The 129,107-nt window shown below is 44.2% G+C and overlaps 7 protein-coding genes and 98 non-coding genes across 108 annotated transcripts; 100 read left to right on the forward strand and 5 right to left on the reverse strand.

Annotated features, from left to right (window-relative positions):
- Positions 1-11,051: 11,051 nt before the first annotated feature.
- Positions 11,052-23,223, forward strand: sdr42e2 (short chain dehydrogenase/reductase family 42E, member 2). Its single transcript, XM_071544797.1, has 11 exons — positions 11,052-11,486; positions 13,521-13,616; positions 16,079-16,136; positions 16,550-16,668; positions 16,976-17,051; positions 18,170-18,252; positions 19,312-19,449; positions 19,921-19,986; positions 20,098-20,161; positions 20,429-20,502; positions 22,975-23,223. Exons 1-11 carry the CDS (start codon positions 11,052-11,054, stop codon positions 23,221-23,223), a joined length of 1,458 nt encoding a protein of 485 aa, XP_071400898.1.
- A 1,250-nt stretch (positions 23,224-24,473) lies between these two features.
- Positions 24,474-24,555, reverse strand: trnal-uag (transfer RNA leucine (anticodon UAG)). The gene has a single exon. It is a non-coding gene; the product is annotated as a tRNA-Leu (tRNA).
- Positions 24,556-26,723: 2,168 nt separating this feature from the next.
- On the reverse strand, positions 26,724-34,604 carry cdr2a (cerebellar degeneration-related protein 2a). The gene is made up of 7 exons (XM_071544799.1): positions 34,429-34,604; positions 33,228-33,340; positions 31,088-31,236; positions 30,696-30,872; positions 29,677-29,991; positions 29,232-29,529; positions 26,724-29,040 (listed from the first exon to the last, which is right to left on the reverse strand). Exons 1-7 carry the CDS (start codon positions 34,505-34,507, stop codon positions 28,777-28,779), a joined length of 1,395 nt encoding a protein of 464 aa, XP_071400900.1. The 5' UTR covers positions 34,508-34,604; the 3' UTR covers positions 26,724-28,776.
- A 424-nt stretch (positions 34,605-35,028) lies between these two features.
- On the forward strand, positions 35,029-41,022 carry mfsd13al (major facilitator superfamily domain containing 13a-like). The gene is made up of 7 exons (XM_071544798.1): positions 35,029-35,606; positions 35,796-36,110; positions 36,271-36,699; positions 36,945-37,099; positions 37,276-37,359; positions 37,732-37,875; positions 38,876-41,022. Exons 1-7 carry the CDS (start codon positions 35,388-35,390, stop codon positions 39,015-39,017), a joined length of 1,488 nt encoding a protein of 495 aa, XP_071400899.1. The 5' UTR covers positions 35,029-35,387; the 3' UTR covers positions 39,018-41,022.
- Positions 41,023-41,153: 131 nt separating this feature from the next.
- On the reverse strand, positions 41,154-44,850 carry LOC139665710 (immunoglobulin superfamily member 6). The gene is made up of 6 exons (XM_071544800.1): positions 44,754-44,850; positions 44,146-44,475; positions 43,918-44,018; positions 43,694-43,741; positions 43,326-43,436; positions 41,154-43,144 (listed from the first exon to the last, which is right to left on the reverse strand). Exons 1-6 carry the CDS (start codon positions 44,803-44,805, stop codon positions 43,091-43,093), a joined length of 696 nt encoding a protein of 231 aa, XP_071400901.1. The 5' UTR covers positions 44,806-44,850; the 3' UTR covers positions 41,154-43,090.
- Positions 44,851-48,305: 3,455 nt separating this feature from the next.
- On the forward strand, positions 48,306-48,378 carry trnar-acg (transfer RNA arginine (anticodon ACG)). Its single transcript has one exon. It is a non-coding gene; the product is annotated as a tRNA-Arg (tRNA).
- Positions 48,379-48,949: 571 nt separating this feature from the next.
- On the forward strand, positions 48,950-49,021 carry trnah-gug (transfer RNA histidin (anticodon GUG)). The gene has a single exon. It is a non-coding gene; the product is annotated as a tRNA-His (tRNA).
- A 204-nt stretch (positions 49,022-49,225) lies between these two features.
- Positions 49,226-49,298, forward strand: trnac-aca (transfer RNA cysteine (anticodon ACA)). The gene has a single exon. It is a non-coding gene; the product is annotated as a tRNA-Cys (tRNA).
- Positions 49,299-49,568: 270 nt separating this feature from the next.
- trnah-gug (transfer RNA histidin (anticodon GUG)) lies at positions 49,569-49,640 on the forward strand. The gene has a single exon. It is a non-coding gene; the product is annotated as a tRNA-His (tRNA).
- Positions 49,641-50,083: 443 nt separating this feature from the next.
- trnar-acg (transfer RNA arginine (anticodon ACG)) lies at positions 50,084-50,156 on the forward strand. The gene has a single exon. It is a non-coding gene; the product is annotated as a tRNA-Arg (tRNA).
- A 571-nt stretch (positions 50,157-50,727) lies between these two features.
- On the forward strand, positions 50,728-50,799 carry trnah-gug (transfer RNA histidin (anticodon GUG)). Its single transcript has one exon. It is a non-coding gene; the product is annotated as a tRNA-His (tRNA).
- A 204-nt stretch (positions 50,800-51,003) lies between these two features.
- On the forward strand, positions 51,004-51,076 carry trnar-acg (transfer RNA arginine (anticodon ACG)). The gene has a single exon. It is a non-coding gene; the product is annotated as a tRNA-Arg (tRNA).
- A 286-nt stretch (positions 51,077-51,362) lies between these two features.
- Positions 51,363-51,434, forward strand: trnah-gug (transfer RNA histidin (anticodon GUG)). Its single transcript has one exon. It is a non-coding gene; the product is annotated as a tRNA-His (tRNA).
- A 443-nt stretch (positions 51,435-51,877) lies between these two features.
- Positions 51,878-51,950, forward strand: trnar-acg (transfer RNA arginine (anticodon ACG)). Its single transcript has one exon. It is a non-coding gene; the product is annotated as a tRNA-Arg (tRNA).
- A 571-nt stretch (positions 51,951-52,521) lies between these two features.
- trnah-gug (transfer RNA histidin (anticodon GUG)) lies at positions 52,522-52,593 on the forward strand. The gene has a single exon. It is a non-coding gene; the product is annotated as a tRNA-His (tRNA).
- Positions 52,594-52,797: 204 nt separating this feature from the next.
- trnar-acg (transfer RNA arginine (anticodon ACG)) lies at positions 52,798-52,870 on the forward strand. The gene has a single exon. It is a non-coding gene; the product is annotated as a tRNA-Arg (tRNA).
- A 294-nt stretch (positions 52,871-53,164) lies between these two features.
- On the forward strand, positions 53,165-53,236 carry trnah-gug (transfer RNA histidin (anticodon GUG)). The gene has a single exon. It is a non-coding gene; the product is annotated as a tRNA-His (tRNA).
- A 443-nt stretch (positions 53,237-53,679) lies between these two features.
- On the forward strand, positions 53,680-53,752 carry trnar-acg (transfer RNA arginine (anticodon ACG)). Its single transcript has one exon. It is a non-coding gene; the product is annotated as a tRNA-Arg (tRNA).
- Positions 53,753-54,323: 571 nt separating this feature from the next.
- On the forward strand, positions 54,324-54,395 carry trnah-gug (transfer RNA histidin (anticodon GUG)). The gene has a single exon. It is a non-coding gene; the product is annotated as a tRNA-His (tRNA).
- Positions 54,396-54,599: 204 nt separating this feature from the next.
- On the forward strand, positions 54,600-54,672 carry trnar-acg (transfer RNA arginine (anticodon ACG)). The gene has a single exon. It is a non-coding gene; the product is annotated as a tRNA-Arg (tRNA).
- Positions 54,673-54,958: 286 nt separating this feature from the next.
- Positions 54,959-55,030, forward strand: trnah-gug (transfer RNA histidin (anticodon GUG)). The gene has a single exon. It is a non-coding gene; the product is annotated as a tRNA-His (tRNA).
- Positions 55,031-55,473: 443 nt separating this feature from the next.
- Positions 55,474-55,546, forward strand: trnar-acg (transfer RNA arginine (anticodon ACG)). Its single transcript has one exon. It is a non-coding gene; the product is annotated as a tRNA-Arg (tRNA).
- A 571-nt stretch (positions 55,547-56,117) lies between these two features.
- On the forward strand, positions 56,118-56,189 carry trnah-gug (transfer RNA histidin (anticodon GUG)). Its single transcript has one exon. It is a non-coding gene; the product is annotated as a tRNA-His (tRNA).
- Positions 56,190-56,393: 204 nt separating this feature from the next.
- Positions 56,394-56,466, forward strand: trnar-acg (transfer RNA arginine (anticodon ACG)). Its single transcript has one exon. It is a non-coding gene; the product is annotated as a tRNA-Arg (tRNA).
- A 278-nt stretch (positions 56,467-56,744) lies between these two features.
- trnah-gug (transfer RNA histidin (anticodon GUG)) lies at positions 56,745-56,816 on the forward strand. The gene has a single exon. It is a non-coding gene; the product is annotated as a tRNA-His (tRNA).
- A 443-nt stretch (positions 56,817-57,259) lies between these two features.
- On the forward strand, positions 57,260-57,332 carry trnar-acg (transfer RNA arginine (anticodon ACG)). Its single transcript has one exon. It is a non-coding gene; the product is annotated as a tRNA-Arg (tRNA).
- Positions 57,333-57,903: 571 nt separating this feature from the next.
- Positions 57,904-57,975, forward strand: trnah-gug (transfer RNA histidin (anticodon GUG)). The gene has a single exon. It is a non-coding gene; the product is annotated as a tRNA-His (tRNA).
- A 204-nt stretch (positions 57,976-58,179) lies between these two features.
- trnar-acg (transfer RNA arginine (anticodon ACG)) lies at positions 58,180-58,252 on the forward strand. The gene has a single exon. It is a non-coding gene; the product is annotated as a tRNA-Arg (tRNA).
- A 286-nt stretch (positions 58,253-58,538) lies between these two features.
- trnah-gug (transfer RNA histidin (anticodon GUG)) lies at positions 58,539-58,610 on the forward strand. The gene has a single exon. It is a non-coding gene; the product is annotated as a tRNA-His (tRNA).
- Positions 58,611-59,053: 443 nt separating this feature from the next.
- Positions 59,054-59,126, forward strand: trnar-acg (transfer RNA arginine (anticodon ACG)). Its single transcript has one exon. It is a non-coding gene; the product is annotated as a tRNA-Arg (tRNA).
- Positions 59,127-59,697: 571 nt separating this feature from the next.
- trnah-gug (transfer RNA histidin (anticodon GUG)) lies at positions 59,698-59,769 on the forward strand. The gene has a single exon. It is a non-coding gene; the product is annotated as a tRNA-His (tRNA).
- A 204-nt stretch (positions 59,770-59,973) lies between these two features.
- Positions 59,974-60,046, forward strand: trnar-acg (transfer RNA arginine (anticodon ACG)). Its single transcript has one exon. It is a non-coding gene; the product is annotated as a tRNA-Arg (tRNA).
- Positions 60,047-60,332: 286 nt separating this feature from the next.
- Positions 60,333-60,404, forward strand: trnah-gug (transfer RNA histidin (anticodon GUG)). The gene has a single exon. It is a non-coding gene; the product is annotated as a tRNA-His (tRNA).
- Positions 60,405-60,847: 443 nt separating this feature from the next.
- trnar-acg (transfer RNA arginine (anticodon ACG)) lies at positions 60,848-60,920 on the forward strand. Its single transcript has one exon. It is a non-coding gene; the product is annotated as a tRNA-Arg (tRNA).
- A 571-nt stretch (positions 60,921-61,491) lies between these two features.
- trnah-gug (transfer RNA histidin (anticodon GUG)) lies at positions 61,492-61,563 on the forward strand. The gene has a single exon. It is a non-coding gene; the product is annotated as a tRNA-His (tRNA).
- A 204-nt stretch (positions 61,564-61,767) lies between these two features.
- Positions 61,768-61,840, forward strand: trnar-acg (transfer RNA arginine (anticodon ACG)). Its single transcript has one exon. It is a non-coding gene; the product is annotated as a tRNA-Arg (tRNA).
- A 286-nt stretch (positions 61,841-62,126) lies between these two features.
- trnah-gug (transfer RNA histidin (anticodon GUG)) lies at positions 62,127-62,198 on the forward strand. The gene has a single exon. It is a non-coding gene; the product is annotated as a tRNA-His (tRNA).
- A 443-nt stretch (positions 62,199-62,641) lies between these two features.
- Positions 62,642-62,714, forward strand: trnar-acg (transfer RNA arginine (anticodon ACG)). The gene has a single exon. It is a non-coding gene; the product is annotated as a tRNA-Arg (tRNA).
- A 571-nt stretch (positions 62,715-63,285) lies between these two features.
- On the forward strand, positions 63,286-63,357 carry trnah-gug (transfer RNA histidin (anticodon GUG)). Its single transcript has one exon. It is a non-coding gene; the product is annotated as a tRNA-His (tRNA).
- A 204-nt stretch (positions 63,358-63,561) lies between these two features.
- On the forward strand, positions 63,562-63,634 carry trnar-acg (transfer RNA arginine (anticodon ACG)). The gene has a single exon. It is a non-coding gene; the product is annotated as a tRNA-Arg (tRNA).
- A 286-nt stretch (positions 63,635-63,920) lies between these two features.
- On the forward strand, positions 63,921-63,992 carry trnah-gug (transfer RNA histidin (anticodon GUG)). The gene has a single exon. It is a non-coding gene; the product is annotated as a tRNA-His (tRNA).
- Positions 63,993-64,435: 443 nt separating this feature from the next.
- Positions 64,436-64,508, forward strand: trnar-acg (transfer RNA arginine (anticodon ACG)). Its single transcript has one exon. It is a non-coding gene; the product is annotated as a tRNA-Arg (tRNA).
- A 571-nt stretch (positions 64,509-65,079) lies between these two features.
- Positions 65,080-65,151, forward strand: trnah-gug (transfer RNA histidin (anticodon GUG)). The gene has a single exon. It is a non-coding gene; the product is annotated as a tRNA-His (tRNA).
- A 204-nt stretch (positions 65,152-65,355) lies between these two features.
- Positions 65,356-65,428, forward strand: trnar-acg (transfer RNA arginine (anticodon ACG)). The gene has a single exon. It is a non-coding gene; the product is annotated as a tRNA-Arg (tRNA).
- A 286-nt stretch (positions 65,429-65,714) lies between these two features.
- On the forward strand, positions 65,715-65,786 carry trnah-gug (transfer RNA histidin (anticodon GUG)). The gene has a single exon. It is a non-coding gene; the product is annotated as a tRNA-His (tRNA).
- Positions 65,787-66,229: 443 nt separating this feature from the next.
- On the forward strand, positions 66,230-66,302 carry trnar-acg (transfer RNA arginine (anticodon ACG)). Its single transcript has one exon. It is a non-coding gene; the product is annotated as a tRNA-Arg (tRNA).
- Positions 66,303-66,873: 571 nt separating this feature from the next.
- Positions 66,874-66,945, forward strand: trnah-gug (transfer RNA histidin (anticodon GUG)). The gene has a single exon. It is a non-coding gene; the product is annotated as a tRNA-His (tRNA).
- A 204-nt stretch (positions 66,946-67,149) lies between these two features.
- On the forward strand, positions 67,150-67,222 carry trnar-acg (transfer RNA arginine (anticodon ACG)). Its single transcript has one exon. It is a non-coding gene; the product is annotated as a tRNA-Arg (tRNA).
- A 286-nt stretch (positions 67,223-67,508) lies between these two features.
- Positions 67,509-67,580, forward strand: trnah-gug (transfer RNA histidin (anticodon GUG)). The gene has a single exon. It is a non-coding gene; the product is annotated as a tRNA-His (tRNA).
- A 443-nt stretch (positions 67,581-68,023) lies between these two features.
- On the forward strand, positions 68,024-68,096 carry trnar-acg (transfer RNA arginine (anticodon ACG)). Its single transcript has one exon. It is a non-coding gene; the product is annotated as a tRNA-Arg (tRNA).
- Positions 68,097-68,667: 571 nt separating this feature from the next.
- Positions 68,668-68,739, forward strand: trnah-gug (transfer RNA histidin (anticodon GUG)). The gene has a single exon. It is a non-coding gene; the product is annotated as a tRNA-His (tRNA).
- Positions 68,740-68,943: 204 nt separating this feature from the next.
- Positions 68,944-69,016, forward strand: trnar-acg (transfer RNA arginine (anticodon ACG)). The gene has a single exon. It is a non-coding gene; the product is annotated as a tRNA-Arg (tRNA).
- Positions 69,017-69,302: 286 nt separating this feature from the next.
- On the forward strand, positions 69,303-69,374 carry trnah-gug (transfer RNA histidin (anticodon GUG)). Its single transcript has one exon. It is a non-coding gene; the product is annotated as a tRNA-His (tRNA).
- A 443-nt stretch (positions 69,375-69,817) lies between these two features.
- On the forward strand, positions 69,818-69,890 carry trnar-acg (transfer RNA arginine (anticodon ACG)). Its single transcript has one exon. It is a non-coding gene; the product is annotated as a tRNA-Arg (tRNA).
- Positions 69,891-70,461: 571 nt separating this feature from the next.
- Positions 70,462-70,533, forward strand: trnah-gug (transfer RNA histidin (anticodon GUG)). The gene has a single exon. It is a non-coding gene; the product is annotated as a tRNA-His (tRNA).
- A 204-nt stretch (positions 70,534-70,737) lies between these two features.
- On the forward strand, positions 70,738-70,810 carry trnar-acg (transfer RNA arginine (anticodon ACG)). Its single transcript has one exon. It is a non-coding gene; the product is annotated as a tRNA-Arg (tRNA).
- Positions 70,811-71,096: 286 nt separating this feature from the next.
- trnah-gug (transfer RNA histidin (anticodon GUG)) lies at positions 71,097-71,168 on the forward strand. Its single transcript has one exon. It is a non-coding gene; the product is annotated as a tRNA-His (tRNA).
- Positions 71,169-71,611: 443 nt separating this feature from the next.
- On the forward strand, positions 71,612-71,684 carry trnar-acg (transfer RNA arginine (anticodon ACG)). The gene has a single exon. It is a non-coding gene; the product is annotated as a tRNA-Arg (tRNA).
- Positions 71,685-72,255: 571 nt separating this feature from the next.
- trnah-gug (transfer RNA histidin (anticodon GUG)) lies at positions 72,256-72,327 on the forward strand. The gene has a single exon. It is a non-coding gene; the product is annotated as a tRNA-His (tRNA).
- A 204-nt stretch (positions 72,328-72,531) lies between these two features.
- trnar-acg (transfer RNA arginine (anticodon ACG)) lies at positions 72,532-72,604 on the forward strand. Its single transcript has one exon. It is a non-coding gene; the product is annotated as a tRNA-Arg (tRNA).
- A 286-nt stretch (positions 72,605-72,890) lies between these two features.
- trnah-gug (transfer RNA histidin (anticodon GUG)) lies at positions 72,891-72,962 on the forward strand. Its single transcript has one exon. It is a non-coding gene; the product is annotated as a tRNA-His (tRNA).
- A 443-nt stretch (positions 72,963-73,405) lies between these two features.
- Positions 73,406-73,478, forward strand: trnar-acg (transfer RNA arginine (anticodon ACG)). Its single transcript has one exon. It is a non-coding gene; the product is annotated as a tRNA-Arg (tRNA).
- A 571-nt stretch (positions 73,479-74,049) lies between these two features.
- On the forward strand, positions 74,050-74,121 carry trnah-gug (transfer RNA histidin (anticodon GUG)). The gene has a single exon. It is a non-coding gene; the product is annotated as a tRNA-His (tRNA).
- Positions 74,122-74,325: 204 nt separating this feature from the next.
- Positions 74,326-74,398, forward strand: trnar-acg (transfer RNA arginine (anticodon ACG)). The gene has a single exon. It is a non-coding gene; the product is annotated as a tRNA-Arg (tRNA).
- A 286-nt stretch (positions 74,399-74,684) lies between these two features.
- On the forward strand, positions 74,685-74,756 carry trnah-gug (transfer RNA histidin (anticodon GUG)). Its single transcript has one exon. It is a non-coding gene; the product is annotated as a tRNA-His (tRNA).
- Positions 74,757-76,351: 1,595 nt separating this feature from the next.
- Positions 76,352-76,424, forward strand: trnar-acg (transfer RNA arginine (anticodon ACG)). The gene has a single exon. It is a non-coding gene; the product is annotated as a tRNA-Arg (tRNA).
- A 571-nt stretch (positions 76,425-76,995) lies between these two features.
- Positions 76,996-77,067, forward strand: trnah-gug (transfer RNA histidin (anticodon GUG)). Its single transcript has one exon. It is a non-coding gene; the product is annotated as a tRNA-His (tRNA).
- Positions 77,068-77,271: 204 nt separating this feature from the next.
- Positions 77,272-77,344, forward strand: trnar-acg (transfer RNA arginine (anticodon ACG)). The gene has a single exon. It is a non-coding gene; the product is annotated as a tRNA-Arg (tRNA).
- A 294-nt stretch (positions 77,345-77,638) lies between these two features.
- Positions 77,639-77,710, forward strand: trnah-gug (transfer RNA histidin (anticodon GUG)). Its single transcript has one exon. It is a non-coding gene; the product is annotated as a tRNA-His (tRNA).
- Positions 77,711-78,153: 443 nt separating this feature from the next.
- trnar-acg (transfer RNA arginine (anticodon ACG)) lies at positions 78,154-78,226 on the forward strand. Its single transcript has one exon. It is a non-coding gene; the product is annotated as a tRNA-Arg (tRNA).
- Positions 78,227-78,797: 571 nt separating this feature from the next.
- trnah-gug (transfer RNA histidin (anticodon GUG)) lies at positions 78,798-78,869 on the forward strand. Its single transcript has one exon. It is a non-coding gene; the product is annotated as a tRNA-His (tRNA).
- Positions 78,870-79,073: 204 nt separating this feature from the next.
- On the forward strand, positions 79,074-79,146 carry trnar-acg (transfer RNA arginine (anticodon ACG)). Its single transcript has one exon. It is a non-coding gene; the product is annotated as a tRNA-Arg (tRNA).
- A 286-nt stretch (positions 79,147-79,432) lies between these two features.
- Positions 79,433-79,504, forward strand: trnah-gug (transfer RNA histidin (anticodon GUG)). The gene has a single exon. It is a non-coding gene; the product is annotated as a tRNA-His (tRNA).
- Positions 79,505-79,947: 443 nt separating this feature from the next.
- trnar-acg (transfer RNA arginine (anticodon ACG)) lies at positions 79,948-80,020 on the forward strand. The gene has a single exon. It is a non-coding gene; the product is annotated as a tRNA-Arg (tRNA).
- Positions 80,021-80,591: 571 nt separating this feature from the next.
- trnah-gug (transfer RNA histidin (anticodon GUG)) lies at positions 80,592-80,663 on the forward strand. The gene has a single exon. It is a non-coding gene; the product is annotated as a tRNA-His (tRNA).
- Positions 80,664-80,867: 204 nt separating this feature from the next.
- trnar-acg (transfer RNA arginine (anticodon ACG)) lies at positions 80,868-80,940 on the forward strand. The gene has a single exon. It is a non-coding gene; the product is annotated as a tRNA-Arg (tRNA).
- Positions 80,941-81,226: 286 nt separating this feature from the next.
- Positions 81,227-81,298, forward strand: trnah-gug (transfer RNA histidin (anticodon GUG)). The gene has a single exon. It is a non-coding gene; the product is annotated as a tRNA-His (tRNA).
- Positions 81,299-81,741: 443 nt separating this feature from the next.
- On the forward strand, positions 81,742-81,814 carry trnar-acg (transfer RNA arginine (anticodon ACG)). The gene has a single exon. It is a non-coding gene; the product is annotated as a tRNA-Arg (tRNA).
- A 571-nt stretch (positions 81,815-82,385) lies between these two features.
- trnah-gug (transfer RNA histidin (anticodon GUG)) lies at positions 82,386-82,457 on the forward strand. Its single transcript has one exon. It is a non-coding gene; the product is annotated as a tRNA-His (tRNA).
- Positions 82,458-82,661: 204 nt separating this feature from the next.
- trnar-acg (transfer RNA arginine (anticodon ACG)) lies at positions 82,662-82,734 on the forward strand. The gene has a single exon. It is a non-coding gene; the product is annotated as a tRNA-Arg (tRNA).
- Positions 82,735-83,020: 286 nt separating this feature from the next.
- On the forward strand, positions 83,021-83,092 carry trnah-gug (transfer RNA histidin (anticodon GUG)). The gene has a single exon. It is a non-coding gene; the product is annotated as a tRNA-His (tRNA).
- A 443-nt stretch (positions 83,093-83,535) lies between these two features.
- trnar-acg (transfer RNA arginine (anticodon ACG)) lies at positions 83,536-83,608 on the forward strand. The gene has a single exon. It is a non-coding gene; the product is annotated as a tRNA-Arg (tRNA).
- A 571-nt stretch (positions 83,609-84,179) lies between these two features.
- trnah-gug (transfer RNA histidin (anticodon GUG)) lies at positions 84,180-84,251 on the forward strand. Its single transcript has one exon. It is a non-coding gene; the product is annotated as a tRNA-His (tRNA).
- Positions 84,252-84,455: 204 nt separating this feature from the next.
- trnar-acg (transfer RNA arginine (anticodon ACG)) lies at positions 84,456-84,528 on the forward strand. Its single transcript has one exon. It is a non-coding gene; the product is annotated as a tRNA-Arg (tRNA).
- Positions 84,529-84,820: 292 nt separating this feature from the next.
- On the forward strand, positions 84,821-84,892 carry trnah-gug (transfer RNA histidin (anticodon GUG)). Its single transcript has one exon. It is a non-coding gene; the product is annotated as a tRNA-His (tRNA).
- A 443-nt stretch (positions 84,893-85,335) lies between these two features.
- Positions 85,336-85,408, forward strand: trnar-acg (transfer RNA arginine (anticodon ACG)). Its single transcript has one exon. It is a non-coding gene; the product is annotated as a tRNA-Arg (tRNA).
- Positions 85,409-85,979: 571 nt separating this feature from the next.
- Positions 85,980-86,051, forward strand: trnah-gug (transfer RNA histidin (anticodon GUG)). The gene has a single exon. It is a non-coding gene; the product is annotated as a tRNA-His (tRNA).
- A 204-nt stretch (positions 86,052-86,255) lies between these two features.
- Positions 86,256-86,328, forward strand: trnac-aca (transfer RNA cysteine (anticodon ACA)). The gene has a single exon. It is a non-coding gene; the product is annotated as a tRNA-Cys (tRNA).
- Positions 86,329-86,606: 278 nt separating this feature from the next.
- Positions 86,607-86,678, forward strand: trnah-gug (transfer RNA histidin (anticodon GUG)). Its single transcript has one exon. It is a non-coding gene; the product is annotated as a tRNA-His (tRNA).
- A 443-nt stretch (positions 86,679-87,121) lies between these two features.
- Positions 87,122-87,194, forward strand: trnar-acg (transfer RNA arginine (anticodon ACG)). Its single transcript has one exon. It is a non-coding gene; the product is annotated as a tRNA-Arg (tRNA).
- Positions 87,195-87,765: 571 nt separating this feature from the next.
- trnah-gug (transfer RNA histidin (anticodon GUG)) lies at positions 87,766-87,837 on the forward strand. Its single transcript has one exon. It is a non-coding gene; the product is annotated as a tRNA-His (tRNA).
- A 204-nt stretch (positions 87,838-88,041) lies between these two features.
- trnar-acg (transfer RNA arginine (anticodon ACG)) lies at positions 88,042-88,114 on the forward strand. The gene has a single exon. It is a non-coding gene; the product is annotated as a tRNA-Arg (tRNA).
- Positions 88,115-88,400: 286 nt separating this feature from the next.
- On the forward strand, positions 88,401-88,472 carry trnah-gug (transfer RNA histidin (anticodon GUG)). Its single transcript has one exon. It is a non-coding gene; the product is annotated as a tRNA-His (tRNA).
- A 443-nt stretch (positions 88,473-88,915) lies between these two features.
- Positions 88,916-88,988, forward strand: trnar-acg (transfer RNA arginine (anticodon ACG)). The gene has a single exon. It is a non-coding gene; the product is annotated as a tRNA-Arg (tRNA).
- Positions 88,989-89,559: 571 nt separating this feature from the next.
- trnah-gug (transfer RNA histidin (anticodon GUG)) lies at positions 89,560-89,631 on the forward strand. The gene has a single exon. It is a non-coding gene; the product is annotated as a tRNA-His (tRNA).
- Positions 89,632-89,835: 204 nt separating this feature from the next.
- Positions 89,836-89,908, forward strand: trnar-acg (transfer RNA arginine (anticodon ACG)). Its single transcript has one exon. It is a non-coding gene; the product is annotated as a tRNA-Arg (tRNA).
- Positions 89,909-90,186: 278 nt separating this feature from the next.
- Positions 90,187-90,258, forward strand: trnah-gug (transfer RNA histidin (anticodon GUG)). Its single transcript has one exon. It is a non-coding gene; the product is annotated as a tRNA-His (tRNA).
- Positions 90,259-90,701: 443 nt separating this feature from the next.
- On the forward strand, positions 90,702-90,774 carry trnar-acg (transfer RNA arginine (anticodon ACG)). Its single transcript has one exon. It is a non-coding gene; the product is annotated as a tRNA-Arg (tRNA).
- Positions 90,775-91,345: 571 nt separating this feature from the next.
- Positions 91,346-91,417, forward strand: trnah-gug (transfer RNA histidin (anticodon GUG)). Its single transcript has one exon. It is a non-coding gene; the product is annotated as a tRNA-His (tRNA).
- A 204-nt stretch (positions 91,418-91,621) lies between these two features.
- On the forward strand, positions 91,622-91,694 carry trnar-acg (transfer RNA arginine (anticodon ACG)). The gene has a single exon. It is a non-coding gene; the product is annotated as a tRNA-Arg (tRNA).
- Positions 91,695-91,972: 278 nt separating this feature from the next.
- On the forward strand, positions 91,973-92,044 carry trnah-gug (transfer RNA histidin (anticodon GUG)). The gene has a single exon. It is a non-coding gene; the product is annotated as a tRNA-His (tRNA).
- Positions 92,045-92,487: 443 nt separating this feature from the next.
- Positions 92,488-92,560, forward strand: trnar-acg (transfer RNA arginine (anticodon ACG)). Its single transcript has one exon. It is a non-coding gene; the product is annotated as a tRNA-Arg (tRNA).
- Positions 92,561-94,873: 2,313 nt separating this feature from the next.
- Positions 94,874-98,109, forward strand: kdelr2a (KDEL endoplasmic reticulum protein retention receptor 2a). The gene is made up of 5 exons (XM_071544801.1): positions 94,874-95,132; positions 96,635-96,735; positions 96,863-97,021; positions 97,185-97,437; positions 97,971-98,109. The coding sequence occupies exons 1-5, from the start codon at positions 95,042-95,044 to the stop codon at positions 98,003-98,005; spliced, it is 639 nt and encodes a 212-aa protein (XP_071400902.1). The 5' UTR covers positions 94,874-95,041; the 3' UTR covers positions 98,006-98,109.
- Positions 98,110-100,268: 2,159 nt separating this feature from the next.
- LOC139665712 (lipid droplet assembly factor 1-like) lies at positions 100,269-102,165 on the reverse strand. 4 transcript variants are annotated; one of them, XM_071544805.1, is made up of 6 exons: positions 101,981-102,165; positions 101,799-101,833; positions 101,204-101,306; positions 100,772-100,940; positions 100,503-100,648; positions 100,269-100,408 (listed from the first exon to the last, which is right to left on the reverse strand). In XM_071544805.1, exons 3-6 carry the CDS (start codon positions 101,288-101,290, stop codon positions 100,334-100,336), a joined length of 477 nt encoding a protein of 158 aa, XP_071400906.1. In that variant the 5' UTR covers positions 101,291-101,306; positions 101,799-101,833; positions 101,981-102,165; the 3' UTR covers positions 100,269-100,333. The 4 variants fall into 4 exon arrangements, with proteins under 4 accessions (XP_071400906.1, XP_071400903.1, XP_071400904.1 ...); XM_071544802.1 differs by having other exon boundaries at positions 101,746-101,833; XM_071544803.1 differs by having other exon boundaries at positions 101,799-102,165.
- Positions 102,166-116,963: 14,798 nt separating this feature from the next.
- Positions 116,964-127,897, reverse strand: gpr139 (G protein-coupled receptor 139). The gene is made up of 2 exons (XM_071544808.1): positions 127,750-127,897; positions 116,964-117,961 (listed from the first exon to the last, which is right to left on the reverse strand). Exons 1-2 carry the CDS (start codon positions 127,895-127,897, stop codon positions 116,964-116,966), a joined length of 1,146 nt encoding a protein of 381 aa, XP_071400909.1.
- Positions 127,898-129,107: the final 1,210 nt, after the last annotated feature.

Below are 129,107 nucleotides of genomic sequence, written 5' to 3' on the forward strand. Positions count from 1 at the left end.
AGTCACTTCAGCTTAAGTCGCCGGTTGATGTCGATGTGCCTGGAATGTTGTTGTAGCAGTGGGAGCTGGAGGAGAGGCTGCAAGCGCTGCACTCTCACGGCCCGCAGACCGGCCCGCTGACCGGCGTTTATTTCTGTTGGGCCCCGCCATTTATTTTCATTAGGGTATTAATGTCTATTTTGATATGCCTCTTGTGTTATTTTAGATGAGTCATTGGGGAATGTGTGGGTACATGTGAGAACAGTTTGTGCCTGTGCGAGGAGAGTGAGACGCAGGCACAGAGGGAGACGATTGTGTGTGTGTGTGTGTGTGTGTGTGTGTGTGTCTTTCATTCACTCCGACACACACACACACACATCCACACACAAAGAGACAGAGTAATGTTGGGGACAGTGAGCGCTTCTGTATTCTGTTCAGTGGGGAAAATTGTCTCTTTATCCCTGGTCAGCGCCGCTGCCAAGAGATAAGAATAGAATATCTGAGTCAAAGTCTTTTGTATAATTCACAATTTGGAACTGTATTGCTTTGTAAAAATTACATAATAGTTGAATTCAAATAATATTTTACCGCAACAATAGAATGAGCTTCGTAGTTAATGTGTTTATTTTTTGTGTATTGTCTCTGTTGTGGAGAAGCAGAATGTAATACTCGCTGGGCTTCTTAGTGCTGTAGATTTGTCTGTAGTTTAATCTACCTCGGGTTTCTCCCAGATTCCAGCAGGCCCAAGCCCGGGTTAGAGAGGGGGGAGTCCTATGGGAAAGTGGAACCTCCTCCAAGCCCTAAAGAGAAGCCTGGAGCCGGCCTGCTGTCATCATCCCTGCTCATCATCCTAATGCCTCATAGCGCTGTATATGAAACACAGAATTTACATATTTTTCTTATTTCCTACATTTGTTTCCTGTATAACACTGGTGCATATTTCGGATAATCAGTCGCATCCTCACTTTCCCTTCTTGTGTACTTTCCTCTCCTCCTTCCCTTCCCTTCCCTCTTCTCTAATTCTCTCCCTCCACATCTCCTCTCTCTCCTTCTCTAGCTCTGAGCAGACACCATCACTGACCACGTAGAGTGGTGCATGCTGGGAGAGGACTTGTTGTTCCACGTTAGCGTCTGACTGCAGCAGCAGGCCTGCCACTATTATGAGCAGACCTCTGTGTCACGAACAATAAGGCTTGAATACACAACCAGTGGATATGAATGATTTACTGTGGCTCTATTGTAAATAGAGAGCGGTGAAGAGGCTTGCTGATGTGACCCATGGCTGCACTTCTTCTCAGCTTCACTTGTCACTGTGTGCACGCACCTGTGCGCCTGGCATGCACATAAGATCTTTGAGCCTTTTTTCCTCTTGTCTTCGTCTGCACGTAGGGTGCCGTGTGTGTGTGTGTGTGTGTGTGTGTGCGCGTGTGTGTGTGTTTCAGGGTGTGGTAGATAACAGTACAGATGTCAGTGTGTTACGGAGGGAGATCTGCAAGGCTGCAAGGAGCTGCTGAGCCAGACTGACGCTCTCTGTCAGGGACGACTGGAGGACGTCGCCGTTACTGTGACAGGACAAGAGGTGACTGTAATCTGTCTGTCAAAACTTGCAAAACTTTCACTTTCACCTACTTTGAACTTGGCAGAGGACTGGGCTAAGGCACAAACTGTACTAAAATGTGTTAAATAATTACTTAATTTTCATATGTTAGTGAACCGACAAAGATTATAGGATTTTCTCTATAATAATGTAAATGTTTTTACCAAATATATGCTTTTTTTCCTGGTGATATTGAGCCACAGAAGCAGGTGCAGGTGCATTTCTGTAATGTTATGTTATTGTGATTTATCACAGGCTGTCTTTCCTAATTAACATTATTCAGGGTTACAACCAGGTGTTACACCTGTATGGGATTGATTCAGTTATTGGCAGGAAGAATTTAGTCTCTCTCTCTCTCTCTCTCTCTCTCACTCTCTCTCTCCCACTTCAATTCAATTCAATTCAATGTGCTTTATTGGCATGACGTACATGTGCACATGATGCCAAAGCATAGATCCAAACATAAATTAGATTATTATTATATTCATATAATATTCATATTCATATTCAATCATATTAAATAAATAGATTCTTCACCTCTCTCTCTCTCTCTCTCTCTCTTTCTCTATACCAAAGTATGTATGTGTGAATATAGAGTTTTTGGTGGTACTGGCAAAAAAAATTTGTTTTGTTTGTTGTTGTTTTTTATACTTCATTTGTTGTTCGAAAACTCCAGCTATCTGCAGTCGGGTCGCCTTTCGCTCCTACCCTTGTGGCCCGAAGCCAGCCAATCATAGCTCTCCTCCGAGCTGAGCATCAAGCCATCATGTGGAACCAGGAGAAGCTGCTTGGCTGATTGGCTCGGGAGCGACGGATTGAAACGTAACTGCCAAATATTGATTCCCTGCAAGCCTCTGACCTTAACAAGAACAGGCTTAGAGTAAAACCTCTTTGTCAGATTCTGCTAAAATCTTGACTGTGCTGCTTTTCAGCCGTGCATATGATTTTAAGAAAATATTGACTGGGCAGATTAAGGGAACGTAGTATGCTGACAAAACTGAAATAAGATGAAATAATATATATGAAATTAGAAGATTAGAAAATAATATGTATGAAATTAGAAGATTTAAAGTTCTGTTGGTTAAGCTAATAAATTATTCACCCCAAACATTGCACTGAACTCTTTTTCCCATCATGTCTGTCATATTCCCTGTCCCCTAACTAAGAGGCTGGATCTCCTGATGCCCATCCACAACAAAACAGTCAGTTCAACGGTCCATGGGGCATCAGCAGCCGCTATTTCTTCTCTCCTGCTCTCTTTTTCTTTATCTCTGCTTAAAGCAGCACTGCTATCATCTTTATCCCAAGCGTCCATTTTCTCCTTCCAAGGAATTATGGACTTGTCTGTCACTTTCTCCATTTCCCCCTCCATTATCTGTAAGCAAGGCAGGAAATAAGCTTTTTCATTCGCTGGCCACATTGGCTGATGGATTCCAAAATTCGTCAGCTGCTGCCACTATTCTACCAAGTTTTTTTTACCAGCCAAGAATAAATTTTAGAATAAAAAAAGACTGTGCTGCCTGCCAGAATTTACCAGGATTTGGCAGGTGGCTGATTGTAACTTCCCTCCCTATCTGTAAGGTTCACTAAAGGTTACTGAGCTACACTTCTTCCCTCCCTCTCCCCTCTTCTCTCCTACTCTCCTGTCTCTCTTCTCCCACAGTCTCTGTCTCATTTCTGCAGTGCAGACAGTCCTCACACTGCTCATTTTTCTGTATTTATTATTAACTTTTGTAAGTGACACAACGGAGCAGAACCCAATGTTTTTTAGACAGGGTCTAATTAACTCAATGTTCCTTCATCAATACGTCCTGCCAACTCCCAATCACTCATTATTCTGAAGGACAGGCGAGCTGGAAGGAAATAACATTCAGAGGAATTATAATTGACACAAATGGTTATTTGTGAGATTTTTTGTTTCTGGCAGTCTTTCGTAATTTTAGTAAAGAAGGAAGGGATGTAGGTAAGGAATGGATGGAAAATGGACCCTGATGCCACAAATTTGTTCTTTGTAACTGTTAATGGCAATAAAAATTTTTGTATTGGATTTATTTCTGCTATCTCAGACCCAGATGATGAAAACAAATACAGCTTCAACATCATCATGTAGTGCCACACACACACAAGCATATACATATGCACCCACTCTCTCTCTCTCTCTCTCTCTCTCTCTCTCACCCTCTCCCAGACACGACACACACCCACACACACACACCCTCAGAGTGTCTAATCGTGGATCGAGCGTCCATAAAGCAGATAAAACTTCCATCTTATTTGATGAAAAATAAATGCAGACACTGCCTTGCTTCACATCTCCTCGCTTTATGTAGCTTTCCTCTCCTTCCTTCCTGTCCCACTTCATCAAGCAAGTGATTTGGTGAGGTTATACATAAAGTCAATCTAATTGATTTAGCTTAAAATCCTCTCAGTGCATTAGCATGTCACGCTGCTTTTTCAGAGCATGACCTCAGAGCTGCCGCTTACCAAAATTAGCATGAAATGAGATGACTAATCCACTTCAATTACTCTCTTCAACAGAAATACCTGCCAACGTTGAAATTTCACCGTAACGTCATAGTTTCACCAAGGGATGTTAAAAGCAAGGACGTTGGGCTATTGTTTGTTCTATTTATGGTTCAGTGAGTTTCAATGCGGGATGCACTTAACAACTATAATATTCTATTATGGCATAATTATATGGCATGCATCATCACCTATATGGCGGTGTTAAACTGTGTCTTAGACCATGTAATTGAAATATGTAATGCCTTTATCATCGACGCTCAGGTACAATGAACAATTAATGAAACTGTGTGCAAGATTTATTGTGTGTCATTTGGCTTCATGTTATTTTCTTGATTCCCTCCCTCCCTCATTTACTTTCAATAAGTTCTAGGTTTTAGAATGCTGGAATGCAACCAGCTTCATTTTCAGCCACCATCTGTCACATCTTTCTGTGTGATTTTTTTATACCATGAGTCTGCTTCTTTGTTTTCTTTGTACCTGACATCTCTTGCCAGTTCCCATCCTTGAAAGAAAGAAAAAATCTTGATAAATCCCCAGCATTGCATTTTGATATGCTATCCCTTTTCATCTCTCATAAAGAATCAATTTCAATCATGTTTTTCATCCGTCTTTGATATCCTCCTTGCATTGTCTTGACATCTTGGTTGTCAATCACAAGCGCGCTGCAAAGTACATTAATGTGTACTCTTTCCTCTCACTCTGACAGGTTTGGTTTCAACGTGACACTGTGTGAGAAAGGATGGTCCCCTCACCGCAGTAAACCTTCCTGACGCCTGGGATTAACGCCTTGTCATGTGTGTGTGTGTGTGTGTCGTGCGTGTGTGTGTGTGTGTATGTGGCTGTGCTGCACGATTTTGTTAGGTTTGTCTGCTTTTCATAGATCTTCATAAGAGTTTCACTCTCTTTCCCTCTCCACATCTCCTTAAGATCTGCTCCTTCACAGCTCTCTGCTGTCAGAGTCCTACTTCACATGCTTCCTAGTCTAAATTCATCACTCAGACTATTTCCAACTCATCCGCCTTCAGTCCCCAATCAAATTTTCACTGGAATTTGAGTGGAGTGTGTGTGTTTGAGTAGGACTATAATGCCCTCATTAGACTGGATTTTGGCTTCTGTCATCTCATAGAATTAAATATACCATCAACTTTTATCCATTTGACTGAATGCATGTCAGTAGGCAGAAGCCATGGGAAGTTGTACCTCCTTCCTTTCCATTGTGTCCATAAAGTGTTACAACCCGGCTCGTGTAGGCCGCAACAAAAGGGAGACGCACGCCAAAGTAAAACTTAACACAATCATTTATTAACTAAAACTATGGGAAAACAAACAGGAAAGATGAGGTGTGGGAGGTCTGTAGTATCAGTAGCATAGTGAGTGGATGCATGGAAAGAGTGTAGTGTGTGTTGCAGGGTGCCAAACATAAGATACATCAACTCAAAAGAACCAAACAAGAGTGTGTGCAGAGGTGAGGAGCAAGAGAGCCACTGATGGTCCTCGGGCTTCTTAAACGTAGGAGTGCACCTGGGCCTGGTGCACTCCTACGTTTAAGAGAGCAGGAGGGATTAGGAGAGCAGGAGGGTCGTCACAGTAGCAATATTTCTGTCTAGATGGTTCAAAAAGCCTCCAGTGCCCAGGCAGGAGGAACATCCTAGCCCGATACACCCTCTAATCCTCTCATCCAGGGCCTTTACCTCCTCACCAGCAGACTGCCAGACGAGGAGATTATGAGCCACTGAAACAGCATCACTTTTCCAACTCCTGGTACAGATTACTATAAACTATCTGGCTGACACTGACTAATTGTGACCCTGAGTCAGAGAGAGAGAGCAAAAATAATCTTTGCTCTTTGAAATAATCTGCAGTCTGTTGGGGCTCATAGTGTATTTAAATGCTGTTGTCTGGCGCCCTCTGCTGCTTGAAACTGCTCATTGTTGAGCAGTGTTTGCACTTGGATCGTTTCTATTCTCTGACACAGTGGTTTTCAATCCTGGTCCTCAGGACTCAGAGTCGTGCTGCGGTGCGTTCCATTTGGCCAAAATGCATCTTATTCCCCTTCCTCCGGGCCTCGACTCCTCGCTGTCTCAAAAATTAGCCGCCATCATTAAAGAAATAGTTCACCCAAAAATTCTAATTCTGTCATTATCTACTCACCCTCGTATCACTTGAAACACAGGTGAAGGTTGTTAGTCCATATAACACACAGGGAACCTGCCCAACTTTGTAGCAGCCTTCTGCAAAACAACTGTCAGTAGAGTCAGTTACAAAGGGCAAAAATTACCATAAAGTTACTCCATACAGCTCCTGCAGCATAATCCAACTCTTCTGAAGCCAAATGATTGCGCAGTGAGTGAAAAAGACCTGTATTTACACCATCATCTAGCCCAAATCTACAACAACTACAGTTGTTGTTTTCGAAAATGTTCACGCTTGCGTTCACCCAGACCTTGTGTGTCTACACTCTTATTGTGTTGCATTTCTCTTATTCAGGATGTTGTGTGTTCATATGTGTCTGAGTCCTGCAGGGTCAAGCCCCTGCATCTGCATGTCTGTCTGTTCGTCAGAGAAGAGACAAAGAGACAGGGGGACACTTTCTCTGAAGCAGGGAGACAATCACATCACATTTCCACATCTCTCACCATAACTACAATCAATTGCAGTAAGACAAGTTGCCCTCTACGCTGCACTGGCCCTCCAGGGAGTTGCCAGCTAATCACAGCTAGCTGCCCTTCCCATTCCGAGGCCTCGCGGCGAGTTCACCTGAGGGAAGGGCTTGGCAAGGTTGCAGACGAGGGAGGTCTACCGTTACCACAGCAGCCCGTCTCCCCACCGCTGTGACGGGTCAGAGAAGGTGATGGCTCCCCGCTGTATGTGATTGGTGGGTGTGCTGTGCAGCATAACAGAGTAGCTCAAACCCTCTTATCACACAGTGAGCTGAAAGAATGGGCAAGCAGCGGTGGGGAGAAAAGAGGGAGTTAGAAATGATCTGGACAGTTCTGTGTTATATAGTTCTATGCTCAAGGTGTTCATGTTATGGCAGCTAATTGGTTTTGTGTTAAAGGCTTTATTACTGAAGCATTATATGGGCATTGCTCATGTATCAGCAGGTGCTTCGCCACCTTGTGAGTTTGTTAAAGTTGTGTAAAAAGGGCAGAACAAATTGGCACACACTTAAATTGCTGGATGCGTTGTATATATGTGTGTGTATGTCTGGATTTCTGAGAGGGTGTGTGTGTGTGTGTGTGTGTGTGTGTGTGTGTGTGTGTGTGTGTGTGTGTGTGTGTGTGTCCGAATGTTTCAGGGGTATGCTTATTTCACTTTGAATTCAATCACAAATCAGAAAATCAGTGTGTTTTTTTTTCTTTCTTTTTTTTTTCTTTTTTTCAAATTTCAAATATTGAAATATTAAGGCATGAGAGGGTTGTACTATCCATCTTGACTGAATAAAAAGCTGAATTGACTATTGAAATGATGTGCATGTGTGTTGTTTCTGTGTGGGTCTTCACTGTGGGTGTGTTCACTCATATTTTGGCAAAGGGATGAAGCGATCAGCTAGTTGTTTGGTTAAAAGGTGAGGGGAGAGGAGTGGGAGCAGGAAGGCTTAGCGTAGAATAGGTCTGAAAATACATTATATGGGTAGATAAACAAAAAAATAGATTCAAGCCAGATGCAAATGAATAGGCAAACATGCTTGATTGCAATGTTGGTCAAAGTAATAATAGGTTAAAACCATAGCTAAGATCTAGCTATGTCATAAATCATTTACACAAAGATATCACCTCCTTTGATGTTAGTTTGTATTTCTCTAGAGCTTGAAGCTGATGGAATCTGAGACAAATTATCTGTAAACTTAAAAAACCCCAACATACTGTATATTCATCCCCCGGGTGATTCAGGTAAACGCACCTGGAAATGCCATTTGACTATAAGGATGGCTATTTATCGTTCCTTACATTACGTTATGTTTAAAGCAAAGTAAATCTCCACCAGTAAGGTTTTAATAAAATCACCGGTATGAAAACAAAAGCACCAAAAAAGTGCACCAAATTGCTATATTTTTTGCTTTTCTATAGCATTTTCCCTCCAAATTGCTTTTAAAATTGAGAGCTCCACTCATCTTGCAGCCACTAAAGACTTATTTTTCCTCTTTAATTATGTGTAGTGCATTAGGCTGTCAGCTCAGGTTTGGCTGTCTGTCTACTGTCTGCTAAATAAAAGATGATAGAGCTATTTCTGTCCTCTCCAAAAACACTGCGCAGGAAGTGACTGCTACTGTTGTTTACCTGGCATGCTGTCACATCAAAGCCACATGAGTCACATGATTCATGTGATTCATGAATTACATCATTTGATGAATCACATCATTTGATGTGATTCATCTGTGGGTGTGTTTTGCTAGGGACAATTTGAAATGACCTTATGTTTTCTACTACCACATGTTATTTCTATCTTTTATTTAACGAGGGGAAATCTTTCATTAAATGTCACAGTGATCCTAGAATACATTTCTTACATACATATCAATAGGTTATTGATTGATTGTAGTTTGGTTATTGGTTATCCCTCAACTCAGCCTGTGAGTGGTTGGGTACTTAATCCAAGCAGAGGAAAAACTGACATCTCCCAATCTGTCTTCTGCTTTGAAGATGACCATGTGGGAGAGAGGTGTTCACCATGATTGTATGATTGATAATGTGCATTAGGCCTACCTAAATCCAAACCTTTTACTCACTTCTTAAACTTAAGCCTTTCCCTCCACTGAAGGTGTGATGTTGACGTTAGTGCTGGGTGAGATATGACTTAAGAGTGAGATCACAATATTTATGGAACAAACATCAATATTCAATATACTTTGTCCTTATTTAGCCACTCCTAATGGCCACTGAACAGATATAGTGCTGATTGTCCATGTGGTGTTACGTCCTGATGTGAAACAAGTCAGTAATGGGGCATGGAAGAAATTATTAACTTTTGGTGAAAATCCAACATGTGGAACTGGCACATCTTGACAATTGCATGCAGGTATGTGTCTACTGAGTTCTATCTAGAACTCAGTAGACACATAACATCTAACATTCTTTATTCATGAAATTGACTGTATTAGATGAGATTATCAACTCATTACCTATTGAGGGTTGTGATTCCTCTCTTGATCAAGCATCTGGTGCTCTAGAGACCACCCACATACTCTCGCAGTTTGAGACAATCTCCCTATGTACTTTTTTCCAAAATATGACTTGCCTCTAAACCTACAACCATCTTCCTGCCAAAGTGCTTCCGATATTAGGCCCCCCATTACTCAATATCATTAATACCTCCCTCTCCTCTGGAACTGTGCCCTCCACCTTTAAAGTAGCTGTGATTAAAGATCAGCTCAACAAAACTGAACCTTGATCCTGACGTCCTTAATTAATTAATTAATTAATTACAGACCAACCTCTAATCTTCTCTTTCCAGGGACAGCAAGGTAGCCAAAGAATAGTAGCTATCCAATTAACTGACTATCTCTCCTGCAACAGTCTTTTTGAACTGTCTCAATCGGGCTTCAGGTCTTTCCATAGCACTGAGACTCAGTAAGGTGGTAAATTACCCACTCCTTGCCTCAAATTCTGACTCTTAGTTTCTGAGTTTTAATCCAACTTGATTTGAGCGCAGCACTCGATACAGTCGATCACAATACACTTCTAAACCTCCTGGTGAACCACGTTATGTTCCCCCTCGTGCCTCACAGGACGCTGGTTACCTTACTGCCCCTAGAATCAAGGAAAAAATAGTACCTCTCTTAAAACAAGATTACGAAGTGCTTCACAATATTGAAGCTGTAATGTTGGATATGAAAGCTTAATAAGCGCTGAATGTTTATTATGTTTATTAACTTTGGACTATCATAAAATAGTCCAAAATTAAAGCATCAGATTACTAGTATATTTTAAGTAGCCTAGTTAACCTGTGAAATGTAGGCGGCATAATGTTGCAATAGAGATTTCGGATAGTCTTTAAAATAAAGCTTTTGAAGTAAAAATGTGTCTTTTTTGCGTAATTTCAGACGCTATTGCAATTGTTATCTTATTTTCGTTATGAAAAAGTCGTTAAACTGAAATCGGTCCTTTGACACACTTACTTCTTTACTTTACTTCTTTACACTCCGTATAGTAGGCACCTGACGCTTTGGGAAACGTGATCTAGACAGCGGAGGGCTGCGCGCTGTATCCAGACATTACGGTAGGAGAGTCGCAGGTAAAGGCACAGATAATTGACAGGTGAGAGGAGTGACAGAAACACCTTGGAGAGGGTCCGCAGGGGGAAAAGGAAGGTAGATTATTCCATGAGCCGACTGGACAGAAGTATGGATGTGAGAGGACGAAAAGAATAATAATAAGGTAATGAACAAAACCTTTTGGAGGAAAGTACATCTACTGGCAAACGGAGCCGCGCATCAGTCGGTTCTTGCTTGTTTATTTATCAGCGTCAATGCTAAGGCTTTCGTTATGGTGAAAAAAATATTGAAGCTGTAATATTGGATATGAAAGCTTAATGAGCGCTGATCATAAAATAGTACAAATATATAGGATCAGATTACCAGTTTAAAGCAAAAGATATACGGATAGATAATGATAAAGTGGAACTTGTTTGGAAAATGAAATTGCCATATAGCTGGACTGAGAAAACATAAGGATGGTGCCCCTAGTTACAAGAATGATAAACTTTAGACTTAATTTGTTTAATTTTCAATTAAATTCTGCAGATTATGTTGTATTTCATAGTTTCTGCATTTCTTCATGGGGATGGTGTAATAGATACAGGTTTTATGCCCCTGAAGCCTGTAATCATCTCTCTAGGCAAACTTAGTCTATTGATATTGGCACCAGGCTTCATTATAGTCTAGTAGAGCTAATACTGTTTTCCTCTTCATCCCCGCTCCTTCCCAGCCTCTATCAGTCCAGGACAGTAAATGGAGCTGTGCGGTCCCAGCATGAGTGAGAGTGGAGGTTCAGTGTGCCAGGTGGGGCAGCTTCCCTGCCAAAGTGTCTCCCTTTGTCGCCTGCAGGCCAACGGACACCAGCTCCACAACCTCCACCCCGTCCCCCACCAGCCTTGGGTCAACCACCCAGCCCCGGCTGCCGCCTCCGCCCTGGCCGTTTCCATCCGACACAGGGTGTATGGAGCAGCGGGGGCCAGGTGCGGCAGCCTGGAGTGTGCGGCCTCCAGGCTGGGAGAGGGGGCAGCGCTGGCCCGCGGGGGCCCAGGGAAGGTGCTGGTGACGGGAGGAGGGGGGTACTTTGGCTTCAGGCTGGGGAGAGCGCTGGCTGGCCAGGGAGTGTCAGTGATCCTACTGGACCTGCACAAGCCGCCCTGGGACACTCCGGATGGAGCCATCTTCTATCAGGTATGGGACAATACTGCAGATACTGGGGGACTTGATCTGTGACATTTAACCCTCGCCTCGTTAGAGACATTTGTTATTAGGCCTTCTAGACTTGTCTTCTTTTTCTTTCTCTCTCCTTTAATGAAAAGTAGGTGTCAGATAATGACAATATAGTAAATATAGCAGTGGAAATAGCAAGGGTGGAAGTACCTAATAACATTTACTCCAGTTACTTCAATTGACTATATCTTTGTTGTGTACTGTTTGTTTCAACTATTTTTTAAAGTCAGTAATTTTACTTTTACTTACGTGCATTTTTACTGAAGTATTGTAGGCTAGGTTTTAAATCACATCCTAATGGATCTGAATTAAAACCTAGCCTACAATACTTTGTACTCTGTAATCAGAGTACAAATTTTGTGGCTCTCCATAAAAACTAGAAAACCAGAAACTGGACAATCATAAATTGGCCAATTGTGGAGCCATTCACAGTGAACAGTCAGTCAACAAGGAAGAGAAGAATAATCTGGTTTTACTTTGTGCACTTTATTGTATAATTTCCTAATTTTCCAATTAAAAGAATCTAGTTCAGATTCTTTTAATTGGAAAATCTGGAAATTACACAATCCTCTGTCCCATTATGTTAGAATTGCATGGAAAATATCACATCTAACAACGTTCTCTTTTATAAATAGTAACTCAGTAACCTTTACTCTGAGTACATTTTAAATCAAATACTTTTTACTTTTACTTAAGTAGATTTTTACATGGGACTTTTACTTACTTGAGTCGGACATTCTACTACTCTTTCCTCCACTGGGAAATAGTGTGTGCAAATTAACTGTTTTGTTTGTTTTTGTTTGCTTTTCCTGGACGCTTACCTAATCCTTAAGTATCTAGTTTTGACTTTATTTGTCAATCTCTTGTGTTTTTTGTGTTAGACTGGAGATAACTATAGGAGTTTACATCAGGAGGGGACAGGGAGTTACAACTAGTCAGCGTCTGTCTGGCTTTATCCTTTTGGTTTTGTTGTGGGTCATAAAGTTGATATTGTATTGTATTTCTTCTGACATACCCTTAATATACACTGGGCCTGTATTCTTGGGAATCAGCTCTGCTAATTGCTTGCATGTGCTCATGTCAGTGTGGCGGTGCTTTGTGGTTAGTGTGTGTGCTGCTGGAAACAGGTGAGTGATCCACCTTGGAGCAGCAGCTGCTGACTGGGCTAGAGAGGGTGGAGGCAAGATTCAGGTTTCAGCTGCATCCCTCACAGCACTCTTACCTTAATTATGCTCTCCTTTTATGGGATAATCTCTGACACATCATTTTAATAATAATAACTTGCTTATATAGCACCTTTCTTAAAACAAGATTTCAAAGTGCTTCACAACCAGTAAAACAACAGACAGATAAAATAAAAGACAAAAACAAGTAGGTTATAAGGTACATGTATATTAAAAAAAATAAAACACACAAAACAGTACATTGTACATAAAACAGTGCACAGCAGAAAGACAGCAAGCAACATGCACATAAAACAGGTAAAGAACAGCTTGCTTATAGAGGTGAGTTTTAAGAAGGGATTTGAGATGATGCAGCGCTTGCTAGACTATTCTCTCTGTTCCAAAGTCTGGGGGCGTTTGTCCTTAGTCTAGACTTTGGAACAGCCTGAAAGTTGTTACCCAAGTATCTCAGACTCATAAGGGGATAATAGATCTGAAATGTAAGTAGGAGCCAGGCCAATGCTGTGCCTTATCATGTCACCTACTCTACTTCAAAGCTCCTGACATGTCAATAAAAATGCTAATGAGACAGTAAAACTGCCAGTGTTAATTTACCTCTGAAAGTGTTAATATCAGCCCTACCAGTGTTTATATGAGTCCAATCAACATTTATTAGCCAACTGTGTCATAAACAATTTCACAATTGGTATTTTATCTTGTGGATGGAACTGATTAAATCTTTGAAAACGAACTTAATTATCACATTAAGACAAACGTCCTCAGAGTTGGAGTGAATTCATTTGGGATAATGCCTTTTCCCTCTCTGTTGCAGAGCGACATCCGGGACTATTCTTCTCTCTATAAAGTGTGTGAAGGGGTAGAGTGTATTTTCCACACGGCCTCCTACGGCATGTCTGGGCCTGAACAGGTGACTCCACATCCCTTCCCTCCATGCCTTCAGCCTCTAATGTGTCATTTCAACTTTCATCACTCAAGAAACACATGTGAGGGAAGAGGCTGAATAAATTGTGTGATGTTCAGAGAGAGAGATGAACTGCTGCATGTTTTGCTCCAGCACAGTATAGTCCCTCCTGATGAAATGTAAAGATTTTATATGTTCAGAATGGTTTGGGCAAAAATTTGAAATGTCTAATATAAAGGAATAGTTCACCCAAAAATGTTGGGTGAACTAACATGTTGGGCAAATTACTAAAATTAATACTAAAATTACTTAAATTGATTATGTTGAAAATTGACTGACTCAGTTCACTGTAGCTAGAGCTTTATGTAGCTCCAGTTAGCAGGGAGCGCTGCTCTCTCACACACAGGGCAAACAATTTCCAATAGTTGAGTCCAAAAAGCGATTAAAACACAGTAACACTGTGGGACCTGCCTTGTGTTCGCCCTGTGTGTGTGAGAGCAGCGCTCCCTGCTAACTGGAGCTACATAAAGCTCTAGCTACAGTGAACTGAGTCAGTCAATTTTCAACATAATCAATCATCATGATGGCAAAAACCAGGCCAAAACATTGAAAATAACCGCAATTATTATTGCTATGAAACTATAATCATTGTGGCCCATTGGCCTCTCAGTGATCACAGCCAATATGCTATAGGTACAATATTAATTAAAGCTGCAAGCAGCGATGATCGGGCCCTCGCACCTTTGTGCTCGTCGGGGTGTGCCGCAGCCGCGGTGTTGTTACCGGACACCGACCGGTCGACGTGACCCACACCATGAAAATGCCACGTAAATCAAATGATGATTGTCACACAAGGCTTACTTCATGTTGCCAGTAGGTGGCGCAATGACTGTGACTCCTAATTGACATGCAGATGTCCTCAGGCCTGGACTCTGGTTCAGCATGTGAAATCTGGTGCAGATTGGACAATGTACACTCCAGTTAACACAACTTCCTGTTTCATGGCGAAACATCGAAATTCGCCGCACCACCAGGGCAATGCTGTTCGACGAAAGCTCCCAATCTGCACAATAAAGCATCATCAAGGTCCTACGGCTTTTCTGACCACATTTGAGGTGGATCTGGTCAACCCACTAGGAGGAGTACAGCAAAGTATAAAACATGTAATTTCCTGTTGCCAGTAGGTGGCGCTATGACTATAACCGAATATCGGCATGTAGATGTCTTCAGGCCGGGACTCTCATCCAACCTGTGAAGTTTGGGTCAGATTTGACCATGTACAGTCCAGTTACAAACTTCCTGTTTCGTGGCGAAACATGGAAATTCAACGCCTTGCCACGCCCACGCTGTGCGACAAAAACTCAAGCTTTTGATAACTTTTCATCGTCAAGGTCTTTTATACACGCTGACCAAGTTTGACGTGGATCCGATCAACCGCCTAGGAGGAGTTTGTTAAAGTACGACCCCTGCAAATGGCCAAAAATGCACAAAAATGTCACAATAAATTCGAAATGGCGGACTTCCTGTTGGGTTTAGGGCATGGCACCAATTGACTTTTTTTTAAAGTCTGGACATGATACATGTGCCTACCAAATCTTGTACATCTAGGGGAAACGTATCGCGAGGGCCACTTCGTCAAAATTATGTAGGGGGCGCTAGCGAGCCATTTTGCCACACTCATGCGCAAGACCCATAAAATATATAATTTTTCACCACTTCTGACGCATGTTCAAAGTTTGGTGAGTTTTCGAGCACCTTTAGCCCCTCAAAAACGCGATCGAAATACAATAGGGCTTTGCACCGAAGTCGGTGCTCGGGCCCTAATGATCCATCCATAAATCACTATTGGTACAGTATTAATGATCCATCCATAAATTACTATTAGTACAGTATTAATGATTCATCCATAAATTACTATTGGTACAGTATTAAGGATTCATCCATAAATTGCTATTGGTACAGTATTGACGATCAATCCATAAATTACTATTAGTACAGTATTAATGATCCATCCATAAATTACTTTTTGGAGCATTGGAGCAGCAATATTAGAGCAGCAATCCTTTATCTATCCTTTAAAAAATGAATAAAATGTGCAAAAGCAGAACTGAAGGTGTAAAGCATAATGTGTAAGTGAAAAAGCATATTGTATCAAAAGTCTCTTAAATTGTTGAATTTAATTGCATACTACTGAATGAAGAGTTTAATATGTATCACATTGTCAATTTGTGATAATTCCTAGCAACACATTAGATTATTTTCTCTGCTGTTAAACTAATTGGGGATAATTAGGGCTTCAGTGCAGTGGGGTCACTTAGATGGAAGTGCCCGTTATATAGCTTGCAGCACCTGTCCTTATGATAGTCTGTGCACATCACTGTTCTGATTAATTAGATAGATACTACATACTGAGCCACAGTATAGAAAGGGTGTCGTTCAGAAGTGATGTTTTCCTTTCTGTCTCCCAGCTGAGGAAAGAGCAGGTGGAGTCAGTTAATGTTGGAGGGACCAACAACATCATAAACGGTAAGAATCCATGGTGCTTTTGCATGTCACGCTCAACGCCAAGCATTGCACATACATTGTGATCAATCCATTTAATGATTATTGTATATGTTTTGCACACTGTAAGTACGTTAACTGGTTGAAGGGCACTCAACATTCTGAAATGTGAAGATTGGTCTTTCTTTCTTCTTCTTATGTAGTCTTTGATCCAAAGGTGAACATGGTTAGCCTTGTGATGGAAAGCTAAAACGTGATGATATTTTTTAAAACCTGTTGATACTGACAGTCTGTGACAGCTGAGCGTGAGTTTATGTATTTTGAGACTGTGAAATTAGAAGCTCCCCCATACCATAATCTGGTGTTGTTGATTGTAGCAGTATTTGATATGATTTGGTATGACAACCTTACAGTTTTGCTATGCTGTGTCCCTTCAGTGTGTAAGGAGAGGGGCATCCCTAAGCTGGTGTACACCAGTACCATAAATGTGGTGTTTGCTGGCAAGCCAATTGAGGATGGTGATGAGGATTCTGTGCCGTGTGTGCCACTGGATATGGTGAGCACTTACATGAGAAAAAATGTTTAAACACTCTGTGCAAAGCCGTGGTAGTAAAATTAAGTGAATGAAACCTAGCCTATAGGGACTGTCTGGAATCAAATGGCTTATAAATTGCAGTTACACTATCAGAGTATGTGAGAATGTGAGGAGTGAATAGAATGAATAAGCCAGTGAATCTGTTCATGCTCTGCTCATCTGCCAACAATCCGTTGTTCCTCCTGTTTTGGAAAAATGTGTGGCTTGTAAGTCTGGTGAGAGTGGGTAAAGTAATGAAGCCAAACTGTGACGTTTCTTTCTGTTCCAGCACATAGACCACTACTCCAGAACCAAAGCCATTGCAGACCAGATGGTCCTCTCAGCCAACGGATGCACGCTCAAAGGTGGGGAACAATCTGTGTGTTAAAGTGTGATGACAACGTAATCACAATACAACATAAAAACACAACCAGAAGAGGCTGGCAGTCAGAGGGTAGGACATTACATCAAGGGAGTACGCAACCTGGCTATCGGTTTCTGTGTTTGAATGCTGATCGATTTGTGTGTGTGTGTGTCTGTGTGTTTGTGTGTGTCTTTGCGTGCGACTGAGGTAATGGTTGCCATGGAAACAGCTGGCCATGTGTGCAATCCAATCCAACTGGACCCGCTGACACCAGTTTAAATTTAGAGCTGGATAGGACAATACCACTGGAGTGCAGCATTCACCCGACACCAGACTGTCTCAAGCAGTCTACGCAACACAGACGCACACGCAAGCACTCTCCCTCGTTTTACTCCTTCTTTTTCCTCCCTCTCTCTTTCACACACACACACACACACATACAAATACACAAGCGTGCACGCTATCTCACATTTGATAAACAAATAACTTCATCCATTCCTTTGCATTTCAACAGTTACCGCTGCCAAACATCTTAATGAGGGAATTCCCTTTCTCCACTTAGTTCTAACAGGTTCTAGAAGGTTCTAGTAAGGACAGGTGTGAAGCCTTCCTTCCCCTCCTTAGGGTGTAACCCTATGCCCTATCAGTGACCACTAGCTTATATATTCAATTAAGCTTAGAGCATGGCGCTGTGTCATGATATACCCTAGTCTAAAGTTCATGCATCGGCTTCTGCAGGATGTGGTTTACATTATTATTCACTGCGTCAGGCAGACACACATGGTGGCATTAAGACACCTGTATGGCCTATTAGTGCTATACGAAGCATTTGAAAAAGCTTAGTATAGTGTATAGTAGTATAGTATTGGTCAGTTGGACATTTTTACACATATTTACATGTGCAGTTATGTATATACAACGTTGCACAGTGTAAAAGTAATTATGGGAACATAATTACAGCATTTCAGTGTGAGGATGCTGTTCACAGTTGCCAACGCTTAAGTTTGTCTCTTATTTTGATTTCAGTAGCCGTGTTGCCTGTTTAATCAACTGACAGTTATAGCACTTCATGAGAAGCATAGTTGCAGTTTCAGTTATGGTGTGCGTTCTCATGTCAAGGTGGGGGCGTGCTGCGGACCTGCGTCCTCCGCCCCTCCGGGATCTATGGACCAGAGGAGAGGAGACACCTCCACAGAGTGATGGTGAGTGATTGTCCCAGAAACATAAACCAACCTTATAGTCTTATGATAAATGTAAATTCCTCGCGTGACAGAGTGTCTGCCGGAGAGCCTCGCTGCGCCAGCCTGAAGAGTGTACATTATTGATGTTGCATCTAGTTACAGCCCTCCTTCTCCCAGTCTTTCTTCTGCGGCGGCGAGGCTCTGTGTTAGGGGGGTGAAGAGCTGGATGAGGTTGGCTAAGTTCTGGGTTTACTGTAGGCCAAGTGGCCCAGTGGCTCACAATCTATAGATTAACGATTGCCTTTATCCTTATTGACTGGAAGTTGTCGCTCACTCACTGGTTTGGAGTGAATGAGAAAAAATGACACATACCCTCATAAAGTGCACACAAAAAAAGACACTGACTTGATGGAGTTTAATTTAAAGTCGCAGTAAGTAACTTTTATGGGTTCATATTAATGTGGAAGTAATACAAATAAATCGCCATGTTTGGTGGCCAAAGACGAGCAGGATATTATGTCAGAATCTCAGAAACAGTGGGAGCCCCGTTCCTCTGCTATTCTCATTTCAAAGTGAAATGTGTGGAAACCCATCCGACCAATGAGGAGAAGTCTGAGGCAGGTGTGACTCCGTCCTGTCAATCACTCCTCCTGTCACTCACTAGGAGGAGTAGGAGGCCGTCTCTCCTTTGGTTGGTTTGAATTTCCGGAGATATGATCTCTTTCCTCTAGAACGTACCTACAACAGCTTTAAGTGTATTAGTTTAAATTTAACTTAGCATTAGTTTCAGTTTGATTTAAGTTCATTTGCAGAGAAAAACATAAGCAGAATAACAAAAACACCCACATTATGATAAAAATGATGATGAAAAAAGAACTGTCATCAATGATCTGTACAAATGACAAAAAAACCCAAGGGCTAAAAACATCACACCACAAAACAAAAAAATCTAAATGACAATAATGTTGTTCCCCCCATAACATTCTCTCTCTCTCTCTCTCTCTCTTCCCCCCCCTCTCTCTCTAACCTCTCTCTCTCCCCCCCCCCTCTCTCTCTCCCTCCCCCTCTCTCTCTCTTCAGGTGAACGTGGAGCGTCGGTTGTTCAGTTTCACGTTTGGTGACCCCCAGGCCAGGATGAACTGGGTGCATGTGGAGAACCTGGTGCTGGCTCACACACTCGCTGCTGAGGCGCTCACACTGAAGAGGAACTGCGTTGCTGTGAGTGACTCTCTCCACCTCAGACAACACAATCATCCACACTGTTCAGCTGATACATTCACTTTGTGAGACATAAGTTTCAACAATAAAACCACATGCAATAAATAAGCTCTAGTAGATTATTCCTGACCCCCCTTTTTTTTTACTGTCAATAACCAATTATTTTCTAAAATATTGCTTATATTTGGTTGAAGGTCTTCAAATGGAAGTTGGAGATTAGTCCCACCAGTCCTGATCTCACTGACTGTTTTAGCTGAACTTTCTGTCGTTTACATTAACAACTGAGAGAGAGAGAGAGAGAGAGAGAGAGAGAGAGAGAGAGAGAGAGAGAGAGAGAGAGAGAGAGTGTGTGTGTGTGTGTGTGTGTGTGTGTGTGTGTGTGTGTTAATGAGTTCAAGTGTATTACCATTTTGATAATTTAAATAATGATAAATGTTGCCTTTTAATGGGCTGATTTTCCTTTTCTTGCAGAGTGGACAGGCCTATTTCATTAATGATGGAGAGTCAGTCAATCTGTTTGAGTGGTTAACACCATTGGTGGGTTCAAATTTCAAGGGTTAAATCAGCAGATATTTATTAATTGAAATACGTTTAGTCACAACTAAGTGGAATTTACCTTGATGTTTCATATTACGTTTCCCATTGCAGTTTGAAAAGCTGGGTTACAGGAGGCCGTTGATACACCTGCCTGTTTCACTGGTCTATTCAGCAGGTAGCCTCTCTCTCTCCCTCTCCCTCTCTCTCTCTCTCTCTCTCTCCCTCCCTCTCTCTCTCTCTCTCTCTCCCTCTCGCTCCCTCCCTCTCCCTCTCTCTCTCTCTCTCTCTCTCTCCCTCTCTCTCCCTGCTCCAGCTCCTTGTAGACATAATTTGAATCACTTTTGTTTGAAAGTTTGGCTAAAATTGTTATTTCATGAAAATAACAGTGCATTGTTTTGCAAGAACATAAGATCACATGAGTGTTTTTTTTTCTAATTGACAGCCATCCTGGTGGAGTATTTGCATGTAGTTCTGAGACCCATGGTGGAAATCCCTCTCCTCTTCACCAGAAATGAGGTAAACGCACCACCACCTTCTGTCCATCTCTTTTAAAACTCTCACCTTACACTGAATGCTGGAGAACCACTACTGCTGCTGCTGTGTGTTCTGTTCTCAATTCAGTGTTTTATTTGTCATAGCAAGACTCTCTGTCTTTCATCCTTGGAAGAAAAGGAAATTAAAGAGGAAATTAAAAAGGCATAAAAGGGATGATTTTGTATCTCAGCAGACAAACTGTCTGGGGCAGTCTGCAACTGTCTGAGCTGAACGGACTCTGTGGGGTTTCTACAATCTGAAAGTTTGACAGAGGCGCTGTGGAGTATGTGTGTGTATGGTGTGTGTAAAGAACTGAATGAGCACATGCATGCACGTGTGTGTGCCTAAGTGAGAGTATGTGTGTGTATGTGTGTGTGTTGGAGATGGGGTCTTAGGTTACCTGCTCCCTGATGATTAGATTCTTGTTTAAGTCTCACAGAGGCCCTCTCTCCCATAGCAGTGAAGGCAGACTTCATTAGGGCAAGTATTTTCCTATCAGCCCCCGACCCGCATTCCCCAGCTCCCCCCCTCCCCTCTCTCATCCGATGCTATCTCTTCTGCATGAATTATGGAAAACCCCTAATCAAAGCGAGCCTTTAATGAATTCACAAATGTTGGCAGATAAACAGATGGCAAAGGTTCTTTTGTCTGACATCTCAGACGCAGACTTTCAGTCTCTGAAAGCCTTGCAGCTCTGTGTGCGGCAGGTCAGTGCTACTACTGAAGACGTTAACTGACCTCAGGAATTGTAGTAGTACAACAGCTTCGTCGAGACACAGCAAGAGGCTGAGGGCTGTTTGCAGTGTCCTGCCTGCCCTAATATACTGGGAAGGCCCTTAGGAGGCATCTTAAGGAGGTCCTAAAGTCCTCATGAATGTGTGATGAGACAGAGAAACCAAACCTGCGCCTGCTCATTCTGTCAGACAACTGCTGGCCGGGGATCAATGATTGTCCTGTGAATAAAACATAAACTACTGTGGGCCAGGACAGGAAGTTCAAGATGAACGTTAAAGGAAGTGACCTCAGTACAGTGGCTGTTGCTATGGTGACAGGAGTCAGCCAAGCTCCACTTGGCTCAAATGGTCCTGCCAACTGTCAGGCTGCCAAGCTGTTAAGCCGTCACTGATGAGCAAGAGAGATTTTCCTTAGCACAAAAAATCCAATTCAATGATAACATGGAAGAGGATGCAGTCTCAAATATCAAATCAAGTAGAATTAAGCAATCACTGCAGTGGTTGATTCAGAAGATTGCACCAAAGTTCAATGTTCAATTTCCTTTGTCCGAAAGTGACCAATAAGCTTTGAAGGAGTAAAAACACAAGTATATTTATGTATTTACATGTTTATAGCATATACTGTATATTTAAAAAAAAAAAAAACTGCGACTGCCAATACAGAAATTCTTCACCCAAGGTTCGGAAAGCAATCATAATCAATCACAATCAATATTGACCAATGAGGCAACACAAAAAACATTTGCTTAGCACAACATTAGCACAAAATTCTTTATCAATAAATATCGCCACTGCGTCATTTTGCCAGCAACATTGTCACCACATCAGCAGCATTAGCAACTAGGTAAAACAGTCTTAAATGTCAACTATTTCCTGAATCAGGAGCATTGTGTCTGTGGGACAGAATGACTGTTTCATACCGACTGACTGAGGGGAATCTGAATATCTCCAGGCAGTAAGAACATACAGTCACTAGAGGGTACAGTCTGCAATACAGGATGACTGGTCAGGTCAGGCAGGACGGTCACAACTCTACCCTGTTCACCACCTGCCGAGATCAGACTGATCGCACGTATATAGCCATCTAAAACTGAGTCAACACCTAATATGTTTGTTGATCAGCAGATGGGTTGTGTTTAAATATACATATTTACAACAAGAGTCATAGTCCTGCAGACCTTTATTTACGAGGTCCAAAGAGGTCCGAGCTTTGCCAAAGCTGTTTTGAGAACAAATGTTAGATATGTCAGATGTCCTGAGACAAGAAGGAGTGACTTTAGGACATGTGGGAGAATGAAAACAAGCTGAAGAGAAAGCATTTACAGACAAAAGAAAAGCTTGTCTTCTCCTTCTCCTCTGCGTTCTTGTGCCTGGTGTGTCTGCACGCTTCCATCACCATGTGTATTTTCCATGCGGACACCTTATCCCCAGGCAGTAAGAAGATACAGACCAGAGGCATCCATCAGGCCTAGGGTGTCACAGTGTAAAACCAGGTTCGCCAAATTGAGGTTAATCTAAACCATTAGCCTGGCAGTACAACCTTACTTAGTCTTTTGGCCCGGACCTCCCTGGAGGCTCTGAACACAATACGTGTGTCTGAGTCTGGCTGCGGGAGAAGGCGGCGCTCACCCAGCTGGAGCCTCAGGAGATGAATTATGTCTTGATGAAAAAAGGCTGTGAACTTGTAAACTTAACAGAAATGCCTTTTCTCCAACTGTAGGTGAGGAACATAGCAGTAAGCCACACCTTCAAGATTGACAAGGCCCGTCAAGAGTTGGGCTTCTGTCCGAAGCGCTACAGCCTGGCAGACTCCGTGGAACAGTACCTGAGGTCCCGACCCTCCTGCTCCAGCTCCCCTCTCCTGTCCCGGGCTGCTCCGCTGCCCCGAACCCGGCCCCTTGTCCTGCTGCTGCTGCTGGGACTCGGCCTGGTGCTCCTGCTGCTATGCTCCAGCCTCTGTCAGGGTTAGCCAGCTAGCTAGTCTCAATCAAATGGACTTTCATGTTTTAGTAATACCATTCAATCTCATTTTTGCTGGATTGGATGGACAGCTGCATACAATGAACTGTATTTACCAAGCTGATCTACAGTGCGGTAACTGGCCCGGTCCTACTGGCTGATCATTGTTATTTATAGCCAGACTGATCCTTAATCAGCAATACAACTATAAGATGCTTCAACCGGCCTAGCAAGGAAATTAACAATTTTGAAAAATGTTGTCAGTCTCTCAGCTTTTGCAGTTTCTTATAAACCAACAGTGTGACATACTTCTCGCATCCACGTGACTGTCTGTTTTTGATGTGAAATTCCCCCAAAACATTGGAAAATGCCCCAAAAGAAGTTTGCAGGGACAAAAGTATGACCTACCCTGCACTTCATGTAGTGTATTTATTTATGTAACATCGGGCTATGTAACATCTGCGCCTCATTTTTCAAAGGCAGCAAACTTCCCTTGATGGAGTCCAGTACATGTCTTTGTCTTTTACCATTTTGATATTGGTATGTGTGTGTACGTGTGTCAGAATCTGTGTGCAAAATGGGGAATGGGAATTTTGTGCGAATGTACTGCAGTTTTAATTTACTACAATTTCATCAAAATGAAGGGAAAACACATGTGTTCATGACATTAGTTGGCATTTGTATTACAAATATTTAGATTTCTTTTTTTGATTGTAATTAAAGCATGCTTCCAATTTCTATGATGGAGATTTGTTGTGATTTACACATCTGTAGAATTTAACCAGTTTTAATCATTTTGTAAACTTTTAGAAATAAAAGAGTTGATGTTGAATTGCCAATGACTGTTTTATATGTATAGAAAGTACATTAATTTATATGTTAAGCATTTTAATTCCATCATTCCTCTCTTCTAATGAAACCTTTATGTAGAGAAATATAATGTGCATAATGTGTTGAAATAAATAAACATCCAGATCCTCATCTGTAAAATAAAGTATTACATTCACACATTGTGTTTGTCATCTTTGAAGAGCAAGTCAATTCTTGTGCACTTACAGCCGAGCCGTCGCTAGAGGGAGCACTTGCACAGTTATAGACGATTATCCACGAATAAAACGACATGCAGTTTAAACCTGTAGCAGCACAAGGACGTATATTCCACATTCTATAGTACATGCGTCCTTCTCTGAACATATTAGTACTACATGTTGTTGCTGCTTTACTGTGTATTTCTACTGGAAGAAGAGCCCAAAACAGTACTGGCAGCGGTGGGATTCGAACCCACGCCATCGAAATGACTGGAGCCTAAATCCAGCGCCTTAGACCACTCGGCCACGCTACCATCCACACACTCAAATTAGTAATTATAAGTTATATAGGATAATAGGATAGTCATTGGTGTTTGTGCATTTGTGTTACATTCGATTACAGTTTTATTACATTACTTACCCTTGCCGGTGTCCAGCGCAGCACGACTCTATGTGCCGCCATTGTGCCGCGTTTGGTTTCCGTCACACTCTGATGACTCCGTTCATGTTTAATTGACGAGGTAAACTGATTTGAGCCTTTGTCGCTGACGTGTAAACCTCTCAGTCAGTGCAGACTGACGGTAGGTCTGTATTCACTGAGCCTGACGAGCGGATTATTGAAAATATTGTGACATTTAGTAGTTAGTGGAGGAAGTAGGCCTCAACAAATCTAGTGTGAAGACTTTAACGTTACCCAAAATACTCTGGAACGAGTATTTGGGGTTATTTCAGTATATAAATTGAAATATATATATATAAGAATTAAATGTAAAAAGTCAGAAAGAGGTAGCCTAAAAGACATATTTAGAAGGCATTAAGTGTGAAGGGTTTCATTCCAAAACACTTTTTATCCCCTTTGGATACCTGATGTTCTTTGCTCAGTAAGCTACTTCTAAAATTGCATCTTCTAAAATTGTATTATTTGCTTAGTAAAGGGCTGGATAAATCTGATAAGCACAGTCATTCTATAAACATTTATTTTTACTGCTGCTTTTAACAAGTTCTTTTGACTTTATACACTAATGTTGTTGTTTTTTTTAGAGTAAGTATGCTGTTGTTTTACATGAATCTAGATGCACTTTAAATTATCAATATCTTCTGTATGTGTGCGTGTGTATGTATGCACACGTGTGTATCTGTATGTGTATGTTTCACGTATGTTTCATGTATTGTTGTTTTTTATTTTATTTTATGTGTATTAGATTTTTATATGTATTACATTATTTTTTTACTGTGGCTCTGTTAAGCACATTGTGTTGCTTTTTATTTGCTATTCAAATAAAGTTTGACTTGACTTAATATTCACTGGCCAATGAAGAGATTTGTGGAAATCACTTTTGGTATGTTCGTTTTGTTTCTTATTGGTGAGAATTTACATCTTGAGAGCGCACTAAATCCTCAGATGTTTCTAGGTTCTGCCTGGCTGGCACACCTCCAGAGGAGAGGTCAGCGAGCTGAGGAATGTGTGGAGGATTTGCTCCAAGTTGGACTGAATCGGACACACTACGCATTTGTGACAGTGGCAGGAAGGCATGCCTCACATTCCCGTTTCCCTCCCCACCTCTCCTGCTGCAGAATATTTGAAAAGACTCTTCTCCTTGCCTCTGAATGACATTCTTGACAGAGGTAGAGGCGTTCACCAGCTACTGTCCGTTTCTCAACTCAGAGGACACAATAAATAGAGAATGTGATAAGAGATGTTCTCCTGGACTTATATATATTACATAATAATCAAAGAGTCATTTGTGATGTCTTAGTGACAGGACTGTCCTCTAAAATGGGACCTCTGTCCCGCAGCACCGCAGGCCTCAGACCAGCAAACAGTGTCGTACAACAGCTCCGTCCACCATCTGTCTGTGTTGATTGCTTGATTTGCAATTCTGATTGCTTCTGTATGTCAGATTCCTGTGTGTACGCTCACAGTCTTGCCAAGACTCGTCCCTTTATGGGCAAGCTCAGTGTGTAATCCCCTTGTTTGCAGGTTTAATGGATTTGGGGCTAGTTGAGAGTGGGGCAGGGAAATGTCCTGTTACGTAAAAGCTATTAGTGGCCAAGAGAGACAAAGCCCCATTAACTGTTGGTTGGACCAGAGGGGACACTGGGGGACGGAGGGAGACCTCTGGGTTCAGCAGTCTGCTGCATACCAAGAGAGATACTACCTACATGCTACGCTGCTGCTGTGCAGTTTTATGTTTCCACGACACACTGCAGCATACACACAGCCATGGCATCTTGTCCAACTGATGAAACTTTAGGATTACAAGGAAGAATGGAGGACAGGCTGAAACACAACCCTCTGTACAGAAAATATGTAGTGACGTTATCTATCTTTCCATAGAGCCTACAGTTCAGCTATCGGCTTAATGCAAAATACCTGATTCTGAATTATAAGAAAATGTCAGTGTTGGTGTTTTAGACAATAGGACAGGAAATACTCAGAAGCTCTTGCACGAGTGTTTTACTTGTTAATTGCAAGCAAGAACATGTTAGTCATCATGGAGGACACCTATGATGATTATTTCCTTCAGCAGCAGTGTAAGCACAACTCCAAAACAGCATGTTGCAATATGCACCTACTGTATATTAGTACATTTATATCATTATCTATATATATATATATATCTCCATAATATCTAAATATTATCTTTCTCATGAGCATCATATAACAAACAATTTAAAAATTAAATACATCATAACATCATCATTTTAAATTCTGATTTGTTGAAAAAGCAGATTGGATTAAAAGTTGAGAACTAGGCTGAGGATGAGAAGAGTCTCATCACTGTGGATGGGACAGAGCAGTAAGTAACGGATTATCCCGGTCCAGAATTATGTGGCGGGTCATTCTGAGATCATTTGGTTATTATTCTAATTAGTTACTTGAGTTCAGCGTTTGACAGCTGAGGTCCTGCACATTTTTTTAAAGTTTTTCCCAGTATATGATTGAGAGCTCTTGAATCTCGTGTGGAGGTTATGCAACCGTTTTGCTCTCTGACTATTTCTAGCAATATAACGGGTAATCTGAAAAGATTCAAAGAATGTACTGCTTATTGACAATTGTCTTGATGTTGTTTTCACACTAACTTGATGAAAACAAGGAAAGGAGGAAACTTCCAAATCAGAAAAAGTCTTGGAAGAGGAAGAAGAGGGACATTTTGCAAAGGAAATAGTTCAAAAATCAGAGGTAATGTTTCTTTTGTACTCTTCATTTGCCTCAACAAGTTTGTTTTCAATCACCTATTTCACACAGTATATTCACAACTGCAGAAAAAACACCTCAGTGTACGTTAAATTTCACTTCCAGTCAATCTCAATTTACCAATCTCCTCTGAGTATTAAGCTACAATAATCACATTATAGATCTGGAATACAGTGACAAAAAACACTATTATGGAAATAAATAGCATGTCATCATCTCTAAACTTCTGTCAAAAATAAATAACAAAACATGAACTGTGATTCAGTCATAAAAAAGTGCAGAGCTGTCGTGTGTCCCATTGGCACAGGGACACTTGTCAATACTCGTCCGAGCCTAAACTGTACATGGACATGACAACTGGAAGATTGTCACAAAGAGGTTTCCAGTGTCCACTGATACTTCTCTGGTAGTTTGTCACTGACCCAACTATCATCAACTTGCGCAAACCAACACACGCTGGGTGTTGAGCTAATTATCGCCAACACACACCTCGGTCTTAAGTTATTCCACAGCTTCAGTCTTTCAGCCTATTAACTTTACAAAGCACTCCATTCAGTCCAGTTCCAACATTTCTGTTTGCATAATACATAAACAAGGGTTATATGTCTCCAACTTGAATGCACAAACAATATTGATTGTGTTTTTTCTCTCCCAAAACCAACCACCAAATGGTGGTGAATGGGTGGTCACAGGTTTAACATTACATAGACAGGACTCAATACTGTTGTGCATGCACATAATACTTGTGGATTTGGAGGACAACTTACACATAGAATTCCCCTTTATGTTAGCTGAAGATACAGACACCACACATAGACCTAACACTATATTTCTGCCTAAACAATATCTGCTAGGTATCTGTGTCACTGCACCAACTGAGGTTTCCTGAAGGTAAGTATTACTAGTTTATATCTGATGAATATTTGCATGGCAGTTAAATGGGAGGACTTTGGAATGCATTCTTATTTTAAGCCATTTAACTGACTCATATAACTGACTCACACATTTACACCACACTTAAAACTTTTAGATAAGGACGGAATAAGAGGAAGATAGGAAAAGTGCTCACTGACAAAAGCATTGATAATTCAAGATGATAGGAAATGACAAGAGGATTGCAACAAGAGGATTGCAACATCTCTAAGATGCACATGGGTGCATATTGTGCATAATGCATCTGCATAGCACCCTCTGGAATTCAGATGTTTTAAGCCAAGCAACCTCAGAGCTTCTCCTTTGTCAAAAACTTTCACAGACAGAAAGAAAGAGCCCAAGCCTCATATCCCAGGTCAATGAATAATACACTTGGTACAGTCCTTTGGCAAAGCCCTGAGAATCAATGTCCCTGACTGGACTGTCTGCTCTCACTCAGGTCCTCTTTGGTCTTCTGGATGCAGGTGAAGATCTCCTTGAAGAGAGCCTTGTACTCTGGCTGCTGGCCGTCTTCTGAAACCACTGTGAGGTCGGACACAGCGGCGGCGCTGGACCGGCGTCGGCGGGTCCAGCTGCTGACATGGGGACTGCTGGGCGTCTGAACGGCTTTGTGGCTGAGCCCGTCTGCTGCCTGCTGGCACCGCTGCAGAAGCTCGTCGTATTTCACCTGGATGACAAAACACATTATCATTTACAGCGTGCTACTTTATCATATTCCTTACATTGTTTTCTGTCATGGTGTACCACTGAACAGTACTGTAAATTCTGCCTTGTAAATGACGAATATCAATTCCTTTCTCTTAATATTACTCACACAAAAAATTTTTAGCTACAGCAAACATGCTAGGAATACACTACCTGCAGTGCGCTGTACTGGGCATCGACCTCATTGAGCAGAGAGATGCCCCTCTGTTTCACCGCCTCCGCTCGTCTAATACACATCTGTTCGTGACCACGCCGAATCTCCTCCGTGTTCGTCCCTCTCAAAGAGCTGTCGCTGCTACACCTCTGCCGGCTGTACCTTCGCTGCTCCGGCTCCGCTACCTCCTCCTTTTCCACCTTCTCGTCCTCCTCCTCACTCTGTCCCAGGCTGGGCTTCTCCTCGGGGGCGAAGAACACTGTATCAGGCAGCAAGAGCTGGTCTGGCCTTCTGGCACTGGTGGGAGTGGAGGGAACACGGAGGATTGTGAGTCTATTGTATTATGAGCAATTACACACGTTATAGGTCTGGTGGTCCCGCTGGTCAGAAAACAAAATATGACACATCACTTTGAATCTAGTCTATACATAGCTCAGATCTAACCTGCTAGCACAGTCTGCACGCCACAGAAGCCGGAGCTCCTCCACTTCGGCCTCCAGCTCCTTCTGCCTGGCCCGGCAGCCCTCCAGCAGGGCCAGCCGCTGCTCCAGAGCCCCGTTCTCCCTGGCAGTCAACACCGTCTCCTGCTCAGCAGCCTCCCTGCGGCTCCGCTCCGCAGCTACCTGGCTCTGAAGGGTCTGGATGGAGCGCTGGAGAGCGGCATGCTCCTCCTCCGGGTCTTGCTCTCTGTCTCGGTCATAGAAAGAGCCCTGGGGCGACCAGAGCTGATCCATACGCAGACCCTCAGAGGCGAGATACCTGAGCCAGGGAGGGTAAATGGTTAAAACACAGACCTCAGAAAATAGATAGAATCATTTTGGAACACTGGGATTACATGTGTAATTGAATTTCACCAGGTCTTAATGAAGGTAATATTTTTGTTTGACATTGACTTATTACTTACTTATTACATTTGAGCAAATGTCAAGTTGCAGTTAAGAACAATTGAGAACTGGCATATAATGAGCAACAGTTGTGTGTATTTATTAGTATGCTGCTGATTCATAGGGGAGGATTAATTCCCTCCCACTAAAAACTCTGCTGGGGATTATGTCGAAAAGCCTTGGGTCAGATTATGTGGTGTGGCTCTGGGTGACCTGAAGATGTCCAGTCAGCATATGGGGGCTAAGACACCAGTGCATTAGGGGTAAGTAGAGATCAGACACCACAAACAGAGGAACACCTACAGTCAACTTTAGCATCTTCATTTCAGTGTTCAGAAGTGTCCAACTATCCTTTTATTCTCTATGTCTGACATTAACTTTGCTCTGATGTCAAGGTGTAGTTTAATTTTCAAATATGTTTTGGGTATGTTTCACGGTAACTTCCTTCCTTCCTCAAGAGTATTGTGTGGGTGTACCATGCAATTTCCTCCCTGAAAATAGTTCCTCTTTCTTATGCTGTATTTCTGCTAACTAGTATCTGAGAGCAACAGTTGAGCTCTGCCACACACATACACACACCTGTCATGCTGTAGGTCGTAGAGCTCTTTGAGACAGGACACACTCTGTGCTCCGAGGCTGCGTCTCTGCTCCGCCAGCTCTCTTTTGTTGCGCTCTACCTGGGCTGTCCTGAGTTCCTCCACCTGGGTCTGCAGGTCCTCCATGTGGGTCTGAAGCCCTTCGATGGTCTCTGTCAGACTATGGGGAAAAGAAGAGAAAAACTATATTATGCATGGAAGTAGTGCAAAAAGTTAGTGCACTTGCTGCTGGGTACCGAAAACATCTACTTATCTATAGGCAAGGTGTTAGGTTTTATGATTGACTGACTGGCTGAATTATTATATAAAATATAACTGACAAGCTAACAGGCAAATTCACTGATAAACTGGTTGAGCTGATTTTAAGACTCTGACCTGTGGATCTTTTGCTGGGCCAGGCGGTTGTCCTGCACCAGTCTGTGGTTGCCCTGCTCCAGATCCCTGGCTGCCACATCTAGCTGCTCATACACCTTGGCATGCTGGTCGTTCATCTGACGCAGCAGGTCCACCTGTTTGGTCAGGTACTGGTGCGGAGGAGAGGGGGGGGAGGGGGAGAGGAGGTGGGAGAAGGGAGAATTTTGTTTAAAGTTTTCAGAACAACTCTTAAAGTTCCTTTTTGGAGTGTTCCAAAAGAATTTTGTGTTGGTATACAATGAACTCATCATTTCATTTTAACTCTTCTATGTATTCTGTTTCTATACCCGAGACAAAGACATTGTTATTTATTTATAACAGAAAAACGCTTCCTCTGAAGTAGCCAAATGCAGTGCTACCAATTAAGGGCCTGCAAATACACTCCAGCTTTCTGACAGGGAGTGATTATATGAGTACGAGTTGTATTTGCATGGCACTCCATAATGTACACATAGTCTAGAAAGGAGTGCCAGTGATAGTTCACCATCTCCTGTCAAATAGCTATGACATAAGTCTCAATTCATTTAAACCTTACCATCTGTAAATCATTTATAGCATTTGAACTATAACCATCAGAGGAGGCTTGAGGTAAAGCCACTGCTCATAATCTGCAAAGGCATATTTGAGAGAGAGGCATCAACTGAAGTTGTTGTAATTGAAACTTTGAACAACATCTTCTCTTCATGAATAATAAGACACAAGTGATTTACTTAGGACAAGTTCGAAGCGGAAATAAGTTCTATAATGTCTAGACAAGAGCCAGACCAGATCTTGAACTTGACACATAGAGGCTACATCTTACTAAGCAAAGTATTACTGTTCTTAAATAAATGCTGTTGTATCCTGGGTATGTAAATTGATTTCAAGATATCAATTAAATACATTTCTCTAGCAGAGATTTGATCCTTCGTCTAACTCAAGAGTGTATTTTTAAATTCACTCAAACAGTAGCACAGCCCTAAATCATGCTACCAGGTGCTGGACTCCTAGCTTTGACACTTACTGACATTTACATTAGTGGAGAAAGTAAGAGCGGGACAGACACTGCATAGGGATAAGGGTCAGTGAGATGTATGGGATTACCATATCAAGCTCAATAAGCCCTCAAGCCACTGGCCCTCAGACTGCTGTAAACAAATTAAGGCTCTTATCGTTGTTGACCTGCTGCCAATGAATGCCATGTCCTGTAACTCAAATAGACCAGCACTGTCTGGATATGCCCAAATTAAATGTCTGTGCAGTGAATGATGAGGTCTGACAGACCTCATCATTCACTGACAGACCTCATCATTCATATGTTCTACCTGAAACACGCTGTGAAAACCCACAAGTAAGCTCCTGCGATATCCCATAATGGTAAACCAAGAGCTAGGTTCTGCACAAATACGCTTATCTTTATGGAAAACAGCTTTACATAATCGGCTACATATTTGTTCATTTCTAGGAGTTTGGTAATTTTGCGATTTAGAGAACAGAAGTTTGTTCAGGCTCCATGAACAACAGCGAGTTTATTGTATTGTCTCTGGGGCCATTGATTAGCAGCATTCTGACTTAAGATCTACATTAAAAGAAGGTGGATAACAGGCTAGTGAAAGTTTTCCTATAATTAGGTAGACCAACATCCTGCCAAGAGGACGCACCGTGCCAACGGCTCATTAGGTCACAGGCTGGTCACGACCAGATTTTACTCCAATCTATTTAAAGTAAAGCGAAATTCACAATGAGAATTCCCTGCCAGGGAAAAAAGCTTTTCAGATTTCTCAGCATGGACTTTTCTCAATGAGTCATCTCCCATTGTAGACTCATTCATATAAAATCATCATATATATATATATATATATATATATATATAGAGAGAGAGAGAGAGTGTTGGTTCAATAAGAAGTTCACTGCAGGAAGATGCAGACTAAAGAAATAAATTGCCTGGAGGAACAATATTCATAAACAGACTAGATTGTGGACAGTCACCTTTTTCAAGGGAAGGTTAAGGAGGCCAGTTGGTCTGATATGTAAATTTATCTTTTGCATGGTGAAATGGATATGCCTTACTAGTTCACTGTAGCCTCAGAAACACTGGTTAGTCCATTCCTAAAATGATCACCTCTATTTCCTGCAGCTGCTCCTGGTTAGTGGAGTACATCTGCTGCAGCGCCTGCTCCAGCTCATGGTTCCTGTCAAGCAGGGTCTTGCCCAGCTCCGCTGCCAAATGGAGATCTGTAAACACACAGGCAAACATGTAAACACATGGAAAAAGACAGGTTCAATGTCCAAACATAGGCAACGATAGAATTACATGCACGTGAACAATATAAATTTACACTTGAGCAAGTGCAGCTTGCATGTACGTATACACACACGCACATACACACTTCACTATCTAGCACTGTAAGTGGTTCTGGTGAGTCAACAAGGGATCTAGGGCATACCTTGGGATTTGGCTCAAATTTAAGAAAATAAAAAAGGGTAAATGCTAGACTAATATTTAATCATTATACAAATATTATCATAAATCAAGAAAGGAAAATCTCATGATCACACTTTTCCCCTCTAACCTGTTATCTCCATGTCTGGACCTTGTCAAGGGAATATTGTTCACTGGCCCTCTAAAGTGATTAAACTAGGCTTTATGTGACATTACCATACAATTAATAAAATGGTAAGGCCTTTTTTCATGCAATTAACAGTGTATGCCAAGGTCCTTTACTCAAGTGTGCCATGTTGCCAAACAGATCTACAGCCACTGATGTGGAGCTGTCAGCAGCTTAAACAACATGCACAAACAGCAAGCAGTTGTGTGATTGTGTTCAACAGCAGTTGAACACAATCAACGGGGAAATGACAGCCTCAGGATATCCTGGCAACAGAGAGCTCTCAGGGTTTTTCTGATTTTGCCCCATGACTAGTGTGGTCAACAAAGTGTGAGTGTCACAAGAGTAGGCTATAGGTTTCAGTGCAATTTCATCTATGAGTTTGTGTGCACATTTTAGGGCTTCTGTCATGTCATTATTGGATTACTTCAATAAAACACAGCTGATCACCAATTAATGAGCAAACAGAACAATACAGGAGTTGACTTCAAGTCCTGTATATGTTGAAACATACTGTTGATAAGGGTTACCCAATTGCTGATGAAGCACAAATAAGTAACACATGACAAGATTAAGGAAAATTGATATGTTTTTCCAGTGTATGCGACAAATAATTTTGAAATTTTAGTTTTGCACAACGTGAAACACGCATTAATGTAACAAGCCAAAGTCAAGCAGTGTTTAGGGCGCGACCAAAATCTATGCAGCCCTTACCGTGTTCAAGGTCCTGCTTGCTATACCAAGGCTCTCCATCCTTCTCAAACTCTTCCTCCACTATCATGTCAGTTAGCATTTTCCAACGACGGAGAGTGCGAGGACTCCACCTGACAGAAACCTGAAACACCGGTATCCTTCGATAGCTTTGAGTTGTCTGGCGTTCACGACCGTGTGTAGTGTGGAGTACATCCTCCAGTGGCGTAGTCTGTTGTCTACGGCAACGTGGCAAATGTAATCTCTGCGCCCGGTGAACAACAACTAAACTTCCGTGTCCACAATAGTGAGGTCAAATGTGCTTAAACGGTCTCGGAATAAATATTTTTTTAAAAATCAACGGTACAGCGAGTCCCCCTTTTAACTGGAGCTTCCACTTTAGTTTGATAGTCTACAATAAAAAAAAAATCCCCAAACATTTTAAATCGAGAAAAAAAATCGCGTCTGTAACTTCCTGTTATAATCCCATAGCAACGCTTCGATTGACGAGCAGTTTTACTGGCAAATCAGGAAGCAGTGGGTGGAACCAAAGGCCGCTTCTGACCAGTAAAATGTTTGTTTGTTATCTTTCCGCACCGCCCATTTCTGCAGACACAAATCGAGTTTGGCAGGATTTCAGGTTAGTTGGGAAAAGACAATTTCTGAAATTGGTTAATGCACAGATTTTGGAACAGGACGCAATCTTCAGTAAGCATCCAGTAAGTGTTTCAGACTGCAAAGAAGATCGTGAAGTGAAGCGACGCTGTTCGAGAAAATGAGACCGCAGCAACGCAAATAACCTAAATACGGAACCTACTTTGCTCGTGAAGACTGACTAGCCGTCATTTTGTCTGTGCTCGCTAAGTTATTCATTATAATTATGTGAAAAAGCAACAGTGTGGGATACTTGTAGGGAACAGCAATTATTCGTCCTAACTAATTAGGTCAGCAGGTAACTTGGTATCAACGTTCAACTACCCAGCATGACCGTGGAGGAGAAACCTGCCTCAGGTGGACGTACCTACGGCGGCGGAATGAACATTTTGCGACAGCTGACAAATCTCGGGGTCAATCGTGTAGCAGTGACTTACTCCATGACGACTCTGGGAGCTGGAGTGATGAACAGTATATTCAGCTTCTACTATGTCAAGCTCTTTCTCAATAAGTACAAGATATCAGAAGGAGCATTTCACAAATCTCAAGTGAGTATTACATGGAAACAATTTATGCATGCCTTTACGCAGACATATACCGTTCCCCTCTCACTTATTCAGGGAAATGTGATACAGCCTTTAACACTGGTGTATTGAAGGCTTGAAATTGAATCTTGAGAACCTGGCTGCTTTTTGAAACACTGTTTTTGTACCATAATCTTGATCTTTCCCTCACAGGTGGTGTACATGGTGTGGAATGCAGTGAATGACCCTCTTTTTGGCTACCTGCAAGATAACTCCCAGGTGCCCTGCTGCTCGCAGCGTCGTCTCTCCATCCTGTATGGAGCTCCCTTCTACTCCCTGGCTTTTCTCCTAGCCTGGTTCCCGTGGCGATCCTACACCCCTGGTGATTGGCTGAGCGGCCTCCACTTGATGGTGGCACTGTGCGCTTTTGATGGCATGCTGACTTTCGTGCTGCTGGCACAGTGTGCCTTGTTTGCTGAAATTTCCAGCCACCATCAGAGCCGTCTACGACTCATCAAGTACAACCAGGTAAGAATGGGAATGGGGGTTTAGTGTTGATTTCTTCAACATACCAACGTATAACACTGCCTCCATCTTTCTTCCTTCCCATTAGAGGGTAGTATCCCCTTAGCCAACATGATGTCTGTCCTCCCCTCCCCTATCCCCTCCCCTGCCTTTTCTTTCCCAGGTGGCTTCTCTCATTGGTTCCTCCAGCGTCCTCTTCTGTGGTGTGCTCTCCAGAAACATGGAAGACTTTGCAGCCTTCCAAGCCTTTACAGTGCTGATTGCTGTCCTAGGCTGTGGCTGCATGCTGTATACAGGCCTCCACAGTGAGAGCCGCTTTGATAACAAAGGATCTGCACCAGGGTCGCCGGGGGCTGCTGACCAGACTTCCAGCCAATCTGCACTTTCCCTCTCTTTGGTAACAACCATGATGTGCCAAATCTTGACCAACAGGGACTTCCAGATCTTTGTGTTCATGAACTTCTTCCAGGTCTTCATGTTGACTTTCTTTAACAATTTTACCATGATATTTGCTGAGCACCTTATTCCTCCAGATGTGCTGCCGCCACTGGCCAAGAGCGTCATGTATGGAGCTGGATTCATCTGTCCACAGGTATTGTGCCCCAGAGGCTTGGTTTTATATTAAAAGGATAGGTAGGAGATATAGCATTGGTGCATGATGGGCCGATCTACCGTACAATTGCTCTTTAAAGTGCCCTTTTACCATACATGCCATTACCTTATTGATTTCTTAATGTGAATCTCTTGCAATCCTCCACCAGGTTTTGCACTTTTTGTGAATATGACCTGAAGTTTCAATGACTCTCTTTATATCTTAACCCCTTTTCTCCCTCCTAGTTGTTAGTGTTGAGTAGTCAGAGTCTGCTCCAAGGTCTTGGCTACTACAGGATCATCCTCCTCACGTTCTACATAGAGGCTGGAATGGCTGTCGTGATGCTGGCGCTGGGTCCTCACCACTACTACATCCTGGCATTTTTCCTCACCATTAACATGTAAGAGGTTACATGATTCCTGACATCCTGTCACATATTTGTTTTACATATCAACAAGGATTAAAAGTTCAGAACATTAATTTCTTTTACATGTAGGTACCTTTATGAGTATGTCATTAGATTTACTTTCCTGTATTAAATCAATATGTATCTGCTCTCCTTTATCTTATATACAGGGTCATTATTCAGGCAGCCTTCAGTCTGTTCAACTTGCCTTTGGCTGACATCATTGACTCAGACCTGCAGAAGTACAAACGCAGGTAAAAAAAAAAAAAAAAGACATCATATGAGATTATCCTTTACATTATATGGGCACACTGTGACCTCCATTAGCCTATTCACCCATCACATACAAAATTTAGAGCACTTCTCCATCTGATGTTTGATTACACTTACAGGTGTAAGTGTTACTGTGCTTAACAGCTTTATGTTTTTACAAGAGCACATAACATTTGAAAAAGGTGTCAGTAACACACTTTTGTAGGCTGTGCCAAGTTTGTGCCATATGTTGACATGATATCTGTGGAAATCATATTGTTGTGTTGTGCATCCATTTGTAACTTATGCAAATTCATGTTATTTGACTGTTAATTTGATATCTTAATATGATTGCCTTGTTTTCTCCTCTGTAGTTCCCCTCTCTCCTCCATGGTGTTTGGGACAAATGCTCTGTTCACCAAGCCAGCTCAGTCTCTGGCCCCGATGCTAGTGCTTAACATCCTCAACCAGTTTGGCTATGAAGAGCTGAAGGAGGCAGGAGGGAATTCAAACCCAAGGTAAAGACAATATCTTACTGGTAATTTACTTAAATGTCAAAACTACAGCCGGACCAGATGAGTTTGATTACAGTCTCTGTTGGGGTGGCATTGAGGGAGTGACTGTGACTAGTTGGAACATCTAGGATTAGTGTACTATCCCCACTGAAGACACATTTTGTTATTCTGCACTTCACCTTTTATCTATCATCATTTCTTTTTTAATAGATTGTTATTGGAAAGCATTCTGTGAAGTTTGACATAATTTAATGCCATTTAATGTTAGCTTGTTTGCTCCCACTAGTCTTGAAATAGAAACATTTGAGAACTGAGGCCAGGTTAAATTATTATAAGGGGACCAAGCAGTGAAGCTGCTACTTCCCTGTTTGTTTGAATTGTATTTTTCTTTGCTCTTTGTTGATTTTCTCTGCTACACGAGGTGCTAGCTGAAAAGGTTGATTCACATATTAACTAAAAAAATGTATTCTGCCTTGAATATTTTTACATTTTGCTGCAAAATTTCAAAATGAAATGTATTTGCATGAGATCTGTGCAAAGTACTTTATTCTTTCAAAGTGAAAAAGAAATTGTGGAACTTCATGGCAAGGTGTAAAATTAATTTAAAGATATTTAAAGAAGGTATACAATTCCCTTACTAGAAAAATCTCATTTAAAAACACATTCACCCCCATTTTTTCATTCTGGGTTAATACGCCTCATTTGCACAGTTTTAGACTTCCTCTGATGGAAGTTAGGGATTTGGAATATGTTTTCCTTTCCAAATTGTTTTAATTATAATTTTTCATGCTGGCATGAATATCATAAAAACTAATTACATTTACACAATCACAATCATAACATGAAGGTAATTACATTTTCATATAGCCTAATTATGATTCAGAACAGTGTGCAAAAGGTCAAAGAGGGAGAATGCCATAACCATTTCAGCTGTAAATAAATTTGAATACACAAATACCTTGGGCTCTGGTCAGTAATAATAATCAGTTCTCCTTCCTTCCAGCTCCTTGGAGAGCCTCCACAGGGTCATGTTCTGCTTAGTGTGTCTGGTGCCCATGTGTATCGCTGTGCTGCAAGTCCTGGCCTGGAAGCCATTCTCCATACGCAGCAGTCACACAGTCGACACAAAGTATACTGACGGCTAACTTCAACATTTTCAGCATTCCCGATGCTGGCTTGCTATGCTGATAGCTGTATTCCTTTGGTTGGGATTTGGGAAAAGTTTGTTGTAAGTATGTATTGCTGAGATCAAATTGACTGTTTTTTATTGTTATTTTATAATTGGGTGTGTCAGAGTTCAAGACTACATAGGTGAATGGTGTTGTACACCTATAAATCTTCTCAGTTTACTAAGCGGTAACAAGAAGTGGACAACAACAAACATTTAAAATAACTTTGTTGTCTGCAATACAATTAAGACATGGAGAGCAATTGTAAACTATACAAGGGGTCTTCTTCCTCAGTTACGCCCGTAATTGGCAATAAAGCTCTAAAGCATAGGAGGGGGATTAAGGGTAATTGGTGACCTTTACTCTGATAATGTAATCATGCCCTTTCTACAGAATGAAACTCACTTCGGAACCATTGCGTAATCACTTTTTTGGATTCCTGCAAATACTTAATTTCATATGAAAAGACACTCCTGATGAGCCCGTGGCTAGTCTGTTAAATAACTTCATCACCCTCATTTCAGATTTTCACTGGATACATAGACCAGGTATCCGGAGGCTGAGTATGAGATAGATGATTGGATTGAAAACATCCTCTCATGTAGCAGCATATTTTACTGTAACATACCCAAGAAAATTGAGTCCAAAAAATAGGACACCATATATTCTCATTAAATTTGATCCTACACATTTAGTTCCTATATTCATTGCCAGGCAATGTCCTACCATTTGCAAATTTTGGTCATCGATCTCCAAAGACTTGAACAGCATTCTTCAATGCAGAACTGAAAAGAATCCAGGTCTAATTCTGCTCAGTCTCCCAGATAGAAACCTTTCCCCAAGTCCCTCTAATCTTATGCTTCTTCAAAAATGACTTGTTTTGTCTAGGAAGTGTTTTGCCTATAGAGACTTGTGTGCTAGATCCAACGGCAGTAAAAAGATTTTTATTAGGATATGGAAAATGTTGATAAACTGCCTACCAGATGACCTGGTCACCCTCTTACATGGGGCAAAGGTGCCTCTGAGTGCCACAGGGTAACCACAGGTGACTCATTGAGTTCAAGATGGTATTACCCTGTCTTACTGTGTACTGTGAAGTAGCTACACCGAGATGTACTGTAAGTCATAAGAATCGACTGCAGGGTTTTTTTTTTTTACTGCACTTTGTTGTTTGTCTATATAAAATGGGCAAAAAGATGGAAAATTTGAATTCCATTGTTGAATACTTGAATGTATGTGTGCCCTAATTTTTCACAATTCAAAAGAGACCATTTTTTTGTTTCACTGACATTTTGAGACTATTCTGTGAGTGGAAATTACAGAAGTAAATTTTTACTATAGAAGGTAAGTTGGTATGAAAACACTTCTGTATTCACCTCTTACAGTAATTCAATTTAAATTCTTAAACCCACACGCCCTTCTTATTTTCAATGCCTTTTCAAAGTATTCAACCCCCTTTTCCTGCATTTTGTGGTGTTGCGGCCTGAATTCAAAATGGATTCTCTCCCATTCTTCTTTACAGACTTTTCAACCTCAGTGAAGTTGTACATGACGTGTCAGCTATCTTAAAGTAATTTCAGAGATTCCAATTTGGATTAAAGTGAGGGCTTTGGCACGGCCACTCAAGGACTTTCACATTCTTGTTTTCAAGGCATTCCAGGGTTGATTTGGCTGCATGCTTAAGGTCATTGTCCTATTGGAACATAAATCTTAACTTCAATCTGAAGTGTTTTACACTCCAAGGCAGGTCCTCCTCTAGGATTTGCCTGTATTTGGCAGCATTCATTATCCCCTCTATCCTATAAATGTCCCAGTCTCTGCTGCTGGAAAGCCCATGGATGGGATGGTGTTAGATAAATGATGAGCTGTATCTGGTTTCCGCCAGACAAACCACTTTGCATTACAGCTTAAGAGTTCAGTTTTTGTTTCATCGGACCACAGAATCTTTTGCCTCATGCTCTTATAGTCGTTCACGTGCCTTTTTGCAAACTCCAGCCATGTTCCAGATGTGCCTGTTTTTCAAGAGTGGCTTCCTTCTTGACCATACAGCCCAGATTTGTAAAATACTGTACTGACTGTTGTCCTTCTGGTAATCTCCTATCACAGCCAAGTAACTGTAGTTCTGTCAGAGTGGTCCTCAGTTTGGTCAGACAATCGACTCTAGGAAGTGTCTGGGTAGTTCTATAATCTTCCCATTTCCTAATGATGGAGCTTCCTGTGCTCTTGTGACTTCCCAACACTTTAGAAATTGTTATATACCTTTCCCCAGTTCTATGCCTTCTCACAATTCCCTGACAGTTCCTTGGACTTGATGGTAGTGTCATTTGTAGGACCTTATATAGATGCAAGTGTATAATTCTAAATCATGATTGATCAGTTGAATTGGTCACAGGTGAAATCCAGTCAAGTTGTAGAGAGTCTCAAGGACTTTCAGAGGAATTTGGATGCACTCAATTTGGAGTGGTATTGTAAAGGGGTTGAATACTTGACTAAAAATATTTAATATTTTCACTTTTAAGTAAAGTTTTTTCTTTACTGGACAGTTTGCAGTGGAGAGAGACATGAAAGAGGGGGGGACACATCACTAAGGTTGGATTTGAACCGTGCCTTACATCCAACCGAGCTACCATGAAACCCCTCAGCTTTTCACTGTAAAAAAAAAAATCCACTTTGACATTATGGGTTATTGTGTGTAGGTGAAAAAAAACAATTTTAACTTAAGGTTGCAAAACTCCAAACTCTGAATGCTGAAAACGTCATGGGGGCTGAATACATTCTGTGGGCACTGTATCAGTGAAACAAAATAGGTGGTAGTCACTGTGAACAATATGTCTCCAAGATTTCTTACAGACATATCAGGTTGTAAGTTTGCTTCAAGTTACTTTTAAGTTAAGTAATACTAGTTTTCATAGTAAAAGCAAGACAATCCCAACACCATACACTGGAAATGTATCTAAGACATTTTAACCTTTTTATTTCCTTTTATAATTTGACATTGTATTCTGTGTATTATAGGCTACTGTACACTTATTGGTACACTTTCTCCTTTTGTGTCATTAACTTTTATGGCAAATTCAGTTGTGAATGGGAATTTTTCAGTTTGACTTTTCTTTTTAATGAATTAAAAACATGTTGTACACAACCATGCCCAGAATTTGTTTTATATTTGTACACACAAATACGTGATCAGCCATTCTCTTACATGGTGAGGAAATGTGTTATTAAAGGAAAATTTTTGTCATCAGGAAAGTGATAGTTACCTGTGATATCTGTCAGTATCAAAGTTTCTCCAAACAACTTTATTACCTCTGATGGCCAGAGGTTGGCACTGTCATGGGACTGTTAATAATAAGCATATTTGTTCCTCTGATTTCCAATACAAAATCAAAAATACAATACAATACAAAATATGTGGTTATGATATCTACATAACTGAAATCTGAATGAAGTGCCCTATGTCTTATTCTGCATCTGCAAAAATGATTTGACAAAACAAGATTTAAAAATAATTATTTTATTACACAGCTAGCTTTCCCAATTATGTGGCAGATATTACTCAGTTAAAATCACAGGGATCTCATGCCATTTCTACAATTCTGTAATTGTGAGTGGATTTTTTTTTTTTTTTTTTACCAGGATAACAGTGGAAAATTACTGACATCATTGCTCCAAACAGGATAAAATTGGTGGAGGTACTCATATAATAATTGCAAAAAATTTGGTGGAGGTGCTCAGATAATAATTGCAATCAATCAACAGACCTTAGCTGGTAATACAAATGACATCTAGATAATGCTTTTCATGAAAAACTGACACTGCTAATCATAATGCTTAGGGAGAAAAGGAACAGTGACGTAACATTGTAGTAGACCATAATGTCTTAACTGACACAGCTAAGCACACCATTTACTCGCACCCTTAGTTGAATCTTTCATCTTCTCAGTCACATAGCAAAGTCTTCAGCTGTATTTTAAGGCGTTGGAATTCCCCCTTTCTTAGGAAAGACTGCTGAATATATATCAGCGTCATCTAATATTCCTGATTGATGGTTACAGATTTTGGTAGATGTCATCGGTTGGAAGGTTGGATTGAGTGCTTTTAGCCTGCAACAAGATTAAAGATATGAACGTGACAGTAAAATGTTTTTTTTTAATGATCAGGTCAGTGTGGAACTGAATGTACATTGTTACGCAGACTATACAGAAATTTCTCACTTAACCAGCCTGTCTGTTAACTGAATCTAGCCACAACATGCTGAAATAAGATCATTTGTACTGTCATTACCTTATTTTGAGAAGGGTTTCTTCTAGCTTTTTGTGTGCTGCTCTCCAACTTCCTTCTGCCATATAATTCTTGCACCACAGCATGGAATTGCATTCGTTTTGTTGAGTTGCTCTGTGATAACAGTGAAGAAGAAAGTAGCTATGAAACATGTTTTGAAATGTTTCTCTCCTTTGCATTTAATTTTCAAAGAATTATGAAAAAGAAAGGAAATTATTTATTGCTTTGTGATTTGTGGCATAGTACAAAAAAAATTTCAAATTTCCTCTTCCTCATTTTGCCTCTATGGGCTTTCCCCCATTTGGTAAACAGAATGTTCCAGAGTTACCATGAACAAAGGAAACAGAGCAAACCAGAAGGCTATCACCAACCTTGTGAGTTGTGCATATTCCTCTGCAAATGCGTATGTTGTGGCCATTCTGGAACAGAGAGGTTATTTTCAACCAGTAATGTATACATTCAGTTAGCGTTTCAATCATCTAACATTTGAAATGCTGGCTTGTTTAAATGTGTAGTCCAATGGCAGATCTTGTAAAATACTTTCAACACCGAAACTGTAATTTTGGTAAGTAATTGTAACCGAAAAGTAATTTACCTTCTTAAGAATGATGAGTACTATTACTGCCAGGCTATAGATAGCCAAGAGGACAAATGATAACCACATAAGAGTGTGCCACACCACTTGCTTTGCTTCTCCTGAAAGCACAGAGGAAAAGCTGTAAAAAATGTCTTCCAATTAATCTTAATCAAGACTTCCGAAATGCTGTGTCTGACCTTTAAAATAAGCATAAAAGTTTTTGCATGCCAGTCAGAACACTCTTACCTCTCACTACGAGAGTAGTGCCCGACCCTATCATCTGTGCGCCTGAAGCAGTTGTTCCACTGAATACTACAGCACAGTGGTAGATCCCGCTGTCATTGACATTAAGTGACTTGATATGTAAAGATGCTCCTTCCAGACTGTACTTGGCAGGCGTGGTGGTCAGGTTGACTTGATGATGGACTTTTTCTTTGAAAGCAAACCACTGAATGTCAAAAGGTCGACAGTTTGAACTGAAGGTACAAGGCAGAGAAGCAGATTGCCCTCTTTTCTGCCAAATCACCTCATCTGGCTGTGATAAGGGTGAGCAATCCACTGTGTTCCCCATGCTGCCTGGAGTTAGGGGACAAAGATAGATTTAATGGATGTACAATCATGTAACAGTTTTGCGTGGTAGTATCATGTAGCCTGGAATGGTTTCACTCAAACACAAAGTAACACAACTATTGCTCAACAATCTGAGCAGAAGTTGAGTTGCTTATTCCCTACTTCTAAAATTCTAGGTTACATGATAGTTTCTCAAGTATAAAGTAATGCTAAATAAGAATGACATGCTCATTACCTCAAAGCACAATATGAACTATGTAAATACACTAGGATACCCATCTTACCTATGATTGGGAGGTAGCTGAGTGAGAGAGAAAGCCAAAATGACCAGCGCATTTCTGTAGCTTGAGTGTGAATGATCTCATGACTCCTTGCGTAAAAGGCTCTTAACTGTTGACAGCTGGGAAGTAGGTATGCTGCACTTCCCTAACACTTACTTCCTACTAACTATTTATCTCATGTGCTGTGTGGCTGGTATGAATATGGGGTTGCATGATTGTATGGAAACATGTAGTATGTGTATCTGCATCAGTATGTTTATTAAATCATGAGAAATTACTTGACCACGTCAAATATGTTGAAATAACTGCCAATATCATTTCAACATCTTAAATACATAGGTGTATACAAAGTCATATATGTGGAAGAAAATTTAACATACATGTATTAACAGCTGAACTGGGGTCCCCCTCTGGGAATGTATCAATGTATCATGTATGTTTCATGACGAATGGTCACCTCACTGTAACCCTTGTGCCATAACTTACTAGGCCAGAGATCTCTTGTCACAAGTGGCTCCTGGATGTCCCGGACTATCTGTAGATTCTCTAAACTAAGACATAACACATGTTGCTGTGACACTGCTTCTGTGACCTGTTCCCATGTCAGCACAATCTGTGCGTCCTTGGAAGATACATAAAGACCAGTTCAAATCTATTCTCCTTTGAAGAAGTGTATGCGGCATCCTGCTGTGTGCATCTCTTCCTCTCATGAGACTTACAATTCGCAGCTGTGGTTGTTCACTTACTGATAATTGACTCTCCTCTTTTTCTGTTCAATCTGAAAGGTGTAAAATCTTAAAACAGAAAACGTCATTTTTCGCATCCGTCAAAAGCCTTTAGAGAGTTGTTTGACCACTCAGAGCCACCGCACTGTTGTTATTAGCCATTACGCACGACTGGATCTACTGGGATCTCCGGCACAGCCTCGAAACACTGATACTATCAGCTCTGGCAGAAAAGTGTGATAAACAGACTGATCACAGGACAACTATTGACCATGATCTTGTCTGTATGTTGCAGCGTTTTGAGGCTGTGCCCTGAATATCTGTGGATCCAGTCGAAAGGCTGATCACCTATGCACACTTTTCCGATGGCACAATTTGGATAGCCAAATCATGAAGTGTGTGCGTGTGTGTGTGTGTGTGTGTGTGTGTGTGTGTGTGTGTGTGTGTCCCTCCTTAGACATACTGCCAGCCGCTGTTCAGGATCAATTGGATCGCGGAAATTAGTGGTCTTCTTTTTAATGACGACTCCATTTTCTCTCCTATTGCGAATTTTCGCAACGAATAGAATAATAAAACGCATCGGATTCAGTGTGCAAGGTTTCTGTGCGTAACGATTTTTATCGGATGACGGATTAAAAAAACTCATACGAAAAATACGGACTTGGTGTGCAAAGACCTTAAGTTATGGCACAAGGGTTACAGTGAGGTGACCATTCGTCATGAAACAGTACATTCCCAGAGGGGGACCCCAGTTCAGCTGTTAATACATGTATGTTAAATTTTCTTCCACAATACATGAAGACAAATGAACTCATACAAACCAGTTCCACAATTCTATTAATAGATTCATCCAATACAAATACAGATGCATAGCCCATCTATATAGATAGCCTGTTAAGCCCTAGCCCTCGCCCTAGGAAAAAACGTAAACAGCTCACTAAAATGTTTTCAAATTAGCCCTAGGTTGCAAACTTAGTTAAAACTATGCAGTGTACCTGTTTATCAAATTTAGCTCTGATGTTAACATTGTGATTATAGATGGAAGTGTTTGTTGAGGAGACTAGAAGCTAGAAGCTAGACTAGAAGCTAACGTTAGCGATGTGACAAGAGATGATCAGATTATTCATAGCCTTTCTCTCGCTAGCTAATGTTAAATCAATCCCTACTTCATCTAAAGTAATACTTATTAGAAAACTCAGTTGAAACTCTGTCCTTTATTGAAATGGCGATGATGAAGTATAGCAGCTAGCTTGCTGAGGAGTCTAGCAAGCTAACTTATGACAAGAAATGATCAGACTAATGTTATAGCCTATCGTTCACTTGATCAGTCGCTACTTAAGATTGTCATCAGCAGATGTAACATTATGTAATATCAGTATTGTACAGATTACAGATGTCTCGTCTAGTTAGCTAGATAACCAACTTCTTGCCTCAACATGATGCTACTGTAACCTGTTGAGGCAAACTAATCTGATATGACCGGGGTTTTTGTTTGTTTGTTTGTTTGTTTTTTTTACAGTAGCAATGTCTGAGTCCCTGGAGGAAATGTGTGCAATGGTCAATGTGTCATATGAGGAGGCAAACAAGGCAAGGCCAGTTATAGACATAACTTTTTCTTTTTGTATGTTATTAGGTACAACATCAATGGGACGTTGGACTTCAGCACTCGGATAACTGGACTCCATTGCCAAAGCACCAGCTCCGACACACCACCTCAGATACACTTACAGTTACACCACTCTACACAGAGAGCCAGAAGATCAAGGAGATGAAATACAAACACCTCCAAGACCTCAAGGAGGTCATACTGAAAGACTTCCACAGCTTCTATGACAATCTGAAACACACACACACTCAGTCACTCACATGCAGGTATGTACACAAACACATAAAGTGATAGACTGTTAATAAATTGTTGATAATTGTTGACTGTTGATAAATTGTTGTGGATAGATAGAATATAAACTTACCTGACATACTCACCTGATATAGCTGTGAACACAAAACGGGTAAACACTACCTGAAATATACCTGATATAGTTTTCACAGCTATATCAGGTAAGTGTAAACCCGTTTTGTTTTCACAGCTATATCAGGTAAGTATTTCAGGTACCTGACATACTTACCTGATACAGCTGTGAAAACAAACAAGTATACACTTAGAATTGAACTCTAAAACATTAGGAAACACATACACACATTCAGTCACTGACATGCCGTTATCTACACACACAGACACACACACAGACACACAAAGTGACAGATAAATTGTTAATGTTCATTGGTTGTTATTGTTAGTGCAGCATCACTTAATTTTATGATGGACTACCTGTTTTTTTTATATCTATTTATGTATTATTAATGTATTTATTTTTTATTATTATTGCATTTATTTATTTATTGTTAGTGTGCCATTGTTATAATGCACCTGTGAGTATTGTGTTGGAAATTAACTAGTATTGTTCTTAATAGTCTTGCATTCAGTATGTACCCCCTCCAGTAGCCTATTGCCTATTGCAGTGCTTCTCAATGCTGGTGCTGGAGTACCACAGCCCTGCTGGTTTTCTATTTTACCTGGTAGTTGATACACCTGGTGTCCCAGGTCATTCGGCCCTGATTACACCAGGTGAATGTAATTAACTACCAGGTAAAACAGAAAACCAGCAGGGTTGTGGTACTCCAGCACCAGGATTGAGAAGCACCGGCCTATCGGACCCAACGATTAGACCAACATTCCTCCGCGAGAGCTGTATGAATCGCAACAGAAAACCAGACGGCTGCACGCGATGTTGGGGAGGTGTGAGTGCGATCCCTTCCGATGTGGCGTAAGGGGCTAGTGGCGCAATGGATAATGCGTCTGACTACGGATCAGAAGATTCCAGGTTCGACTCCTGGCTAGCTCGTTGTTAGCTTAGACAGCTAACAAATTCCAACTGTTTGTCTCCCTTTCCCCCTCTCTCTCTGCGAGCCCACCTTTAAATGCTAATTTAGAATCTTGGCTAGAAAAAAAACAAGTGATGTTTGCCTGTCCTTTCACGGTCTGGCGGAATGGACCAGCAGCTACAATTTTCTCTCCTTCATAATCTTCGACATTTAGCTTGGAATATCTCTTTTATTAGTGTCACGCCTTTGCACAGTAGTTCATGGCAACCGACTCGGCTGGCGCTTGCTTGCAAAACACTTGGAAGCTGTGCATGGTTATGGGCCGGAGGAATAAGGCCAAAAGAGAAGACAAGTGCTTGCATAAAAGCGACTCGTTCATTTCAGTGAGTACACTGAATTCACATAGTTTAAAAACTCCCAAAATGTTTACCCTCAGCGCTGTGATAGATGCTAAAGCTTGAATTTGCAACATTTAAAAAAGACAAAGAAACAGCAAGATTAAATGAAGAGAAAAGGAGTTTTTGAACGGTAGACCCTACCTTGATGTTGAAAGGTCCTCGCTCGAAACCCGTGCCTTTGTAGAGCTGGCTTGCCGTGATCGTATAGTGGTTAGTACTCTGCGTTGTGGCCGCAGCAACCCCGGTTCGAATCCGGGTCACGGCATTGCTCCGGTGGTCAGATGCGCCTCCGTGGTCTTTTAAAGAGACCAGCCGTACACTCCTTTTATCGAACAATGCTGTAAATTGACCGTTGGATCCAATGATTAGACCAACCTTCCTCCACGCAGTATAACTCATAACACAAAACCAGACGGCTGCACGCAATGTTGAAGAGGTGTAAATGTGATCGCTACATGGGTAGCGCGAGGGGCTAGTGGCGCAATGGATAACGCGTCTGACTACAAATCAGAAGATTCCAGGTTCGACTCCTGGCTAGCTCGTCGATAGCTGCGACAGCCTACAAACTGCTGCTGCTTCTCTGCCTCCCCTCTCCCTCTCTCTGAGTGCCCGCCTTTAACTGCTAATTTAGAGCTCGGCTTAAAAGAGAAAGACAAACCATACGTACCTGTCGCTTCAAAATCTGCTGAAAGGGACCAGCAGCTGCAATTTTCTCTCCCTCAAAATCTTCAACCTTTGATCTGGTGGCAAAATGGCATACCTTGGTTTTAAAAGACCCTTGCCCAGAAGCAACAGGACAGGGAAGCTGACTTGCCGTGATCGTATAGTGGTTAGTACTCTGCGTTGTGGCCGCAGCAACCCCGGTTCGAATCCGGGTCACGGCACAGCTTGCGTCGTCAGACCTATACCCCTGCGCTTTTACTGAGGCCTGCTTTAGAATCCTTTTCTGAACAAAGCAGTGAATGGGCCGTACTTACCCATTTTCTTCTGTGTGAAGAGGATACTGGCCTATTGCAGTGCTTCTCAATGCTGGTGCTGGAGTACCACAGCCCTGCTGGTTTTCTATTTTACCTGGTAGTTGATACACCTGGTGTCCCAGGTCATTCGGCCCTGATTACACCAGGTGAATGTAATTAACTACCAGGTAAAACAGAAAACCAGCAGGGTTGTGGTACTCCAGCACCAGGATTGAGAAGCACCGGCCTATCGGATCCAACGATTAGACCAACATTCCTCCGCGAGAGCTGTATGAATCGCAACAGAAAACCAGACGGCTGCACGCGATGTTGGGGAGGTGTGAGTGCGATCCCTTCCGATGTGGCGTAAGGGGCTAGTGGCGCAATGGATAACGCGTCTGACTACGGATCAGAAGATTCCAGGTTCGACTCCTGGCTAGCTCGTTGTTAGCTTAGACAGCTAACAAATTCCAACTGTTTGTCTCCCTTTCCCCCTCTCTCTCTGCGAGCCCACCTTTAAATGCTAATTTAGAATCTTGGCTAGAAAAAAAACAAGTGATGTTTGCCTGTCCTTTCACGGTCTGGCGGAATGGACCAGCAGCTACAATTTTCTCTCCTTCATAATCTTCGACATTTAGCTTGGAATATCTCTTTTATTAGTGTCACGCCTTTGCACAGTAGTTCATGGCAACCGACTCGGCTGGCGCTTGCTTGCAAAACACTTGGAAGCTGTGCATGGTTATGGGCCGGAGGAATAAGGCCAAAAGAGAAGACAAGTGCTTGCATAAAAGCGACTCGTTCATTTCAGTGAGTACACTGAATTCACATAGTTTAAAAACTCCCAAAATGTTTACCCTCAGCGCTGTGATAGATGCTAAAGCTTGAATTTGCAACATTTAAAAAAGACAAAGAAACAGCAAGATTAAATGAAGAGAAAAGGAGTTTTTGAACGGTAGACCCTACCTTGATGTTGAAAGGTCCTCGCTCGAAACCCGTGCCTTTGTAGAGCTGGCTTGCCGTGATCGTATAGTGGTTAGTACTCTGCGTTGTGGCCGCAGCAACCCCGGTTCGAATCCGGGTCACGGCATTGCTCCGGTGGTCAGATGCGCCTCCGTGGTCTTTTAAAGAGACCAGCCGTACACTCCTTTTATCGAACAATGCTGTAAATTGACCGTTGGATCCAATGATTAGACCAACCTTCCTCCACGCAGTATAACTCATAACACAAAACCAGACGGCTGCACGCAATGTTGAAGAGGTGTAAATGTGATCGCTACATGGGTAGCGCGAGGGGCTAGTGGCGCAATGGATAACGCGTCTGACTACGAATCAGAAGATTCCAGGTTCGACTCCTGGCTAGCTCGTCGATAGCTGCGACAGCCTACAAACTGCTGCTGCTTCTCTGCCCCCCCTCTCCCCCTCTCCCCCTCTCCCTCTCTCTGAGTGCCCGCCTTTAACTGCTAATTTAGAGCTCGGCTTAAAAGAGAAAGACAAACCATACGTACCTGTCGCTTCAAAATCTGCTGAAAGGGACCAGCAGCTGCAATTTTCTCTCCCTCAAAATCTTCAACCTTTGATCTGGTGGCAAAATGGCATACCTTGGTTTTAAAAGACCCTTGCCCAGAAGCAACAGGACAGGGAAGCTGACTTGCCGTGATCGTATAGTGGTTAGTACTCTGCGTTGTGGCCGCAGCAACCCCGGTTCGAATCCGGGTCACGGCACAGCTTGCGTCGTCAGACCTATACCCCTGCGCTTTTACTGAGGCCTGCTTTAGAATCCTTTTCTGAACAAAGCAGTGAATGGGCCGTACTTACCCATTTTCTTCTGTGTGAAGAGGATACTGGCCTATTGCAGTGCTTCTCAATGCTGGTGCTGGAGTACCACAGCCCTGCTGGTTTTCTATTTTACCTGGTAGTTGATACACCTGGTGTCCCAGGTCATTCGGCCCTGATTACACCAGGTGAATGTAATTAACTACCAGGTAAAACAGAAAACCAGCAGGGTTGTGGTACTCCAGCACCAGGATTGAGAAGCACCGGCCTATCGGATCCAACGATTAGACCAACATTCCTCCGCGAGAGCTGTATGAATCGCAACAGAAAACCAGACGGCTGCACGCGATGTTGGGGAGGTGTGAGTGCGATCCCTTCCGATGTGGCGTAAGGGGCTAGTGGCGCAATGGATAACGCGTCTGACTACGGATCAGAAGATTCCAGGTTCGACTCCTGGCTAGCTCGTTGTTAGCTTAGACAGCTAACAAATTCCAACTGTTTGTCTCCCTTTCCCCCTCTCTCTCTGCGAGCCCACCTTTAAATGCTAATTTAGAATCTTGGCTAGAAAAAAAACAAGTGATGTTTGCCTGTCCTTTCACGGTCTGGCGGAATGGACCAGCAGCTACAATTTTCTCTCCTTCATAATCTTCGACATTTAGCTTGGAATATCTCTTTTATTAGTGTCACGCCTTTGCACAGTAGTTCATGGCAACCGACTCGGCTGGCGCTTGCTTGCAAAACACTTGGAAGCTGTGCATGGTTATGGGCCGGAGGAATAAGGCCAAAAGAGAAGACAAGTGCTTGCATAAAAGCGACTCGTTCATTTCAGTGAGTACACTGAATTCACATAGTTTAAAAACTCCCAAAATGTTTACCCTCAGCGCTGTGATAGATGCTAAAGCTTGAATTTGCAACATTTAAAAAAGACAAAGAAACAGCAAGATTAAATGAAGAGAAAAGGAGTTTTTGAACGGTAGACCCTACCTTGATGTTGAAAGGTCCTCGCTCGAAACCCGTGCCTTTGTAGAGCTGGCTTGCCGTGATCGTATAGTGGTTAGTACTCTGCGTTGTGGCCGCAGCAACCCCGGTTCGAATCCGGGTCACGGCATTGCTCCGGTGGTCAGATGCGCCTCCGTGGTCTTTTAAAGAGACCAGCCGTACACTCCTTTTATCGAACAATGCTGTAAATTGACCGTTGGATCCAATGATTAGACCAACCTTCCTCCACGCAGTATAACTCATAACACAAAACCAGACGGCTGCACGCAATGTTGAAGAGGTGTAAATGTGATCGCTACATGGGTAGCGCGAGGGGCTAGTGGCGCAATGGATAACGCGTCTGACTACGAATCAGAAGATTCCAGGTTCGACTCCTGGCTAGCTCGTCGATAGCTGCGACAGCCTACAAACTGCTGCTGCTTCTCTGCCTCCCCTCTCCCCCTCTCCCCCTCTCCCCCTCTCCCTCTCTCTGAGTGCCCGCCTTTAACTGCTAATTTAGAGCTCGGCTTAAAAGAGAAAGACAAACCATACGTACCTGTCGCTTCAAAATCTGCTGAAAGGGACCAGCAGCTGCAATTTTCTCTCCCTCAAAATCTTCAACCTTTGATCTGGTGGCAAAATGGCATACCTTGGTTTTAAAAGACCCTTGCCCAGAAGCAACAGGACAGGGAAGCTGACTTGCCGTGATCGTATAGTGGTTAGTACTCTGCGTTGTGGCCGCAGCAACCCCGGTTCGAATCCGGGTCACGGCACAGCTTGCGTCGTCAGACCTATACCCCTGCGCTTTTACTGAGGCCTGCTTTAGAATCCTTTTCTGAACAAAGCAGTGAATGGGCCGTACTTACCCATTTTCTTCTGTGTGAAGAGGATACTGGCCTATTGCAGTGCTTCTCAATGCTGGTGCTGGAGTACCACAGCCCTGCTGGTTTTCTATTTTACCTGGTAGTTGATACACCTGGCGTCCCAGGTCATTCGGCCCTGATTACACCAGGTGAATGTAATTAACTACCAGGTAAAACAGAAAACCAGCAGGGTTGTGGTACTCCAGCACCAGGATTGAGAAGCACCGGCCTATCGGATCCAACGATTAGACCAACATTCCTCCGCGAGAGCTGTATGAATCGCAACAGAAAACCAGACGGCTGCACGCGATGTTGGGGAGGTGTGAGTGCGATCCCTTCCGATGTGGCGTAAGGGGCTAGTGGCGCAATGGATAACGCGTCTGACTACGGATCAGAAGATTCCAGGTTCGACTCCTGGCTAGCTCGTTGTTAGCTTAGGCAGCTAACAAATTCCAACTGTTTGTCTCCCTTTCCCACTCTCTCTCTGCGAGCCCACCTTTAAATGCTAATTTAGAATCTTGGCTAGAAAAAAAACAAGTGATGTTTGCCTGTCCTTTCACGGTCTGGCGGAATGGACCAGCAGCTACAATTTTCTCTCCTTCATAATCTTCGACATTTAGCTTGGAATATCTCTTTTATTAGTGTCACGCCTTTGCACAGTAGTTCATGGCAACCGACTCGGCTGGCGCTTGCTTGCAAAACACTTGGAAGCTGTGCATGGTTATGGGCCGGAGGAATAAGGCCAAAAGAGAAGACAAGTGCTTGCATAAAAGCGACTCGTTCATTTCAGTGAGTACACTGAATTCACATAGTTTAAAAACTCCCAAAATGTTTACCCTCAGCGCTGTGATAGATGCTAAAGCTTGAATTTGCAACATTTAAAAAAGACAAAGAAACAGCAAGATTAAATGAAGAGAAAAGGAGTTTTTGAACGGTAGACCCTACCTTGATGTTGAAAGGTCCTCGCTCGAAACCCGTGCCTTTGTAGAGCTGGCTTGCCGTGATCGTATAGTGGTTAGTACTCTGCGTTGTGGCCGCAGCAACCCCGGTTCGAATCCGGGTCACGGCATTGCTCCGGTGGTCAGATGCGCCTCCGTGGTCTTTTAAAGAGACCAGCCGTACACTCCTTTTATCGAACAATGCTGTAAATTGACCGTTGGATCCAATGATTAGACCAACCTTCCTCCACGCAGTATAACTCATAACACAAAACCAGACGGCTGCACGCAATGTTGAAGAGGTGTAAATGTGATCGCTACATGGGTAGCGCGAGGGGCTAGTGGCGCAATGGATAACGCGTCTGACTACGAATCAGAAGATTCCAGGTTCGACTCCTGGTTAGCTCGTCGATAGCTGCGACAGCCTACAAACTGCTGCTGCTTCTCTGCCTCCCCTCTCCCCCTCTCCCCCTCTCCCTCTCTCTGAGTGCCCGCCTTTAACTGCTAATTTAGAGCTCGGCTTAAAAGAGAAAGACAAACCATACGTACCTGTCGCTTCAAAATCTGCTGAAAGGGACCAGCAGCTGCAATTTTCTCTCCCTCAAAATCTTCAACCTTTGATCTGGTGGCAAAATGGCATACCTTGGTTTTAAAAGACCCTTGCCCAGAAGCAACAGGACAGGGAAGCTGACTTGCCGTGATCGTATAGTGGTTAGTACTCTGCGTTGTGGCCGCAGCAACCCCGGTTCGAATCCGGGTCACGGCACAGCTTGCGTCGTCAGACCTATACCCCTGCGCTTTTACTGAGGCCTGCTTTAGAATCCTTTTCTGAACAAAGCAGTGAATGGGCCGTACTTACCCATTTTCTTCTGTGTGAAGAGGATACTGGCCTATTGCAGTGCTTCTCAATGCTGGTGCTGGAGTACCACAGCCCTGCTGGTTTTCTATTTTACCTGGTAGTTGATACACCTGGCGTCCCAGGTCATTCGGCCCTGATTACACCAGGTGAATGTAATTAACTACCAGGTAAAACAGAAAACCAGCAGGGTTGTGGTACTCCAGCACCAGGATTGAGAAGCACCGGCCTATCGGATCCAACGATTAGACCAACATTCCTCCGCGAGAGCTGTATGAATCGCAACAGAAAACCAGACGGCTGCACGCGATGTTGGGGAGGTGTGAGTGCGATCCCTTCCGATGTGGCGTAAGGGGCTAGTGGCGCAATGGATAACGCGTCTGACTACGGATCAGAAGATTCCAGGTTCGACTCCTGGCTAGCTCGTTGTTAGCTTAGACAGCTAACAAATTCCAACTGTTTGTCTCCCTTTCCCCCTCTCTCTCTGCGAGCCCACCTTTAAATGCTAATTTAGAATCTTGGCTAGAAAAAAAACAAGTGATGTTTGCCTGTCCTTTCACGGTCTGGCGGAATGGACCAGCAGCTACAATTTTCTCTCCTTCATAATCTTCGACATTTAGCTTGGAATATCTCTTTTATTAGTGTCACGCCTTTGCACAGTAGTTCATGGCAACCGACTCGGCTGGCGCTTGCTTGCAAAACACTTGGAAGCTGTGCATGGTTATGGGCCGGAGGAATAAGGCCAAAAGAGAAGACAAGTGCTTGCATAAAAGCGACTCGTTCATTTCAGTGAGTACACTGAATTCACATAGTTTAAAAACTCCCAAAATGTTTACCCTCAGCGCTGTGATAGATGCTAAAGCTTGAATTTGCAACATTTAAAAAAGACAAAGAAACAGCAAGATTAAATGAAGAGAAAAGGAGTTTTTGAACGGTAGACCCTACCTTGATGTTGAAAGGTCCTCGCTCGAAACCCGTGCCTTTGTAGAGCTGGCTTGCCGTGATCGTATAGTGGTTAGTACTCTGCGTTGTGGCCGCAGCAACCCCGGTTCGAATCCGGGTCACGGCATTGCTCCGGTGGTCAGATGCGCCTCCGTGGTCTTTTAAAGAGACCAGCCGTACACTCCTTTTATCGAACAATGCTGTAAATTGACCGTTGGATCCAATGATTAGACCAACCTTCCTCCACGCAGTATAACTCATAACACAAAACCAGACGGCTGCACGCAATGTTGAAGAGGTGTAAATGTGATCGCTACATGGGTAGCGCGAGGGGCTAGTGGCGCAATGGATAACGCGTCTGACTACGAATCAGAAGATTCCAGGTTCGACTCCTGGCTAGCTCGTCGATAGCTGCGACAGCCTACAAACTGCTGCTGCTTCTCTGCCTCCCCTCTCCCCCTCTCCCTCTCTCTGAGTGCCCGCCTTTAACTGCTAATTTAGAGCTCGGCTTAAAAGAGAAAGACAAACCATACGTACCTGTCGCTTCAAAATCTGCTGAAAGGGACCAGCAGCTGCAATTTTCTCTCCCTCAAAATCTTCAACCTTTGATCTGGTGGCAAAATGGCATACCTTGGTTTTAAAAGACCCTTGCCCAGAAGCAACAGGACAGGGAAGCTGACTTGCCGTGATCGTATAGTGGTTAGTACTCTGCGTTGTGGCCGCAGCAACCCCGGTTCGAATCCGGGTCACGGCACAGCTTGCGTCGTCAGACCTATACCCCTGCGCTTTTACTGAGGCCTGCTTTAGAATCCTTTTCTGAACAAAGCAGTGAATGGGCCGTACTTACCCATTTTCTTCTGTGTGAAGAGGATACTGGCCTATTGCAGTGCTTCTCAATGCTGGTGCTGGAGTACCACAGCCCTGCTGGTTTTCTATTTTACCTGGTAGTTGATACACCTGGTGTCCCAGGTCATTCGGCCCTGATTACACCAGGTGAATGTAATTAACTACCAGGTAAAACAGAAAACCAGCAGGGTTGTGGTACTCCAGCACCAGGATTGAGAAGCACCGGCCTATCGGATCCAACGATTAGACCAACATTCCTCCGCGAGAGCTGTATGAATCGCAACAGAAAACCAGACGGCTGCACGCGATGTTGGGGAGGTGTGAGTGCGATCCCTTCCGATGTGGCGTAAGGGGCTAGTGGCGCAATGGATAACGCGTCTGACTACGGATCAGAAGATTCCAGGTTCGACTCCTGGCTAGCTCGTTGTTAGCTTAGGCAGCTAACAAATTCCAACTGTTTGTCTCCCTTTCCCACTCTCTCTCTGCGAGCCCACCTTTAAATGCTAATTTAGAATCTTGGCTAGAAAAAAAACAAGTGATGTTTGCCTGTCCTTTCACGGTCTGGCGGAATGGACCAGCAGCTACAATTTTCTCTCCTTCATAATCTTCGACATTTAGCTTGGAATATCTCTTTTATTAGTGTCACGCCTTTGCACAGTAGTTCATGGCAACCGACTCGGCTGGCGCTTGCTTGCAAAACACTTGGAAGCTGTGCATGGTTATGGGCCGGAGGAATAAGGCCAAAAGAGAAGACAAGTGCTTGCATAAAAGCGACTCGTTCATTTCAGTGAGTACACTGAATTCACATAGTTTAAAAACTCCCAAAATGTTTACCCTCAGCGCTGTGATAGATGCTAAAGCTTGAATTTGCAACATTTAAAAAAGACAAAGAAACAGCAAGATTAAATGAAGAGAAAAGGAGTTTTTGAACGGTAGACCCTACCTTGATGTTGAAAGGTCCTCGCTCGAAACCCGTGCCTTTGTAGAGCTGGCTTGCCGTGATCGTATAGTGGTTAGTACTCTGCGTTGTGGCCGCAGCAACCCCGGTTCGAATCCGGGTCACGGCATTGCTCCGGTGGTCAGATGCGCCTCCGTGGTCTTTTAAAGAGACCAGCCGTACACTCCTTTTATCGAACAATGCTGTAAATTGACCGTTGGATCCAATGATTAGACCAACCTTCCTCCACGCAGTATAACTCATAACACAAAACCAGACGGCTGCACGCAATGTTGAAGAGGTGTAAATGTGATCGCTACATGGGTAGCGCGAGGGGCTAGTGGCGCAATGGATAACGCGTCTGACTACGAATCAGAAGATTCCAGGTTCGACTCCTGGCTAGCTCGTCGATAGCTGCGACAGCCTACAAACTGCTGCTGCTTCTCTGCCTCCCCTCTCCCCCTCTCCCCCTCTCCCTCTCTCTGAGTGCCCGCCTTTAACTGCTAATTTAGAGCTCGGCTTAAAAGAGAAAGACAAACCATACGTACCTGTCGCTTCAAAATCTGCTGAAAGGGACCAGCAGCTGCAATTTTCTCTCCCTCAAAATCTTCAACCTTTGATCTGGTGGCAAAATGGCATACCTTGGTTTTAAAAGACCCTTGCCCAGAAGCAACAGGACAGGGAAGCTGACTTGCCGTGATCGTATAGTGGTTAGTACTCTGCGTTGTGGCCGCAGCAACCCCGGTTCGAATCCGGGTCACGGCACAGCTTGCGTCGTCAGACCTATACCCCTGCGCTTTTACTGAGGCCTGCTTTAGAATCCTTTTCTGAACAAAGCAGTGAATGGGCCGTACTTACCCATTTTCTTCTGTGTGAAGAGGATACTGGCCTATTGCAGTGCTTCTCAATGCTGGTGCTGGAGTACCACAGCCCTGCTGGTTTTCTATTTTACCTGGTAGTTGATACACCTGGTGTCCCAGGTCATTCGGCCCTGATTACACCAGGTGAATGTAATTAACTACCAGGTAAAACAGAAAACCAGCAGGGTTGTGGTACTCCAGCACCAGGATTGAGAAGCACCGGCCTATCGGATCCAACGATTAGACCAACATTCCTCCGCGAGAGCTGTATGAATCGCAACAGAAAACCAGACGGCTGCACGCGATGTTGGGGAGGTGTGAGTGCGATCCCTTCCGATGTGGCGTAAGGGGCTAGTGGCGCAATGGATAACGCGTCTGACTACGGATCAGAAGATTCCAGGTTCAACTCCTGGCTAGCTCGTTGTTAGCTTAGACAGCTAACAAATTCCAACTGTTTGTCTCCCTTTCCCCCTCTCTCTCTGCGAGCCCACCTTTAAATGCTAATTTAGAATCTTGGCTAGAAAAAAAACAAGTGATGTTTGCCTGTCCTTTCACGGTCTGGCGGAATGGACCAGCAGCTACAATTTTCTCTCCTTCATAATCTTCGACATTTAGCTTGGAATATCTCTTTTATTAGTGTCACGCCTTTGCACAGTAGTTCATGGCAACCGACTCGGCTGGCGCTTGCTTGCAAAACACTTGGAAGCTGTGCATGGTTATGGGCCGGAGGAATAAGGCCAAAAGAGAAGACAAGTGCTTGCATAAAAGCGACTCGTTCATTTCAGTGAGTACACTGAATTCACATAGTTTAAAAACTCCCAAAATGTTTACCCTCAGCGCTGTGATAGATGCTAAAGCTTGAATTTGCAACATTTAAAAAAGACAAAGAAACAGCAAGATTAAATGAAGAGAAAAGGAGTTTTTGAACGGTAGACCCTACCTTGATGTTGAAAGGTCCTCGCTCGAAACCCGTGCCTTTGTAGAGCTGGCTTGCCGTGATCGTATAGTGGTTAGTACTCTGCGTTGTGGCCGCAGCAACCCCGGTTCGAATCCGGGTCACGGCATTGCTCCGGTGGTCAGATGCGCCTCCGTGGTCTTTTAAAGAGACCAGCCGTACACTCCTTTTATCGAACAATGCTGTAAATTGACCGTTGGATCCAATGATTAGACCAACCTTCCTCCACGCAGTATAACTCATAACACAAAACCAGACGGCTGCACGCAATGTTGAAGAGGTGTAAATGTGATCGCTACATGGGTAGCGCGAGGGGCTAGTGGCGCAATGGATAACGCGTCTGACTACGAATCAGAAGATTCCAGGTTCGACTCCTGGCTAGCTTGTCGATAGCTGCGACAGCCTACAAACTGCTGCTGCTTCTCTGCCTCCCCTCTCCCCCTCTCCCCCTCTCCCTCTCTCTGAGTGCCCGCCTTTAACTGCTAATTTAGAGCTCGGCTTAAAAGAGAAAGACAAACCATACGTACCTGTCGCTTCAAAATCTGCTGAAAGGGACCAGCAGCTGCAATTTTCTCTCCCTCAAAATCTTCAACCTTTGATCTGGTGGCAAAATGGCATACCTTGGTTTTAAAAGACCCTTGCCCAGAAGCAACAGGACAGGGAAGCTGACTTGCCGTGATCGTATAGTGGTTAGTACTCTGCGTTGTGGCCGCAGCAACCCCGGTTCGAATCCGGGTCACGGCACAGCTTGCGTCGTCAGACCTATACCCCTGCGCTTTTACTGAGGCCTGCTTTAGAATCCTTTTCTGAACAAAGCAGTGAATGGGCCGTACTTACCCATTTTCTTCTGTGTGAAGAGGATACTGGCCTATTGCAGTGCTTCTCAATGCTGGTGCTGGAGTACCACAGCCCTGCTGGTTTTCTATTTTACCTGGTAGTTGATACACCTGGTGTCCCAGGTCATTCGGCCCTGATTACACCAGGTGAATGTAATTAACTACCAGGTAAAACAGAAAACCAGCAGGGTTGTGGTACTCCAGCACCAGGATTGAGAAGCACCGGCCTATCGGATCCAACGATTAGACCAACATTCCTCCGCGAGAGCTGTATGAATCGCAACAGAAAACCAGACGGCTGCACGCGATGTTGGGGAGGTGTGAGTGCGATCCCTTCCGATGTGGCGTAAGGGGCTAGTGGCGCAATGGATAACGCGTCTGACTACGGATCAGAAGATTCCAGGTTCGACTCCTGGCTAGCTCGTTGTTAGCTTAGGCAGCTAACAAATTCCAACTGTTTGTCTCCCTTTCCCACTCTCTCTCTGCGAGCCCACCTTTAAATGCTAATTTAGAATCTTGGCTAGAAAAAAAACAAGTGATGTTTGCCTGTCCTTTCACGGTCTGGCGGAATGGACCAGCAGCTACAATTTTCTCTCCTTCATAATCTTCGACATTTAGCTTGGAATATCTCTTTTATTAGTGTCACGCCTTTGCACAGTAGTTCATGGCAACCGACTCGGCTGGCGCTTGCTTGCAAAACACTTGGAAGCTGTGCATGGTTATGGGCCGGAGGAATAAGGCCAAAAGAGAAGACAAGTGCTTGCATAAAAGCGACTCGTTCATTTCAGTGAGTACACTGAATTCACATAGTTTAAAAACTCCCAAAATGTTTACCCTCAGCGCTGTGATAGATGCTAAAGCTTGAATTTGCAACATTTAAAAAAGACAAAGAAACAGCAAGATTAAATGAAGAGAAAAGGAGTTTTTGAACGGTAGACCCTACCTTGATGTTGAAAGGTCCTCGCTCGAAACCCGTGCCTTTGTAGAGCTGGCTTGCCGTGATCGTATAGTGGTTAGTACTCTGCGTTGTGGCCGCAGCAACCCCGGTTCGAATCCGGGTCACGGCATTGCTCCGGTGGTCAGATGCGCCTCCGTGGTCTTTTAAAGAGACCAGCCGTACACTCCTTTTATCGAACAATGCTGTAAATTGACCGTTGGATCCAATGATTAGACCAACCTTCCTCCACGCAGTATAACTCATAACACAAAACCAGACGGCTGCACGCAATGTTGAAGAGGTGTAAATGTGATCGCTACATGGGTAGCGCGAGGGGCTAGTGGCGCAATGGATAACGCGTCTGACTACGAATCAGAAGATTCCAGGTTCGACTCCTGGCTAGCTCGTCGATAGCTGCGACAGCCTACAAACTGCTGCTGCTTCTCTGCCTCCCCTCTCCCCCTCTCCCCCTCTCCCTCTCTCTGAGTGCCCGCCTTTAACTGCTAATTTAGAGCTCGGCTTAAAAGAGAAAGACAAACCATACGTACCTGTCGCTTCAAAATCTGCTGAAAGGGACCAGCAGCTGCAATTTTCTCTCCCTCAAAATCTTCAACCTTTGATCTGGTGGCAAAATGGCATACCTTGGTTTTAAAAGACCCTTGCCCAGAAGCAACAGGACAGGGAAGCTGACTTGCCGTGATCGTATAGTGGTTAGTACTCTGCGTTGTGGCCGCAGCAACCCCGGTTCGAATCCGGGTCACGGCACAGCTTGCGTCGTCAGACCTATACCCCTGCGCTTTTACTGAGGCCTGCTTTAGAATCCTTTTCTGAACAAAGCAGTGAATGGGCCGTACTTACCCATTTTCTTCTGTGTGAAGAGGATACTGGCCTATTGCAGTGCTTCTCAATGCTGGTGCTGGAGTACCACAGCCCTGCTGGTTTTCTATTTTACCTGGTAGTTGATACACCTGGTGTCCCAGGTCATTCGGCCCTGATTACACCAGGTGAATGTAATTAACTACCAGGTAAAACAGAAAACCAGCAGGGTTGTGGTACTCCAGCACCAGGATTGAGAAGCACCGGCCTATCGGATCCAACGATTAGACCAACATTCCTCCGCGAGAGCTGTATGAATCGCAACAGAAAACCAGACGGCTGCACGCGATGTTGGGGAGGTGTGAGTGCGATCCCTTCCGATGTGGCGTAAGGGGCTAGTGGCGCAATGGATAACGCGTCTGACTACGGATCAGAAGATTCCAGGTTCGACTCCTGGCTAGCTCGTTGTTAGCTTAGACAGCTAACAAATTCCAACTGTTTGTCTCCCTTTCCCCCTCTCTCTCTGCGAGCCCACCTTTAAATGCTAATTTAGAATCTTGGCTAGAAAAAAAACAAGTGATGTTTGCCTGTCCTTTCACGGTCTGGCGGAATGGACCAGCAGCTACAATTTTCTCTCCTTCATAATCTTCGACATTTAGCTTGGAATATCTCTTTTATTAGTGTCACGCCTTTGCACAGTAGTTCATGGCAACCGACTCGGCTGGCGCTTGCTTGCAAAACACTTGGAAGCTGTGCATGGTTATGGGCCGGAGGAATAAGGCCAAAAGAGAAGACAAGTGCTTGCATAAAAGCGACTCGTTCATTTCAGTGAGTACACTGAATTCACATAGTTTAAAAACTCCCAAAATGTTTACCCTCAGCGCTGTGATAGATGCTAAAGCTTGAATTTGCAACATTTAAAAAAGACAAAGAAACAGCAAGATTAAATGAAGAGAAAAGGAGTTTTTGAACGGTAGACCCTACCTTGATGTTGAAAGGTCCTCGCTCGAAACCCGTGCCTTTGTAGAGCTGGCTTGCCGTGATCGTATAGTGGTTAGTACTCTGCGTTGTGGCCGCAGCAACCCCGGTTCGAATCCGGGTCACGGCATTGCTCCGGTGGTCAGATGCGCCTCCGTGGTCTTTTAAAGAGACCAGCCGTACACTCCTTTTATCGAACAATGCTGTAAATTGACCGTTGGATCCAATGATTAGACCAACCTTCCTCCACGCAGTATAACTCATAACACAAAACCAGACGGCTGCACGCAATGTTGAAGAGGTGTAAATGTGATCGCTACATGGGTAGCGCGAGGGGCTAGTGGCGCAATGGATAACGCGTCTGACTACGAATCAGAAGATTCCAGGTTCGACTCCTGGCTAGCTCGTCGATAGCTGCGACAGCCTACAAACTGCTGCTGCTTCTCTGCCTCCCCTCTCCCCCTCTCCCCCTCTCCCTCTCTCTGAGTGCCCGCCTTTAACTGCTAATTTAGAGCTCGGCTTAAAAGAGAAAGACAAACCATACGTACCTGTCGCTTCAAAATCTGCTGAAAGGGACCAGCAGCTGCAATTTTCTCTCCCTCAAAATCTTCAACCTTTGATCTGGTGGCAAAATGGCATACCTTGGTTTTAAAAGACCCTTGCCCAGAAGCAACAGGACAGGGAAGCTGACTTGCCGTGATCGTATAGTGGTTAGTACTCTGCGTTGTGGCCGCAGCAACCCCGGTTCGAATCCGGGTCACGGCACAGCTTGCGTCGTCAGACCTATACCCCTGCGCTTTTACTGAGGCCTGCTTTAGAATCCTTTTCTGAACAAAGCAGTGAATGGGCCGTACTTACCCATTTTCTTCTGTGTGAAGAGGATACTGGCCTATTGCAGTGCTTCTCAATGCTGGTGCTGGAGTACCACAGCCCTGCTGGTTTTCTATTTTACCTGGTAGTTGATACACCTGGTGTCCCAGGTCATTCGGCCCTGATTACACCAGGTGAATGTAATTAACTACCAGGTAAAACAGAAAACCAGCAGGGTTGTGGTACTCCAGCACCAGGATTGAGAAGCACCGGCCTATCGGATCCAACGATTAGACCAACATTCCTCCGCGAGAGCTGTATGAATCGCAACAGAAAACCAGACGGCTGCACGCGATGTTGGGGAGGTGTGAGTGCGATCCCTTCCGATGTGGCGTAAGGGGCTAGTGGCGCAATGGATAACGCGTCTGACTACGGATCAGAAGATTCCAGGTTCGACTCCTGGCTAGCTCGTTGTTAGCTTAGGCAGCTAACAAATTCCAACTGTTTGTCTCCCTTTCCCACTCTCTCTCTGCGAGCCCACCTTTAAATGCTAATTTAGAATCTTGGCTAGAAAAAAAACAAGTGATGTTTGCCTGTCCTTTCACGGTCTGGCGGAATGGACCAGCAGCTACAATTTTCTCTCCTTCATAATCTTCGACATTTAGCTTGGAATATCTCTTTTATTAGTGTCACGCCTTTGCACAGTAGTTCATGGCAACCGACTCGGCTGGCGCTTGCTTGCAAAACACTTGGAAGCTGTGCATGGTTATGGGCCAGAGGAATAAGGCCAAAAGAGAAGACAAGTGCTTGCATAAAAGCGACTCGTTCATTTCAGTGAGTACACTGAATTCACATAGTTTAAAAACTCCCAAAATGTTTACCCTCAGCGCTGTGATAGATGCTAAAGCTTGAATTTGCAACATTTAAAAAAGACAAAGAAACAGCAAGATTAAATGAAGAGAAAAGGAGTTTTTGAACGGTAGACCCTACCTTGATGTTGAAAGGTCCTCGCTCGAAACCCGTGCCTTTGTAGAGCTGGCTTGCCGTGATCGTATAGTGGTTAGTACTCTGCGTTGTGGCCGCAGCAACCCCGGTTCGAATCCGGGTCACGGCATTGCTCCGGTGGTCAGATGCGCCTCCGTGGTCTTTTAAAGAGACCAGCCGTACACTCCTTTTATCGAACAATGCTGTAAATTGACCGTTGGATCCAATGATTAGACCAACCTTCCTCCACGCAGTATAACTCATAACACAAAACCAGACGGCTGCACGCAATGTTGAAGAGGTGTAAATGTGATCGCTACATGGGTAGCGCGAGGGGCTAGTGGCGCAATGGATAACGCGTCTGACTACGAATCAGAAGATTCCAGGTTCGACTCCTGGCTAGCTCGTCGATAGCTGCGACAGCCTACAAACTGCTGCTGCTTCTCTGCCTCCCCTCTCCCCCTCTCCCCCTCTCCCTCTCTCTGAGTGCCCGCCTTTAACTGCTAATTTAGAGCTCGGCTTAAAAGAGAAAGACAAACCATACGTACCTGTCGCTTCAAAATCTGCTGAAAGGGACCAGCAGCTGCAATTTTCTCTCCCTCAAAATCTTCAACCTTTGATCTGGTGGCAAAATGGCATACCTTGGTTTTAAAAGACCCTTGCCCAGAAGCAACAGGACAGGGAAGCTGACTTGCCGTGATCGTATAGTGGTTAGTACTCTGCGTTGTGGCCGCAGCAACCCCGGTTCGAATCCGGGTCACGGCACAGCTTGCGTCGTCAGACCTATACCCCTGCGCTTTTACTGAGGCCTGCTTTAGAATCCTTTTCTGAACAAAGCAGTGAATGGGCCGTACTTACCCATTTTCTTCTGTGTGAAGAGGATACTGGCCTATTGCAGTGCTTCTCAATGCTGGTGCTGGAGTACCACAGCCCTGCTGGTTTTCTATTTTACCTGGTAGTTGATACACCTGGTGTCCCAGGTCATTCGGCCCTGATTACACCAGGTGAATGTAATTAACTACCAGGTAAAACAGAAAACCAGCAGGGTTGTGGTACTCCAGCACCAGGATTGAGAAGCACCGGCCTATCGGATCCAACGATTAGACCAACATTCCTCCGCGAGAGCTGTATGAATCGCAACAGAAAACCAGACGGCTGCACGCGATGTTGGGGAGGTGTGAGTGCGATCCCTTCCGATGTGGCGTAAGGGGCTAGTGGCGCAATGGATAACGCGTGTGACTACGGATCAGATGATTCCAGGTTCGACTCCTGGCTAGCTCGTTGTTAGCTTAGGCAGCTAACAAATTCCAACTGTTTGTCTCCCTTTCCCACTCTCTCTCTGCGAGCCCACCTTTAAATGCTAATTTAGAATCTTGGCTAGAAAAAAAACAAGTGATGTTTGCCTGTCCTTTCACGGTCTGGCGGAATGGACCAGCAGCTACAATTTTCTCTCCTTCATAATCTTCGACATTTAGCTTGGAATATCTCTTTTATTAGTGTCACGCCTTTGCACAGTAGTTCATGGCAACCGACTCGGCTGGCGCTTGCTTGCAAAACACTTGGAAGCTGTGCATGGTTATGGGCCGGAGGAATAAGGCCAAAAGAGAAGACAAGTGCTTGCATAAAAGCGACTCGTTCATTTCAGTGAGTACACTGAATTCACATAGTTTAAAAACTCCCAAAATGTTTACCCTCAGCGCTGTGATAGATGCTAAAGCTTGAATTTGCAACATTTAAAAAAGACAAAGAAACAGCAAGATTAAATGAAGAGAAAAGGAGTTTTTGAACGGTAGACCCTACCTTGATGTTGAAAGGTCCTCGCTCGAAACCCGTGCCTTTGTAGAGCTGGCTTGCCGTGATCGTATAGTGGTTAGTACTCTGCGTTGTGGCCGCAGCAACCCCGGTTCGAATCCGGGTCACGGCATTGCTCCGGTGGTCAGATGCGCCTCCGTGGTCTTTTAAAGAGACCAGCCGTACACTCCTTTTATCGAACAATGCTGTAAATTGACCGTTGGATCCAATGATTAGACCAACCTTCCTCCACGCAGTATAACTCATAACACAAAACCAGACGGCTGCACGCAATGTTGAAGAGGTGTAAATGTGATCGCTACATGGGTAGCGCGAGGGGCTAGTGGCGCAATGGATAACGCGTCTGACTACGAATCAGAAGATTCCAGGTTCGACTCCTGGCTAGCTCGTCGATAGCTGCGACAGCCTACAAACTGCTGCTGCTTCTCTGCCTCCCCTCTCCCCCTCTCCCCCTCTCCCTCTCTCTGAGTGCCCGCCTTTAACTGCTAATTTAGAGCTCGGCTTAAAAGAGAAAGACAAACCATACGTACCTGTCGCTTCAAAATCTGCTGAAAGGGACCAGCAGCTGCAATTTTCTCTCCCTCAAAATCTTCAACCTTTGATCTGGTGGCAAAATGGCATACCTTGGTTTTAAAAGACCCTTGCCCAGAAGCAACAGGACAGGGAAGCTGACTTGCCGTGATCGTATAGTGGTTAGTACTCTGCGTTGTGGCCGCAGCAACCCCGGTTCGAATCCGGGTCACGGCACAGCTTGCGTCGTCAGACCTATACCCCTGCGCTTTTACTGAGGCCTGCTTTAGAATCCTTTTCTGAACAAAGCAGTGAATGGGCCGTACTTACCCATTTTCTTCTGTGTGAAGAGGATACTGGCCTATTGCAGTGCTTCTCAATGCTGGTGCTGGAGTACCACAGCCCTGCTGGTTTTCTATTTTACCTGGTAGTTGATACACCTGGTGTCCCAGGTCATTCGGCCCTGATTACACCAGGTGAATGTAATTAACTACCAGGTAAAACAGAAAACCAGCAGGGTTGTGGTACTCCAGCACCAGGATTGAGAAGCACCGGCCTATCGGATCCAACGATTAGACCAACATTCCTCCGCGAGAGCTGTATGAATCGCAACAGAAAACCAGACGGCTGCACGCGATGTTGGGGAGGTGTGAGTGCGATCCCTTCCGATGTGGCGTAAGGGGCTAGTGGCGCAATGGATAACGCGTCTGACTACGGATCAGAAGATTCCAGGTTCGACTCCTGGCTAGCTCGTTGTTAGCTTAGGCAGCTAACAAATTCCAACTGTTTGTCTCCCTTTCCCACTCTCTCTCTGCGAGCCCACCTTTAAATGCTAATTTAGAATCTTGGCTAGAAAAAAAACAAGTGATGTTTGCCTGTCCTTTCACGGTCTGGCGGAATGGACCAGCAGCTACAATTTTCTCTCCTTCATAATCTTCGACATTTAGCTTGGAATATCTCTTTTATTAGTGTCACGCCTTTGCACAGTAGTTCATGGCAACCGACTCGGCTGGCGCTTGCTTGCAAAACACTTGGAAGCTGTGCATGGTTATGGGCCGGAGGAATAAGGCCAAAAGAGAAGACAAGTGCTTGCATAAAAGCGACTCGTTCATTTCAGTGAGTACACTGAATTCACATAGTTTAAAAACTCCCAAAATGTTTACCCTCAGCGCTGTGATAGATGCTAAAGCTTGAATTTGCAACATTTAAAAAAGACAAAGAAACAGCAAGATTAAATGAAGAGAAAAGGAGTTTTTGAACGGTAGACCCTACCTTGATGTTGAAAGGTCCTCGCTCGAAACCCGTGCCTTTGTAGAGCTGGCTTGCCGTGATCGTATAGTGGTTAGTACTCTGCGTTGTGGCCGCAGCAACCCCGGTTCGAATCCGGGTCACGGCATTGCTCCGGTGGTCAGATGCGCCTCCGTGGTCTTTTAAAGAGACCAGCCGTACACTCCTTTTATCGAACAATGCTGTAAATTGACCGTTGGATCCAATGATTAGACCAACCTTCCTCCACGCAGTATAACTCATAACACAAAACCAGACGGCTGCACGCAATGTTGAAGAGGTGTAAATGTGATCGCTACATGGGTAGCGCGAGGGGCTAGTGGCGCAATGGATAACGCGTCTGACTACGAATCAGAAGATTCCAGGTTCGACTCCTGGCTAGCTCGTCGATAGCTGCGACAGCCTACAAACTGCTGCTGCTTCTCTGCCTCCCCTCTCCCCCTCTCCCCCTCTCCCTCTCTCTGAGTGCCCGCCTTTAACTGCTAATTTAGAGCTCGGCTTAAAAGAGAAAGACAAACCATACGTACCTGTCGCTTCAAAATCTGCTGAAAGGGACCAGCAGCTGCAATTTTCTCTCCCTCAAAATCTTCAACCTTTGATCTGGTGGCAAAATGGCATACCTTGGTTTTAAAAGACCCTTGCCCAGAAGCAACAGGACAGGGAAGCTGACTTGCCGTGATCGTATAGTGGTTAGTACTCTGCGTTGTGGCCGCAGCAACCCCGGTTCGAATCCGGGTCACGGCACAGCTTGCGTCGTCAGACCTATACCCCTGCGCTTTTACTGAGGCCTGCTTTAGAATCCTTTTCTGAACAAAGCAGTGAATGGGCCGTACTTACCCATTTTCTTCTGTGTGAAGAGGATACTGGCCTATTGCAGTGCTTCTCAATGCTGGTGCTGGAGTACCACAGCCCTGCTGGTTTTCTATTTTACCTGGTAGTTGATACACCTGGTGTCCCAGGTCATTCGGCCCTGATTACACCAGGTGAATGTAATTAACTACCAGGTAAAACAGAAAACCAGCAGGGTTGTGGTACTCCAGCACCAGGATTGAGAAGCACCGGCCTATCGGATCCAACGATTAGACCAACATTCCTCCGCGAGAGCTGTATGAATCGCAACAGAAAACCAGACGGCTGCACGCGATGTTGGGGAGGTGTGAGTGCGATCCCTTCCGATGTGGCGTAAGGGGCTAGTGGCGCAATGGATAACGCGTCTGACTACGGATCAGAAGATTCCAGGTTCGACTCCTGGCTAGCTCGTTGTTAGCTTAGGCAGCTAACAAATTCCAACTGTTTGTCTCCCTTTCCCACTCTCTCTCTGCGAGCCCACCTTTAAATGCTAATTTAGAATCTTGGCTAGAAAAAAAACAAGTGATGTTTGCCTGTCCTTTCACGGTCTGGCGGAATGGACCAGCAGCTACAATTTTCTCTCCTTCATAATCTTCGACATTTAGCTTGGAATATCTCTTTTATTAGTGTCACGCCTTTGCACAGTAGTTCATGGCAACCGACTCGGCTGGCGCTTGCTTGCAAAACACTTGGAAGCTGTGCATGGTTATGGGCCGGAGGAATAAGGCCAAAAGAGAAGACAAGTGCTTGCATAAAAGCGACTCGTTCATTTCAGTGAGTACACTGAATTCACATAGTTTAAAAACTCCCAAAATGTTTACCCTCAGCGCTGTGATAGATGCTAAAGCTTGAATTTGCAACATTTAAAAAAGACAAAGAAACAGCAAGATTAAATGAAGAGAAAAGGAGTTTTTGAACGGTAGACCCTACCTTGATGTTGAAAGGTCCTCGCTCGAAACCCGTGCCTTTGTAGAGCTGGCTTGCCGTGATCGTATAGTGGTTAGTACTCTGCGTTGTGGCCGCAGCAACCCCGGTTCGAATCCGGGTCACGGCATTGCTCCGGTGGTCAGATGCGCCTCCGTGGTCTTTTAAAGAGACCAGCCGTACACTCCTTTTATCGAACAATGCTGTAAATTGACCGTTGGATCCAATGATTAGACCAACCTTCCTCCACGCAGTATAACTCATAACACAAAACCAGACGGCTGCACGCAATGTTGAAGAGGTGTAAATGTGATCGCTACATGGGTAGCGCGAGGGGCTAGTGGCGCAATGGATAACGCGTCTGACTACGAATCAGAAGATTCCAGGTTCGACTCCTGGCTAGCTCATCGATAGCTGCGACAGCCTACAAACTGCTGCTGCTTCTCTGCCTCCCCTCTCCCCCTCTCCCCCTCTCCCTCTCTCTGAGTGCCCACCTTTAACTGCTAATTTAGAGCTCGGCTTAAAAGAGAAAGACAAACCATACGTACCTGTCGCTTCAAAATCTGCTGAAAGGGACCAGCAGCTGCAATTTTCTCTCCCTCAAAATCTTCAACCTTTGATCTGGTGGCAAAATGGCATACCTTGGTTTTAAAAGACCCTTGCCCAGAAGCAACAGGACAGGGAAGCTGACTTGCCGTGATCGTATAGTGGTTAGTACTCTGCGTTGTGGCCGCAGCAACCCCGGTTCGAATCCGGGTCACGGCACAGCTTGCGTCGTCAGACCTATACCCCTGCGCTTTTACTGAGGCCTGCTTTAGAATCCTTTTCTGAACAAAGCAGTGAATGGGCCGTACTTACCCATTTTCTTCTGTGTGAAGAGGATACTGGCCTATTGCAGTGCTTCTCAATGCTGGTGCTGGAGTACCACAGCCCTGCTGGTTTTCTATTTTACCTGGTAGTTGATACACCTGGTGTCCCAGGTCATTCGGCCCTGATTACACCAGGTGAATGTAATTAACTACCAGGTAAAACAGAAAACCAGCAGGGTTGTGGTACTCCAGCACCAGGATTGAGAAGCACCGGCCTATCGGATCCAACGATTAGACCAACATTCCTCCGCGAGAGCTGTATGAATCGCAACAGAAAACCAGACGGCTGCACGCGATGTTGGGGAGGTGTGAGTGCGATCCCTTCCGATGTGGCGTAAGGGGCTAGTGGCGCAATGGATAACGCGTCTGACTACGGATCAGAAGATTCCAGGTTCGACTCCTGGCTAGCTCGTTGTTAGCTTAGACAGCTAACAAATTCCAACTGTTTGTCTCCCTTTCCCCCTCTCTCTCTGCGAGCCCACCTTTAAATGCTAATTTAGAATCTTGGCTAGAAAAAAAACAAGTGATGTTTGCCTGTCCTTTCACGGTCTGGCGGAATGGACCAGCAGCTACAATTTTCTCTCCTTCATAATCTTCGACATTTAGCTTGGAATATCTCTTTTATTAGTGTCACGCCTTTGCACAGTAGTTCATGGCAACCGACTCGGCTGGCGCTTGCTTGCAAAACACTTGGAAGCTGTGCATGGTTATGGGCCGGAGGAATAAGGCCAAAAGAGAAGACAAGTGCTTGCATAAAAGCGACTCGTTCATTTCAGTGAGTACACTGAATTCACATAGTTTAAAAACTCCCAAAATGTTTACCCTCAGCGCTGTGATAGATGCTAAAGCTTGAATTTGCAACATTTAAAAAAGACAAAGAAACAGCAAGATTAAATGAAGAGAAAAGGAGTTTTTGAACGGTAGACCCTACCTTGATGTTGAAAGGTCCTCGCTCGAAACCCGTGCCTTTGTAGAGCTGGCTTGCCGTGATCGTATAGTGGTTAGTACTCTGCGTTGTGGCCGCAGCAACCCCGGTTCGAATCCGGGTCACGGCATTGCTCCGGTGGTCAGATGCGCCTCCGTGGTCTTTTAAAGAGACCAGCCGTACACTCCTTTTATCGAACAATGCTGTAAATTGACCGTTGGATCCAATGATTAGACCAACCTTCCTCCACGCAGTATAACTCATAACACAAAACCAGACGGCTGCACGCAATGTTGAAGAGGTGTAAATGTGATCGCTACATGGGTAGCGCGAGGGGCTAGTGGCGCAATGGATAACGCGTCTGACTACGAATCAGAAGATTCCAGGTTCGACTCCTGGCTAGCTCGTCGATAGCTGCGACAGCCTACAAACTGCTGCTGCTTCTCTGCCTCCCCTCTCCCCCTCTCCCCCTCTCCCTCTCTCTGAGTGCCCGCCTTTAACTGCTAATTTAGAGCTCGGCTTAAAAGAGAAAGACAAACCATACGTACCTGTCGCTTCAAAATCTGCTGAAAGGGACCAGCAGCTGCAATTTTCTCTCCCTCAAAATCTTCAACCTTTGATCTGGTGGCAAAATGGCATACCTTGGTTTTAAAAGACCCTTGCCCAGAAGCAACAGGACAGGGAAGCTGACTTGCCGTGATCGTATAGTGGTTAGTACTCTGCGTTGTGGCCGCAGCAACCCCGGTTCGAATCCGGGTCACGGCACAGCTTGCGTCGTCAGACCTATACCCCTGCGCTTTTACTGAGGCCTGCTTTAGAATCCTTTTCTGAACAAAGCAGTGAATGGGCCGTACTTACCCATTTTCTTCTGTGTGAAGAGGATACTGGCCTATTGCAGTGCTTCTCAATGCTGGTGCTGGAGTACCACAGCCCTGCTGGTTTTCTATTTTACCTGGTAGTTGATACACCTGGTGTCCCAGGTCATTCGGCCCTGATTACACCAGGTGAATGTAATTAACTACCAGGTAAAACAGAAAACCAGCAGGGTTGTGGTACTCCAGCACCAGGATTGAGAAGCACCGGCCTATCGGATCCAACGATTAGACCAACATTCCTCCGCGAGAGCTGTATGAATCGCAACAGAAAACCAGACGGCTGCACGCGATGTTGGGGAGGTGTGAGTGCGATCCCTTCCGATGTGGCGTAAGGGGCTAGTGGCGCAATGGATAACGCGTCTGACTACGGATCAGAAGATTCCAGGTTCGACTCCTGGCTAGCTCGTTGTTAGCTTAGGCAGCTAACAAATTCCAACTGTTTGTCTCCCTTTCCCACTCTCTCTCTGCGAGCCCACCTTTAAATGCTAATTTAGAATCTTGGCTAGAAAAAAAACAAGTGATGTTTGCCTGTCCTTTCACGGTCTGGCGGAATGGACCAGCAGCTACAATTTTCTCTCCTTCATAATCTTCGACATTTAGCTTGGAATATCTCTTTTATTAGTGTCACGCCTTTGCACAGTAGTTCATGGCAACCGACTCGGCTGGCGCTTGCTTGCAAAACACTTGGAAGCTGTGCATGGTTATGGGCCGGAGGAATAAGGCCAAAAGAGAAGACAAGTGCTTGCATAAAAGCGACTCGTTCATTTCAGTGAGTACACTGAATTCACATAGTTTAAAAACTCCCAAAATGTTTACCCTCAGCGCTGTGATAGATGCTAAAGCTTGAATTTGCAACATTTAAAAAAGACAAAGAAACAGCAAGATTAAATGAAGAGAAAAGGAGTTTTTGAACGGTAGACCCTACCTTGATGTTGAAAGGTCCTCGCTCGAAACCCGTGCCTTTGTAGAGCTGGCTTGCCGTGATCGTATAGTGGTTAGTACTCTGCGTTGTGGCCGCAGCAACCCCGGTTCGAATCCGGGTCACGGCATTGCTCCGGTGGTCAGATGCGCCTCCGTGGTCTTTTAAAGAGACCAGCCGTACACTCCTTTTATCGAACAATGCTGTAAATTGACCGTTGGATCCAATGATTAGACCAACCTTCCTCCACGCAGTATAACTCATAACACAAAACCAGACGGCTGCACGCAATGTTGAAGAGGTGTAAATGTGATCGCTACATGGGTAGCGCGAGGGGCTAGTGGCGCAATGGATAACGCGTCTGACTACGAATCAGAAGATTCCAGGTTCGACTCCTGGCTAGCTCGTCGATAGCTGCGACAGCCTACAAACTGCTGCTGCTTCTCTGCCTCCCCTCTCCCCCTCTCCCCCTCTCCCTCTCTCTGAGTGCCCGCCTTTAACTGCTAATTTAGAGCTCGGCTTAAAAGAGAAAGACAAACCATACGTACCTGTCGCTTCAAAATCTGCTGAAAGGGACCAGCAGCTGCAATTTTCTCTCCCTCAAAATCTTCAACCTTTGATCTGGTGGCAAAATGGCATACCTTGGTTTTAAAAGACCCTTGCCCAGAAGCAACAGGACAGGGAAGCTGACTTGCCGTGATCGTATAGTGGTTAGTACTCTGCGTTGTGGCCGCAGCAACCCCGGTTCGAATCCGGGTCACGGCACAGCTTGCGTCGTCAGACCTATACCCCTGCGCTTTTACTGAGGCCTGCTTTAGAATCCTTTTCTGAACAAAGCAGTGAATGGGCCGTACTTACCCATTTTCTTCTGTGTGAAGAGGATACTGGCCTATTGCAGTGCTTCTCAATGCTGGTGCTGGAGTACCACAGCCCTGCTGGTTTTCTATTTTACCTGGTAGTTGATACACCAGGGCCCAGTATTTCAAAACTTGTAATCTGGATCAGAATAATCCGGATAATGAAATCCTCCTTTTCTCAGTCATGGATCACGGTGATCCTGCTGACTTTATCTGAGTATTTCAAAACACAGGCAGGGTGGATCACTGTGATCCCTACCTGGCCGGATACGGATTTCCCAATCTCAAGTCTCCGCCTCCGGGATCTGAAACATGGCGGACTACTTCATGAAAGGAGTAGCACAGAGCCGACTTTCACGTCAAAAGTGTAAGTTAACCGTCGTCTATTGTGTAGCGGTTTTAATACCATACGAACGGCAACCAACACATCATGCAAGCCAACTATTTGAATTGTCACCTTATTAAAAGCAGGCCGTGGCGATCTCTAATTGAGACGCGGCCGTGCTAACGGGAGCTAACGCGGCTCCATTGACTTGTGTGTTAAGCAGCTAGCGGGCTATCATTAGCGGCAATCAAACAGACTGAACTGGCCAAAGAGCAAATTAAGCTGACGCTGCTTCAGCAAAAAGAGACAGAATTGAAAATCAAGCTGTTAGAGAAACAGCTTGACATTTGAAATAGCATGGTCCTGTTTTAGTTAGTGGTCACATTATTTGACATGTCTTTGTTGGAATAAAACTTTGTTTGGACCCTGCATCCCTTTGTCTTTCTCTGTTTTGGTACATGCAAGTTACAATGTTTGGTGAACTAGAATTTGAGAAATAATTGTAATTTTATTTACAGCAGTTTTACAGTGTGGTCAAAATTTTTACTATGCTTTAAATTTTTTGATATTACTTAAATTACTTGTTAGAAGTACAACACTAACACTTAAGTGTAACGAACATCTTGAGTAACAATATCTAGGAGAAGTATGAGCTGAGAGTTTGTCAGTCCAAGTCAAATCCACCTCTGAGGTGGGATTCAAATGATCCTGAAATTTTGGTATCAAGTTGATCCAGATATCTGACTTAACTTTTGAAATACCCAAATCAGCCTTTTATCTGGATTCAAGGGAGGATTGGATTACCAGAGCTGAAACCCTGATCTTCAGGATCAGGATTCTCCTGATCTGTGTTGAAATACCCAGTTTTCAGATCAGATCTAGATTTAATCCAATCCGACCAGGATAATCCTGTCAGATCACGTTTGAAATACTGGGCCCTGGTGTCCCAGGTCATTCGGCCCTGATTACACCAGGTGAATGTAATTAACTACCAGGTAAAACAGAAAACCAGCAGGGTTGTGGTACTCCAGCACCAGGATTGAGAAGCACCGGCCTATCGGATCCAACGATTAGACCAACATTCCTCCGCGAGAGCTGTATGAATCGCAACAGAAAACCAGACGGCTGCACGCGATGTTGGGGAGGTGTGAGTGCGATCCCTTCCGATGTGGCGTAAGGGGCTAGTGGCGCAATGGATAACGCGTCTGACTACGGATCAGAAGATTCCAGGTTCGACTCCTGGCTAGCTCGTTGTTAGCTTAGGCAGCTAACAAATTCCAACTGTTTGTCTCCCTTTCCCACTCTCTCTCTGCGAGCCCACCTTTAAATGCTAATTTAGAATCTTGGCTAGAAAAAAAACAAGTGATGTTTGCCTGTCCTTTCACGGTCTGGCGGAATGGACCAGCAGCTACAATTTTCTCTCCTTCATAATCTTCGACATTTAGCTTGGAATATCTCTTTTATTAGTGTCACGCCTTTGCACAGTAGTTCATGGCAACCGACTCGGCTGGCGCTTGCTTGCAAAACACTTGGAAGCTGTGCATGGTTATGGGCCGGAGGAATAAGGCCAAAAGAGAAGACAAGTGCTTGCATAAAAGCGACTCGTTCATTTCAGTGAGTACACTGAATTCACATAGTTTAAAAACTCCCAAAATGTTTACCCTCAGCGCTGTGATAGATGCTAAAGCTTGAATTTGCAACATTTAAAAAAGACAAAGAAACAGCAAGATTAAATGAAGAGAAAAGGAGTTTTTGAACGGTAGACCCTACCTTGATGTTGAAAGGTCCTCGCTCGAAACCCGTGCCTTTGTAGAGCTGGCTTGCCGTGATCGTATAGTGGTTAGTACTCTGCGTTGTGGCCGCAGCAACCCCGGTTCGAATCCGGGTCACGGCATTGCTCCGGTGGTCAGATGCGCCTCCGTGGTCTTTTAAAGAGACCAGCCGTACACTCCTTTTATCGAACAATGCTGTAAATTGACCGTTGGATCCAATGATTAGACCAACCTTCCTCCACGCAGTATAACTCATAACACAAAACCAGACGGCTGCACGCAATGTTGAAGAGGTGTAAATGTGATCGCTACATGGGTAGCGCGAGGGGCTAGTGGCGCAATGGATAACGCGTCTGACTACGAATCAGAAGATTCCAGGTTCGACTCCTGGCTAGCTCGTCGATAGCTGCGACAGCCTACAAACTGCTGCTGCTTCTCTGCCTCCCCTCTCCCCCTCTCCCCCTCTCCCCCTCTCCCTCTCTCTGAGTGCCCGCCTTTAACTGCTAATTTAGAGCTCGGCTTAAAAGAGAAAGACAAACCATACGTACCTGTCGCTTCAAAATCTGCTGAAAGGGACCAGCAGCTGCAATTTTCTCTCCCTCAAAATCTTCAACCTTTGATCTGGTGGCAAAATGGCATACCTTGGTTTTAAAAGACCCTTGCCCAGAAGCAACAGGACAGGGAAGCTGACTTGCCGTGATCGTATAGTGGTTAGTACTCTGCGTTGTGGCCGCAGCAACCCCGGTTCGAATCCGGGTCACGGCACAGCTTGCGTCGTCAGACCTATACCCCTGCGCTTTTACTGAGGCCTGCTTTAGAATCCTTTTCTGAACAAAGCAGTGAATGGGCCGTACTTACCCATTTTCTTCTGTGTGAAGAGGATACTGGCCTATTGCAGTGCTTCTCAATGCTGGTGCTGGAGTACCACAGCCCTGCTGGTTTTCTATTTTACCTGGTAGTTGATACACCTGGTGTCCCAGGTCATTCGGCCCTGATTACACCAGGTGAATGTAATTAACTACCAGGTAAAACAGAAAACCAGCAGGGTTGTGGTACTCCAGCACCAGGATTGAGAAGCACCGGCCTATCGGATCCAACGATTAGACCAACATTCCTCCGCGAGAGCTGTATGAATCGCAACAGAAAACCAGACGGCTGCACGCGATGTTGGGGAGGTGTGAGTGCGATCCCTTCCGATGTGGCGTAAGGGGCTAGTGGCGCAATGGATAACGCGTCTGACTACGGATCAGAAGATTCCAGGTTCGACTCCTGGCTAGCTCGTTGTTAGCTTAGGCAGCTAACAAATTCCAACTGTTTGTCTCCCTTTCCCACTCTCTCTCTGCGAGCCCACCTTTAAATGCTAATTTAGAATCTTGGCTAGAAAAAAAACAAGTGATGTTTGCCTGTCCTTTCACGGTCTGGCGGAATGGACCAGCAGCTACAATTTTCTCTCCTTCATAATCTTCGACATTTAGCTTGGAATATCTCTTTTATTAGTGTCACGCCTTTGCACAGTAGTTCATGGCAACCGACTCGGCTGGCGCTTGCTTGCAAAACACTTGGAAGCTGTGCATGGTTATGGGCCGGAGGAATAAGGCCAAAAGAGAAGACAAGTGCTTGCATAAAAGCGACTCGTTCATTTCAGTGAGTACACTGAATTCACATAGTTTAAAAACTCCCAAAATGTTTACCCTCAGCGCTGTGATAGATGCTAAAGCTTGAATTTGCAACATTTAAAAAAGACAAAGAAACAGCAAGATTAAATGAAGAGAAAAGGAGTTTTTGAACGGTAGACCCTACCTTGATGTTGAAAGGTCCTCGCTCGAAACCCGTGCCTTTGTAGAGCTGGCTTGCCGTGATCGTATAGTGGTTAGTACTCTGCGTTGTGGCCGCAGCAACCCCGGTTCGAATCCGGGTCACGGCATTGCTCCGGTGGTCAGATGCGCCTCCGTGGTCTTTTAAAGAGACCAGCCGTACACTCCTTTTATCGAACAATGCTGTAAATTGACCGTTGGATCCAATGATTAGACCAACCTTCCTCCACGCAGTATAACTCATAACACAAAACCAGACGGCTGCACGCAATGTTGAAGAGGTGTAAATGTGATCGCTACATGGGTAGCGCGAGGGGCTAGTGGCGCAATGGATAACGCGTCTGACTACGAATCAGAAGATTCCAGGTTCGACTCCTGGCTAGCTCGTCGATAGCTGCGACAGCCTACAAACTGCTGCTGCTTCTCTGCCTCCCCTCTCCCCCTCTCCCCCTCTCCCTCTCTCTGAGTGCCCGCCTTTAACTGCTAATTTAGAGCTCGGCTTAAAAGAGAAAGACAAACCATACGTACCTGTCGCTTCAAAATCTGCTGAAAGGGACCAGCAGCTGCAATTTTCTCTCCCTCAAAATCTTCAACCTTTGATCTGGTGGCAAAATGGCATACCTTGGTTTTAAAAGACCCTTGCCCAGAAGCAACAGGACAGGGAAGCTGACTTGCCGTGATCGTATAGTGGTTAGTACTCTGCGTTGTGGCCGCAGCAACCCCGGTTCGAATCCGGGTCACGGCACAGCTTGCGTCGTCAGACCTATACCCCTGCGCTTTTACTGAGGCCTGCTTTAGAATCCTTTTCTGAACAAAGCAGTGAATGGGCCGTACTTACCCATTTTCTTCTGTGTGAAGAGGATACTGGCCTATTGCAGTGCTTCTCAATGCTGGTGCTGGAGTACCACAGCCCTGCTGGTTTTCTATTTTACCTGGTAGTTGATACACCTGGTGTCCCAGGTCATTCGGCCCTGATTACACCAGGTGAATGTAATTAACTACCAGGTAAAACAGAAAACCAGCAGGGTTGTGGTACTCCAGCACCAGGATTGAGAAGCACCGGCCTATCGGATCCAACGATTAGACCAACATTCCTCCGCGAGAGCTGTATGAATCGCAACAGAAAACCAGACGGCTGCACGCGATGTTGGGGAGGTGTGAGTGCGATCCCTTCCGATGTGGCGTAAGGGGCTAGTGGCGCAATGGATAACGCGTGTGACTACGGATCAGATGATTCCAGGTTCGACTCCTGGCTAGCTCGTTGTTAGCTTAGGCAGCTAACAAATTCCAACTGTTTGTCTCCCTTTCCCACTCTCTCTCTGCGAGCCCACCTTTAAATGCTAATTTAGAATCTTGGCTAGAAAAAAAACAAGTGATGTTTGCCTGTCCTTTCACGGTCTGGCGGAATGGACCAGCAGCTACAATTTTCTCTCCTTCATAATCTTCGACATTTAGCTTGGAATATCTCTTTTATTAGTGTCACGCCTTTGCACAGTAGTTCATGGCAACCGACTCGGCTGGCGCTTGCTTGCAAAACACTTGGAAGCTGTGCATGGTTATGGGCCGGAGGAATAAGGCCAAAAGAGAAGACAAGTGCTTGCATAAAAGCGACTCGTTCATTTCAGTGAGTACACTGAATTCACATAGTTTAAAAACTCCCAAAATGTTTACCCTCAGCGCTGTGATAGATGCTAAAGCTTGAATTTGCAACATTTAAAAAAGACAAAGAAACAGCAAGATTAAATGAAGAGAAAAGGAGTTTTTGAACGGTAGACCCTACCTTGATGTTGAAAGGTCCTCGCTCGAAACCCGTGCCTTTGTAGAGCTGGCTTGCCGTGATCGTATAGTGGTTAGTACTCTGCGTTGTGGCCGCAGCAACCCCGGTTCGAATCCGGGTCACGGCATTGCTCCGGTGGTCAGATGCGCCTCCGTGGTCTTTTAAAGAGACCAGCCGTACACTCCTTTTATCGAACAATGCTGTAAATTGACCGTTGGATCCAATGATTAGACCAACCTTCCTCCACGCAGTATAACTCATAACACAAAACCAGACGGCTGCACGCAATGTTGAAGAGGTGTAAATGTGATCGCTACATGGGTAGCGCGAGGGGCTAGTGGCGCAATGGATAACGCGTCTGACTACGAATCAGAAGATTCCAGGTTCGACTCCTGGCTAGCTCGTCGATAGCTGCGACAGCCTACAAACTGCTGCTGCTTCTCTGCCTCCCCTCTCCCCCTCTCCCCCTCTCCCTCTCTCTGAGTGCCCGCCTTTAACTGCTAATTTAGAGCTCGGCTTAAAAGAGAAAGACAAACCATACGTACCTGTCGCTTCAAAATCTGCTGAAAGGGACCAGCAGCTGCAATTTTCTCTCCCTCAAAATCTTCAACCTTTGATCTGGTGGCAAAATGGCATACCTTGGTTTTAAAAGACCCTTGCCCAGAAGCAACAGGACAGGGAAGCTGACTTGCCGTGATCGTATAGTGGTTAGTACTCTGCGTTGTGGCCGCAGCAACCCCGGTTCGAATCCGGGTCACGGCACAGCTTGCGTCGTCAGACCTATACCCCTGCGCTTTTACTGAGGCCTGCTTTAGAATCCTTTTCTGAACAAAGCAGTGAATGGGCCGTACTTACCCATTTTCTTCTGTGTGAAGAGGATACTGGCCTATTGCAGTGCTTCTCAATGCTGGTGCTGGAGTACCACAGCCCTGCTGGTTTTCTATTTTACCTGGTAGTTGATACACCTGGTGTCCCAGGTCATTCGGCCCTGATTACACCAGGTGAATGTAATTAACTACCAGGTAAAACAGAAAACCAGCAGGGTTGTGGTACTCCAGCACCAGGATTGAGAAGCACCGGCCTATCGGATCCAACGATTAGACCAACATTCCTCCGCGAGAGCTGTATGAATCGCAACAGAAAACCAGACGGCTGCACGCGATGTTGGGGAGGTGTGAGTGCGATCCCTTCCGATGTGGCGTAAGGGGCTAGTGGCGCAATGGATAACGCGTCTGACTACGGATCAGAAGATTCCAGGTTCGACTCCTGGCTAGCTCGTTGTTAGCTTAGACAGCTAACAAATTCCAACTGTTTGTCTCCCTTTCCCCCTCTCTCTCTGCGAGCCCACCTTTAAATGCTAATTTAGAATCTTGGCTAGAAAAAAAACAAGTGATGTTTGCCTGTCCTTTCACGGTCTGGCGGAATGGACCAGCAGCTACAATTTTCTCTCCTTCATAATCTTCGACATTTAGCTTGGAATATCTCTTTTATTAGTGTCACGCCTTTGCACAGTAGTTCATGGCAACCGACTCGGCTGGCGCTTGCTTGCAAAACACTTGGAAGCTGTGCATGGTTATGGGCCGGAGGAATAAGGCCAAAAGAGAAGACAAGTGCTTGCATAAAAGCGACTCGTTCATTTCAGTGAGTACACTGAATTCACATAGTTTAAAAACTCCCAAAATGTTTACCCTCAGCGCTGTGATAGATGCTAAAGCTTGAATTTGCAACATTTAAAAAAGACAAAGAAACAGCAAGATTAAATGAAGAGAAAAGGAGTTTTTGAACGGTAGACCCTACCTTGATGTTGAAAGGTCCTCGCTCGAAACCCGTGCCTTTGTAGAGCTGGCTTGCCGTGATCGTATAGTGGTTAGTACTCTGCGTTGTGGCCGCAGCAACCCCGGTTCGAATCCGGGTCACGGCATTGCTCCGGTGGTCAGATGCGCCTCCGTGGTCTTTTAAAGAGACCAGCCGTACACTCCTTTTATCGAACAATGCTGTAAATTGACCGTTGGATCCAATGATTAGACCAACCTTCCTCCACGCAGTATAACTCATAACACAAAACCAGACGGCTGCACGCAATGTTGAAGAGGTGTAAATGTGATCGCTACATGGGTAGCGCAAGGGGCTAGTGGCGCAATGGATAACGCGTCTGACTACGAATCAGAAGATTCCAGGTTCGACTCCTGGCTAGCTCGTCGATAGCTGCGACAGCCTACAAACTGCTGCTGCTTCTCTGCCTCCCCTCTCCCCCTCTCCCCCTCTCCCTCTCTCTGAGTGCCCGCCTTTAACTGCTAATTTAGAGCTCGGCTTAAAAGAGAAAGACAAACCATACGTACCTGTCGCTTCAAAATCTGCTGAAAGGGACCAGCAGCTGCAATTTTCTCTCCCTCAAAATCTTCAACCTTTGATCTGGTGGCAAAATGGCATACCTTGGTTTTAAAAGACCCTTGCCCAGAAGCAACAGGACAGGGAAGCTGACTTGCCGTGATCGTATAGTGGTTAGTACTCTGCGTTGTGGCCGCAGCAACCCCGGTTCGAATCCGGGTCACGGCACAGCTTGCGTCGTCAGACCTATACCCCTGCGCTTTTACTGAGGCCTGCTTTAGAATCCTTTTCTGAACAAAGCAGTGAATGGGCCGTACTTACCCATTTTCTTCTGTGTGAAGAGGATACTGGCCTATTGCAGTGCTTCTCAATGCTGGTGCTGGAGTACCACAGCCCTGCTGGTTTTCTATTTTACCTGGTAGTTGATACACCTGGTGTCCCAGGTCATTCGGCCCTGATTACACCAGGTGAATGTAATTAACTACCAGGTAAAACAGAAAACCAGCAGGGTTGTGGTACTCCAGCACCAGGATTGAGAAGCACCGGCCTATCGGATCCAACGATTAGACCAACATTCCTCCGCGAGAGCTGTATGAATCGCAACAGAAAACCAGACGGCTGCACGCGATGTTGGGGAGGTGTGAGTGCGATCCCTTCCGATGTGGCGTAAGGGGCTAGTGGCGCAATGGATAACGCGTCTGACTACGGATCAGAAGATTCCAGGTTCGACTCCTGGCTAGCTCGTTGTTAGCTTAGACAGCTAACAAATTCCAACTGTTTGTCTCCCTTTCCCCCTCTCTCTCTGCGAGCCCACCTTTAAATGCTAATTTAGAATCTTGGCTAGAAAAAAAACAAGTGATGTTTGCCTGTCCTTTCACGGTCTGGCGGAATGGACCAGCAGCTACAATTTTCTCTCCTTCATAATCTTCGACATTTAGCTTGGAATATCTCTTTTATTAGTGTCACGCCTTTGCACAGTAGTTCATGGCAACCGACTCGGCTGGCGCTTGCTTGCAAAACACTTGGAAGCTGTGCATGGTTATGGGCCGGAGGAATAAGGCCAAAAGAGAAGACAAGTGCTTGCATAAAAGCGACTCGTTCATTTCAGTGAGTACACTGAATTCACATAGTTTAAAAACTCCCAAAATGTTTACCCTCAGCGCTGTGATAGATGCTAAAGCTTGAATTTGCAACATTTAAAAAAGACAAAGAAACAGCAAGATTAAATGAAGAGAAAAGGAGTTTTTGAACGGTAGACCCTACCTTGATGTTGAAAGGTCCTCGCTCGAAACCCGTGCCTTTGTAGAGCTGGCTTGCCGTGATCGTATAGTGGTTAGTACTCTGCGTTGTGGCCGCAGCAACCCCGGTTCGAATCCGGGTCACGGCATTGCTCCGGTGGTCAGATGCGCCTCCGTGGTCTTTTAAAGAGACCAGCCGTACACTCCTTTTATCGAACAATGCTGTAAATTGACCGTTGGATCCAATGATTAGACCAACCTTCCTCCACGCAGTATAACTCATAACACAAAACCAGACGGCTGCACGCAATGTTGAAGAGGTGTAAATGTGATCGCTACATGGGTAGCGCGAGGGGCTAGTGGCGCAATGGATAACGCGTCTGACTACGAATCAGAAGATTCCAGGTTCGACTCCTGGCTAGCTCGTCGATAGCTGCGACAGCCTACAAACTGCTGCTGCTTCTCTGCCTCCCCTCTCCCCCTCTCCCCCTCCCCCTCTCCCTCTCTCTGAGTGCCCGCCTTTAACTGCTAATTTAGAGCTCGGCTTAAAAGAGAAAGACAAACCATACGTACCTGTCGCTTCAAAATCTGCTGAAAGGGACCAGCAGCTGCAATTTTCTCTCCCTCAAAATCTTCAACCTTTGATCTGGTGGCAAAATGGCATACCTTGGTTTTAAAAGACCCTTGCCCAGAAGCAACAGGACAGGGAAGCTGACTTGCCGTGATCGTATAGTGGTTAGTACTCTGCGTTGTGGCCGCAGCAACCCCGGTTCGAATCCGGGTCACGGCACAGCTTGCGTCGTCAGACCTATACCCCTGCGCTTTTACTGAGGCCTGCTTTAGAATCCTTTTCTGAACAAAGCAGTGAATGGGCCGTACTTACCCATTTTCTTCTGTGTGAAGAGGATACTGGCCTATTGCAGTGCTTCTCAATGCTGGTGCTGGAGTACCACAGCCCTGCTGGTTTTCTATTTTACCTGGTAGTTGATACACCTGGTGTCCCAGGTCATTCGGCCCTGATTACACCAGGTGAATGTAATTAACTACCAGGTAAAACAGAAAACCAGCAGGGTTGTGGTACTCCAGCACCAGGATTGAGAAGCACCGGCCTATCGGATCCAACGATTAGACCAACATTCCTCCGCGAGAGCTGTATGAATCGCAACAGAAAACCAGACGGCTGCACGCGATGTTGGGGAGGTGTGAGTGCGATCCCTTCCGATGTGGCGTAAGGGGCTAGTGGCGCAATGGATAACGCGTCTGACTACGGATCAGAAGATTCCAGGTTCGACTCCTGGCTAGCTCGTTGTTAGCTTAGACAGCTAACAAATTCCAACTGTTTGTCTCCCTTTCCCCCTCTCTCTCTGCGAGCCCACCTTTAAATGCTAATTTAGAATCTTGGCTAGAAAAAAAACAAGTGATGTTTGCCTGTCCTTTCACGGTCTGGCGGAATGGACCAGCAGCTACAATTTTCTCTCCTTCATAATCTTCGACATTTAGCTTGGAATATCTCTTTTATTAGTGTCACGCCTTTGCACAGTAGTTCATGGCAACCGACTCGGCTGGCGCTTGCTTGCAAAACACTTGGAAGCTGTGCATGGTTATGGGCCGGAGGAATAAGGCCAAAAGAGAAGACAAGTGCTTGCATAAAAGCGACTCGTTCATTTCAGTGAGTACACTGAATTCACATAGTTTAAAAACTCCCAAAATGTTTACCCTCAGCGCTGTGATAGATGCTAAAGCTTGAATTTGCAACATTTAAAAAAGACAAAGAAACAGCAAGATTAAATGAAGAGAAAAGGAGTTTTTGAACGGTAGACCCTACCTTGATGTTGAAAGGTCCTCGCTCGAAACCCGTGCCTTTGTAGAGCTGGCTTGCCGTGATCGTATAGTGGTTAGTACTCTGCGTTGTGGCCGCAGCAACCCCGGTTCGAATCCGGGTCACGGCATTGCTCCGGTGGTCAGATGCGCCTCCGTGGTCTTTTAAAGAGACCAGCCGTACACTCCTTTTATCGAACAATGCTGTAAATTGACCGTTGGATCCAATGATTAGACCAACCTTCCTCCACGCAGTATAACTCATAACACAAAACCAGACGGCTGCACGCAATGTTGAAGAGGTGTAAATGTGATCGCTACATGGGTAGCGCGAGGGGCTAGTGGCGCAATGGATAACGCGTCTGACTACAAATCAGAAGATTCCAGGTTCGACTCCTGGCTAGCTCATCGATAGCTGCGACAGCCTACAAACTGCTGCTGCTTCTCTGCCTCCCCTCTCCCCCTCTCCCTCTCTCTGAGTGCCCGCCTTTAACTGCTAATTTAGAGCTCGGCTTAAAAGAGAAAGACAAACCATACGTACCTGTCGCTTCAAAATCTGCTGAAAGGGACCAGCAGCTGCAATTTTCTCTCCCTCAAAATCTTCAACCTTTGATCTGGTGGCAAAATGGCATACCTTGGTTTTAAAAGACCCTTGCCCAGAAGCAACAGGACAGGGAAGCTGACTTGCCGTGATCGTATAGTGGTTAGTACTCTGCGTTGTGGCCGCAGCAACCCCGGTTCGAATCCGGGTCACGGCACAGCTTGCGTCGTCAGACCTATACCCCTGCGCTTTTACTGAGGCCTGCTTTAGAATCCTTTTCTGAACAAAGCAGTGAATGGGCCGTACTTACCCATTTTCTTCTGTGTGAAGAGGATACTGGCCTATTGCAGTGCTTCTCAATGCTGGTGCTGGAGTACCACAGCCCTGCTGGTTTTCTATTTTACCTGGTAGTTGATACACCTGGTGTCCCAGGTCATTCGGCCCTGATTACACCAGGTGAATGTAATTAACTACCAGGTAAAACAGAAAACCAGCAGGGTTGTGGTACTCCAGCACCAGGATTGAGAAGCACCGGCCTATCGGATCCAACGATTAGACCAACATTCCTCCGCGAGAGCTGTATGAATCGCAACAGAAAACCAGACGGCTGCACGCGATGTTGGGGAGGTGTGAGTGCGATCCCTTCCGATGTGGCGTAAGGGGCTAGTGGCGCAATGGATAACGCGTCTGACTACGGATCAGAAGATTCCAGGTTCGACTCCTGGCTAGCTCGTTGTTAGCTTAGACAGCTAACAAATTCCAACTGTTTGTCTCCCTTTCCCCCTCTCTCTCTGCGAGCCCACCTTTAAATGCTAATTTAGAATCTTGGCTAGAAAAAAAACAAGTGATGTTTGCCTGTCCTTTCACGGTCTGGCGGAATGGACCAGCAGCTACAATTTTCTCTCCTTCATAATCTTCGACATTTAGCTTGGAATATCTCTTTTATTAGTGTCACGCCTTTGCACAGTAGTTCATGGCAACCGACTCGGCTGGCGCTTGCTTGCAAAACACTTGGAAGCTGTGCATGGTTATGGGCCGGAGGAATAAGGCCAAAAGAGAAGACAAGTGCTTGCATAAAAGCGACTCGTTCATTTCAGTGAGTACACTGAATTCACATAGTTTAAAAACTCCCAAAATGTTTACCCTCAGCGCTGTGATAGATGCTAAAGCTTGAATTTGCAACATTTAAAAAAGACAAAGAAACAGCAAGATTAAATGAAGAGAAAAGGAGTTTTTGAACGGTAGACCCTACCTTGATGTTGAAAGGTCCTCGCTCGAAACCCGTGCCTTTGTAGAGCTGGCTTGCCGTGATCGTATAGTGGTTAGTACTCTGCGTTGTGGCCGCAGCAACCCCGGTTCGAATCCGGGTCACGGCATTGCTCCGGTGGTCAGATGCGCCTCCGTGGTCTTTTAAAGAGACCAGCCGTACACTCCTTTTATCGAACAATGCTGTAAATTGACCGTTGGATCCAATGATTAGACCAACCTTCCTCCACGCAGTATAACTCATAACACAAAACCAGACGGCTGCACGCAATGTTGAAGAGGTGTAAATGTGATCGCTACATGGGTAGCGCGAGGGGCTAGTGGCGCAATGGATAACGCGTCTGACTACGAATCAGAAGATTCCAGGTTCGACTCCTGGCTAGCTCGTCGATAGCTGCGACAGCCTACAAACTGCTGCTGCTTCTCTGCCTCCCCTCTCCCCCTCTCCCCCTCTCCCTCTCTCTGAGTGCCCGCCTTTAACTGCTAATTTAGAGCTCGGCTTAAAAGAGAAAGACAAACCATACGTACCTGTCGCTTCAAAATCTGCTGAAAGGGACCAGCAGCTGCAATTTTCTCTCCCTCAAAATCTTCAACCTTTGATCTGGTGGCAAAATGGCATACCTTGGTTTTAAAAGACCCTTGCCCAGAAGCAACAGGACAGGGAAGCTGACTTGCCGTGATCGTATAGTGGTTAGTACTCTGCGTTGTGGCCGCAGCAACCCCGGTTCGAATCCGGGTCACGGCACAGCTTGCGTCGTCAGACCTATACCCCTGCGCTTTTACTGAGGCCTGCTTTAGAATCCTTTTCTGAACAAAGCAGTGAATGGGCCGTACTTACCCATTTTCTTCTGTGTGAAGAGGATACTGGCCTATTGCAGTGCTTCTCAATGCTGGTGCTGGAGTACCACAGCCCTGCTGGTTTTCTATTTTACCTGGTAGTTGATACACCTGGTGTCCCAGGTCATTCGGCCCTGATTACACCAGGTGAATGTAATTAACTACCAGGTAAAACAGAAAACCAGCAGGGTTGTGGTACTCCAGCACCAGGATTGAGAAGCACCGGCCTATCGGATCCAACGATTAGACCAACATTCCTCCGCGAGAGCTGTATGAATCGCAACAGAAAACCAGACGGCTGCACGCGATGTTGGGGAGGTGTGAGTGCGATCCCTTCCAATGTGGCGTAAGGGGCTAGTGGCGCAATGGATAACGCGTCTGACTACGGATCAGAAGATTCCAGGTTCGACTCCTGGCTAGCTCGTTGTTAGCTTAGACAGCTAACAAATTCCAACTGTTTGTCTCCCTTTCCCCCTCTCTCTCTGCGAGCCCACCTTTAAATGCTAATTTAGAATCTTGGCTAGAAAAAAAACAAGTGATGTTTGCCTGTCCTTTCACGGTCTGGCGGAATGGACCAGCAGCTACAATTTTCTCTCCTTCATAATCTTCGACATTTAGCTTGGAATATCTCTTTTATTAGTGTCACGCCTTTGCACAGTAGTTCATGGCAACCGACTCGGCTGGCGCTTGCTTGCAAAACACTTGGAAGCTGTGCATGGTTATGGGCCGGAGGAATAAGGCCAAAAGAGAAGACAAGTGCTTGCATAAAAGCGACTCGTTCATTTCAGTGAGTACACTGAATTCACATAGTTTAAAAACTCCCAAAATGTTTACCCTCAGCGCTGTGATAGATGCTAAAGCTTGAATTTGCAACATTTAAAAAAGACAAAGAAACAGCAAGATTAAATGAAGAGAAAAGGAGTTTTTGAACGGTAGACCCTACCTTGATGTTGAAAGGTCCTCGCTCGAAACCCGTGCCTTTGTAGAGCTGGCTTGCCGTGATCGTATAGTGGTTAGTACTCTGCGTTGTGGCCGCAGCAACCCCGGTTCGAATCCGGGTCACGGCATTGCTCCGGTGGTCAGATGCGCCTCCGTGGTCTTTTAAAGAGACCAGCCGTACACTCCTTTTATCGAACAATGCTGTAAATTGACCGTTGGATCCAATGATTAGACCAACCTTCCTCCACGCAGTATAACTCATAACACAAAACCAGACGGCTGCACGCAATGTTGAAGAGGTGTAAATGTGATCGCTACATGGGTAGCGCGAGGGGCTAGTGGCGCAATGGATAACGCGTCTGACTACGAATCAGAAGATTCCAGGTTCGACTCCTGGCTAGCTCGTCGATAGCTGCGACAGCCTACAAACTGCTGCTGCTTCTCTGCCTCCCCTCTCCCCCTCTCCCTCTCTCTGAGTGCCCGCCTTTAACTGCTAATTTAGAGCTCGGCTTAAAAGAGAAAGACAAACCATACGTACCTGTCGCTTCAAAATCTGCTGAAAGGGACCAGCAGCTGCAATTTTCTCTCCCTCAAAATCTTCAACCTTTGATCTGGTGGCAAAATGGCATACCTTGGTTTTAAAAGACCCTTGCCCAGAAGCAACAGGACAGGGAAGCTGACTTGCCGTGATCGTATAGTGGTTAGTACTCTGCGTTGTGGCCGCAGCAACCCCGGTTCGAATCCGGGTCACGGCACAGCTTGCGTCGTCAGACCTATACCCCTGCGCTTTTACTGAGGCCTGCTTTAGAATCCTTTTCTGAACAAAGCAGTGAATGGGCCGTACTTACCCATTTTCTTCTGTGTGAAGAGGATACTGGCCTATTGCAGTGCTTCTCAATGCTGGTGCTGGAGTACCACAGCCCTGCTGGTTTTCTATTTTACCTGGTAGTTGATACACCTGGTGTCCCAGGTCATTCGGCCCTGATTACACCAGGTGAATGTAATTAACTACCAGGTAAAACAGAAAACCAGCAGGGTTGTGGTACTCCAGCACCAGGATTGAGAAGCACCGGCCTATCGGATCCAACGATTAGACCAACATTCCTCCGCGAGAGCTGTATGAATCGCAACAGAAAACCAGACGGCTGCACGCGATGTTGGGGAGGTGTGAGTGCGATCCCTTCCGATGTGGCGTAAGGGGCTAGTGGCGCAATGGATAACGCGTCTGACTACGGATCAGAAGATTCCAGGTTCGACTCCTGGCTAGCTCGTTGTTAGCTTAGACAGCTAACAAATTCCAACTGTTTGTCTCCCTTTCCCCCTCTCTCTCTGCGAGCCCACCTTTAAATGCTAATTTAGAATCTTGGCTAGAAAAAAAACAAGTGATGTTTGCCTGTCCTTTCACGGTCTGGCGGAATGGACCAGCAGCTACAATTTTCTCTCCTTCATAATCTTCGACATTTAGCTTGGAATATCTCTTTTATTAGTGTCACGCCTTTGCACAGTAGTTCATGGCAACCGACTCGGCTGGCGCTTGCTTGCAAAACACTTGGAAGCTGTGCATGGTTATGGGCCGGAGGAATAAGGCCAAAAGAGAAGACAAGTGCTTGCATAAAAGCGACTCGTTCATTTCAGTGAGTACACTGAATTCACATAGTTTAAAAACTCCCAAAATGTTTACCCTCAGCGCTGTGATAGATGCTAAAGCTTGAATTTGCAACATTTAAAAAAGACAAAGAAACAGCAAGATTAAATGAAGAGAAAAGGAGTTTTTGAACGGTAGACCCTACCTTGATGTTGAAAGGTCCTCGCTCGAAACCCGTGCCTTTGTAGAGCTGGCTTGCCGTGATCGTATAGTGGTTAGTACTCTGCGTTGTGGCCGCAGCAACCCCGGTTCGAATCCGGGTCACGGCATTGCTCCGGTGGTCAGATGCGCCTCCGTGGTCTTTTAAAGAGACCAGCCGTACACTCCTTTTATCGAACAATGCTGTAAATTGACCGTTGGATCCAATGATTAGACCAACCTTCCTCCACGCAGTATAACTCATAACACAAAACCAGACGGCTGCACGCAATGTTGAAGAGGTGTAAATGTGATCGCTACATGGGTAGCGCGAGGGGCTAGTGGCGCAATGGATAACGCGTCTGACTACGAATCAGAAGATTCCAGGTTCGACTCCTGGCTAGCTCGTCGATAGCTGCGACAGCCTACAAACTGCTGCTGCTTCTCTGCCTCCCCTCTCCCCCTCTCCCTCTCTCTGAGTGCCCGCCTTTAACTGCTAATTTAGAGCTCGGCTTAAAAGAGAAAGACAAACCATACGTACCTGTCGCTTCAAAATCTGCTGAAAGGGACCAGCAGCTGCAATTTTCTCTCCCTCAAAATCTTCAACCTTTGATCTGGTGGCAAAATGGCATACCTTGGTTTTAAAAGACCCTTGCCCAGAAGCAACAGGACAGGGAAGCTGACTTGCCGTGATCGTATAGTGGTTAGTACTCTGCGTTGTGGCCGCAGCAACCCCGGTTCGAATCCGGGTCACGGCACAGCTTGCGTCGTCAGACCTATACCCCTGCGCTTTTACTGAGGCCTGCTTTAGAATCCTTTTCTGAACAAAGCAGTGAATGGGCCGTACTTACCCATTTTCTTCTGTGTGAAGAGGATACTGGCCTATTGCAGTGCTTCTCAATGCTGGTGCTGGAGTACCACAGCCCTGCTGGTTTTCTATTTTACCTGGTAGTTGATACACCTGGTGTCCCAGGTCATTCGGCCCTGATTACACCAGGTGAATGTAATTAACTACCAGGTAAAACAGAAAACCAGCAGGGTTGTGGTACTCCAGCACCAGGATTGAGAAGCACCGGCCTATCGGATCCAACGATTAGACCAACATTCCTCCGCGAGAGCTGTATGAATCGCAACAGAAAACCAGACGGCTGCACGCGATGTTGGGGAGGTGTGAGTGCGATCCCTTCCGATGTGGCGTAAGGGGCTAGTGGCGCAATGGATAACGCGTCTGACTACGGATCAGAAGATTCCAGGTTCGACTCCTGGCTAGCTCGTTGTTAGCTTAGACAGCTAACAAATTCCAACTGTTTGTCTCCCTTTCCCCCTCTCTCTCTGCGAGCCCACCTTTAAATGCTAATTTAGAATCTTGGCTAGAAAAAAAACAAGTGATGTTTGCCTGTCCTTTCACGGTCTGGCGGAATGGACCAGCAGCTACAATTTTCTCTCCTTCATAATCTTCGACATTTAGCTTGGAATATCTCTTTTATTAGTGTCACGCCTTTGCACAGTAGTTCATGGCAACCGACTCGGCTGGCGCTTGCTTGCAAAACACTTGGAAGCTGTGCATGGTTAAGGGCCGGAAGAATAAGGCCAAAAGAGAAGACAAGTGCTTGCATAAAAGCGACTCGTTCATTTCAGTGAGTACACTGAATTCACATAGTTTAAAAACTCCCAAAATGTTTACCCTCAGCGCTGTGATAGATGCTAAAGCTTGAATTTGCAACATTTAAAAAAGACAAAGAAACAGCAAGATTAAATGAAGAGAAAAGGAGTTTTTGAACGGTAGACCCTACCTTGATGTTGAAAGGTCCTCGCTCGAAACCCGTGCCTTTGTAGAGCTGGCTTGCCGTGATCGTATAGTGGTTAGTACTCTGCGTTGTGGCCGCAGCAAACCCGGTTCGAATCCGGGTCACGGCATTGCTCCGGTGGTCAGATGCGCCTCCGTGGTCTTTTAAAGAGACCAGCCATACACTCCTTTTATCGAACAATGCTGTAAATTGACCGTACATGCCCATTTCCTTGCGTGTGTCAAGAGTATGTAGCCTATTGGATCCAATGATTAGGCCAACATTCCTCCACGCAACTCATAACACAAAATCAGGATTGAAAGACTTGGCACACCAGGTGTATCACCAGGTGGAGAAGAAACTTCTCCAGCGTGAGGGCTTTTGGATCCACACACTCAATACCATGTCACCATTTGGTTTAAATGAGGAATTTGATCTAAAGCCCTTTTTTATAATTGGCGCCATATAGGTGGCTCCCCCTGGTGCCCATTTCATTATCTGTTCATTCAACCATGTTGATCACTGTTTTACTTTTCATTGCATCATTAAGCTATTTGATTTGTTTGTGGCACATGCCTTTCTGAGATCCTGCAATTTTAGCCTACTATATGTCATGTGTATTATACCCAGTATCAGTATTATCAGTATTTATATATATATATATATGTGTGTGTGTGTATATATATATATATATATACACACACACATATATATATATGTATATATATATAGTTCTTCCCTTCTTTGGGGACTTATAGGCAAGTTAAATGTCATGTGACCTGTATGTAGTTGTGATGTCATTACTTGCCTGAGTATATATAGCCCTTTTTTTCTTGGGTGTTTGTCTGACGAAGACTGTGCCGGACGAAGCATTGCAATAATAAATTATTTGGGAGCTTATACACAGCTAACAATTTGACCAAATGTAACGTCATGGTAGGTAGATCAAAACACATAAGAGTTAAAATGTGGCTGGCTTATCAACAAACACATGAGCAACGGCGCTAACTGCTCTTGAATTTATTTGACCGAGATACTACTACTAATACTGCTACTGCTACACTGTTACTACTAATAGTGCTGCTACTGCTACTACTATTAATAATACTAGGCTACTACTGCTACTACTATTACTACTACTAATACCAAGCTACTATTGCTACTACTACTGTTATTACTTCTAGTTCTACTACTACTACTATTACTACTACTATAGGCTACTACTGCTACTACTACTGTTACTACTACCAAATCTACTACTACTACTAGGCTACTACTGTTACTACTAGTACTACTACTCTTATCTTCTTCTTTTTCAATGACAGACACAAAATGTATTAATTGCCTCTACAGTCTTTCTAAATGCACAATCCTAACGCCATCCACTCAATTTTTCAATCATTTTCTCCCCCTCTCTTTCTTTTGCTGGTATGTTCAGCCGACTCTTCCTCCTGGCAAGATTCACATAGTCCTGTGGAGTGTTTGCCAATTAGAAGTAATGTTTTGTTCAATCTGCTATGCCCCAGTCTTATTCTGGTAAAAACGACTTCCTCTCTGCTACTTCCATTAATATATCTGAAATGCTGATTTTACCAAGATACACTGAGAATGTTTAATCCGGCGTAGCCCTAGCCAATATATAGTCCCGCCCCGCCCTCCAGCGTGCACTGTGGGCTCAAATTTTCAGTGCTCACCCCCTCCCCTCAACATTTTATAGGCGTATCCACCAACGCTGTCAGTTACGACGCTAATCCAATCCAATTCCTTCTTTGTGTTTTCTCACGCCCCCTTCCACGTCGACTTGCACTCTCGCCATATTTTCAATCCGATGCATCCCACAGCTAGATTTGCGAATAAATTGCACAGAAGACGCAGTCACACAAGGCAGGAAAAAGTGTGAATCGTTGACGATCTTTGTCAGAATAAAGGACATCTAGGTTGCTAGCTATCTGTTTTACATTTGCAACAATGAACGTCTTCAGACTGACAGGGGACCTCTCTCATTTGGCTGCTATCATCATCCTGTTGCTCAAAATATGGAAAACCAGGTCGTGTGCAGGTGAGCTCTACAGCATTTAATAGCATTTCCTTTATATAATGTTTCTGAATGAGTATTGGTTACGCGGCGTGGATTGCTAAAATTTAATTGTTGGCTCTAACGTTACCTACCCAGTAAGCCGTGAGCTAGCTACTTGCTAACGTTATATATTGGTGTTTCCCATTCATTCATTTGAGCTAATGGCTAACGTGCGATAGCACTCAGTGGCTGTGTGACGATGGTAACTGAAAACTGCTGCCTGCACTGTTATTAGTACGAATAGCACAGCCTAGGGTAGTATTCACAGCGAATATGGAAAGATCTGAAACGAAGTTACGGGTACTAATTTCGAAGCCTCGTCTTAGCATAGCATAATCTATGCAGCTAACGAGTGTAGCATTGTTAGCTAGCCTACGAGTTGAGTATAGCATCGGTATTTTGTGAGGTGGCTGCTGGGTGGACAAGTTACACAACTTATGTGACAAGACTGCACCAGGACGATAATGCAAAAAAACTTAATTTAACATGGTTTCTCTGGTTGGCACTGTCTTTCCTACACACCACCCATCCCCAGTCCTGTTATATTAACACAGATGCTCGATTTGTTTGGTCTGGCTTCTGACGTGGCGTTCTAGAAAGAGCTACGGAAGTAGCAAACCTGCTACTTTGTGATAGTTTGTACTATGTATATTGTTTGTGGCTTTTCCAAATGTGTCTTGTTTACTTAAGTAGAGTTAGCATGAAACCTAACTTGCAACAAACGCTTCCCCTAAGTGGTCTCTGTTGGCAGTTTGGTCTCATAGTGGTAAGAGGCATTAGTTGGCTATGATCAGGTCAGACCAGGCAAACAGACCCAAAGAGAAACACACACACCTTGAACTCTAATCAAGAAATGCACTGCTGTGTGAGGGACAGGGTCAAATCCATATATTGATGCTCTTTGGCCAGCCACCTCCCCTCTCCAAATCAGAGACCACCAGGGTCATCACATTGATTCTTGTATTGTGGGTTCAAGATGGTTAAATCTCTGCAGATGTCAGTGTTGGCTGGACATTTGTTTGTAAAACTTGCCTAGAATAATAAAGGGGGAAAAAAACATGTGCATGGATTGCAAACCAGTCCTTATACATGCATTTTGAATATTTATTTGATCTAAATTGAGTTTTAAGAGTGTGGAAAAATATTTTGTACTTAGCTTCTGACATTGTTGAATGTATAGACAAATATTCATTCAGTTTCCATTAGATGTCACTGTTAAGTAAGGAAAGGCTATTATGATTCATGTTTCAACAAGAGGCATTATGAGGCCATTTCTGAAGTTGGTGCCCTTATCCACTGGATCAAGCAGGTCACCCTCAAAGTATCCTTCACTTATTCATAAAGTAGGAAGGAGGAGATAAACAGTACACAATATTGGTCAAGATGTAGAGCGTCTCCTGAGAGGATTTGGTCGCAGGCTAAAAACTGCATATTACATAACTGTCACCTGGATCTAAAACATAAATTTGATATTTGTGTCCAAGGTATCTCTGGAAAGAGCCAAATCCTGTTTGCTTTAGTGTTCACCACTCGCTACTTGGATCTGCTCACCTCCTTCATCTCCCTCTACAACACATGCATGAAGGTAAGGCACTGGCCACACCTCAACCCTGACCAGTGAACCTCTTAATGCTGATATCTATGGACTTCATCCAAGTAGCATATTTAAGCTTGATAACTTGACTGATGAGCTGTTCTGTGCTGTTTAACAGGTGATCTACATCGGTTGTGCATATGCCACGGTCTACCTGATCTACATGAAGTTCAAGGCCACCTATGATGGAAACCACGACAGCTTTAGAGTGGAGTTCCTGGTTGTTCCTGTTGGCGGTCTTGCTGTTCTCATCAACCATGACTTTTCTCTCCTAGAGGTTTGTTCTCTCTCCTGTATTAAGTTATCAAAGGGTTAAATTGATAAGAGCTAACCAGTATGAGAATTCAGGGGTTTTTTTTCGAAAGGGAAAGCCATCCTGACGAGGGATTCCCTTTGCATGGTTATAACCTCATGTTTGCAATGTAACTATTTCCCATCAGATCCTGTGGACATTCTCCATCTACCTGGAGTCGGTGGCAATCCTACCCCAGCTCTTCATGATCAGCAAGACTGGTGAGGCTGAGACAATCACCACCCACTACCTGTTCTGCCTGGGGCTCTATCGGGCCCTCTATCTCTTCAACTGGATCTGGCGTTTCTATTTTGAGGGCTTCTTTGACATGATTGCCATCGTGGCCGGTGTGGTCCAGACTGTCCTCTACTGCGACTTCTTCTACCTATATGTCACCAAAGGTGGGTTCCCTGCTACTATCATCCATTATGGCATTTGGTCTATTATAGGCTTTAGGATTAGACATAAGTAGAGGTGGGGACTGCCAGAGAGCTCCCATTACTGTATAATCATGATATCTGGGGAACAGAATTATTCATATAGGGATTGTTATTGTTTTCTAATACACTCAGTGTGAGTTTGATTCTACAATATATTGCCAGCTATGTGGGTTTCTTACTCAACTGCCGAAGAAAATACTGAAATTCCATCACATTTGCAGCAAAAAGCCATGAATCCATTTCTGTATATAGCCTAAGTGGAGACCTTTCAGACTTGGAAGTCCTCGTCAAAGATATTTTTCTTCTTTCATTAATAGCTTCACAATGAAAATGGTAATACCAATAGGCTCTTGGTTTTAGAGTATCAGTGCAATGTGACATACAGTACATTACATACAATACATATGGCTAAAGTATTGCAACACACACGTCTACAGGCACAGTGATGAGCAGTGGTAATAACTGTTTTTCAAACGTTACATCTTGACCCACAGTGTTGAAAGGCAAGAAGCTGAGCCTGCCAGCGTAAGAACTACAGAAGGAGACGGCGACTCCTAGTAGACTCAGGGGGCGTGGAGATGACATCATGGAATCCCGCTGACCTAGCAAAGGATGCCTGAGACAGAGAGCCAATGGAGGGGGAAAAACACTAGTCTTCTTCATGATTACAGATGGAACTGGTAAATGCCAACAAGCTCCAGAGCTGAACAAAGATCATCCCAGGTCAACACTCAACCTTTGGATTTCTGTGTTCAGCATCTCGCCTTAACCTTTTTTCATTGCTGTTCAAATAGGAGAAAAAGCTTTTTTTCTATGTGTGAGGTGTATTTTTTTTTTTTTTTTTTTTTTTTTTTTTACAATGTCATAAATAGGGTTGACTCCAATAGAAGAACCTTGTTGAACTTGGTAATGAAATGCACAAATGTACAGTCTTATTAAAGAGTGAGATAAAGAATAATGTATCCGAGTGCCTGATAAGGATTTATGTCCAGTTTCTCAGACAGTATTTTTTTTTTTTTTTTTACCATAGCTTAGGGCTCTTTCTTTTGTTTTGTTTAGAGGATTGTTTGCATAAAAGTTTTGTTACCAGTAATATTATGCATATATTATGTGTAACCTCTCTTGGAAACATTCTTCGATGCCTACATGAAGGGTTTCATTCTAGAAAACACACACAAATATCTCCATTTTGTAAAAATATTGCTACCTAAAATCTCTCATGTCAGTATATCAAAAACACATATGATTCTATCCTCAACAACAGAACTATTTGTAAGCAAAAGTCTTAAGATAATTAATAACTTCAACTTCAATATTAACCTGTAAAATGCTTTACCTTAACCTCAACAGTCATTTTGTCAGAGTAGGTGTCAGTATCTTGAAATGGTGGATATCTCATTTGGAATGAAACTCCTCATGTGTTCACTTATCATTTTCCATTTTTTGCCTCATACAGCATACTGTACAAAAGTACCTGAAATGCTTCAACTGTCCTACAGCTGCAATATAGATTTCCTACACACTTTTAAATATGCTACATCTCATTTTGGATGTAGCTGAAGAGCACAATCTTACTTTCTGCTATTGCATCACAGTAACAAATATACTATGTAGTGTTGTAAGAACTTCTTCCCATAATGATCCCTATCAGAAATCTAAAGGTTGAAATCGTTTAAGTCAAAGAGTATTGCAATAATGAATGATTGATTAATTGATATGCTTCCCATACTGGGACAAGAAGGCTATGGCTCTAATGTCTATGTGAGAATACTCCAACACTTTGGCAGGTTGTGACATTTAATTTGTTAATAGTATGTCACTGAAGTGTGAACACTTAATTGGATTTGACATTGTGCAATTATATTGCTCAAACAATATTTGACGATAGTGTTGATCATGGTTTTCAATGGGTGCGTTTCTATTACCTTTAAACATAAGGCCTCTCGTTAATTTCATACAGCATTCTACGCTCTGCTCCCACAACTTTTTTTAGTCATTCCTAAAGGAGTATTTCAACTTTTTATGTCAATTTTTTTGCATGATATCACCTCCATTAAAGATTTTATGAGAATCATCTCCTGTTGGCTGAGTTTCTAACAATGGGAATAGTACAAGCAATGAATTAAAATATACTTTATATTAAGTAATCAAGACTGAAAAATGTGCATTCTAATATACATTTATTAAAAAGTGCATTACAAGTATTGAGCTCTTTGCAAACATCGCAAAGACAACATACAAGTTATTTTGTAGTGCATTTTTTATTGCTTGAGTGACATCAGTGCATCAAATATCTGAAAGTATACATGGCAAGTAAAAGGGATTTTCAGACTGAAAAATAGTATTCAGAGAAAAATACTTGTACTTGCATTGTGTTGATATACTCAACAATGTCCACGTTTGCTGCTTTAAATACTTGAAATGAACCATCTGTTTCAAGAGGTACTTGGACATCTTTGGTATCAGAATAATTAAACTCTTTTTGACTCATATTCACAAATACATTCTTTTGTCAGACAAAAAAAACATTCTGGACTGAAATCACTTTAGTAACAGGTCATCCATATTTGATTGATATAGCAGTTCAAACATCAGTAATACCATGCTTTGGCTGTTGTAGGCATTTTATGCTCACTGTACTTATGTAAAGGTACTGACACTTTACATAACATTTCTGAACTGGTTTTGGGAAAAATGTTTGATTTGTTTTAGTTCTAATACTTAAGCTTTTGACGTACATGAGAAGCCAGCAGACAGTGAGAGGATCTGTCCTATAATTGCAGGGTCCCTGTGTCTGAATCCCTGAATCCCAAGCAGACAGCTTCAGGGGAAAGAAAAAAACAAAAAACAAAGCAAGCTACTGTATCTCCTTGACCAATCCTGAAGTTTCACACCCATTGGCCTTCCCACGGACTTTATCTTCCCTGTCAGACTGAAGGGGCAACAGGACAGAGAAAATCAGTATACATGGATATAATAAACTGTTACTTGTGATACAAAGTACATAATATGAATGTGTGTATTACTGTTGTCCGTGGAGTGTAGTAGAAGTTGAAGATGTTGGAGGTGGTGATATAACAAACACTAAGGATGGAAGAAACCAGGATGGAGAGGAGGGCCAGGCCAGAGAGCACACACAGCAGCGTCACCCCTCCTACAGACAACAGAAAAACTAAAAGGGGGGGAGAGAGAGAAGGGTTGGTGGCCATACTTTAAAACTACTGTGAAATAGTAGGTGTAGGTGTTAGTATCATAGAATATTAAGACGTTGAAGTTGATTTTGACAGAAACCTACCCTCGAAGAAAACGAAACCTACTGCAGTGACAGTAGTGGTCATGAGTGCAAAAACTAGGAAAAGTCCAATGGGCACTGTAGCCATGGTACTGAACACCAACACTGTCAGCGCTAAGAATGGGTGGCTGGTGAGGTATTGCCCAATCCTTGTATTCATCAGTTGTTGTACCTGTCAAAGACGTGACACAATGCACCTGTCGTAGTCAGCAAACGGGGGGAAAATGCAATTGTACAAGTTTACCTCCAGAGGGCATGGTCTAGCCGTTTCCTAACACCACAGTAGGCTTGCTGACGGAAAAGCAAATATTGTGTCATTTAGCTGTCTTGAGATCTGTCTTGAGATCTGTCTGAACTGATAAATACAGTAAGTACACACTTCAAGGAGAGGGCCGAAGAACTTCTGACAGATGCAGATGTTTAGCCTTGGGTTACCTTGGGGTCTTTGTACAGACTGTTCATCAGGGTAGTCCATCTTCCCCAGACCTGCTGAGCCTCAGTCACGTCGCTGCTGTACGGCATCTCACACTCACCTAGCCTGGTTGAGAAAACACAGAGGAAATGAGCAACAGTGAGTCAGCCTGACTGGTAAAATGACACTACTCCAAATAGGAAAAGGTTAATCCAATAAGAAATGGATTTGCTTTGCTTGCTAACCATGTGGGTTGGCTTAGTTCATTTAAATTTAAGTTCGCAAACAAAATGGGTTTAAAACAAACTAGCCACATTGACTCTAACCGCAGCAATTTCTATAGACAAAGTTACGAAGCTCTTAGCGCTAAAGTTAACTAACGTTAGCTAACAACTCTAGCTACAACATGTATTGTACTTATTAACTTAGCACAAGTTAGTTGCTAACTGTAGTTATCTATTTCTTAATTCATATGACAACGTTCAGTTGGCAAGTACAAACCATAGCAATATGACAAACCTAGTTTGAATCGCCAGTTCACAAGATGTAAAACTAGATCCTGTACCTCAGATTCATTCACGCCCACAGCAGCATACCATCTTTTACAAAAATACACACCCTCCTTCTTCTTCTTCTTCCTCTTTTTCTTCTTCCTTTGGATTTCCGGCAAATGAGACGTTTACAGGCGTATTGCTGCCATCCACCGTTCATTTAACACCCATTTGGCACCGAGAAGTGTTCCCAAACTGAGAGAGGTGATCCCCAGCTCAGGCAACTCTTTATCGAGGGTAGATCCATACCTGTCCCACTGTCTCCAGTTCTGCTGAAATGAACCGGCTAAGAATGGTGAAATAGTTCCTCTTTTTTCCCCCGCTGCCATTCTCTCTGCCATTCCTACTCCACGTCAAACGTGCGGTTTTCACAGTGGAAATCCAAAATAAACTTTACTTTACTGTTGTAATGTGCACTGTGCTGACCGGATGCTTTTTACAGGACACCAACGTCTTCTCCGGGGTTGCCACGTTCCTGTTGAATTATCCCCCTTTTTCAGAAATCTTATTGCAACACTAGTGTATGGTAGTATTTTACAGTAACTGTCCTGTGCAAGTATGAAGACTCGATTTGCCCTGCTTTATGCAATATTATCTTGTGTTCTCTATGCAGCAGTATACTCCAAGGCAGTGATATACTGGGCAACGTTTTGGGAACTTTGATGGTTACCCCAGGAGTTGCCCCATTTGATCACAAATGAACATTTCTTGTAGCTTGAAACATTTGAATAGATTTTTTACAGTGTCCCCCTTTGTTGCCAGTTTCTGGTAGCATTACTCATTTACATTGCCCCCAGAACTTCCATGTGTATTACCACCCTTAGAATCACTTATCTTCTTCTCTTCCTCTGACACATTATTCATTGTCATAAAAGGACCATTGTCAATAATTACAATGGATTTAATGACCAGCCCTCTCTGCTTCTGCCTAATTGCGCCATAAAATTCCAATTGTCTGTATTGGACAGATGATGAATCATCAAATGATTTGTTTGTGAGGTAATGAAATCTCTCTCCCTCTCTCTCTGACCCCTGCAGTTGGGTTAAGCAAGGATTTTCTCTCTTGCCACTGATTGAAGAATTAATTAAGAATCCAAAGCACTTTAGTCATTTTTTCTACTATATATGACTGCCCTAACATCCCATGAGCACATATCTAAAATACAGTAAAACGTGTTTCCTGAGTTGACCTTTATTATCTGCTGCTGGTCATCAGCAATAATGAAGCTTTTCTCTCTTTAGCCGAAAGTACCTCATTAAAATGGCAAAACCAAAAGGCAAAAATGTAAACATGTCAGTGGCTTCACTGTGGGTATTTGAGACAGCCAATGTTAGTGTTAATGATCATAGATGGAGATATTACACATATTATACAACAGGAATTATCGTTTTATGATAATTTGTCACAATTCCACACATTTGTCTTCTCTGTAACGGCTGCAACCACAACAAGTTTGAAATTGAGGCCAAAAATATCCACATTCAAAAAAATGACTGAATGTACTTTGCTTTTTTGGGGCGGGGGGGCGGGGTTGTCTATATTTGACAGTTTTAACAGATGGGAAGAGAGCGGGAGATGACATGTGTCACAGGTCCTGAGCCAGACTTGAACCCAGGCTTCATACCAGCTGACTGAGCCACCAGAACACTCCATAATCATCTTCTTATGTGAGCCGCAAATTAGATGATTTTACAGCAATTTTTAGTTCACTGTTTGACTGCATGTTGAGGCTAAGGTAGAGTTCCCCCTCTTTTCTTTACACCTGTGAATATTGATGAAACATCAGGGGACTCAGTGAGAAATGAATATCTAAAGTCTAAAGTCTACCATGAACACTATTGGTGTACAGCATGGAGCTATGGAAAGTAAAACCTGTGATGTATTGCTTATTGCTTAGCATGCACAGTCTTGGTATCGTAACTGATGGTTGAGCTGTTCTCTGTTACTCTGAGAGATTTGTTGTGAAGAAAATCAAAACAGTAATTCTCCTGAGATCCAGTAGAGGGGGTTCACAGATGTCAGAATGAAATGGCTCCTTGAAAATAATGAACACCCTTCCTCCCTTCTGTTCTTGCTGGTATTAAATGGCAACGATCTCTCCATGAAGATGGAGACTGATCAGAATATTAAATGCTAAAGATTGAACTTTATCACTCCCACTGATTACTTCTTCTTGCTGCAACTCAATCAAAGATAGGAATTGCTGGTCTTGCTACTGCCACCTATGACTTAAGTTTAGCCCCTTGAGTTTTGGATAGAATTAAATATATGAGGCACATAACTGCAAGGTCTTGGAGCGAGGGAAATGGTAGTGCGATCTGTTTTGAACTGCACCAAGGAGCGAGGAAGAAAGAGACACCCCTGGGACTAGTGATGACAACTTATTTAGGCCTTTTGTAGCTACCGGCCATACTAATTAATCACACTCTTTTGTATTGAGTAAAGGGGAGCGATTTGGTGAGGGAGAGAGACTCTTAGACTGTTAAACACAATGAACTCAGTGAACTGAGTCTTGAGGAGTTATAGAAGAGTGGGGGGGGGGGTGTGCATGTGTGCGTGTAGTGAGAGAGAGAGAGAGAGACAGAGACAGAGACAGAGACAGAGACAGAGACAGAGACAGAGACAGATTGCACACAAGGAATTTCCAACAATTATGCACAACTATTTTTACTAGTATTATTTTTATATCCAAGGCCTTTATTTTCTTTGTGCTTCTTCCGTATTAGGTTATGCTGTAGTCTTAAAGGACACTGGGCATAGGGAAAAGTCTTCAGCCTTTCTTGCTGTATACTGTAGAGGGATGGCATATTGCTGCATTGCTTTGCCTCGTCATTTCTGGCTGACTGCCATACGTTTCTTCTGCACCCATCGGCCTACTGCCTCACTTGATAACAAGGGTTGGCTGGCTGATGGATGTTCATCTGTAGCCCCCAGTTTATAGTGAATGGGTCCATCCTCTATCACAGCTGTAAAGTCTCTCCCAGAACAAACAGCCTCGGGCCACAGTCATCTCTCAACCAGAGTTTGTATTAGCCCGTAATTGTTAGTCTGTGGCCGGTAAAAAAGGTGAAAGTCCAGAAAAAAAGACTGAGGCTAGTTCTTACACTTTTTACTTGCAAGTGTATTTTTCACCAGTAAGCAATATGGCTTTTACAGTGACAAGTAAATTAAATAATTTGACCAATATTTCCTTACCTAAAATGGCATCATTAGTTTTTTCATAATTTATGCAAAAACATTAAGTTGCTTGGTGTCAGTGTTGCCAGGCAGTAACCTAACATCAACAAGTCAAGAATACAGTATCTTGTGTCCATATGATACTCTAGTGTATAGTAGTATTTATTTATTGTGGTAGTGATGACCATTTTATTATTATGATAACAATTCTACACACTCAGTCAAGTTTTTGTAGTGAAAATATGCCACAGCTACTAATTGCGATATATTGGTGAAACAATTATAAATGTAATTCCAGATATTATACACTGGCATTATATGTTTGAGTATTTCTAATAACATTGCGTCCTAAAAACAACACACATTGATTTGTAGTTGTACTTCAAAAAAAGTAAAAATGTCAAACATATTGATTTAAATCCTTCTTTTCCCCATTACCAGTGTACTTCCAAAATTATCTAAGCCATAAACCTCAAACTAGAGCTAACTCTTGACCTCATGTGTCATGTAATGCAAATCTTAAATCTTCTCTTATAGCTCACCAAACATTTATTTCAGAAACATCATGGTTTAAAATAGTTACTTTTGGTTAACTTGGTTCAATTACAAAATAGTAAGACTGTAACAGAGTTACGCTGCAGCTCCTGAGACAAATTACTAGGGCAGACCTGTGACAACTAGCCCAGGCCTGCCCTAGTTGAAGCTAGATGAAAACTGAATAATCTTAATGTGTCCATATACCTGTGGTGCACAGATGCATTTGAGTGTCTGAGTGGAAATTGACTGTAGGATGTGTCTACTGGCACATGCACAGCAGCTCAACAGATTGTAGCAAGAATGTGATTGATGGGCTGTCAGCAAATTCCCATTTGCATCCGCTGATTGTAAAAACTAATCACTGGGAGGGGAGGAGAGACGAAGAGCATAAAATAGCAGGAAATCTCCTGTGGTTCCATGTTAACTGATGCATGTCCACCTGGCTCCACATGGCTGGTACCTAGTTTATGAAATTATACCATGTGTCACATTATTGACACCTATCCCTCACTGGCTCACAGCAATTACAAAGGCTTGAAGCCTGTTGGATTTTATTGGAGAACATTACGAAATGAGGGTGATCTGGTATAAATGTTCTCTTCTTTTAGTTTGTCACTGTCACTACCCTCATCTGTCCATCATGCCATCTTTCTTTTTCTATATTCTCCTACCCCCACCCCTCCTCCCCACCCCGCTTTGTTCTTCTCTTTGAAGTGGCACAGGACTGTATGGCCAACAGCTGGTCACAGGAGAACAAAATGTCTTTGGAGTCTGCCCTGTGTCAAATATGATAGTCCTCATTGTCAGTGGTTGTCATTTTGCTAGATGAAGGGGGGTGTTTTTGGTTCCTGTCCTCCGACTGGGGATGCTAGAGGCTCAAAGGGAGCTCCCCGGAGGGTAAAGGGCGTTGCGGAGGACGGAGTCAGAGCCTCGCCAACCAGTCAAACCCCATCAACACCACCAACACCAGCACTACCACACAGCCGGCATAACCTTTCAGTGTGACTTAGGTGGTTAGAACATTTTGAGAATGATGCTCAGTCTTATTGCAATCAATTGATAGATGTGTGACAATAAATACCTAATGTACACTTACCATGTTTACGTCCATTCATGAACATAAATGCACCTAACATGAAGTTACACATATGCATACACAGCCATTCACGGGTTACAGGTTGCGTGTTTCCTATTTGCTTTTATCAATACATTATACATCAGTGTTGATGAAGCCTAACATCAGGCTTTGGTTTACCATTTACTTCATTATTGACAGTCATTGAATTTACAATATTTATTGAGTGACTCTCCCACTTTTAATTAGAATGAATCAACACCAACGACATTTTCCATCACGGTGCTGCCGCAATCTATTAGCAAAGCAACTTTTTCATCAATTAGATGTAAAATCTATGAAGCATTTTTGAATATGAAAGTGGTGTAGAATATTCAAAAGTTGGGTCAGTGGGTTTACAGTGTATCAGCACTCAATTTGAAAAACTGTGCCTCAGAGAAAAATGAACTTGATCAGCAAAATGTTGCATTGTGTTGTTTTTACTCCTCATCAGATATGCAGTTCCTTCTCAGCTCCAGTATTTGATGGATTGGTGCTGCTACCACTCGTTCTTTGTGCTTTTGCATTTTGATACACTATTTGATTTATGATTAAGGAGATGGTGCTAAAAACTGATACAGGATCAGTGACGGCTCTTGAAAAAAGGAGAGAATGAAAAGGAGGAGGTAGAGAAGGAGGAAGGGGAGTGGCTGGAGAAGTCATCATTATAGAAAGGTGATGGGATAGTAATACACCCTCATCCATTATTCGTTACACCTTTGAGAGTGTCTGACCTGGCGGAGACCTCTGGACTAGAAGAAGAGGATGAGGGAGAGAGTGAGGAGAAAAAACAAGCAGGGGTGGCAACACCGGGCCACAAGAGCTGTTCCTCTGTCTCATTAAACCTGTGGCCAGCCTTTTGTGTTCTCCACCGCTTCAAAATGTGCCCCTCAGGGAGGCAAGGAGAGTCTCTCCTCTTCAGCACCATGCATCAGAGCCATACTGTCAACCGCTGGGTTCGCTCATTAAACTGTGCTTGGTTGTGAACCAAGGGGCGGAATTTATGCAGCCGTGCGGGTATTGTACAGGAAAAAGAGTGTTCGATCTGTCATATTTCATGTGAGTAATACTCGCTTTAGGGGTTACGGCAGTGCAGAGCATAGTAGAATATCCTTGGATCAAACAGCCGATGCAGCCTCTCAAATGCTTTTCAAATCTTTTATGATGCAAACATTAACAAATTTGTCAGGTGCAGGAGTGCGCACACGCATAATACTTCACCCACACAATCACACACTCGTATGCACGCAGACAAACACACGCCTACTGCAGGCGTCAACTTCATTAGGTGTCCTTTTGTCTTTGTAGTTGTTTGTATCAATGTGTTTGGAGTTGCAGTTTGTTTGAAGCTCTAACCACCCTGAATTAAGCACTGCTCTAACATCAAGGCCCCTGCAGTTGGCTAGATGAAAGCAGAGGGCCTGAATGGTTGGGAATACATTAAGCAGGCAGGTATTCACAGCCAGAGGCTAGACAGCTGAGGAGAAGGGTTAGGTGTGATGAAAGGAGGATTAGCATGGATTCATCATCTCTCTCCATCACAGAAGTGGCATGAGTGTTACCCACTTGTCAATTGTCAGGAGAGGAGCTCAACTGATTTGTTGGATAAAGTAGTAACAGGTGGCAACTAGGCATCGGCGCCTTTCCCTTGTCTTAAAAGATAGTCATTTTTATTCATCCCAGAAACTCAGATGATCTGTAAAATTTTTAAAACGATTCACTGGTGCATGTAGTAAACAGATTTATCGACGTCTTTTAAGTTTCATTAAAATGTAATTTAGCTTTTTGAGAAGTGTGCATAGTTGCAAAATACCATTTGAGATAAATCCTCATCTGATTTTCAAAGGTGTGCATTCTGAATATGATGCAGTGCTGCACATAGCAAAGCCATACAAAGGCGTCTGACTACAGATTCATCAACTTCTTTCTAGGTCAGGGATTTTCAAAAAAACATCAGCCCAGGAGCCAAACTGAGTTACTTTATTGTCTGGGACCAAGGCTCATTAAATCATACTGGCTGAATCCAAATGTACAGACTACAGACTTGCGGATTATGGTTTTACGTATTCTGACGTTGACTGAAGTGCTCAGTGAGACTACGTGAGTTTGCAAGTCTGCATAAAAGGGGCGCTTGGGATGGACTTTCTCCAAACATGAAATCTGACACAGGAAGCAGTCAGTGAACATGTATACAGTCACCATAACCACGTTGGCATATTTTATTATGCATTTAATTGTCACTCACCATTGTACGAGGCTAAGGTTTACCTAAGCACCATTATGGGCCTATTACAGTCAACACTGGCTGAATATATGCTTTATCATTTAAGTAGACGTTAATCACTTACACAGGAATACCTTTTTGGCTGTTTTTCCGTCATGTTTGACATCTGCCTTTGTTGTTGTTTTTCTTCTTCTTCATCTGCCTTTGTTTAGGCTATATCAGCTGAGCTGTTTAGAAATCCATGCAATGAACAGTAGGGAATATTGCCTAAGTCTGCATGTTAGTGGACTTGCTGGAAGTCTGCATGGAGCGCCCTCAGAAGTCTGCATGAGAGCCCTTGCAGACATGATGAATTTTGACAGACGGCCCTAAACCCTCCTGGACTTAATGGGAGCGCACCATAAAAGTCTGCAAGTCAGTGTAAGTTCAGACATTTGGATTCAGCAAGTGTCTAAGAACATTTTCTGGGGCACTGACAAGAAAAAGTCCTACAACCCATTTTGGGTCCCAACCCGTACCTTAAGAGATTGCTCTAGTGCCATTAAAATGGAATTTTGCTACTTTTTGGAGTGTTTCGGGAGATTACACAATATTACTTGAGACAATATTGAATGGTGCTTGGTTGCCTGGTCCCTGTAATCAGTCATAGTCACCAAGATCCATATTGGCAGTAGAGCCACTATAACCCAGTGTCCCTGAATATGAACCTCAAATTAAAGAACTCCTCCAGAAGCCTTATCACCACATTAACATTTCTAAGAGTTTGCCAATCTCAAACAGTAATCTCCACCAGCTGTAATCAGTCAAAATGAGGTTCAGGTGTGCAGCAAGGGGAATCGGCACTCCTGTGACGGTTTATGTTTGCCAAAATCAGTTGTTACTTCTGTTTTGCCCTGTAAACCAATGATTCGATAATGTTCAAATTGTTGCTAAGGTCCCTGGGCTTGTCTGTGGGTGGAACTTAAACCCCATCAGTTGAGTCATAAGACAGAATGCTATCATTTCTCCTCTCCTCTTTTTCTGTCCCCAAACACTAGACATGACTAAACAAAAGAGGATTGCAGTTATTACAATGTAATGAAGATGAGTTGAGCTGAGAGAACCTGAGGGAGTGACAGACATAGGCAGAGACATAGATACAACATAGATATACCATACATAAACAGACACAGACATAAATATACTATACTTTATGGTACTTTCAAGACAACTGAGAACTGGGAATTTCCTACTTAAGAGCATTCAAGTGGTTGAGATGGAAACAATATGGAGGCCCGAAAGAAAGTTGTGTTTGTTTGGCTAAAGGGCTACTGTGCAGTTTTAACATTATCGAACAACTTAACTTCCAATTTTGCTAGTATCCAGCTGTAATAACTGATCTTAAACAGAAACTTGAGAGTCTATTTAAAAGCTTAAAACACGCTGTTATTTTTTGTTCTTACCATTCACTATGAACAAGTTAAGTTACATTTATGTGATGTCCCCAGTGAACTCAGAGCTCAGAAAATGCCGTGTTCATGTCATATGGGAAGAAGCGTAAGACGTCTCGTTGCTACAACTTGGAAGCGTTCACATGTTCAACTCGCTGAAATGTCCACGTTCAAAATGATGAAGTAGACTTGACTGTATTACTGTGAAAATAACCCATAATGTAGATTTCTATTGTGTTGGACTGCCGACATTGGTGGATTCACCGCTTGTGTTGACACACTTCCACAATTCGTGATGCCAAGTGAGCAAAATCGGAGCCTGGAAAAAAGTCCCATTTATCCTCCTTGTAATTACCACTAGGAGGTTGCCATGAATGGGTTTTCCATAAATCCACTGTGACATGAACGCCGCAAAAGAGTCCCAAGTTTCCTAGGAATTGCGTGTTGGAGGTCTGTTGGATTTTTCCTCATCATATTGACATAGACATAGAAATGTACATACTTAGTTTGGGGTAATGGGGCTCAGAGGATATATTGTTCTTTCTTACCTCTTGTACTCCTTTACACCTCTTCTGTCTGTTTCACCAACACACACACACACACACACACACACACACACACACACACACACACACACACAATCAGCAGCAGCCCAATCAGCAGCAGACAGGCTCATCCATCTTTATTACTGCAGTGACACACTGGTAAGACTTGGCAGTGAGCACAGAAACACACACGCGCACACACACATGCGCGCTCACGCACACACACACACACACAGACTCCCTCTGCCTTCTCATCCACCGCTATTTTTCTCTTCCCCCCCTTTCGCTCTCTCTGTCTCTACGCATAAAAAGCAGTTAAGGACTCTCATACAGGAAGCAGGGCATTTATCAGACAGGCATGTATTACAGTGTAGATCAAATGCACAGCAACACAGAAACAAACAGCCTCAGCACAGATGGGATAGGACATTTAAACAGTATTATGCAGTGATGTGTATTTATTGAGAGGCCTATCACGGGTTGTTTTATTGAAATAGACACATTGATTCTACACACTCCTTTTGTTCAGCTGCTGGTGACTCAATTCTCTGGTTGTGCAGGAAAATGTCAGTTAACAGTAAGCTGTATTGTGGGGGGGGGTTGGTGTTGTGGGAGAAGTGTTAATTGGCTTGTTGTGAGCTGTGGGTATTATGATTGGATGACTGTGAATAGGAGCCAGCCAGGGATTGGCTGACTGTGATTGTGGATGTAACCAGGGGAGTTTGAAACCTTACATGTGGTGCTTTTGCTTCAGTCGTAGGTAATTAGGCAAACAACTTAGTGACCCTTTTTAGTGTGTGTGAGTGTGTGTGTGTGTGTGTTCATGCACACCACTTTTCGTCTCTCACTTCCTGACGTTGACAGGGACAAAGCGGTGGCTGAGTCAGCTTTCCTGTCAAGACTTAATTAGGCAACACACACACACACACACACACACACACACACACACACCGCTAAATCCATCCTCTCTATCTCTCTCTCTCTCTCTCTGAGGTTGTGGTTATCTCCTGCTTGTTACAGTTCAGCAGGTGCTGTGGGGCAGCAGAGCCATATTTGTCACTGCACCCTAACATCCTCCTGAATTATAACAACCTGCTATCACCCTAACAGACCCAGTCAGACAGTGTGACCACACACAGTGGGAATCTAGAGGACACGCCAGCCCAACGACTTCCCACAGTCATGAGTACTCTGCAGTGAGTGTGTGTGTGTGTGTGTGTGTTTGTCTGTGTGTGTGTGTGTGTGTGTGTGTGTGTGTGTGTGTAGGCTGATTTTCAGCGATCCATCTTCACTGTGGAGTTAGAAAGCTCACACCACTTCAGAATATCCCATAAACTCTCAGTTGGGAGTGTGTGTGGTTTCTGAGAAGGCCTTGGTATAGCTAACATCATTTTCATGCTCTACAAACTGTTGGATTTGGACCATTAGACTCCTGTCATGTCGATGGCGATGTTATCATCTGAGAGGACGCTGGTCCCGTCAAGAGAGAAATGCTTTGCAAGATGATAGTCATCCCTTCTATGTGCATGCCACATGAATATTTATTTTAGCTGTGACTATGCTATTTGCCTTTTCCGCTCAGTGATGACTGGATTAATTGATATGAAGGGTTACTTTCAAAATGCTTCATATACATTTTCAAAAGAACAGTTTAGTGTTCATTGCTCAATATTTCAAAAATATATTTGATTATATCATCTAAAATGCTACTATTTGGCAAGCTAAATTATTTCATTAATTAGTAAATTCAATATTAATAATAATTATAATAATAATAATAATCTATAGTGATTTTTTGTTTCATGCCAGCAATTGGAGTTGGTGTCACATTTTAAAATTGGTGAATATTTCTTCCTGAAATGAAACTCCTCATGCGCAACCCTCAGTAACACAGAACCACCAGATCCTTCAGTCAGGCAGAATGTGGTGCTTATGTTGGTGCTTCCTTTCTGCAGTGTTGCTGAAATCAGTATATTCGCTGATCGGTCAGTGTGCAGAAGTGATGTGCTGTAACCTGATATGTCCAAAATGAAAAAAAACAAACAACAAACAAACTACTAAATATGGAGTTATTGAGGCTTACTTACAAGCACCTTTTCCCTCTATTTCTTTGATGGGCATGAGAAGAAGGTGTGTGTGTGTGTGTGTGTGTGTGTGTGTGTGTGTGTGCGTGCATGTGTGCGTGTGGGTGTGTGACTGTGCTAACAGCATAATCAAACAGCAGACCTTAAGTCAGATAGTAATTACTAAGCAGTGTCAGGTTGTCAATGACAAGCACGGACAAATGACTATCAAGCACGCTCTGCAGTCTGTATCTCACTCCCAAGTGTGTGTGTGATAGTACAAAGAATCTGTGTTCACAGCTCACATCCTTGGTGTTGATTACAGTATTGAAAACGATGTCAGATGTGTTTTTCTCATTGGGGTTGAGAGTGTGATATTGAGTGGGACAAAACAACACAGATCACCAGCATCACTATATCTCTTTGATCCTTAAAGATATCATTCTTTATTTCGTTATTCAAAAATATTGATATTGGCCAATACTTTTCTGCATACTTTCCCACAGCACAGTAATACATACTCTTTGTATAGTCAATACATTCATTAAGAAGAAAAAAAATGAATTATGCAAGCCTATAATCACTCCAGTACAATCAAAAAACACATTTTATGAAACACTGCCATGAAGAGAGGTAAAAGACCATTGTTTAGAAAAGCACAATGAAAAAAATACCAGCAAAAATGCCAGAAGCAACTGTTGTACATTCATGGATATATCACTATAATACTGTGCTGTATGCAATTATATTCATCATGATGGAGTATAAATACATATTTGATTTCATACATTACAGGTCTTATGGCACAAACACTTTTTAAAGCTTTCTGTCTAACACGGACATTATGTACACACACACACATACACACACACACACACACACACACGCCCACAGGCATGAACAGATACACACTGACACTTTCACACACTGCACACATACAGTTAGATAGATAAAGCTGAGCAGGGAGAGAGAGAGAGAGAGAGAGCGAGGAATACACACACTAACGGAGCAAAGCAGGGTGAGAGAGAGAGACAAAATACAATATTCTCCTCTGATCGATTTATGTTTGGTTATCTTTTTAATATCTGGCTGAAGAAAATATAGACGCTGGGTTTTTTCCCATTACGGGGAAGAGTTATTGGTGTCATCCATTGTGGACTTCCCCCCCCCCACCACCACCACCAACACACACACACACACACACACACACACACACACACACACACACACACCCTCCCACCGGCTCCTGAGTGCCTCACGTGGGAGACGAAGGGACACCTGCATGTGGCGGACTCCCCAGCCGCCCCTCTGCTTTGGTTTCTCAGCACGCCCGACTCTTTCCCTGGAGGCAGCGGGGAGGAGGCGCGGCGGCCCCCGGGGCTCGCTCACCTTCTAAGGATCCCATCACAAATGTCACATTAACATGGTCAAAACATCGGGTAGGGTTGGGGCATGAAATGAATGTCACGGCAGCATTGATTTGGCATGATCTCTTCAGGCTAAATGCGCTGAAGCCCGGACACTTTTTGCAATCTTTCTTTCCTAATGAACGCAGTCCGATCATTTGGCAATATTGATTGGGATTAATATGTGTGTTTTAGTTCCTGTACACATATGAAATTGAATGACCTGTAGAGCATGACTATGTAAGCAGTGTGATTTTGATGGACTGTGTTATGACTGGCTGGGGGTCAAGGAGCTTGCTGAGTGATTATTGGTTATTGACCCTTTGTCGTAGGATTGGCCGTTCATCTCCATCACATCACGCTTAACATCTGCTACCTAACCCAAGGTCCCTAACTGTAGGGATAAATTTTGTGATGAGAAATGATGGAGTGATATGTTCTGCGGGTGTGGGCGTGCATGTATGCATGTGCCGCACTGAAGTCTGCAGTCTAATCTGTTTAATGACTAAAGGGGACTTCACCTTCTTGTGAAATTAACTTTGAGTAAGACAAGTGCATTTGACATGGAGAAGGTAGGTGGCAGTGGTAGGGGCAGGTGGCAATTACGCCTGAGTGGCAATTACACCTGAGTGCATAATCAAACTGAAAAAGGTGAGTTGGAAGTAGGAGGATTAGGTTTACTCTGCAAGTAATCTTTGATTGGGAAAGAAATGGGGAAAAAAACATCACATAAGCCAGTGATTAAATTTTGTATTAGCCCTTACTCAATCCCATTCACCCTTGCCCTCGTTTTCAACTGCAGCCATTTCTTTTCCATAATTCTTGCTTTATTGTTGCTGTGGTGACAAAAGGAGAAAGGCTTTCAGTAATGCTCTGCTTTAACCCCCCCACACCACACACGCAGACACACAGCCCCTCCGTGATTCAGACAAGTGTCGAACAAGAGTTTTGAGGGCATGACTTTAGCAACTATGACAGACATATTGCCTTACATTCATCAGATTTAAAGGCGTATTCATCAAAAACTGGCAAAAAGGCATGATGTGTCTGATCCCTCCAGGGTGAGATTTGCCCTTTGGCACAGCTCCATTCTTGCTAGATAGATGAACACTTCTAATGCCCTAAGGTGTCTGCAGAATGGATGCGCATTGATCTTAATGTGCTCTGTCTGTGGGCAATACAGCACAAGGTGTGTGTGTGTGTGTGTGTGTGTGTGTGTGTGTGTTCACTGTTCACATTGATGGTTTGTTACTGGGCAGGACTGAGGCAGAGTTGATCTATGTGAGTGTGTTTCTGTGTAAAATCAAGGTTCCCATCACCCAGCGGCAGAATGAGCCAAGTTGAAATGTGCTGCCACGGCCTTGAGACCAAATTCACTGCTTTTCAGATGCTTGGAAGAGAAAACAAACTGAAGGGCAGCTTCTATTGTCTCTCTCTCTCTCTCTCTCTCTCTCTCTCTCTCTCTCTCTCTCTCTCTCTCTCTCTCTCTCTGTCAGAAAGGTAAAGGGTTAAAGAGATATTCAGTTACATTCATCCAGATAATGGCTAACAGTAAGTCATCAAGGACCATTAATATTTAATAGAGGACTATCTGCTATCTACTAATAGCAGAAATTTCCTCTCCCTAATATTGGAAACGTGATTACAAGATTAATGACACCTTGGAGCCACGCCGACCCCAAGTCAAATTTTTTGTGTCTTGTATTTTTGTGCATCTACAATAACAGTCAAGTCTACCATGAATACATATTTTACCATTACCATGACAACAATAAGTAGAGTGCCTACTCATCCTAAGAACTTCTGTGAGCTTGGTTGTTGGATAATTTTGTCATCCATAGCAAGTGCCAACTTGTAGGTGACCTGCACTGCTAGGACGAACTCAGCACACACATCAGGAAAGTCAACAAGGGCTGATTTTTTTATAAAAGCCCCACTTAACATGCCTTTAAGACACCTCTGCATATTTAACTGGAAATGAGAGCGCAGTTTTACTATGCTTGAGAGGCAGTCAAAATTGTGGGCAGTGGACACACAATTGGTGGCTCTGCCTGAGTGAATCACCCCTAAAGGTGAGATGCTTAATGCCCAGACTCTGATTGGATCTCTTCTCACTGGAAATGACTCCCAACGGACAAAGACACAGCTGTTCAAAGTCTTCACCGGTAGCGGCAGTGTACAATAGAGAAGGGGTGTATAAAGGAACCAATGTCACCGAGAGTTTGATGCTTCACAAAGGATCCATCTAGTTGTCACTTTCTTGCGCTGTTGCAAACAGTGGCTCATAAAAGTCAGTGATAGGTTGCGGTGATACCCCTTTATCAGTCTGCGATCTCAGTCATAACTCCTCATCACACTCCGGGCAATAGCGCAGTCTGGAGTCGCTCACTCAAGCAGTCAGTCACTTTAGGTTTTTTTGCATGGAGGAAATAACACGTATTTTTGATGCTGGTTGCTGCTTTGTGAATGCTCGATTTGAATTGAGACGGCTTGCCATTTTCAGTCACGCACATATCTCTGTTGTTTGCTTTTCCACTTTGCTATCTTACCACTTTGTTATCTCTCAAAGCTAGCCAAACTCTCATCCCTGTTCCAACCTCTGCAGCCCTCCAGGCTGGTTGACATTTTCAAGCCTCAAAGAGTCCCATGTGGGCAAAGTTGGTCGCCAGGGAAACAAGGCCCCCATGTGTCCCCCAAGGGTTGAGGGGTGGGGGTGGTTGTTGCTGGTTGACAACTCAAGAGGAAATACATATGGGCTTCCCGTTTTTGTCATACTGGTACACCAGCATCTTGATACAGTGGGAATTGGCTGGTGAGATCCAGGGACTGCTTGTGATGGAGAAGTTGTGGCCGGCGTAGAACGGCGGCGGCTGCTTCCGGCAGCGGAACAGGGCTCGCAGCACGTTGGCTGCCATGCCCCGGAAGCGCTTGCTGATGAAGCAGTAGAGGAAGAAGTTGACGCCAGTGTTGAGCAGCGCTAGCATGTTGGCCAAGTCAGTGAGCAGGTGGAGCAGTCGTCCGGCACCTTGTGAGGTCGGAGGAGGCGAGTAGAAGTGGTAGAGGATCATGAGGGTGCGCGGTGCCCACAGCACTGCGAAGATGGAGGTGATGGCCAGGAGAATGGCGGTGGTCTTGCCGGTGGAATAGCCGCGCAGACGGAAACAGCTGCGGCGTCGGCGTAGCTTCCGCACGATGACGGCGTTGAGGGAGAAGAAGACGGTGCAGGGGAGGAGGTAGACGGTGGCACAGTGAGCCCACACCAGAACATGCTGGGCCACGCTGCTCCTGCTGCCCTCTCCTCTGCCTCCATCCCCAGCCCCACCGCCACTCCCCACCCCAGGCAGGCTGTGCCAGAGCTCGGGCCACCAGTAGTAGGGTGCTGCAGAGAGAAGACACCCAATATAGACCGCTAATATCACTTTTCGTGTGCGGGCCGGGTAGGAGACAGTGTGGTAGCGCAGTGGGTGGCAGACAGCGATGTATCGGTCGACGGTGAGAGGCACGGTGATCCAGATGGAGGTGTGGATGGAGGAGAACTCCAGAACCTGCACTGCATTGTTGAGGGACGGCGGCAGCGGCGTGGCCAGAATAAAGTCCTCCAACAGGAAGTCGACAAAAACAATGAGGAGGAGGACTAGGATGTCAGCAGCCGCCAGTGCCAGGAGATAGTTGTAGGAGGACTTCTGACGACGTAACACCAACTGGGACAGGATGATGACTGTCAGGATGTTGGCTAGGAGGAGGAAGGAGGGGGGGAGGGATGAGAGAGAGTGATTGAAAGGAGAAGATAGAGAGCAGAAATTGGAAAATGATGGGAAAGGAAAAATAATGATGAGGTAGAGATTGGAAAAGGAATGGGTGCAGGTTAGGGCAAGGAAGGAAACAAAGAAAGAGAGGGAGTGTTAGTGGGCAGGTTATTGAAAAGAGGTAACACTCATCCAGCCAATAACACACACAATATATGTTGTTGTGTTGTTATATATGTTGTTGTTATTGTATAGTATAATACACAGAGCACAGAGGCAGAGGACATGTAGGTGCTGGCAACACACAAGTGTGACTGCACTAACACACACATGCAAACACACAAACACGCAAAAAAGGACACAAATTGTGTGAATGATTTCAGCACCATGGACAGCATCACCATAGCTACCAAGCAGGCTCAAGGAGCATGCTGGTTGCAGCCTTTGCCCCCTGCACGATTTTAGTTTTTTTCAGTTTCAGCTCAACACACACACACACACACACACACACACACACACACACACAAAATGTTCAAATCCTTTATTGTCCCCAGACAGTATTTACCATACTGCTCTCTCTGTAATCCCTCCCCCTGTTCATTGCTTTTCATCCACCTCCACCTGCTGTGTAGTTCCAGCAGCACCTGCCTCTGCCTCTGGCCAATTTGTTATCTCTAATAAAGAGTAAAGCCACAACAAAAACAGGGGGACAATGTGCAGCATCACAGCCTTGGTAATCTGCTGAGTCCACTACTGCCTGTCGCTACCGCCAATGCCACTTTAGCCCGAAAAACAATGCACAAGGACACCCCCGCCTCTCTCTTTCATCCACTGTCTCTGTCTCTCTCTCTCCTTCCACCTCTAACCTCCACTCAGTTCCTTTGCTCTCTCACTCTTTCTCTCTCTGTCTATCTTCATGCCTCCGTCCTTCTCTCTCTTGTTCTGTTCCCCTCTGTTGCCTCCATCTACTGTATTCAGCCCCTCTCTTATATATGATGTCACATGTTCCTCTTCCACGAAGCCACCTCAGATGTTTCTCTATCCGTCCGTCACCGCGTCTTATGTCCTGCCACCCTCTGTTTATTCTGTTTATTCATTCCATCTCTCTCTCTCTCTCTGACCTTCTGTCTACCTCCCAGGGAGTCATGGCACGGGAATGGTGAATGGCCCACGAGGAGGGCACAAGGGGAAAATCACTTCTGTCTCTCTTGTGGTGATAAAGAGAACGTGGACACAAAGGCCTGGATGTGATTCAGCCCACCGCTGCTGTTACCAAAGCATCACCTCTGTCTGCCTGCCAGAATCAGACAGGAGCAGCACAGATTCTGCCTGTCACGTGGAACTGTCGCTTAGCAGTCGAACAGCTTCATTCCGCTTTTGTCTGTGTTGAAAATTCCCCCCGTAACCATATTTACATGTTATTCCCATGATCTTGGATGGTTGATTAAAGACTTGTGAGCATGCAAGAGGAGATACTCCATAGACAGTGAACGGGATACTGACTTTGTAGACACTGTGCGTTTCCTGGCATGTAAAAGCTCAAAACAATCAAAATCGGGCTTTAATTCATTGTCAATACAGAGAATTCATAAATATTTGCCAATATTGATGGAGTTTTTAATTACATATGTGAATTCTGTTTTCATGTGGAAGTGTTCGATGTTGCATGAAAGTAATTTTTGAAACCCACACATGAAACCCACACTTTTACACATGATAGATTAGTGTAAGTTCTTACACACTATGTAAGTATCATACAGGTGTGAGATTCAAAAAGATTCAAAAGCTATCACTATTTGAGTAAACAAATACCTTTCCAATTTATCCAAAGATTCCTATTTCATGCTGCACTGTGTCAATCACTTAAACTAACAATCAAAGACACACAATAATGGCTTAATCATTTACTGTTGCTAACCACCCCCATTTAGTGAAACTAGCTGGTGCGGCATGAAGCCATCTCTGATCTGTTCCTTCAGATGAAGCTGCCTCTGACATTGATTTGCATCGCCACATCACCGAGACATCAATGCACTTAGCAGCTGTCGCTGGCCATCTAGTGGGGGGAATGAATGTTCTGTGGTCCTGTCCCCCCTCTGCAGTAATAGATCTGGGATTGGATTAAATATGGCAGCTTGGAGTCTGGTGCATCACACTTCACAGCCCCAGCCACTATCAGCTGATTACAAATTACAAAGCCGGCTCCAGATAATGACTAAAGATGTCCTTGCCAGACTGGGGGATGAGCAGCAAAAGGCAAACACACATTAACACAGGGACACACGTATGCTCAGGCATACAAACATGGACAAACATAGACTAGCATACAAACACTGACACACACAAACATGTTCATGAACAGCCAAGCTCTCTCTCTCTCTCACACACACACACACACACACACACACACACACAAAACACATTGTTAGGGATGTGCCAATTCATTAACATACGATCTGTCAATAGTCAATGTATGAGATGTCAAAGCAGGTTACAAGACATGACAAGCCAATATACATGTGGGGTTGCTAGATTGCTCTCCTCCCCTTCCCCTGGGAAATCCAACAAGGTGGTTGGTCAGTGAACCGAACCCTTGCACAGACACACCGAAATTGCTATCATGTTGAATTTTGGTTGACTGTCCTATCGATTCTTGGTCTTCCACAACTACTCTTCCACACTTTGCCTGTATCATTGCCTCTGCAAATTCCCTCAACATTTTTTTTTCTATTAGGTTGTCTGCCTGTCTGACTGATTGACAGTCTGACTGACTGCTCATCCACTGAACTACCCGGTTGTCATTTTTATCTATCATTCCTTGTCTATTTCTCATTTCAACCAGCTCTTTTCTGTTTGTCTGGTCCTCTGGCAAATATTTTTTCCTACTGACTGTTACGTGTCATTTCCCGTATAGCCACCCCTTCACACCTGTCAGTGTGTGTGCACACCTGCAGCCTCTCACCTAGCCCACACCCACCCACTCATGCATCCAGGTGGAGGGATGTTATCAGTGCCTGTGTTTGTTACTATGAAGAAAGGTGTGCTGCTAAGCCCCAAGCTACTGAAAATTCTCCCGATGGATATCCAATAGAACAGTGAAGCAAATCGTACACAATAGACCTCACCTATAATCACCTCTCTCTCTGCTATCTTTGCCCATCACTTTCTCTGTTTCTCTCTCTCTGTCTGCCTCCCTCTCTCTCTCTGTTCATACCCCTCTAAAGAGAGAGGAGTGACATGGATTGGAAATACTGGGGTGTTGTCTGTCATTGGCTGGGTATTATTCGGTTCAGGCTCCCCAGTGAGACGAGGCCTTCTACAGACAAACAAAAGGGATCCGTGGTGAGCTTGACATTTCCATTTAGCCCTGGCCAGCTTGCATTGGGCTGCCCATTCATTTCAATTGACTCCTGCTCTTTACTTTGTCTCTGGGGCTGGGGGAGAGGAGCCGATGGATCTGCTCGGCATTCTGAGGGCATGGGGTGGCAAAGGGCTCAGCTCGGCAGGAATGGGGACAGACAAGCTGGAGAGATGCACACTCATGCACACACACACACACATACACACAGACAGATGCATATATAGACAGGCACGTATGCAGACACACACGCAGGCATGCATGCATGCATACAAACACACCTGCATCTCACGCCTGCCCACACAGACATACGGATGCAGACAGACAGTCAGACATACACACATACACACACACACACACACAAATCTTTTGTCTCTTTACAGGGAATAAGCAGCCAGAGCAGGGCTTGTCTCCAGCAGAGAGGGGAATTAGAATGACCTGTAGGACAGACATGAACCGCTGTGTGTCTGTCTGTCTATGTTTGCTGCTGTGTGTGTGGCATCTGAGCATGCCTGCGTCTGTTCATACGTGTTCGTGTGTGTGTATACGTTTGCCTGGTTGACCCTTCTGTCTATTTGTGTGTGAGTGCTTTTGTGCCTCTGCTCCCCCGCTGTTCCTCTAATATAACGAGGGACAGGGCCATTGACGTTGTTTAGCGGGAGAAGAGAAGGCACAGCGTGCTCCCTGAGGTGTGTAACGAGGCTGACTCATCCCACCACTAAAGGGACGTGTTCAGACGGGCTGCTGACAAACGACACTGCGCAGCTTAACCCCTCTAAACCAGTTGGCAAAACACATGAGATGCAGCTGCCTCCCCACACAGTATTCAGCAGTCCATCCTGTGGGCGTCGTATCACACAGACAAAACATTGAAATGGGAAATTGCGCAGAAGAACAAAAATGAGAAATGCACGGGAATTACCTTAATTGCAATTAAAACTTAATTGCAATTAAGTTTTTCGTTTTTTTTTCATTTGCAGGAAATTTAAGTTGGACTTTGACTGCTTATCCGGGGGCTCTGGCTAATGAGACTAGAGGAGAAAACGAGAGCGGGAGAGAGCGATGGAGAGGGATGAAGAAATAGACAGGGGGAGAAATAAAGTGTGGTTTAAGGAAGGTCACACAGCGTTAAAAAGAGAGCAGGTGATTGAGAGGGAAGGGAACGGAGGAGAGGATTAGATGGAACGACAGGATGAGAGAGAGAGGTAGAGAGGAGAGTGGAGAGAGAGTGGGAGGAAGGGAAGAGGCGAGAGACAGAGAGGGGGTGAATATCAAAGCTTGCTTCAAAGGTCACAGGCACTTTGTTCCTGATGACAACCATTTCCCCTTTGTCTTCTCAAAGTGTCAGATTGGACATAGAGCAGGACGATTCCTTAATTCCCTGAACAAAGACCAGGAGCACATCCCAGCTACAAAGCTAGATAGTCCATATATTAAACACAGACCTTGTTCATCAAACTCCAACACCAAATCAACATTAAGTTTGAGTGATATGTTTTCCTCAAACCCGAATTCAGCTCAAAATAACCCTAAACTTTAAAATCCTGATACTGTCATGAGGTAAAAATTTTGAATCTGACAGTCTGTAAGCCTCTTCCATTCCCTCATTATCCATTTATATTCAATGTCAAGCTGGTGAGGTGATACAAATGTGATAATTAAATAACTAAACACCTATTACTGTGTGGATAAGCTTTCACATCTAGCTTGTCATCACAGCCTCGGGAGAGGTGATCCGAGATCTGAGTGTTAAGGGGGAGGAGAAGAAAAAAGACAAACACAGCGAGACATAATTTAGAGAGAGGAGATTTAGGAGAAATGAGGATATTTCTTGGAAGAAAGAGCCCATGTTTGCTGCTAATGATATTGATGCTACTGCAGTGCTCTGCTGTCTGCTCCCCAGCCTGCCGGTGCTCACCTTTACAGCTATTCGTTGTCCAGACACGCCATAGTGACTAAATGTTTGGTCGAGATGACTGTCCTCACATCAAGGCTAACTCTGCTGCCAATGGTGTGGCATTGCAAACTGGCAAACTCAGTTTATCATGTTTAATAGGTTCATAAACAATAGTAATGTGCCCTTGTACCTTCTCCAATCACTTTTTTATGAGGTTCCAGCTCCGAACCCAAAAAAACAAAACAAAAAAAAAACATGAGTGGTGAAAGGTAGTTTGAGTGAGAGGGAGAGGAGAGAATGATAGACGAGAGGAATGTAAGGAAAAGTGGAGAGAGAAGGGAAGAGAAGAAGGGCAAATGGTTGGAAAGCAGGCAGGAGGAGGAGATTGAGGAGGGAGGTGCAAGATTAATACATCGTCCAGATAATGGCACTATAATTATCATAACATTGATAGATTACTGTTGTATGAAGAACACAAAACAACATGCAAACACTCATTATTTGACTGGGAGGTGCCAAGTGGATGCAGCGTTTTCAGCAGCAGTGATAGCTGTCATGCTGTCAACTGGTCAAACAAAGTCAGCTCTGTCATTGCACCAACAACCATCTGATTTATTGCAGCTCCGTCCTCTCGTGCCTCCCTGTCCTCCCGCGCCCTCTCTGGCTCGTCTCCCCCATGACAGGCCCACATGCTCCCTGCCTCTCTCCCTCCCTCACGTGTTCCCAGTTGCGGACTAGAGACAAACCAGACCAAAGCGTCCTGCACATCCCATCCTCCCGCCTTACTATTTCACTGAATATTCATCCTCTTTTCCCCCTCTGTCCACCCCTCCTCCACTGCGCCCTCTCCTCTCTTTCCCCTTCACAGGTGCATCAACTTGTGCCGTTGCGCTCATCCTGTCTGTCTTCCCTTTGCTCATTGGATGCCCTTCACAAACCTTCCCATTCTTTCCTCTTCATTCAGTCTAAACCCTCTAATCCCAAGCTCCAGTTTAATTGTGATAGTATCTATTACCAAGCCCCCCCCTCCACCCCCCAACCCCACCATACATGCCCTATCCCAGGTACAGACTGGCACTCAATCAATAGTCCAAACTAAAAATCAATGGGTCCCATCTCTTCATTAAGTGGCGGCTGACACCTGGACCATACAGCGGCATGGGAGAGGGGGTCTTTAGCACTGAGCATGCCTGACCCTCTCCCCTAAGGATGGTGCACAGGTGGGGTGGGGGGGAGATGTTGTCCCGCTGGCACGTGCACCAGACGCACCGCAGACTGTTGGGTGGTAACCGACACATACAGGTACACCGTGAAATGATTCCAGGCACAAACACGCAAACATGCACAGACATGTTACACGTTACTCCACATACGCACACACACATGCAGGTTCACATGCACAGGCAGATGCTCTTGAGTACATAAGACACTGACACGTGGACGATTCTGCTGCCACAGTGCACAAATTCACTCTTTGAATTATCACACTGAATAGGCCGATCATCCTTAATGGCTCCACTCTACAAATAGCTTAAAGCTTAAACATTAGTGACCAGTTGCGGAGAATAAAATAATATCATCTCTCCAGCATTTGTAAGCAACACATTACATTTACATTCATACAGTAGTGAGGCATTGCAGTAACACATGAAGTATGAGAAGATGTGTGTGTGAGTGTGTATTTAATAGAAATCAAGACATGCAATGTATGGTGATTAGCTGTAACAAATATGTTTGTACGTACAATACAGTGCTAGAGGAGTGTTTTGAAAAGCCATGATTATGCGTTGGGACTAAGAAAATTAATATGTTACAGGTGTGTTGATGAATCAAATGCATGCTTACTAAATCTGTATTTTGTGTTTGCAGAATTTGGGAATCTGGCACCAATAATGTAATTAGACTTCAACCATACATGTACTGTAACTAGAGGAGATGAGGAAGAATAAAAGCTCCAATTTCCGATTTTGTTCAGATTTGTGTTTTTTCAAAGCACTCAATTTGTTGGTATTCCAAAACACAACATCATGTTTTGATTTTCTTTCCCTCTTGTCCCTCAACACACCCTAGAGTATGTGTCTCCAATGTGAGTTGCACCATTTACAGTATGTGTCTCTGAGACAGACTGTGCGGTATAAAGACCAGACACTATTCTTGTAATCCCACTGTGTCAAAGAGTAAGGCAAAGAATTGACTCCTCGAAGGCAACTATTTTTTTAAGATGCAAGGCTATTATGCTGTTTGCTATTCCAGCACACGGCTATTCTGTCCCAAGCAGCTTGGCGTAGTGAGTAGATAGAGAAAGAGAGAGAGCGAGTTAGCGATTAATTAAAAATGTGGCAATTCGTCTCGGCTCTGTCGTCTGTGGCTCCCCCACTCAGGGCTCAGGGGTGCTACTTCACTGACTCTGCTATTATTAATCTCTCTCTCCCTCTCCCTTTCTCTCTCTCTATTACTGCTCTGATCTCTCTCTCTTAACTCCACTCTCCCTCTGTGTGTCCTTGTCTTGCTCGTACTCCAGTCTCTCCCTATTCATCCCCTTTTCCTCAGGAGCTGTTTATCATTTCCCGAGGTCACACAGTAATCATTTCCTACCACTCAACCTGTGTAATCCCTTTCCTCATCACCTACCTTTGTTTCCCCTTCACCCTCAAATCCGCGCTCTTGATTTTCTTTGATCCCTCTCTCCCTGCATTTCAGAGGTCAGATTCTGTGAGTAACCTAGAGACATCCATGAAACCCTATTGCTCTTAACTAATGAAACGGTGGTTGTTAATGAAGGTAACAGCCCCCAATCTATACAGGGTGTCAAATATGTGTGGGTCTCTAGGTCAGGCTGCTACTATTCACACATGCAGAGCTCATGAAACATTCATACTCATGGCTCAGATCGGCTGGGACGGGCTGTGTCATAATGATTAAATAAGTTGAACTTGCTACTGCAAACAGCCCACCGCACTCAAGTCCAACCATTAATTCAGACAATTATTGTAAGATTCCATTACAATCTCAGGTTGCTGTTACCCGGTGATTAAACAAACAACCTCAATCACATTTGTAAAGACGACTCAGCAGTACAATCAAATAAAACTCAGCCCATCCCGGAGAACTTTAAATGACAGCAGACAGAATTGATTGTGCAAGGCTAGATTTGCCATCTGAGAGAAATGATTGGCCAAGAGTTGATCAGAAAAAAGACTTTACTTTTACAAGCCAGCAAGACAGTGCAGCAGCTGCAGTCTTGGCATACAAAATACTCTTCTATCACTTTGCATTGCAGATTTGTTTCGAACCAGAACAGCTTACGCTGTTGATAACATCTCACTCCCAATCTTTATCAGAGAAAAGTGTTACAGGGCTTAAGCAGATATATTCAGTTTAATTATTTAGGATTGGGACAAACAGTGTGCTGTAATTCACCTATTGTGTTCACCAAATGTAATATGGGCTCTTTTATCTGCCTCACTCCCACCAATGTCAAACTGAATATCTCTCATTATGTACCAAATCACACCTTCAAAATTTGTTAAAAGAAAACCATTAAATATTGTGTCATCCTTTACTCAGAACACAGAATGAAAAAACATTTTGGTGAAGGGCCAAAGCAGAGTGGATGTGGGTCTGGCTGCCCAGAGGGCTTTCAACATCTGAACCCCAATCTCTGATTCGGCATCAGCACTTTTCTCTTTCATCTGACCTCCAGGTTTTCTCTCTCTGTCTGCCTCTTTCTGTCTGTCTCTCTCTCTCTCATACACACATACAGTACACACACACATACACACACCACTTTGCTTCCCAGTGTGAGACTAGGTCAGTACCCATAGATCACACAGTGGGACAGAGGCGGTAAATGGGTCTGACAATGACTGTGAATGGACTAATCAGTCAATGGTAAAGACACAACAAGGAAGCGTCATTAATTCAGTAAGTCAGGAGCCGTATAACACACACACTTGTCCCTGAGGTGAAGTATGAGTCATTAATCCCATCGTTCATCACACACACATACTTAATCCAGATTAAGTCTCTATATTCTCTTATTTTGTGACAAGACATCAAATCCAAGCTGCGGGATATTTTGGAGAATGAACTGGGGGTTAAATATATTTTCTTTATGATGCACTGTAGATACAGTCACTGTAATTTCTCTTGGACTTCTATGGCGCTTTATATTTCCAAGTAAAGAGACAGATTTACAAACAAACTCTGACAGACAGGCGCAGACTTAGACAAATGCACACAAGGGAGTACGCCTGCACACACAAACTGAAGTGACTGCCACAAGGTCAGAGTGACAAATCAACAGTATGTGCGCAAAGACCGACACTCTGGAGCAGCTGTGCGTGACACACATTCGCTCAAACACGCAGAGTGCACAACAAATCAAGATGCAAAAGCGGAACCGACGCGACCTACCGATGCACGCTTAATCAAACGTATCGCACATTTAACACTGACATAGATGTGCTTGTGATTAGACACACGCACACACACATGTACACAGACCCAGTTTGTCTTACCCGGCAGGCCGAGGCAGAGCAGGACGCTGTAGTAGATGACAGGCAGTGGTCCGAGGGGGCATCCCTGGGCTACCTCAGGGGGTTGCTGCCCCGGGCTCCAGGTGCTGCCATTGGGGGACAAGACAGGGAAGATATGGCTGTGCTCCATGGCCTCTTCCTCGTCCTCTTCCTCAGCTGAGCTCAGTCTCAAGAAGCTTAGCCACACGCACACGCTGCCTGCCTGGTAGCCGGTTTGGGGGAGAGGGTGCTCTGTCCTTGGGTGCCAATCATCAGAGTGTACGCGCGTGTGTTTTTGCGCGAGAGAGCAAGGTTGACTGTGTATGTATGAGAATGAGGGAGAGGAACGAGGGAGACAGAGCGTGAGAGACAGACAACAGACGGAGGAGGAGGTGGGGGGGGGGGGGGGGGAGATGCGAGGGATGATATGTGTTAGTAGGTGACGGAGGGAGAAAGCGAGAGGAGCGGAGAGAGAGGGAGGCGCGAAGAGGTGAGTGTGAAGGTAGAAGTGAAGAGGGGAGGATGCTGCGTGAGTGTGTGAGCGAGGGGGAATGAGAGCGGAGTGGAGAGAGCAGGAGGAGGAGGAGGAGGAAAGAGGAGGAGAGACAGAGGGAAGGAAGGGGAGAGGGAGGGAGACGGGAGAGCAAGGGCACGCTAGATGTAAGAGTGAGCTGAAAGTGAGCGAGGGAGATCGGGAGAGGAGGCGACAGGCGGGGAGCCGAGGGAAGGTGGAGGGATGCTTGGGATGTGTGAGGGAGGAGAAGTGACAAGAGGCAGAGTGTCGGAGGAACATGTGCTCCCATGTGAGGGCAGTGTACACAAAAGCAGGATGAAATTGAGGGGAGAAAGAGGTGACAGATGAGGAAAGATAAATGAAGCTTTAGGGTGATTGTGGAGGAAGATAGAGACAGAGTGTGTGTCGGTGCCTTTGTCATGCTGTTTGCATCCTCCTGTGTGTCTCTTTTTATTGTATCTTTCTGCACACGCCTGAGAGCTTGATTACTGTGTGTAGAGCATGAAAATAGATGTACAGGTGTGTGGTTGGACTGAGTGAGTGTATACTTCTTTATGTTGTACCTTTGCAAATGCCTGGTGCATGAGTGTGTGTTTATAAACGTGCAGCTGCAGGCACTTTTGCATAACATGTACCTTCCGTATAAATATATGTGCGCACACACGTGTGAGTAGGTGTGTGAGGGAGTGGGGGTTGGGGCTGGCTGTTCAATCTAATTTGCCATGCAGTGTGAACTGACTGGAATGTGAGCTAAATTGTGCTAATGAGCACAAGCCTTCCTCAAGTAAAACGTTCACATTTTTGGATTTCCACTTGGTTTGTGGTTGACAATATTTCTAAACCACAG

The sequence above is a fragment of the Centroberyx affinis genome, unplaced genomic scaffold (genome assembly GCF_046629955.1).
Source record: "Centroberyx affinis isolate AG114_WGS23_722 - 3 ecotype Tasmania unplaced genomic scaffold, CSIRO-AGI_Caff_v1 ptg004677l_1, whole genome shotgun sequence".
NCBI lineage: Eukaryota > Metazoa > Chordata > Actinopteri > Beryciformes > Berycidae > Centroberyx > Centroberyx affinis.

What these genes read in the sequence shown, in the direction of transcription:
- sdr42e2 (XM_071544797.1), top strand. Translation starts at nt 11,052, where the DNA reads ATGGAGCTGTGCGGTCCCAGCATGAGTGAGAGTGGAGGTTCAGTGTGC. An exon ending in ATGGAGCCATCTTCTATCAG is followed by an intron (nt 11,487 to 13,520) that starts GTATGGGACAAT and finishes TCTCTGTTGCAG; the next exon opens with AGCGACATCCGGGACTATTC. An exon ending in TGAAGAGGAACTGCGTTGCT is followed by an intron (nt 19,450 to 19,920) that starts GTGAGTGACTCT and finishes CTTTTCTTGCAG; the next exon opens with AGTGGACAGGCCTATTTCAT.
- cdr2a (XM_071544799.1), bottom strand. Translation starts at nt 34,507, where the DNA reads ATGCTAACTGACATGATAGTGGAGGAAGAGTTTGAGAAGGATGGAGAG. An exon ending in AGCAGCTGCAGGAAATAGAG is followed by an intron (nt 31,237 to 33,227) that starts GTGATCATTTTA and finishes CCTCCGCACCAG; the next exon opens with TACCTGACCAAACAGGTGGA. An exon ending in GCCCAGCAAAAGATCCACAG is followed by an intron (nt 30,873 to 31,087) that starts GTCAGAGTCTTA and finishes TTTTCCCCATAG; the next exon opens with TCTGACAGAGACCATCGAAG.
- mfsd13al (XM_071544798.1), top strand. Translation starts at nt 35,388, where the DNA reads ATGACCGTGGAGGAGAAACCTGCCTCAGGTGGACGTACCTACGGCGGC. An exon ending in GACTCATCAAGTACAACCAG is followed by an intron (nt 36,111 to 36,270) that starts GTAAGAATGGGA and finishes TTTCTTTCCCAG; the next exon opens with GTGGCTTCTCTCATTGGTTC. An exon ending in GGAGGGAATTCAAACCCAAG is followed by an intron (nt 37,876 to 38,875) that starts GTAAAGACAATA and finishes CCTTCCTTCCAG; the next exon opens with CTCCTTGGAGAGCCTCCACA.
- LOC139665710 (XM_071544800.1), bottom strand. Translation starts at nt 44,805, where the DNA reads ATGCGCTGGTCATTTTGGCTTTCTCTCTCACTCAGCTACCTCCCAATC. An exon ending in TACTCATCATTCTTAAGAAG is followed by an intron (nt 43,742 to 43,917) that starts GTAAATTACTTT and finishes TCTCTGTTCCAG; the next exon opens with AATGGCCACAACATACGCAT. An exon ending in GAATATGCACAACTCACAAG is followed by an intron (nt 43,437 to 43,693) that starts GTTGGTGATAGC and finishes CTGTTATCACAG; the next exon opens with AGCAACTCAACAAAACGAAT.
- kdelr2a (XM_071544801.1), top strand. Translation starts at nt 95,042, where the DNA reads ATGAACGTCTTCAGACTGACAGGGGACCTCTCTCATTTGGCTGCTATC. An exon ending in TCTACAACACATGCATGAAG is followed by an intron (nt 96,736 to 96,862) that starts GTAAGGCACTGG and finishes GCTGTTTAACAG; the next exon opens with GTGATCTACATCGGTTGTGC. An exon ending in ATGACTTTTCTCTCCTAGAG is followed by an intron (nt 97,022 to 97,184) that starts GTTTGTTCTCTC and finishes ATTTCCCATCAG; the next exon opens with ATCCTGTGGACATTCTCCAT.
- LOC139665712 (XM_071544802.1), bottom strand. An exon ending in GTCTGTACAAAGACCCCAAG is followed by an intron (nt 100,941 to 101,203) that starts GTAACCCAAGGC and finishes CGTCTTTGACAG; the next exon opens with GTACAACAACTGATGAATAC. An exon ending in AGGTTTCGTTTTCTTCGAGG is followed by an intron (nt 100,649 to 100,771) that starts GTAGGTTTCTGT and finishes CCCCCCTTTTAG; the next exon opens with TTTTTCTGTTGTCTGTAGGA.
- gpr139 (XM_071544808.1), bottom strand. Translation starts at nt 127,897, where the DNA reads ATGGAGCACAGCCATATCTTCCCTGTCTTGTCCCCCAATGGCAGCACC. An exon ending in GCTCTGCCTCGGCCTGCCGG is followed by an intron (nt 117,962 to 127,749) that starts GTAAGACAAACT and finishes TCCTCCTCCTAG; the next exon opens with CCAACATCCTGACAGTCATC.